At 32.4% G+C, this 144,179-nt stretch overlaps 1 protein-coding gene across 1 annotated transcript; it reads left to right on the forward strand.

Annotated features, from left to right (window-relative positions):
- Nucleotides 1-13,012: 13,012 nt before the first annotated feature.
- On the forward strand, nt 13,013-87,308 carry Bche (butyrylcholinesterase). The gene is made up of 4 exons (XM_071615838.1): nt 13,013-13,107; nt 18,646-20,170; nt 76,737-76,903; nt 85,779-87,308. The coding sequence occupies exons 1-4, from the start codon at nt 13,056-13,058 to the stop codon at nt 85,901-85,903; spliced, it is 1,869 nt and encodes a 622-aa protein (XP_071471939.1). The 5' UTR covers nt 13,013-13,055; the 3' UTR covers nt 85,904-87,308.
- The last annotated feature ends 56,871 nt before the right edge of the window (nt 87,309-144,179 follow it).

Genomic DNA, 144,179 nt, shown 5'->3' on the forward strand with positions numbered 1-144,179 from the left:
AGTTCTGGAGGGTGAGAAGTCCAATATCAAGGGAGTGCCATCTGATAAGTGGTGCTCTGTGCTTCCATGATACTATCTTAAATATTGTGTGCTCCAGGTGTGAGGAATCCTGCGTCTTCACAGGTCAGTGACAATGAACCAGAAGGGAAAATCTTCCACTGGTAAGTTCTTTTATAAAGGCATTGATCCATCATTCACGAGAGCAAAACCATCATGATCAGAACACCTCCCACTGCTTTGGCATTAGTGATTTTGAGGACACTTTCAGATCATAGCATATGAGCTCTATAAAACTGTCAAACTCATACAAACACAGAATTGAAGGTGGTTGGCTGGGGCTGGAGTAGGGGTACATGGCAATTATTTCTCAATTATTTCTTAAGTCTCTGTTATGCAAGAGGAAAAGTTTTCATAGATCTACTGTGCAACATATTGTCTATACTTAATACAGCCTTGTAAACTTTACCATGTGTTTCAAGACTGAATCTCCTGTCAGATATTTGTGAACAAAGGAACAACACCCAAAAGAACACCAGGAAAGTTTGGAGAGGTGATGGATATATTCAGTACTTTGCTTATGGTGATAGTTTCACAGGTGAATGCATTACATCTGAACACATTAAAATGAAATGTGTTGGGATGCGGTTGTGGCTCAACAGTAGAGTGCTCGCCTAGCACGTGTGAGGCATTGGGTTCAATCCTCAGCAAAACATAAAAATGAAATAAAGATATTATGTGTTAACCTACAACTAAAAAATATGTATTAAAAATATTAAATGTGTTATTTTTTATTTTTAATATATTTTTAGCTTATGAAGCAGGGTTTATTTAAAATGGGGTAACATAGACTTCTCCCTGGAGGAAAAAGTGGGACATAGCTAGTATCCTGGTACCACCATGTCAAATTTTCTTGAATGCCAGTTTTAACTATATATACTAAAAATTGTAAGTAAAAAGAAATGTGGACTTTTTTTAAATTTTATTTTATTTTATTTATTTATTATTATTATTTTTATTGGTTGTTCAAAACATTACAAAGCTCATGATATATCATCTTTCATACATTTGACTCAATTGGGTTATGAACTCCCATTTTTACCCCAAATATAAATTGCAGAATCACATCAGTTACACACTCACATTTTTACATAATGGCATATTAGTGCTGTTGTATTCTGCTACCTTTCCTATCCCCTACTTTTAATCCAGATCATTGGGTTTATCTTTTCTCTCTCATATTGACTATATATATCACTTTGGACCAACTTAAATGTATAGTCCAACATATAAAATTAAGATAACAATTAAATAATTGATGTACCTAGAAACTTCATGCATTTTAACTTTTTAAATCCTACAGTTATCCTTTAAATTGCGTGCTATATTTTTCTATAATGTTTGAATTTGGAGGCTATATTCTTCTGTTTTTGTGTATTCCTGTCTAGGTTTTGGTATCAAATTGTTCTGTACAGAAGTCTGTCTGGTAGTCAAATGTGTTTTAGCAAGTTGTGAAAATTGTAAAATATATGTAGGACAAGAGAGAGGAATAAGTAATAGATACTACTTAAAATTTCAAATATAATTAAAACTAAACATACAATAAACTAAAAACAAATCAGTAAGAAATGATTGATGTTTTAATTATTTTATGAGTAGCAGATCTAATCACATTGTTCTCTAACAATATAAATATTTCACAGAAACTCAGTGTTTACAATGGCTAATTTTCATTTTCAGTCTCTTTGAGCAATTGCTTATAACCTTGAAAAAAATAAAGTTATTTGGACTGAAGATACAATGGGGAATTTTTACCTAACATTAGTCCAAGATCACTTTCTTAAATACAACTTTAAATGGGCATACAAATCTATACTGTCATTCTCAATGATAGGTATATAGGATTGTTTTGTCTTTTTTTTTCTGTGAAGTACACTGTCTAATTATTTTGTGATTGTTAATAATTGCATTTGTATTTTCATTCTGGACTTACAATCATTTTTCCTCCAAATCAGAGTCATTTCATTTTATTCATCAATTGTGGAAAATTCACTTGGAATTATTATTTTTCTCTTCAGTTGTTTCTTTCTGATATTCATCTGGAATTTATGTCATAAATTTGATCTACTATTCAATATGTTCAATCATGTTCAATACCAAAACTTCCCCTTGCTTAATGTGTTTATGTCTATCTTTTGTTTTTATTTTTATTGCTTACTCCCATCTTTCTTTTAACCAAGTCTCTCTTGATATCTGATTTGCTGTTTTCCTTTCCATTTAGTGTCTTTATTTTACTAATATAAATTTTCTTTTTTTATGGATACCTTCTCTTTTTTTTCTTTGTTCTAATTAGTTTTACAGGACAATAGAATGCATTTTGACACAGCAAACATAAATGGAGTATAACTTCTCATTCTTCTGGTGTACATGACGTAGAATTACACTGGTCATGTAATCATATATGCACATAATGAAATAATGTTCAATTTATTCTAATATCCTTCCTACCCCCACACCACCTTCCCTCCCATTACTCCCCTTTGTCTAATCCAAAGTACCTCTATTTTTTCCATAGCACAACCCCTTTATTATGAATTAGCATCCTCATATCAAGGAAAATGTTCAGCTTTGATCCCTTGGAGTTGGCTTATTTCATTAAGCATGATTCTCCATCTCCATCCATTTACCTGTGAATGCCATAATTTCATTCTTCATGGCTGAGTAGTATTCTATTGTGTGTATATACCACATTTTCTTTATCCATTTATCTGTTAATGGGCACCTAGGGTGGTTCCATAGTTTAGTTATTGTGTGTTGAGCTGCTATAAACATTGTTATTGCTGCATCACTGTATGACACTGATTTTAAGTCCTTTGGGTATAACTGAGGAGTGGTATAACTTGGTCAAATGGTGGTTCCATTCCAAGTTTTTTGAGTAATATCCATACTGCTTTCCAAGTTTCACCAACTTGCAGTCCCACCAGCAATGTATGAGTGTACCTTTTTCCCCACATCCTCACCATCATTTATGGTTGCTTGTATTCTTCATAATTGCCATTCTGACTTTCTTGAATCTTAACTATCCACAGCTTTATTTTCTGTTTCTGTAATGATGTATCGCCTTACAAATTTCTCTCATTCATTTAGGATTATTTATTTTGTATTCCCTTTTATTATCTCTATCGGTTCCTTAGAATTTTAGTCCTGATCGCCTGGGTTTGCTGAGTCTCCATTATAGTGTTTTTGTAACAAATGTGCTTCTGCATTTTTAACAACTCTTGTTTCTGTTGTTGGTATTTTCCTTCATGTATAATTCCTTTGTGCTCTGGATGAGGTGATTGTCTCTTCAGAGACATGTTGAGCTTTTCATTTATTTCTTTTGGGACTCTCCAGAATTTCATTGGTTAGGAACTAATTCTTATGTTTCTTAGCTTTTAGATTCCACCATCAAATAATATATATATATATATATATATATATATATATATATATATATATATATATTTATATATATATATATATATATAAATTAAAATTTCTTATGCACTTGTAGCACAAACTTGCCTTGTGTTTTATGATAAATATATTACTCTATTTGTTATTGTTCAAATACGCCTACTCACTGCTTTTTCAGTGTAACTATTTTATGCTGGTGGCAATTCTCTACTGAAGGCAAATTCATTTCACTTTCCAGCTTCACTTTAGACTCTCACTTTTAGCTTCTGAAGGCATGTGAACCAAATATTATAAATATAAATATTCTTCTAGAGCATAGTGTTTAAAGTATCAGGACTCCACTGTAATGATCTCGAATTAACATTATTCAATCTTCCAATTCATATAAAGCATTGCAGGAAAAAACCTTAAGAAGCCCAGTGTATTAATGCATGAATACCAGGGTGGATATGCCTCAAAAGACTAGATTTTTAAGTCCTAATTTTACCATTCATAAGCGAGTTATAACAGTTTCCTGACAATATAAGAGTATTTACAAGAAACAAAGCTAGTATATATATGAATAGTGATACATATTTAACTGAGAAAATATGACAATATCATAATTGATAACAGCTTTTCCTTGCATTACTTCATATGACTTTTCCCAGTATGAAATAAAATTGGCAAGACAGAAATTCATATTATCTCTTTGGGTTTTGTATTAGGGTTCTCCAGAGAAACAGAGTAGAGTATATATAGATATGTAAGAATAAATTAATTATGGAAATAGGCTCATATGGGTATGAAAGCAAAGAACTCCTGCTGTATGCCATCTGCAAGCTGAAGAGCAAGGAGAGATGGGGCAGTAATTCACACTGAGTCTGAATGCTCAGATCCAGGTGACCTAACAATGGTGTAATTTCCAGTCCAAGGTCAAAGGCCTAAGAATCAGATGGAGGATGATGTAAGTCTTAGGATCAAGAATCAGGAGCTTTCGTGCCCCAGGGCAGAGGATGATAAAGTCCTACCTCAAAAAGAAAGTGAATGTGTTCTTCCCCTGGCCTTTTTGTTCTATTTGAACATGTTTTCAAAGTATAGAAAACACTTGCCCACATTAGTATAGCCAGATCTTCCTTAATCAACCTACTGCTTCATATCCTAATTTTTTTCTGGAAACTTCCTCACAGACATAGCTAGAATAATATATTATCAGCATTTAGGGCATACTATAGCATAGTCAGGATGATTCAAAAAATTAACTGGTCATGTTTTTTTTTCTATGTCCACTAATGTAGATTTAAAAATGCTGATACAACCATAATTTTAACAACTTATACATGAAAATCAGTGTGTGTGTGTGTGTGTGTGTGTGTGTGTTTGTGTATCAGTGTGCATGTGTGTATATATACATTTCTCTACAAAAGTTACTATATAGATATATAGTAATTTGTAGAGAAATGTTTTATATATATATATATATACATATATATACATATGCATATATATATATATATATATATATATATATATATATATATATTGTAATTTGTAGAGAAATGCTTTGTAAGGTCTACAAATAGGTTCACTCTTCAAGTTGTGTTTCTTGAGACTTGTAAATCTAATCTATATTTTATGTCATGTTGATCATTTAAGCATCTCCAAAAATAAGACTTTAGAAGAATAACCATGCAGATTAAGTGCTGAAGTGCCATGTGATGTGTTTAAGGAAGAGCTCAGAGTTAAAACCTTTATTATGAGGAAGCAAAATGTCATGTCATTTTCTCATGTTTGGGGAAATAAGCTTCTATGAATTTAGGAATATGCTCTAGTTAAATCTGCTTTGAATGATAAAATTGTCCTGTGAATCTAATTACACAATGTGAACAGACTGAAAAACAATGTTAAGTCACAGATTGTGCTAAGATAGAGCAAGATTAATTATTATTTGCCTGATTATATTTAGTAACTGCAGTAATACACTAGCAATCCAGAGCTCAGCTAAATGTCAGACTACTTGGCATTAATTTAGTAATCCAGTTCCAAAACAGAGGTAGATCTCAGCAATTCACTTTTTTTTTTCATTGTGACTTTTGACTCTTTTACTCCCTATTCCTACAGAAAATAAGATTTGAATTTTGGCATTTACAATGCCATTCTGAGGTGTTAAAATAAATTTTAGAGAAGCAAAAGAATGGCATAGATTGGGAAATATTGCAAGAGGATAAAAAAGAAATAAGATACAGAAGAGAGAAAGATTGTTAGAGGAAAAGAACAAATCCAAGAAGACAGGGTCACGTTACTGTGGTTTTGAAGGTTTAGATCCTGCTGTGGAAGGCAACATTGGTTGCCCTACTTAAAAACTTATCTCAAAAGTTACTGCAAATTTGCTCTTATGGTGATCAAGTGTACTTAGTGAGAAGCTGATGTTTGATTTGAGAATATTTTATGAAAATTGGGAATATTTTCAAATGAAAAGTGGAAAAATATCATAAAATATTTACAATTTCTCACCTCACAAATATAGTAGCATAACATTCCTTTTAATACTAAGCAAAATTCTGCCATCTCCCCTGTGTTAGGGTCAGTTCTTTGTAGTTTTCCAGCCAGTGTTTTTCCAGAATTTGGACACACAGACTCAGAGATATAAACAGGCACTCACATGTGCACCCATGAGCATTTGTCATGACCTAATGAAAAGCAATCTTAGTCCCTACTGACAAATTTGCATAATCTGAGGAGGAATTTACACCTCAACACAAATTCATTCTTAGAAATCTTTATTATGCATCTGTCTCCCTATCATATATTCTCTTTAGATCACTCCTTCCAAACCATCTTCTCTTCAACTTTCATCTGCCTCTCACTTTATTTATCTCTCATACCTTAAAAAATTTTTGCACCACTTTCTTCAACTGAAAATGTTTCTTTCTTTCTGTCTTTCTTTCTAAACTGTCCTTAACCTTAACGTGTTTTCCCATGGAGTTTATATCATTCCAATGACATGAATTGGACAACTTTGCCTTCTCTCAAGTCTCTGAACTGTTAAAAGTTAATTTATTTTTCATAATTTTAGGTGAAAATCTTAAGCTGGATCATCTGAACATAAAGTTCAGGACAGGAATTTTACTCTTATTTTTTTAAAATGTGATTTGCTATTTACACGTATATTTATATAAACAATAGTTATATAAACACTTCATTCGAATTATAGACCATTGTTAAATAGAAACAAATACTTAGAAATGGTTGTTGTATATACTCACTATACAGCAATAACCACTATTGACATCTGAATGTATATATTTCCAAATATTTCTGTGTGCATATTTACATATATAAATACGGGGTCATATTTTTCATAATGTTCTGTAATATATATGTAGTAATCAAGAATTTTCAACTCAGTTATTCTTTTCAGAGCTAATATTCAGAAATTATTCAAATTTCCAAAATTGGCCCAAAATACTCTTTCTGATAACCAAATGCATTTTCTTTATGAGCCAATGTGCTACTTCTGACATTTTGTTCAACCTACACACGTTTCTTTTTTTTTAATTTCATTTCTCTGTATTTTTTTCTCTTTCTACATTTTTATTCGTGCATTGCACTTGTACATAATGGTGAGATTTTTGTTAGATATTTGTACATGCACACAATATAACAATATAATTTTTCTTATATCACTCCCCAGCACTTTGTACACAAATTTGTCATTGTTTTGTTGACAAATTTCAGGAAGCCCCACATCCAGAATTTCTCTATTTGCTTCATTGTGCTTTAGTTTGGTTCTTTCATTATTTTCTTTGTTTCATGTAAAATGCAAGTCATACCTTTAAAAAATAATAAAAATTCAAATAAAAATAATAAACTAGATGATGTATATGCTTAATATCCTATAGATTCTACCATTCATCATACTAAAATTGACCTTTACTTATGTTATGAAATTCCAAATGTAATCTGTGTGGTTTCATATGAATTTCACAAATCTTGTTCATCATCAGTCATACACATAGTGACTTTAACAACAATGGTTAGCTCTTCTCTGAGATAATATTTTCATCAAGATTTGTGAAATCTTGTTCCTAACATATTGTCCCATCTACAAACATTAGTTTTTGTCTGTTTAACGTTAGAATTGTCTCTCAAAGAGAACTATTATTTTTATTTATTATTTATAAACAGATGGAATTCCATAGATCTTTTGAAGCATCTAGAGTTAAAGGAGCACAGTATTACAAATAACTGAAATATTTCAGAAAAAAATAATATGCACATGCATACAGATACACACACACTACACAGATATATAGAGAGATTCCATTTGCAGGTTCTTCATCTGCTGATTCAGCCAACAGCAGATAAAACACTCTTTTTTAAAAAACTGCATTTTTCCTGAATATTTACAGTTTTTCATTGTTATGATCCCTTTAACAATAGTTTAACAATTATTTTCTATAACATACATAACTTAAGACTGATTAAAGTCTATAGGAGGTTATACCTAAGATATATGTAAATACTTTGCCATTTTACATATAAGACTAGAACATCTGCAGATTTTGGTGTCCTCAGGGAACCTACCTGGAACCAATCACCTGTTAATACTAAATGACAACAATGTGTGGGTATGTATACGTAGATATATAATATGTGTGTATATATATATATATATATATATATATATATATATATATATATATATATATACACACACACACACATATATGTGTGTGTGTGTATATTCTTTGTAGATGTATTCTTCACATATATGGTTGAAGAGAATAATATTGAAAATAGATCAAAATATTAATGGGTAGTAATACGGGTAAAAATTGTATGTGAGTTCTTTATACTGATCTGAAATTATATCTGAATAAAGCTTAAATTTCAGAAACCCCAAACACATGAAAATATATTTAACAATAAAATAATTCATCATAAATTGTCATATATTTACAAATTTAAATGTAAAAATAATGAAAAAATGTGTAATGCATTGTCTTTTGAGCAAAAGACATATTTTCCTAGACAGCTGATATGCATATAAGTTGCTAATATTTCACGGATGTAGTTGGTCACATAGGTCTTATTTATAATAGTAAAAAAAAAAAAAAAAACTTTTGAACATTCTGGTTTAAATGATTATTCCATGAAAAAGAAGAAGTGTTCAAAATATTTAATCATATTCATTTTCATATTATTTTTTCCAGGAAAATTCAATTTACCTTTCCAATGAAAATAGAATAGATAATTTGTTATGCTACATCCATTAAAGGTGTTAATATAGACAATAAAACAAAGTTTAAAAAATTGATAGCATTATTTTGAAGTAACTTAAAATAGGTTATATGAATATAGCACAAAAATATATGTGACATATCTCCAAATTATGGAAAATTGCTTAATTATGCATGAGCAAAATAAAGAAAAAAGATAAAGAATAAATTTTGTAGGACAATTTCCTCAAGATATAGGGTCAAGGATTTGCCTCTTTCTGGTATAGAACTTCTCCAAACAATTTCAATTAGGAGAAGAGTTTAAAAGATCCCTCTCCAGATACACTAAAGCCAAATTCCTGGAATGTGGCTTGAGAATCTAAATTTCTAAAAAGCGCTCTGATTTGCTGACTTGTTAATGTACACTTTTTTTCTGAGAGTAGAACTCCAAGACTAATCAAGTGTTTGGCCAAAGTATATTCAAGCCAAGTAAATAAATCATAAATAAATAAACTTGCTGTTTCTCTCTCTCTCCACTTTTTTTTTTCATGTGTGTTTAAAAAAAGTTTCTCTTTCTTTTCTCAAGCCCTGTGCTAATTTTCATTTTTCCTGCCTTTGTACTTCCATGAAAAACTTTTTGGTATCCTATTTCCTTAGAAGATGTGGGGTTTTCTTGATTTTTGATTATGCTTTTAGAGTTTAGTCCTCCAGATTCTCTCTAATTTTTTTGTGACTCTAAACCTCTTTCAAAAACTTCCTGTAAATTACAAGCATCCTTGTATAAAAAGCATCATAACTTCCTGTTACTCACTCTCCCTTAATTCCAAAAGGACAACTTGCTTTACTGATGCCCTGCCCACAGGCATTTCCATATTAGTTGCTATCTTATTCTCAAAGTGTTTTATTATTTGCATAATTGGGTCCACTTTGTCTGCTGAGAAAGCCATCTTCAAACACCTGTCACATCTGGGAATGAATGTCTAATTCTTTGGCTCTAAAGACTTGTTGAGATTTATTCTGATTAAGAACATCTCCCTTGCCAAGACTGTTGGATACATTCTGTGGAGAATCTCAGAAGATGAAAATCTACTTTGTTGTAGTGATAGTCATTTATTACATTTCTGGATAAATAAAGAAAATAGGAAAAAGATACTCAAATATCCATATATGAAATGCCTGTTATAGTCACTGATCTCATGAATATTAGAAAAAAAGTTCAATGCCTTCATGATATGAGGAATAATTAGTTAAAACCCTTTGTGGATGAATTTATTCAATCAAAAATAAGAATAAAAGACTACTTACTTTTAAAGGTGATTATAATTTTTAAAAGAATTAATATATTCAAACAGTATATAACAGTGTTTGTAAATAATATTTATTATTTAAGATTATTATCATAAGATTATTATTATCTAAGATTATTATCATAATATAACAAAAGGTAAAATAATTATACTTGTATGATAATATACCATCATACAATGATTTAATAGGTAATTAGTACCATGAAATAAAGGAAAAATTATATCAAATCATGCAACCAATGCTATATATAGCCACGTAACAATAACCACTACAAGATTTTTCAAAATTAAACAAAATACCCCAAAGTGATTTTCCTGCTTTGTGACATATAAAATGTAGAAATATATATATTTTTATAACTGTTAAATTATTTTTTGTAGTTGTAGATGTATAGCATGCCTTTATTTTATTTGTCTCATTTTTATGTGGTGCTAAGGATCGAACACAAGTTCTCACTCATGCCAGGCAAGCGCTTTGATACTGAACTACAGCCCCAGCCCAGAAATGTACTTTAATTTGCAAACCACACTTTTTTCAGAAAATGCATTTATCTTGTTAAAGAAAGTATTAATAAAGAAAATATTAGAACACTTTTATGGCATCATCAGACCTAAGAATAGGCACTTTTGCTGAGGCTGGCTTTGAACTCATGATTCTCCTGTCTCAGCCTCCCAAGCTACTGGGATCACAGGCGTGTACCACAGCACCCGGCCTCTCCTAGGAGTAATGTTAGACTCACAGTTTAAAATCTTTCTTGAATCAAGAAAACATCTAGCCCCTGATAACTGAATCACAATTAAACCTTAAAAACTCAAGGCATCGCGGCTGGGTAACTGGAAGCCACTGTAAAGACAAGACCATAATGGTTGCCAAGACCAAGTTTTAGCTTATGTAGCTACAAAACCTGAGCCGTATTAATGCTATGTCAAGAGTCTGTGGCATTTCATCAGTGTCATTTTTCAGCATACTTAACATTTAACAGCAGGATCGCTAACCATCAAGGATGTGAATAACCCTTGCCTACTAACCCTGAAACACACTCACTGTGTGTGACCTACATCCTCCTGCTAGTAGTGTCAGAAAAGAATGACGCCACCAAAGCAGATCAGCTGTTCTATGTTGAGCCACAGAGGAAACCACTCAAGTATGACAGGAAGAAGAGATGCTTTAAGGACGAAGTAAAGTAATGCATCTGACAGCAGGGCATAGCTTAGAAACCATGAGAGTGGTGAACTAAATGGGCAAGAGCTAAAGATGATTCACTTGAGTAAAAACAGTAAGCAGGAAAAAAAAATGTCAGGTTTTGTAATCAGTTTAAACATCTGCTTGTAACTGATTTTGTTTTTAGCATCTTTTTTTCATAACAAAAATTAAATTATGTGTAAAAATGTGATAAGTTTTGTATAGCATTGAGTGGGTATTAGGAGCATGCAAAATACTCTGCTGAATTCACTAAAATTAAAAATCCTCAATAATTGCAGGGTTTGAAAATAAGATTAACTATATACTAGCTTAGAAAACAATGCAATGGAGTTGTGTGGGAAGAAGAATTTTGACATTTGAATAAGTAAATCACTACATTGAACTAATGGCCTCCTTGTAAGCCATCAGAATTAATGCATTTTAAAGCAAAATGCCATTACTTTGAAACCCATAGCAAAACTGTCAGCATACTTCCTCTTAAAAAGACTTTTTCTACATTTAGATGCACCATGTATTCTGTAACTTTTCTTAAACTAGGTTATTAGAAAAACTATATTCTAAATACATTATAAATCATTATTGTGAAGTTTATTAGCTAGTCCATACTGCCTAAGTAGTAATTTTCATACAAAAAAAGACAAGCTGAAAACAAAATGACTATCACCTGGGAATCAGTTGACTTGAAATGATATCAGACAAATCCATGTTAAAATTCTGATTCCCACAGCTACTTATGGTAGGACATATAGCAAATTTCTGATTTTTTCCAAGCCTTAGCTTCATCATCTGAAAGTTTATTTAAGAATGTTAACTAAATTTTTAAAAATATATTTTATGTAAATTGTTAGTTTTAATGCTTGGTACACGATAGAATAACAACAGAAATTGCCAGGTTTTATATTTTCTTTTTAATATTTAAAATATTGAATACCAAAAATCAGCCTTTCTACAAATACATGCCTTCTGATTAGTCCTCAGTGAGACCAAAGATAAGATATTTAAAAGTGAAAGAACTCATTTACAAAAGATGAAAAATGAAACAGCACTGAGAATTCAGGTATTAAAGAGTTCATTAGAAGTATTTCTTTTAAAATTTTTACCTAATATGTCTTTCAGGGAAGATGAGCATGAAAGATAAAAATACATCCTCCCCTGCATATGCACTGCCAGCTACCAGCTACAAAAAGCCTTTTTTACAGAGTTTGTTGAAGATCTTTCATGGTATTTCCTTGACTTGGCCAGAAAATTGCAGCTTTTCATTGCATACACCTGCATGCAGGGCTCCCTGAAAAGTAAATTACTATGAACAGTGAAATTTGTATGACTTAAATAAGTGTTGAGACGTGGGGAATGAAAAGGGACACATATCAGAGATGTTCATTTAGTTAATAAAACTAGGCATTTGATTTGAATAGCTTTATATCTACAGAGTGATTGTCTCTCACTTTCTTTTTTATGATACTTTAAAACTACATAATTTTAGCAGATTGAATAGCAAATTTCAATAACATCATTTCTTTACAACAAAGTGTGCATCTTTAAATCTTAAGCATAGGAAAAAGCTATAAAAGAAAAAAAAGTTCTGATAGTGTTAAGAAATCATGCATTTTGTGTTTTAAAAAGCTTCCATATCTTTTTTTTTTTTCAGTCTTAGAAGACTGCCTGTGATTATAAAGCATGATCCAGTAATACTTTTGTAAATGAATCACTACTGCATTCATACCATTAGCCTCTGAACAGATGTCAGAAAGTAAAGATTGGCTGCCTCTAGATCAAGTTGCTGCTGCCAATTCTCGCGAGCTTTGTCAGTAACAGTTGATTGTAATGTCAGTGCAGTCCAATTTACAGGCTGGAGCAGCAGCTGCATCCTTCATTTCCCTGAAGAATTGCATGATTTCTACTCCTTGCAAACTTTATCATCTTTATTTTTGCAGAAAGTCGGGTAAGTTAATCTGAATTTACACTTTTTTTTTTTCAGAGATGTAAGTTACTGTGAGGCTCATTCTGTGGGAGGAGTGTGGTTTCTTCACATGTTTGTTTGCCCTTTGGTGCTCTGTGGGGAATAGTCACTGAAGCTTGCAAATGGGACAGATGAAGCAAGTGAGCCAGCACATGCATCAGATCTTTCTATTTTCCTGGGAATGCAGATCTAGTCCCCATAACTGTTGAGGGAATAGGAGTTTATTCTCCACATAAAGGGCCATATCACTTGTGGAATCAAATATCACTGTGATATTCGTTCTTTCTGAGCTCCTTAAGGAAATATATTTTACACTACTTTATTCTTAAATGCACTGATTAATGGCTCTTGCCTTGAAAGAGTAATAAAAGTGATCTTTGGCCAGATTTGATCTATTTTCTCCCCTTTTTGAAGTGGCATAACATTAATAGTTCTCTTACTGTTTACTTAGCAAAGTAATTTCTCAATCAATATCTTGTCGTCTGAAACTTTCACATTATCAACAGACAGAAGCTCAACTTTTCTTTTATGTAAAACAAAAATCTGTTTCCTAAGTTGATTTACAAATGTTTTCCCTTTGCCTGGTTAGACTTTTTTTTTTTTTAAACAGGCATTTTTAAATAGTAGCAAAATATCTTATATTTACTGTTATTTTATTATTTAGAAATATTAAGCAAATATAGACTTCCTGCTGATGTTTTAATCTTCTAAACTTAATGTTATTTTTTGACATCAGTAACCATCAATAATCACCAGGGCATTAAGCTTTAAAAGTATAAAATGTGTTAAATTGAAAAAAGACTGAAATGTGAACACAATTGTTTCATTTTTTAAATTTCTGTTTTTTATATACATTTTTATTTTTGGAGTAGGTCTTCTACTTTTTTATTAATATATGTCAGTTAAGAATGTTATGTGAAATGTATCCCTAATATAAACTATTACTAGTGATAAATGAAACTTTCTCATTTATAAATTCTTTACTTGAGGATAAGATTGAGCATTTGAAGTGTGGCATATTGCTTGGAAGGGTATTCCTTAGAGTTCTCTGTAGGTGTAAAATAACGTGGTCTTTGGATCCAAAAAATAATTTCTAACTGGATTTTCAAAGTTATATTTTATTTTCCTAGCTGTGTTATTTTTGTTTATTTGCAATGTCCCACTTTTTTAGTTGTAAAAAGCATCCAAGACCTATTCCATATTATATTTTTATAAAGTATAAGCAAGTATTAGTTTAACAAGTCATATCTTCTGTACAAATGTAGTACCTTCTTTGATTTATTTATAGACAATAATAATACTTATTTAAATTATACAGCATGTTTGTTTTGATGCTTTTGTTAAAATTTGCTCACTCTTACGAAAACTGGACTGTCAAAGAGAAATAGAATAGATGACAACCTCAGAGAAAATTCAACTTCTGGAGAAGACCTAGAGATCTAAATATAAAGGGTTCAAATTATTTCTACAGTGAAAGTGTGTGAGCACTTTTCTTGATTGAGGACAGACACAGATCTTGTGCTTCTCATACCTAAAATATTGTCTTCTATCTGTATACTGCCTCTCAGTGCCTACCGGATAACTGAAAGATCCCTGAGAGACAGTGGCATAGTGCAAAATAGTCTTTCTCAATTTCCCACTTTTCTTAACATGATATGAAACAAGGTTTGGGGATTTGATATACGAACTTATTTGTTTTAAAATGACCAAATCATTTTAGTGGTTCGTGTTCTAGATCATATCAATATTATCTAGATTGCTCTTCCTTCAACATTTTAATAGGATTTGTTTTCAAATAAAAAGATACATTTTATTGTGACTTTTTAAACATTGGAAAACTAATATGCAGAGAAGACTATTAGAAATATTTTTGACATTTCTTTATGTAGGCACTGGCTGGCCTATTATTTTAAATACTTAGTTGATATCCAATTATGACAAATAAGTGGTAAATATATAATTCTTTATTTAAGTCAGTTAATCACATCCAGTATACTATAACACAGCATATTTACTCATATAACTGACTGGAGAATTTTGATAATTTTTAAAATAAAATGCAAAAAGAAGAAAGTTATTGAGTTTTATTTTTTAAATTATATTTTTGAAAGTTCAGAATTTCAAACAAAATCACCACTTTAATTTGTATGTCCTGGAGCATTTGATAAAATTGGAGTTTATTAATTTACTTTTGCCTCATCTTTCTTTCAAATATTATCTACTACTTCAATAGGTTAATTGATCTAAATTCCTTTTATTGTTGAACTTGTTGTGCAAATTTGCCCCATTTTTTATGATAAACTTGGTATGAATATGTGTATTCAGTGGCAGTTGCCACAGAATCTATGAAAAGAGAAACAATGAATTTTTCTTGAATATTTTAATCATTTTTAACAATTTAGACATGTAGACTGGTAACATTTTGTTAGTCTTCTTTTATTTATTTCTATTTTAAAAACATAAATTGGAAGACTGTAAAACCAATGTGTTAAAATACAGAATATCAGATTATAACAACAAACTGATGTTTATTTAAACAAAACAATGAAGGTGAATATAAAAATCTCAAACTACAGGAAGTATGTGAACATTTGCAAATTTTCTTATGAAGATATAGGTTTACTTTTATGGTATATAACAATCTTCAACAAGTAGCATTTGTGTCAAAACTACATAGTTATCTTTGCAATAATTGTATGCTTAAAACACTTGTTTTTAATGATAAAAATTACATTATTTATGAGGTAAAACTCATAATTATTGAAAAAATTCTCTAATTTATATAAATAGTATTGCATAAAATTGAGATATACTTGAAATGTAAATAAAAATATTTATGTAAATTAATGTAAGTGACATGAAAATGATATTGCAACTTTTTAGATGAAATAACACCTATTGTAAATGTAATAAAGTTACCATATTTATTAATTATATATGAAATAATGCACTTGTTAGTAATTGTATCTGCATTGCAATAAAATTAGTAAAATATTTGTAGAAAAAAGTTTTTAAACAATCAGAGGCCAAAAAAGAGTTAACATTTTGTTTGATTCTTAAAGATAAACCAATATTTAAGTAAGATCAAGGAAACAATAGAGAATCTTTTCATTGGTCAGGGGGACACTGACTGAGCAAGCTAAGAAGGACAAGTGATAATCAAGAACCTGTAATTAATTTGTTGAAAGGGTATATAGACTAAACCTGCTTTGTATTTTATTTCTTTTGCCTTGACAATGAAGGTTTTTAAAGAGGGAACCATCCTGCACAGTACTTAATCTCATCCATTTATTTATGTAAAAGGACTTACTAATTATTAGGAAAAAAGAATAAAAAGGACTATAATAGCAGTGCCTCTAAAACTCCTGTTAAAAGTCTGTAACTCCCATAGTAAATGTTAGGCTACCAGAAACTGTACATTATTATTACATATTACTTGCCTATTGTTATTATAATGCAACAAGTTACATTTACTATAATAACAATAAGTTTTAAATATCATGAGCACAGAAAATGTTAAAATGTTTCTGCTTCATTAATATATTTTATTGATGTTAGTACACATTCAATAGTATTAAAGCAAAGGACATAAAAATAATCTGTGATGATTTAAAGACAGAACTTTTATAACTTTTTTTTCTTTTTTTTAAATTTTTTATTGTTGGTTGTTCAAAACATTACATAGTTCTTGACATATCATATTTCACACTTTGATTCAAGTGGGTTATGAACTCCCATTTTTACCCCGTATACAGATTGCAGAATCATATCAGTTACACATCCATTGATTTACATGTTGCCATACTAGTATAACTTATTTTATACAGAGATATTTTTGTACTTACATATGAATATTGATAGTATTTTATTTTGATGTGGATAAGGTCATAACTAGTAAGCTCTAAACTAAGTGATATAAACCATGGTTTAATTTATTCAGATATATGTTTGAATCAAAAGTTGGTTTTTTTTGTTTGTTTGTTTTTCTTAGCTATCCTATGAACAGTGGTGAAATAAGCTGATTTTAAACATGAGTATTCAAGGTCTGGAAGAATTGAGAGTTATTCTACATACCAGGAGAGCTCCTTATTCTTTGCCTTCTGAAACAATCTAAATTAACAAACAAAGTAAAAACTAATACAGATGTTCAAGTCTGACAGGGTTAGTTTCTTGGTCATGCAAGTTGGATTTATAATTACAGCATCAGAAAAAAAAATAAAGATTTTATATATATTTTATATATTTATATAGATGAAAACCACTACTTATAAATGAATATTCTAATTGTATTTCTTGAAGTTATATAAAGATGTTAGTTCTTTTAAAAAATATTTGTGTTACGTTTTTCAATCCCTCTTTAGAACATAGTTTTTGATGTGTTTTTTAATATTTTTATGTAAAAGAAACTTAGATATCCATTAAAAATTTTTGATAAAACGTATATCTATCCAAATGACATCTTTATATCATCAAAAATAGAATTTAACAAAATGTTAAATATTTATTATTTTGTACTTCGCAAAAATTATTTTGCTTGTTTCAGTTATCCCCTTAACTTCTCAGCTATGGTCCTCTGATTTCAGTCATTTTGTCCACCATCAAAACAGAAATAACTCTGACTGTGCTAACACATTTAACCAGTTACATATTCTTCAAGAAATTAACAATTTAGCAGATGTGCATTGTGTACAATCACTTCTAAGCCAGTATCTTCTTCCATACAATTATAATATCAGTCATTGTTCTCACCACCAGATTTGTAATTCAGACAGAAGCTCCTCATCCTTATTAAATTTCAGAAAAATTTCCCTGGGATGCATCCCTGGCCCTCCTCATTTTTTTTTTTTTTGCTTTAATAATGGAGCAGATTTGTTATTTTTTATGATTTATAAAATAATCTTCAACTGTTATATTTTTGTTACTTAACATTCTATGAATACGTTGTCTAAGTCATTTCTTGACAATAGACTAAGATTGTATAGAAAGAGAAGTTAGTAAGTGAAAGGACCATAAAAGGGACCATGTTGCAAAAAAGGGCAATAGTAGAAGTCTATGGATCCTAAAAAGTTCTTTATGTACTTCACAGTTTTGTCATAAGCCAACAAGCCAATATTTCAAAAAATACATGAGCTTGTATTTTGTCCTCTAAGGCAGAAATTATACCTGACATACCCCTTAATGCCATATTTAATGTGGCTGTACATAGTGCATAATTGATATTATATAAGCTTGGGACAAACTTCCTCTTTAAAATATAAAATCTTTACAGATCATGAATATTTCAAAAACAAAGTTACTTCTACTTTCCATTCTACTTATTTTTCTTGTAAATTGAAAACTAAAATAGCCTAATTTTCTTGTTCCCGCCCCCCAAATTTATGCCTTTGTAGTGATAGCAGACTTTGTAGTGTTCATATTTTTTAGGATAAAAAGAAGCAATATGTTTTAGTAAATTATCATCAATAAAGTATAACACTTTATACATAGAGTAATCAAAATCTCTGCTTACCTCTCTTTCAGAAATCAACATGCAGAACAAGCACTCATTTATAGGTGTTCAGTTTCTCTTGTGGTTTCTTCTGCTCTGCATGCTTATTAGGAAGTCACACACTGAAGAAGATATGATAATTACAACCAAGATCGGGAAAGTGAGAGGGATGAGCTTATCAGTACTTGGTGGCACTGTCACTGCCTTTCTTGGAATTCCTTATGCACAGCCACCCCTTGGTATGCTTCGATTCAAAAAGCCACAACCCCTGAATAAGTGGTCTGACATTTGGAATGCCACAAAATATGCAAATTCTTGCTATCAGAACATTGATGAAAGCTTCCCAGGCTTTCCGGGATCAGAGATGTGGAATCCAAACACCGACCTCAGTGAGGACTGCTTATATCTGAATGTGTGGGTTCCGGCACCTAAACCAAAGAATGCTACTGTAATGATATGGATCTATGGTGGTGGCTTTCAGACTGGGACATCCTCTTTACATGTCTATGATGGCAAGTTCCTGGCTCGGGTTGAAAGAGTTATTGTAGTTTCAATGAACTATAGGGTGGGTGCCCTAGGATTCTTAGCCTTACCAGGAAACCAAGAGGCTCCAGGGAACATGGGCTTATTTGATCAACAACTGGCTCTTCAGTGGGTCCATAAAAATATAGCAGCCTTTGGCGGAAATCCTAAAAGCGTTACTCTCTTTGGAGAAAGTGCAGGAGCAGCTTCAGTGAGCTTTCATTTGCTTTCTCCTAGAAGCCACCCTTTGTTCACCAGAGCCATCCTTCAAAGTGGATCCTCTAATGCCCCTTGGGCAGTAATTTCTCCTTATGAAGCCAGGAATAGAACCTTGACCTTAGCAAAATTTATTGGTTGCTCCAGTGAGAATGAGACAGAGATAATAAGATGCCTTCAAAATAAAGATCCCCAGGAAATTCTTCTGAATGAAGTGTTTGTTCTCCCTTATGACACTCTCTTGTCAGTAAAATTTGGTCCCACTGTGGATGGTGATTTCCTCGCTGACATGCCAGACACACTACTCCAACTTGGACAATTCAAAAAGACTCAGATATTGGTGGGTGTTAATAAAGATGAAGGGACAGCTTTTCTAGTATATGGTGTTCCTGGTTTCAGCAAAGATAACAATAGTATCATAACAAGGAGGGAGTTTCAAGAAGGTCTAAAAATGTTTTTCGAAGGAGTGAGTGAATTTGGGAAGGAATCAATTCTTTTCCATTATGCTGATTGGTTAGATGATCAGAGACCTGAAAACTACCGTGAGGCCTTGGATGATGTTGTTGGCGATTATAATATCATATGTCCTGCTTTGGAGTTTACCAAGAAGTTCTCAGATTTGGGAAACAATGCCTTTTTCTACTATTTTGAACACCGATCTTCCAAACTTCCTTGGCCAGAATGGATGGGAGTGATGCATGGCTATGAAATTGAATTTGTCTTTGGTTTACCTCTGGAAAGAAGAGTTAACTACACAAGAGCTGAGGAAATTTTGAGTAGATTCATTATGAAATCTTGGGCAAATTTTGCAAAGTATGGGTAAGTGATGATTTTTGTTGCTCTCTGCTTTAGTTGGTTTTGTTTTGCTTGATCTCTTGATCTTTTGTGTAGACTTTCTTAAAGGCATAGAAAAGTTTTGATGATTTATTCTCTTTGTATCAAAGATAATAAATTTTTTTATCATGTAGTAAATTGCAATTCTTTGTATCAGAGTGCTTTGCAGAAATCATCATAGAATTTTCATGAAAGTATTTCTTGATTTCATTTCCAAACTATTGCAGAGTACTTTAACAATGCTAGTCAAAATTTGTATGGAAATAGCTGCTTGCCTGAACAATTGAAATTTTTGTTACAGTGCTTTCTAAGCCTCAAGTTTATGATGTTCACAGATTTAGGCAAGAGTAGAAAAATATATCTTTTTTATGTTTCTAAGCCTTGTAGAGTGGTTTCTGCTACATGAAGTGATAATCTTTGCTCAGGAAAATGAAGGGACAAGGTGGTGATGGAATTTGCACTCAGATTATCTGAAATACACAGTATTGTTCATTCTATAAATTCATTTTCCCTAACAGATTTGTTAGAGCTCTCAGATAGTCTGTGTTTGACAGGACCTATGAGAATCTTCATGTTTAGCTAAGCTGTTCTCCAAAGAGGTCTTATGGTTGATGTTAGATAATCAGAGGCTTTGCCCTAGAAGATATTTTTCTTATGTATTATAAATATTGCAATATTATGTCTTCAAGAGTCAGAAGAAAATACACGTACTTAGTGAATTATAGATGGTTCCAATTATACTTTGTCTATTTTTTTTAACATTACAGTAATGCAAATATGATACCATTCAATAGAAACGGTACTTTGAATTTTGAATTTTGATGTCTTCTTGGGCCAGCAGTATTAGGCAGGATACTCTTCAGGATGCTGGACAGCGGCAGCAAGTGTCAGCTCCCAGGCAGAAAAAAAAAAAAAGAAAGCAAGAGTAAACAGGGGATAAACTGTAGGCTACTGTGTTGCTAACCCATAGCTTGCTCAGTAGCTTAGGTGTATTCAATGTGTTCTTTTATTTATGATATTTTCAATTTACAATGGCTTTATCAGGATATAACCCCATCATAAATCAAGGTGCTAAGAGGATATAACCCATTCATAAATCAAGGAGAAACTGTAATTGGTAGGAATATATTTTTGAATGGGGGTGCATTAATGTAAAAATAGAATCTTTTCTTTTTCACTACATGTATATTCTCAAAAGAATTTTAGACATTAAAGTAGTTTATATCATTGTGAATAATAAAAAATAGAAATTTACAGAACCTGCTTTAAAGGGAGTGTATGTCCATGTATCAATCATAAGTTGATTGCTTCTTTAATTAATCTGTGACAGTTTCTTTAATAATTAAACATAATGTTGATAATTATATAATTGCTTTCTGGTGTTCTTAGTTTACCTTCCATTTGGAATTCTTCATTTCAATGTTACTATATGGATCATTCTGCACTATTAGTTACATCATATTATTCTCAAAACTTCATGTTATGTATTCACTGTGTGTAAAGTTATAAATTTTCCATGTAGTTTTTAAGGGCTTCTATAATCTCTCTGCAACACACATTATCTAACAACATCTGGATATGTGGTAGACCAGTTTTCTCAGGAATGCAGACTCCAAGCAGAACTGTACCCTGCAGCTGTGCTCTTGCTGTGTGTCTCCATTAAAACACCTACACTTTTCACTTTCAATGACTGAGTCCTCCTCTTTGTAAGATGCTGATCAGCTACACATGTCATCCAGTGTTTCTTTACTACCTAGAACAATTTCTTTTAAAATCTTTTTTTTTTTCATGGAGATTAATTATAAATTGTCTATATCCTTGCCTTCAATATAAGCCAATTCTTCTAAACTATATTAAATTACAACTTCTTGAAATAGAAAGTATGATTTTGATGAAGACTCATTAAAGAACTGAGATGGGTATATCATATTTAAAGATTTGGTTAATGATTGAACGATAGTGAAAACTAGTTTAAATTTTTTTAAAAATTCTTTCAGGATATGTGGGTTATTATATTTTCTGTAACTGTGAAATATTTTATGTCTTCTCAACATTTGTCTGAATGCCTACTCAAGACAAGAAGCATCATATTATTTTTGAGCTACATTAGAATTACTTATGTCTCATTCTGTTCTCTGCCTAAAGCTTACATCCACATGGGATCATTTCAGTGTTTTGAATTTTTATTACAATAGAATTTGCAAATTATTTAAATAAAAATATTTTTTGAACATGCATGTTCATAATTTGTAAAGGATTTAATATTTTACTTGTTGAAATTATGAAGGAATCTATATTTTGTCATAGTGAAGAACAGTAAGAATGAGATATGTTAAACACATTTTTATATAAACATAACAGCAAATGAATAAGAGAATCTTTGGCATAATAGAAACAAAATTTAACCCTCCTGAAAGGCAGGTATGATTAATATTTTAATTGGAAATAAAAGGTTTACTTTTTAATTACAATGATAAATTCATAAAACAGGTATTATAAAATACTGAAGTTTAAAGTCAACATAGTATATTATTATAACCATAACAAGATGTTACTTTAGAAAAGGAAGTTCCTTTCTGGTTTATATTTGCATGATTGAACAGAGAAAATGATTTGTCATATATGTTGAGAGTTGACTTTATGGCAAGCAAAATGATAATAATAAATGGACTTCAGTGGAAGTTTGGAAATCTGATCACAGTCATGATGTTCCAACTCTTTAGCTCTCAAGAGGGGAAATTATCACCTATCCATCCCATGTCTGGATCTCATTTTGAATATTTCACTTGGGGGTGAGGTAATACTAGCAAGGTGTAATCTTCTACCTGACATCTTTTGTTAGCATGATATATTTGCAACTCATCTCTGTCCTATAAATCAGAAGTTTATTTCTTACTCTCATAGTGATTGCTATTCCCCATGGAAGATTATGCCATAGTATGATCATTCATCTGCAATTTGTTTTCTGCTTGGGAATATTATGAATAAAGTATCCATAAATATTTTGCATAAGATGTTTGTAGATACATATTCTTTTCTCTTTTTGAGTGGTGAAGAACTAGGAAAGGTATTTCTGGGAAGTCAATAAGTACATACTTATCTATTCTAGAAATTGTCTTTATTTAGTTTTCTTTAGTCGAGAATATCATATTTCCAGAAAAAAATGTGCCAGAGCTCCAATAGGTTCACAACCTTAGCAACATTTGCAATTATCAGTCTTTCATGTTAGCTCTTCTGCTGGCTTTGTACTGTGATACCACAGTGGTTTTACTATTTACTGATAACTAATGAAATAGAACCCTTTTTCACATGTTTACTGGTCACTTGTATTTTATACAAAATATAAATATTTTGAACTCAATGTATTTCCTATTTTTAATTAGGTTTTACTTATCAGTGAATTTTAAGGGTCTTATATATTTAGTATAAAAATTCTATTGATTTTGAACACTTTCTCCTAGTCGGCATCATGACTATGAATTTTTAAATGACTTTCTTAATAATATAAAGAGCAGAATTTTTAATTTAATTATTTTTCATAGAAATACTTACATATTTCATTATTATTTATTGGAAAAGATACTTCTTTAGCTATTTAATTATGTTGGAAATTTTTTTCAAAATCAGTTGACCATATGTGTGTGGATATAACTGAGGACAATTTGTTCTGTTCTACTAGATAACCAATATCTATTTTTATGCCAGTATGTCTTCAGTAATATGTCTATATAGTATGGTTTTAAATTGAATCATTTAAAAACATACAATTTAATTTAAAAATAAAATTTTAATTTGAAAAGCATGTCAGAACTAGGTTTGAATTTCTTAATTAGCTTCACATTCTTAATAAAAATTTAGATAGAATGTTAGTTATTGATGAAATTGAAGAGAATGGTGATCTTAACATTATGGCTTTCCAAATCCATGTTTGTAATGTTTGTAATGTTATTTTGTTCTTTAGCTTCAAAATAGAATTTAAAAGATTTCTGTATAAAAGTCTTGTATATTTTTCAATTTATCAACAAAGATTACACATATTTTTTAATTTTATTTTTCAATTTAGGTTTTGCTGATACCTTGAAATTATAATTAATTTTTATATTGACATTACAGAATGAACCTCACAATGCCAATACTAATTTTAGTTGTTTTTGCTGCTGCTGCTGCTGTTGTGGTTATTATTGTTATTGTTTTGGAAATGGGATTGAACTGTGGATCTACACTTAACATTGTTAAGTGAGGACTGAGCTCTGCTTCCAGTCCTTTTCAATTTATTTTGAGACAGGATCTCACTGAGGGATATCAGCTATCCTAGAACTTGTGATTCTGCTTCTTTAGCCCTCTGGTTTATATTTGCATAATTGAATAGAGAAAATGATAATTTGTAATATGTGTTGAGAGTTGGCTTTATGGAAAGCAAAATGATAATAATAAGTGAACTCTAGTGGAAATAAAGTTAACTTAGATTATAGGCATATGCCTCCAAGTCTAGCAATTTCAGTCATTTTATAGAGTTATTAAGGATCACTTCATTGGTGATAAAAAACATTTTTTTTTTAAATTTTGGTAGACGGTTTGCCTTTTTTTTATCAATATTTATGTTTTTATTTTCCTTGTTGCTGATTTGTTATTTCATTATGATTTTAAAGCAATATTAATAATAGAGGTGCAGTATATAATATTTCTTTAAATCTTAGAAGATGTGTGTTTATTGTTTCCCTACAGTGGTACAACTTTATACAGTTTTACTTTCAAAGGTTTCATTTATCTGCAATAACCCATATAATTAAAATATTATTAGAAAGTTCAGAAATAACAACTCCTAAGCTTTAAATTATCCTTCTGACTAACATGATGAAATCTCACTCTGTTCTTACATGCCCAACCTGGAACATGAATCATTCCTTTGTAACCACATGGTATGTTTTCCATCCTGTGGCAGTTGAGAAAGTGGGAGACCACATCCTCATAACATTTATATAGTACATTGTTATAATTGTTCTATTTTATTATTAGTTATTATTAATCTCCATATATAATTAATAAATTATAGTTTATCATAGAAATGTGTACATAGGAAAAATATTATATATTATATATAAACATAATATATTATAACATATTAATATAAATATATTATATTATAATATATTATATTATGTCCCAGGTAGGACAGAGGAGAAAAAAGTGAGATTTCATCATAATGCTCAGAATGAAAATTTAAAATTTAGGAGTTGCCATTCAGACATCCATTGGCATTCTTGGAATGTATCCTCAGTGGATAACATGGTCTGACTCCATTTTCAGTAATAACAAGTTTTTCTTTTCATCAAATTGAAGATATTCCCCTATAGTTACAGTTTCTTAAAAGACTTTAAGGATGTTAAATGATAATGAATGCTCTGTCTGATTCTATTTAGAAGGCTACACATTTTTGTTTGTTATTTTGTTTTTCTTACTAATTCTGTTAAGGTGGTGAGTTACATTGATCCAACTTTTGAATACTGAAACAGTCTTGCATTCCAAGGATACAAACAACTTTCTCACAATATTCTGTCTTCTTAATGTATTTCTGGATTGTTTTGACAATAATAAATATAATTTGTTGAGAAGTTTTCCTCTTATTCATGAGGATGATCAATATACATTTTAATTTCTTTAATTATTAAGAGTGAAGTATCAGAATACTCTTCCTTCTGCTTCAAAGTTTGGACATTGCACACCATAGGCATTATTCCTTTGATATTTAATATGCTTTAATAGTGAAGCCATTTGAATCTGGTGCCTTTTTTGTAATTAAATTTTTGTACTATAAATAGCACTTTGATTGAGACAGTGCTATCTAGATATTCCAGCTCTTCTCGATTCATTTTTGGTAGTTTACATTTTTACGATATTTTTGCAATTAATCAAAGTTATCAAATCTCTTGGCATTAAATTGTGCATAATATTCCCTTATGGTAGTATTTTATTGAATATTGTGTTTTCCTTGAAATGGTTAATTTTTTCTTTTCAATCCCTTGATTATTCTTGCTTAAATATTTTTAGTCTTTTCAAAGAATTATTTTAGTCTAATTTTATCCTTTTCAATTTCATTGCCTTTTGTTGAATAATTTCCTTCTTTATGTCTACTAGGGTTAATTTTAATCCTCTTTTTTAGCTTCTTCATAAGTAGGTAAATTTTTAGGCACTTTTTTCTTTTGTAATACAGACGTTTAAATTATGCTTCCTTCTAAGCATTACTTCAGTTTCTTCCAGCAATTATGATACATTATATTTTTCATTATGATTAACTTTAATATAATTTTGAATGTTCCTTTAGTATTTGTTTTACCTATGGGTTCATCAGTAGTCTGATAATTAATTTCCAATTATACAAATTTGGGGAATTTGTAGGACCCTTATTGTTATGGTCTTCTAATTTAAATCAATTCTTACAAGATAATATATTCTATAAAATTTCTCCCTTTTGAAAATTATTTATACTTTCATTGTTTCTTATGATTAATCCTGAAATTTAAATATATCATGATTGTTCAGATCTTCTAATATGTGTACTAATATGTGTTTTCTGTGTGTTTCAAATACTCTGAGAAAAGTGATAAGATCCCCAGTTATAATTGTGGTTTTATTTATTTGCCTAAAATTTTTCTTTTAGTGTTTTAAATCTAGGTTATTTTGTGTGTGAACATTTTATTATTATGGATTCATGATTAATTGACTGCTTCATCAATGTATAATATCCCCCTTTGTCTAGCTAATTCTAATATAAAGAGATATGCCACATTTTCCATGTTTATGTTTGCATAACACATGTTGTTACATCCTTTTATGTTAAACTTATCTATATATTCTAAAAAATATATATATATTATTTTTTTAATGTTTTTGATATCTAATGTAATTATCGATATAGTTGGTTAAAGTCTATCATTGTGCTCTTATTAAATTCATCTTTTCTATTCTTTCTTTGCAGGTTTTTAAAAATTTAGTGAGCATTTTTAATATTGAATTTATTTTATATAGACTTTTTAATTTTACTTTTAACATTTCTTCATGATGAGTTTAGAGCCAACAACTGTTAAGAGTTAACTTTGGACGCCTTAAAACTTGACCCCAACACATCCCACTTTTTCACTACCTGTTTTCTATTTTTTAAATCATTCTTCCTTTTTTCTTTTTCTGTCTCACCACTGTACATATGTAAGAAATTTGCAATATCATTTAATGTATTCTCTTCCATGTTTTCCTTATTCTTTCTCTGTTTTTATAACAATATATAAAGTAAGCCTATATTTATAATATAAATTCATTAATCAGTTATATCTAAGTAAATTGGTAAACACAAAAAAAATCTTTTATATTTCTACATATATTTGCTATTTCCAAAGTTCTTTACTTTTTCCTACAGTTTCTAGTGTTGTGGGTTTTAGGAATTATACTACGGTGAATTTCACTGTGACTTATTAATACATACATATACTATAATTTGATCAATTTTATTCCCAGTATCTCCACTTGGCCTCTCCTTCTTCCTCCTCCAACCCCCTTTTTCTACCCTTGGGTCTCTCTTCTACTTCCTTTCTTTCTTTTCTTTTATTTCCCTAAACATTTATGCATATGAGAGAACATATATGACACTTTTCTTTCTGTGTCTGGCTTATTCACTTAGCAGGATGCTCTCCAGTTCCATCCATTTTTCTGCAAATGACATAATTTTCATTGTTATTTATTAGTGAATAAAATGCCAATGTGTAAATACACCACATTGTCTTTATAATTCACTTGTTCACAGACACCTAGGCTGGTTCTATAACTTGACTGTGAACTGTGTCATAATGAACATAGTTATACATCTATTTCTAAAGTATGAAGACTTTAACTCTTTTGGCTAAATACCCAGGAGTGGGTTAGCTGCAAAATATAGTAGTTCTACTTTTAGTTTTGAGGAAGCTCCAAAGTAATTTCCTTAGTGTCTTCACTAATTTACATTCCAATTAGCAGTATATAAGGGTTTCTTTTTCTCCACATCCTCACCAGCATTTATTATAATTTGATAATAGCCATTTTGAATGGAATGAAATGTAATCTCATTGTAGTATTGATTTGTATTTCCATGATAGCTAAAGATGTTGAAAAATTTTTCATGTAATTGTTGCCCTTTTGTATGTCTTCCTTTGAGAAGTGTATGGTCAACTCAGTTGAATGTATTATTTGGGGTATTTTTTGATATCAAATATTTGAATTTTTTTATATTGGGGAAACTAATCCTCAGAAGAGTGACTGGCAAAGAATTTTGTAGGCAGTCTCTTCATGCTATTGCTTCCTTTGATGACAAAAAGTTTTTAGTTTGTCCTTATCCCATTTATTGATCCTTGCTAATTATTTCCTGAGCTGTAGAATTTGTATTCAGGAAATTCCTGCTTGTGCCTCTGTGTTAAAAGAGTTGCCTCTGTATTTTCTTCTAAGCAGTTGAAAAGTTTCTGGATTTTGAGTTTACTTTTGTACAGATTGAAAAATATGGACATACTTTTATTCTCCTATACCTGGATATCCAGTTTTCCCAAAAAACAGATTGTCTTTTCTCTAGCATATCTTTTTGGCAATTTTGTCAAAAACAAGATAACTATACCGTGTGGGTTTGCCTCTGTGTCTTCAATTCTGTTCTATTTGTCTAATGTGTCTGTACTTATGAAAGGATCATTCTGGTTTTGTTACTAAGGCTTTGCAGTATAGTTTAAAATTAGATGTGAAGATGCTTCCACCATGAATGCCTCTTTTGTGGGGGTTGGGGATTGAACTCAGGGGCATTCTACCATTAAGCCACATCCCCAGCCCTATTTTGTATTTTATTTAGAGACAGGGTCTCATTGAGTTGATTATTGCCTTGCCTTTGCTGAGGCTGGATTTGAATTCACAATCCTCCTACCTCAGCCTCCCAAGCCACTGGGATTACAGGCATGCACCACTGCACCCAGCAGCAATGCTCTTTTACCTCAAGATTAAACTTTTTCAATTCTGCATCTTTTGCCTTTCCATATGGATCTTTTAACTGTTTGTTCTTGTTCTGTGAATAATGTCATGGCTATTTTGATGAGGATTATATTGATCTATATAGATCCCTTTGAGTAATATGGCCATTTGATAATATTTTTTAGAATCTTTTTTATTAATTTTTTATTTTATGTATGACAGCAGGATGCATTACAATTCATATTACACATAAAGAGCACAATTTTTCATATCTCTGGTTGTATACAAAGTATATTCACACCAATTTGTGTCTTTATAGATGTACTTTGGATAATAATGTCCATGACATTCCACCATCATTTCTAACCTCATGCCTCCTCCTTTCTCCTCCCACCCCTCTTCCCTATCTAGAGTGCCTATTTCTCCCATGTTCACCCTCCCTACCCCACTATGAATCAGCCTCCTTATATCAGAGAAAACATTTGGCATTTGTTTTTTGGGGATTGGCTAATTTCACTTAGAATTATCTTCTCAAGGCCATTTGGTAATATTAATTTTGCCATTCCATGAGTTTTTAAGGTGTTTCCTCTAATAGTGTTTTCTACAATTTCTCTCTTCAGCATTTTATAATTTTACTTTTAGAGATTTTTTCACCTCCTTGAATAGATTTATGCCTATGTAGTTAATTTTTTAAACCTATTATGATTGGATTTATTTTGCTGATTTCTTTCTCAGTGGATTAATTGTTGGTATTTTTATAAAGTAATTGATTTTTGTGTGTGGATTTCTCATCATGCCATTTTGCTGAATTTATTTATCCTTAGATCTAGAAGTTTTCTGGTGGAACATTTATGGTCCATCAATATAGGATCATATCATCTATGTATATTTTATTTCTTATTTTCTTATTTGTAAACCTCTTATGTATCTTTCTTGCCCAATTTCTCTGGCTAAAATTTCAAGTACTGCATTTAATAAGAGTGCTGAGAGTGAACATCCTTAATGTTTTCCTGATTTTAGAGGAAATGCTTTTGTTTTTTTTTCTCCATTCAATATGGTATTGACTTTGGGTTTGTCCTCAATAGCTTTATGATGTCCTAAATAGCTTCTCTTCCTATGTCCTTCCAGGTTTCTAACATGAAGCAGTCTTGAATTTTCTTGAATGACATTTCTGCATCTGTTGAGATGATCACTTTTGCTGTTGGTTCTGCTCTATGGCACATTGTGTCTACTGATGTGAACATGTTGAGTCATTTTTGCATCTTTGGAATGAAACCAATTTGATCATGCTATACTGTCTTTTTCAAGTGTTGTTGAATCTTATTTCCTTATTTTTGAAGAATTTTTACATCTATATTCATCAATGGTACTAGTCTATACTTTTGTTTTCTTGAAATGTCCTTATCCAGTTGATATCAGGGTGGTACTGGCTACATAAAATGGATTTCAACATATTCCTTCCATGTCCATGTCAGGCAATAATTTGAGGAACTTTGGTATTGGTTCTTCATTAAAGATCTGATAAAATTCACCTGTGAATCCACATGATCCTGAGATTTTTCTTTGTTGACAGGCTATTTGTTCCTTATTCCTTTACAATGCACATCATTGATCTGTTTAGGCTTTCTATATCCCGTGGGTTCAGTTTTGGTAAGTCATATGTGTCTAGAAATTCATCCACTTCTTCTAGATTTTCTAATTTACTGGAATATGAGTTTTCAAAATAGTTCATAAAGATCCTCCTGATTTCATTGTGTCCATTGTAATATTCCTGTTTGCCTTCAATTTTATTAATTTGGATTTTTTTTTCTTAGTTTGATTGTGAGCTTATCAAACTTGTTTTTTTTTTTTTTTGAACCAACTCTATGTTTCATTTACTTCTCATACTGCTTTTTTTTTAGTTTATACTTCATTAATTTCAGCTCTGATATTTATTATTTCTCTAAGACCTTGAGATACACCATTAGGTTTTTTGAGATATCCTCTCTCTCTCTCTCTCTCTCTCTCTCTCTCTCTCTCTCTCTCTTTCTCTCTCTCTCACTGTTAATGGGGGTGTTCACAGTAGTAAACTTCTCTCTGTATCCTGTAGCTTGTGCTTGTATTTTGTTTGATTCTAAGAATTTTAAAATTTCCCCTTAACTTCTTTAATGATCCACTCATAATTCAAATGTACATTGTTCCATTTCCATATATTTGTATAATTTCTGTAGATTTTCTTGCTGTAGATTTATAAATTTATTTCATTGTCTGAAAAAATGCAAGGAATTATTTAAGAATTTTTTTGTTTGCTAAGGCTCGCTTTATGGCCTAATATGTGATCAATTTTGGAGAAAGTTTCATGAGTCTCTGAAAAGAAAGTATATTCAGCTATTGTAGATAAAGTAGTGTGTAGGTGTCTGTTGAGAGCATTTGTCTATAATATAGTTCAAATCAGGTGTTTCTTTGCTGATTTTCTGTTTGGATATCCTGTCATTGGGAGAAGTCCCCTGCTTCAATACATACTGGGTCTTTCAATCCTTGTATATTGAGTAACATTTGTTTGGTGAAGTTCCATGAGTTAATAATGTTCTTGGCATAAACATTTACAATAATAAAAGTCAAATGCTACTGCAGTTTTAAACATTCCATATTAATGAAAGCCCAACATTCTATGTCTCCATTTGTAATTTCAGATAATTTTAACCCTTATATATTTCAGTTAGTTTTTGAAAACTCATTTTCTATTACATTAAAAGATTTCATGAGGGCTGGAAGTGAAGCTAAGTGGTAGAGTATATGCTTAGTACACATGAGGACCTTAGTTCAACTTCTAGCATCAAAAACACCAAAAAAATATGAAAATGTTTAAATTTGATTTATTGGCAGAAATTATTAAATTATTCTGTGATAATATTAAATAGTATTCAAAGTTTGCATCTTTAGTTACAATGTTTTAGATTTCTTACAAATAGAAGATAGAACATAATTTAGAAGATAGAACATAATTTCGGCCTTTCCTAAATGTGATTGCTACCTATTTGTATTTTGCTTGCTCCTGTTCTTCTTCTAATCCCATCTGTAAAAATGAACTTAAAACCTTACCCAAATAGCACATGTTCCATATGTGTATTACAGAGAATAGCTTATAATAATATATGTTATAATAGCAAGACAACATATTTTTTCCACCAACAAATTATCAAAGCAATGACTTGGTGGCCACAAAAATAAAATAAAATTTGTTAGCTGCACTTTGTGATATACTATGAACACTATCCAAGTGATAAAAGAAATTGGTAAAATCAAATTTGGTTTGTTACAGAGAACAGAAGGCTAAATAAGAAAAATAAGCCAAAATATAATTAGTACCATAAAATAGAGAAAATTCTTATTCCAGTAGGCCTCTAGTTCCTTCCTACTCTTGCAGAGAATTTTTTTTTGTTTCCTATGTCCTCACTGAGTTATATCCAGAGCTTCTTCAGTGTATAACCTTTGAGGAAGCCATTTACAATGCCTTTACAGAGTCTTCCAGATTGATGTGTTGACTACCTTGCTGTGCCCAATGTTAATCTTTCTATAGATCCTTTGCATATACAACCTTTGGCGAGTTACTTAAAATTCCCTGATATTTTTCTTATCTGTTAACTGTGAATATAAATATGCCTGTACCATTGACATATTGAAATATACTTTATCATTGGCAGGGAATTGCATTCATCCTCTCTAGAAAACAATTTCCCCCTTACCAGGCATAAAATGCTTAGTCGTATTTAAGATTGAAAACGGTTTTCCTCTCAAAATGTACAAATGTTTACTTTCCTAGTTTAGAACTATTTAACTAAACAATTACATTTTCAAACAAATAACAGTGAACATCAAAATTAAGGCCATCATCTCCTTCTATATTTTAGTAGTAAATCATTTATTCAGAGCCCCTCTATAATTGTTAGTGTTTTCTAATGCTTTTTGTCTGATAAATGTTATGACACATAATCTTTGTTTTTTTCTTATTTTCATAACTTGAAACCAAAATTTATTTAGCAGAGGGATTTGGAAGTAACATTCAAGCATCCTACTGCTGTTCCCACAGAAGAGCATTTTCTTATTTATTGTGTATCACCTTGCATTTTAAGGAATTTATCACAGAGGAACAATTTAGTAAATATAAATAAAATGAATTATTAAACTTTTTGATGCCATGATTAACTGACCTAGTAAAGAATATAAGAAGTAATGTTAACTTTTGCAATGTGGAGTTGGTGAGATTAAATTAAATTCTAAACCATAATTTGTTAAAGCACTTTAAAAAAATAATTAGGACAATTGAAAAATAGGCATAATTCTATGTACTAAACTGAAAAATTCATAATAAATTACATACTTAACAGATTTCTAAAGCAATAAGCATTGTCTCTGGTTTATAATGCAGACACACACACACACACACACACACACACACACAAATAAGAAGAATGCTTCACATTGATGATCACAAATTCATTGTATTTTTAGGAATACACTCAATAACAATGAATTTCCTAATACTTATAATGTAAAATTAGTTTAATAATATTTGCCATTAAATTGAAATATTTCTATTTTATTTACTTGTATGTCACAGGAAGTAAAATAATTAAAATATCTGAATTCCACTTATTTTCTAAATGAATAATTTTCTTGGCATGCCCTTTAGTTTTTCTCTTGGAATCATTTTGTATTTTCAACAAGCAACAGAAAAAAATGGGACAGTCAATAAAATTATGAATGGAGAGCCAGTGCTTCTTCATTATAAATCACCATGTAGTAATTTAGCATGTATCTATGTTAATAACATAGCATTTATATAAATTACTTTATCAATAAGTACATTTTAAAATTACACATGAATGTACTTTTTATTATATTTTTCAATTAAAAATAAATATTCTGTTACTTCACTACAGCACACCTTTTAATAGGAGGTATTTTAAATATACTAGAGGAATATCATTTAAAGTTACTTTTAACATGAATAATACCATCACACTAAAAAGGTATTAAACATATGGATTCTATTATTAAAATAAAAAATGATGAAACTATCTCACAGCTTTTCAGATTAGAAAATTATGAGCCATAGAAGAAAAGTGAATTGCAGCCAATCAGTGACAGAACAAAGATCAACTATGACTTATAACAATTAACTTCTATTTTCTTATGTTATACATTCACAAGCCTATCTTCATTATGAATTATTATAACCTGTTATTAAGTGTGCTTTGAAAATTTATTTATTTGAAAACTTGTAATATTAATATGTTAGCATGCTGATATCTGTCTGGTTAATGCTTCATAGATAAGGGATGAGAGCAGACTAAAAATCAGACAACATGAACTACAGAGACAAGTTTAAGTATGCGAAAAACTGTCATCTGACCATCTACTCAATTATTAGCAGACTTATAATTAGATTTTTTGACAGATAATGGTTCATGTGATTTCCAGAGTGATGAAGAAAAAATTCTTATCTTCTTATTCTATAATTATTTGTGGTACATTACCGTAATTAAACCAACTGGAACATTTTGATGATTTTGCAGAATGATCCAGACTTAAATCTTCATGGATTTATTTTATTGCTATCATGACAGCATCAAAGTTCTATCACTTCAAATGCCTTTCCTCCCCTTAGGGATTAGATGAGTAATTACCCCAAAATGAATAAAACAATAAATGCTAACTGCAGCATTCCTGTAACTTGCTTCAACAGATAGAATATAAATGTAGGTGAAAAAACCTGATGCATTAGTACAACTTATTTGAAAAGGAAGAATTACATTATAAGACAATTTAAAGCACACTTAATAAGATCACTTGAAAAACTACTTTAGAACACAGCAGTATTTTACCATCAATGACAGGGGAATGAGATGGAAAAATCAGATGCCCCCAAAGGGACAATTTATAAAATAAAGTATGTTCGACCAAATAATTCAGAATACTCTTTCATGGCATAGTAGGGGAAAACTAATGCTTTCTTAGCATAAGAGGGTGTATTAAAGCATTATATATATATATATATATATATATATATATATATATATATATATATATATATATATATATATATTGCATCCATTTACTTGGAAATCATTTAATGCGATTTGTTTCTTATGTTTCCCCAAATGTTTTCTGTATTTGGAAAAATTATAACATTCAAACCACTTGGACATCTTTTCAGTCTAATATTAGAATCAATCTTTTTATATAAATCAAAGTAATAATCTTAGAAATATGTTTCCAAATACCTGTCAGGTACAAAGTAATATTTTCAAATATTACAAAGTAACAAAATACAGTAATCAAATATGACTTTAAATATTTTACTGCATAAGTTTTTCTGAATTTTACAGTCAGATATCACTAAAATGTGGTCAAATTGATGAGTTCCAAGAAATTATTCTTTCTCCAATGCTTCCCTAGTTGATAGCATTCAGGATCATAGACAAAAAGCATAGCATCCCTTTTATGTTAATATTTTGCTTCTACTCCTTTACAACAACAGTAAAGTTACTATTAACCAGTAGGGTTATCAATTGGTTTATTACAAATAAATTATTAATATTAACTATTATCTGCAGACCTTGATTAGGTGAAAACAACAGTCTTCATACAAATTAAGCTCAATTATTTCTATCAGTCTCTAAGAACTGATAAAAGATTTCTATGTTTTATGAATAGAGTTAAAATATTCATTTGGAAACTATTTTTTAATTAACCTTTCAAAAATCATGGTAATAATTAATCGTTGCCACAAATATTAGAATTTCAGGGTTTACTTAAAAGCTATAACATCAGTCACAATTTTTGATTTGATAATTTTTTTGAAAGCACAAAAGCTGCGAATTTTATAAAACTCTTTTAAATAAAAGCATGCCTTATTCTAGAGTGCTACTTAATCACAAGTTAAAGTTGTTTACATGATTAGGTCCCATATTATCATAATTTGTATTTTTAATTTTTCATTTATTACTCCAACAACTATTTTTGTAAGCCTATATGTATCAAATATTACTAAGGTGATAGTGTTATATAAATAAACAAAACATAAACAGGGAAAGAGGAAAAAGTTTTTCACAGTAGATGAGAGGGAATAGGAAATATTCACCTTGAAGGAAATTAGAATCTAGTAGAAGAAGAAAAAAAATTCATACAATGTAGTTCCCCCTCATCTGTGGTTACACTTTCTGTAATTCAATTACCAAATCACCTGCCTTGCAAAAATATTAGGTGAAAAATTTCATTAAAAAAATGTCTTAGTTTCAAATTGTGTACCATTCTGAGTAGCATGATGAAATCCCCGGTGCTATCCAACTCTGTCCCTCCATGATGTCTATCATATCATTGTCCACTGTTTCCATACTCTATATACTACCCCCTTACTAGTCATATTGCAGCCCTATTGGTTGTCAGATCCACTATAACAATAGCACACTCCTTGTGTTCAAGTCTCCCTTAATTAGTAGCCTAACTCAATATCAAAATGCTGATGCTGATTTTGTCCCTTCTTCCTATCTTGTAAGCACTATATCATCTCATTTATCATGAGAGGAAGAGTGAGTAGAGCATAAAAACATTCTTTCAGGGAGAGAGAGAGAGAGAGAGAGAGAGAGAGAGAGAGAAAGAGAGAGAGAGAGATCGAGATCATATACACATTATTTTTTATATCATTTTACCAATGCTATTTATTATTAGTTGTTATTACTCTGTAACAGTGATTTATTTGTTTATTTTTTATTTATTGTGGTGTTGGGGAGTGAAGTAAGGGCCTCACAAATTCTAGGTAAGCACTCTAATAAGAAGTTATATGCCCAGGCCTGTTGTGCCTAATTTATAAATTAAACTTTATTATAGGGATTCAATTGTAAGAAAGGAGACAACAAATAGGGTTCAGTGTTATCTTTAATTCCAGACCTCAACTGAGGGTGTTAGAATATATTCCCCAGAAAAAAAAAGAGGAAAATACTGAAATATGTACTAACATGATGAAATCTGTGAAAAAATATATTAAACATAAGCAGGGTCATAGACTATGATGGGAATTAAATATCTAATATTTTGAAAAGAGTCACAAGGAGCCTATGACAAAGTTATATAGAGTGAAGAGAGATTAAATTATGTGGACATCTGGGGGGAAAGTTTACTTACTAAGGAGCAGACCTCTGAGGTATTTAAATGTTTGAGGAACAATGTTATGATGTGATTGGAATAAATATGTGAAAGAAAAGTGATACATAGTAAAGTCAGAGATGTATAGAGGGCCAAGTTATATAGGATTTCAAACTTAGGCAAATCATTGTAACCCAGTCTGAGTGAAATGTTAATCCTGGTCCATAGAGTGGCATAATTTTACTTAAACTTTAAAAGTAGTCCTCTGACTGGTAAGTGTACAGTAATGAAATGGACAGAAGAGCTAGAAGGCTGTTCAACATTTTAGCTGATAAATGATGATGTATGGGATAACTGGAATGAGATGGTCGCATTCAGGATATATTTCTAAGGAAGATCTAACATGATTTTCTGGTAGACTGGATATAGAATACAAGAAAACAAATGAAGATCAGAAAGGTTTTTGACCTGAACCACTGTAGGAGCAGAGGTGTCCCTTTATTAGATAAAGACCATTATGGGAGGATATGGTTGAGACACTGTAATTAGAAGAGCTATTTTAGACATTTTAAGATGCCTCGTTTGCAGACACATCAAACATTAAAAATCACTATTATGACAAAGAAGTCTGGAATTCCAAAGTAAAGTATGGGCTAGAGATAAAAACTTGTCCATGAAGATGACCTTTAAAGCCATGACACAGGATTGTATCACTTGGGAAAGTGGTAGAAAGAACAATTGTGTGAGCACTCCAAAGGTAGAGGGCATGAGCACAGGAAGAAACCCAGCATGGAAAATCAATTGACTAAGTAAGTTAGAAGGCAAACTAGGAGAACAAGGTGTATTCTTGACATGGTTTCATATGGTTGCCATGTGATTGCTTGAGCCTCACTAAGGCAATGTAAGGGAAATGGAATCTTTAATAGGTAGAGCCTAGTAGGAAGTCGTTGTGTCACTTTCCTGCCTTCAGAAGAAATTAAAACATTTCTCTTGAAATCAAATTGTTAAATGAGCAAGACTGACTACTGAATCATTCTCTGGCTACCTGGTATATCCTCTTGGTCATACTTCAGCCATCTATGATATTCTCATCAAACCCAAATTGATGCAAGCTCCATCCCTTTGAACCTCCAGAACTATGAGCGAAATAAACTTCTTATATTGCTCAACTGGTTTCCAGTATTTTGTTATAGTATTAAAAATGGACTTAAAAATCCCTCAAGAACAAATGAAGAAAGTTTTTCAAGAAAGAAGTAATTTCTGCATCAAAAACAGAAGGATCATAATGAAAACTATATGAAAATATGTGCTTGTGGATTTAGAAATGTGATTATTGGTAGCAAAGGCCTGTGAAGTTTGGATGGCATGATAGAACCTAAAACCTTAAGGGAGATTCAAAAAAGAATAAGAGGAGAAGAATCATAAATCACAATTTTTTGTAACTCTTTCAAAGACTTTTATTCTGACATAAGAAGGGAATTCATTCAGAAGATGTGGACACCAGCAAGTGGGAGGCTTTTGATTGTTTTTGAGAGATATTGTTTATGAGGGATATTGAAACAATTTTATGTGCTGATGGAAATTGCACAGTGATGATTGTGAGTAATTTGGTTTAGAGCCAGCACCATAACTATCCTCCTTATCCATTTATTTATTTATTTATTTTAGAAATTAATGCTTGTGGGGAGTTTAAAGATGGCGGCGAGGGGAGTGCATTGCCCCCGTGTGCTGCTTCACTGTGTGGGAGTATGACAAGTCAGGACGGCTAAAGGATATCTTGTTAGGAATTTCCAGCAATAGTGGGGTGCTCCGGAACCTGGAGGAAGGATTTCCATCGCACGAGGATCAGCGACGGGGACTCAAACGCGAGAGGTTTGTCGCACTGCTTATTCAGCAAATCGGCCCGAGGCTAGAATCTGCAGCGTGCGCTGGGATAGAGACGCAGGGTTACAGCGCTGCAGTTTCTGCCAGCCGCGCAAGCACCGTACTCAGGGCTGAATTCTGGGTTCGAGACGGGGGAAGGAAGCGGTCCATCTCGGTTCTCCACACCGGTCAGACCACAGAGGAGGCCAGCAGCCACCATGTTGGTAAACTGACGTCACCACCGCTGTTTTCGACTGACCGCAGCTCATTCAGCCATAGAACAGGTAATTTCAGGCTGCAATTCGCCTGCGGCTTGCAGACAGATTGCTAGGGCTCAGCGCCTGGGTGCTTCTTAGAACCTGATTTTATCGGAGTGAATACCCAGCGCGGAGCGGCTGCTGAGCCCGCGGAGGCTGCTTCTTGGACCCTGCGCCTACCAGAGCATACAACAAGCACTAAGCAGCCGAATTACGGCTCCCAGAACTGAGCCCGCGGGGACTGCTTCTTGGAGCTTACATTTATAGGAGCTTACACCGAGCACGGAGTGGCCGAGTTCCGGCTCCCGGAACTTCCCTGGCCCGGGGCTAGGAGCCCGCGGAAACTGCTTCTCGGTCAGGGTCCTGCTGAGGGCCGGTCAGGACTCACCCGGTGCCTTGGTTGCCCGGCAAGGGGAACGAAATGCTGCCATTCGCATAGGATACCAACATGGCAGAGATCTGATGTCTGCAGAAAGCGGCGGAGGAGGGAACTACATCAATACCAGTGGTGACATAAGCAGTTGGTCTCCTGGTAGGGGGGGTGAGGCACAGTCACCCGAGTCTCCTCAATTTGTCGTCGAGCCAGAGGGAAGGAGCCGGGCCGCCGCCAGCGCCCGGAGCAGGCCCAGCAGCTTGCCAGCGTGGTGACCGCGTGACCCCAATTGGAGAGGGGGCGGAGCGGAGCCGCCACCCGCAACCGCAAGGTGGGCAGACCCGCGACCTGGTGGTACATGGGCGTGGTAGGAGGGGCAGGGCAGAGCCGCGGTTCGCGCTGTGACGAATGAGCGTGCAAGGTAAACAGACCTGTGACAGCCTGGTGGGTCAGGCCCAGTGGCCTGCCAGTGTGGTACACACGTCACCCCAACTGGAGTAGGGGCAGAGCAGATCCTTCTCCCACGCCCGGATCAGGCCCTGCCGGTGTGGTGGTCACGTGACCCCAATCGGGGGCGGAGCAGAACCGCCACCCGTGCCCGCAGGGTGAGCAGACCAGTGATCAACCTGTAGATCAGGCCCAGGGGTCCGCAGGCGTGGTAGGAGGGGCAGGGCAGATCCGCCGCCCGCGCCTCCAAGGTAGGCAGACCTACAACAGACCTGCGGATCAGGCCCAGGAGCCTGCCGGCGTGGTACAAACACCACCCTAATTGGAGTAGTGGCAGAGCAGAGTCGCCGCCCGTGCCAGGAACAGGCCCAGTGTCCTGCAGGCGGGGTAGTCACGACACCCCAATTGGAGTAGGGGCAGAGCAGAGCCTCCACCCGTGCCCGAAAGGTGGGCAGATCTGCGACCGACCAGCGGGACAGGCCCAGTGGCCTGCCGGTACGACAGACACGTCACCCCATTTGCAGTAGGGGCAGAGTAGAGCCGCCGCCCGCGCCTGCAGGGTAGGCAAACCTGCAACCGACCGGCGGATCAGGCCCAGTGGCCTGCCGGCGTGGTACACTCGTCACCCCAATTGGAGTAGGGGCAGAACAGAGCCGCCGCCAGCTCCCAGAACAGGCCCAGTGACCTGCCGGCGTGGTAGCCACGACACCCCAATTGGAATAAGAAGAGAGCAGAGCCGCCGCCCGCACCTGCAGGAAAGATACGCAAGCAGTATGAAAAGACAAGGAAAGAAAGGACCACAAGCAATGCAGGTCAACGCAACTTTAGAAGAGGTAACAGCTGCAGCAGATGGAATGTCAGATAAAGAATTCAGGATATACATGCTTCAGATGATCTGGAGTATCAAGGAAGACATTAAACAGCAAAATCAGACAATGAAAGATCACTTCGACAACGAATTACGCAAACAAATCCAGGAAGCAAAGGATCAACTATACAGGGAGATAGAGGTTATAAAAAACAAACAAACAGAAATCCTAGAAATGCAGGAAGCAATAAACCAACTTAAAAACTCAATGGAGAATACTACCAGCAGAGTAGAACACTTAGAAGATAGAACATCAGACAATGAAGACAAAGTATTTCAACTTGAAAAGAACATAGACAGCTCAGCAAGACTGTTAAGAAACCATGAGCAGAACATCCAAGAAATATGGGATAACATTAAGAGACCAAATTTAAGAGTCATTGGGATACAGGAAGGTACAGAGCTCCAAACCAAAGGAATGAGAAGTCTATTCAATGAAATAATACAAGAAAACTTCCCAGACTTGAAGAATGAGACAGAATCCCAAATCCTAGAAGCCTACAGGACGCCGAATGTGCAAAATCATAAGAGATCCACACCTAGACACATTATAATGAAGATGCCCAACATACAGAATAAGGAGAGAATTTTAAAAGCTACAAGAGAAAGGAAGCAAATTACATTTAGGGGTAAGCCAATCAGGATAACAGCTGATCTGTCAACACAGACTCTGAAAGCTAGAAGATCCTGGAATAACATATTTCAAACACTGAAAGAAAATGGGTTCCAACCAAGAATTGTGTATCCAGCGAAATTAAGCTTCAGGATGGAGGATGAAATTAAAACCTTCCACGATAAACAAAAGTTTAAAGAATTCGCAGCTAGAAAACCATCTCTTCAAAACATCCTCGCCAAAGCATTACAGGAAGAGGAAATGGAAAATAACAATGAAAACCAACAGTGGGAGGTAGGACAGTAAAGGGGGGGGGGGATAATCAAAGAGGAAAACAAACCATGTTTAGTAACAGAAATAAACAAATATGGCTGGAAGAACAACCCATATCTCAATAATAACCCTAAATGTTAATGGCTTAAACTCACCAATTAAGAGACACAGGCTAGTAGAATGGATCACAAAACAAGACCCAACAATATGCTGCCTACAGGAGACGCATTTGATAGGAAAGGACATACATAGGCTGAAGGTGAAAGGTTGGGAAAAATCATATCACTCATATGGACTTCGGAAACAAGCAGGAGTGTCCATACTCATATCAAATAAAATAGATTTCAAGCCAAAGTTAATCAAAAGAGATAAAGAGGGACACTACATACTGCTTAAGGGAACCATACACCAACAAGACATAACAATCATAAATATTTATGCCCCAAATAATGGTGCAGCTATATTCGTCAAACAAACTCTTCTCAAGTTCAAGAGTCTAATAGACCACCATACCATAATCATGGGAGACTTCAACACACCTCTCTCGCCACTGGACAGATCTTCCAAACAAAAGTTGAATAAGGAAACTATAGAACTCAATAACACTATTAATAACCTAGACCTAATTGACATATATAGAATATACCACCCAACATCAAGCAGTTACACTTTTTTCTCAGCAGCACATGGATCCTTCTCAAAAATAGATCATATATTATGTCACAGGGCAACTCTTAGACAATATAAAGGAGTAGAGATAATACCATGCATCTTATCTGATCATAATGGAATGAAACTGAAAATCAACGATAAAAGAAGGAAGGAAAAAGCATACATCACTTGGAGAATGAACAATAGGTTACTGAACGATCAATGGGTTATAGAAGACATCAAGAAGGAAATCAAAAAATTCTTAGAGATAAATGAAAACACAGACACAACATATCGGAATCTATGGGACACATTGAAAGCAGTTCTAAGAGGAAAATTCATTGCTTGGAGTTCATTCCTTAAAAAAAGAAAAAACCAACAAATAAACGATCTCATACTTCATCTCAAAATCCTGGAAAATGAAGAGCAAAACAACAGCAAAAGAAGTAGAAGGCAAGAAATAATTAAAATCAGAGCTGAAATTAATGAAATCGAAACAAAAGAAACAATTGAAAAAATTGACAAAACTAAAAGTTGGTTCTTTGAAAAAATAAACAAAATCGACAGACCCTTAGCGATGCTAGCGAAGAGAAGAAGAGAGAGAACTCAAATTACTAGCATACGGGATGAAAAAGGCAATATCACAACAGACACTTCAGAAATACAGAAGATAATCAAAAACTATTTTGAATCCTTATACTCCAATAAATTAGAAGATAGTGAAGGCATAGATAAATTTCTTAAGTCATATGATCTGCCCAGATTGAGTCAGGAGGATATAGACAACCTAAACAGACCAATATCAATTGAGGAAATAGAAGAAACCATAAAAAGACTACCAACTAAGAAAAGCCCAGGTCCAGATGGGTATACAGCAGAATTTTACAAAACCTTTAAAGAAGAACTAATACCAATACTTTTCAAGCTACTTCAGGAAATAGAAAAGGAGGGAGAACTTCCAAATTCATTCTATGAGGCCAACATCACCCTGATACCTAAACCAGACAAAGACACTTCAAAGAAAGAAAACTACAGACCAATATCTCTAATGAACCTAGATGCAAAAATCCTCAATAAAATTCTGGCGAATCGGATACAAAAACATATCAAAAAAATTGTACACCATGATCAAGTAGGATTCATCCCTGGGATGCAAGGCTGGTTCAATATACGGAAATCAATAAATGTTATTCACCACATCAATAGACTTAAAAATAAGAACCATATGATCATCTCGATAGATGCGGAAAAAGCATTTGACAAAGTACAGCATCCCTTTATGTTCAAAACTCTAGAAAAACTAGGGATAACAGGAACATACCTCAATATTGTAAAAGCAATCTATGCTAAGCCTCAGGCTAGCATCATTCTGAATGGAGAAAAACTGAAGGCATTCCCTCTAAAATCTGGAACTAGACAGGGATGCCCTCTCTCTCCACTTCTGTTCAACATAGTTCTCGAAACACTGGCCAGAGCAATTAGACAGACGAAAGAAATTAAAGGCATAAAAATAGGAAAAGAAGAACTTAAATTATCACTATTTGCAGATGATATGATTCTATACCTAGCAGACCCAAAAGGCTCTACAAAGAAACTATTAGAGCTAATAAATGAATTCAGCAAAGTGGCAGGATATAAAATCAACACACATAAATCAAAGGCATTCCTGTATATCAGCGACAAATCCTCTGAATTGGAAATGAGGACAACCACTCCATTCAAAATATCTTCAAAAAAAATAAAATACTTGGGAATCAACCTAACAAAAGAGGTGAAAGACTTATACAATGAAAACTACAGAACCCTAAAGAGAGAAATAGAAGAAGATCTTAGAAGATGGAAAAATATACCCTGTTCATGGATAGGCAGAACTAACATCATCAAAATGGCGATATTACCAAAAGTTCTCTATAGGTTTAATGCAATGCCAATCAAAATCCCATCGGCATTTCTTGTAGAAATAGAGAAAGCAATCATGAAATTCATATGGAAAAATAAAAGACCCAGAATAGCAAAAACAATGCTAAGCAGGAAGTGTGAATCAGGCGGTATAGCGATACCAGACTTCAAACTATACTACAGAGCAATAGTAACAAAAACAGCATGGTACTGGTACCAAAACAGGCGGGTGGACCAATGGTACAGAATAGAGGACACAGAAACCAATCCACAAAACTACAACTATCTTATATTTGATAAAGGGGCTAAAAGCATGCAATGGAGGAAGGATAGCATCTTCAACAAATGGTGCTGGGAAAACTGGAAATCCATATGCAACAAAATGAAACTGAATCCCTTTCTCTCGCCATGCACAAAAGTGAATTCAAAATGGATCAAGGAGCTTGATATCAAATCAGAGACGCGCCGTCTGATAGAAGAAAAAGTTGGCTACGATCTACAGTCGGTGGGGTCGGGCTCCAAATTCCTCAATAGGACACCCATAGCACAAAAGTTAATAACTAGAATCAACAAATGGGACTTACTCAAACTAAAAAGTTTTTTCTCAGCAAAAGAAACAATAAGAGAGGTAAATAGGGAGCCTACACCCTGGGAACAAATCTTTACTCCTCACACTTCAGATAGAGCCCTAATATCCAGAGTATACAAAGAACTCAAAAAATTAGACAATAAGAAAACAAACAACCCAATCAACAAATGGGCCAAGGACCTGAACAGACACTTCTCAGAGGAGGACATACAGTCAATCAACAAGTACATGAAAAAATGCTCAACATCTCTAGCTGTCAGATAAATGCAAATCAAAACCACCCTAAGATACCATCTCACTCCAGTAAGATTGTCAGCCATTAGGAAGTCAAACAACAACAAGTGCTGGCGAGGATGTGGGGAAAAGGGTACACTTGTACATTGCTGGTGGGACTGCAGATTGGTGCAGCCAATTTGGAAAGCAGTATGGAGATTTCTTGGAAAGCTGGGAATGGAGCCACCATTTGACCCAGCTATTCCCCTTCTTGGTCTATTCCCTAAAGACCTAAAAAGAGCATGCTACAGGGACACTGCTACATCGATGTTCATAGCAGCACAGTTCACAATAGCAAGACTGTGGAACCAACCTAGATGCCCTTCAATAGACGAATGGATTAAAAAAATGTGGCATTTATACACAATGGAGTATTACTCTGCATTAAATAATGACAAAATCATAGAATTTACAGGGAAATGGATGGCATTAGAGCAGATTATGCTAAGTGAAGCTAGCCAATCCCTAAAAAACAAATGCCAAATGTCTTCTTTGATATAAGGAGAGTAACTAAGAACAGTGTAGGGACGAAGAACAGGAGAAGAAGATTAACATTTAACAGGGATGAGAGGTGGGAGGGAAAGGGAGAGAGAAGGGAAATTGCATGGTAATGGAAGGAGACCCTCAGGGTTATACAGTGGAGGAGGTAGAGAGAGAGGAGGGGAGGGGAGGGGAGAGGTGGGGAGGGGGGAGGGTGGAGGATGGGAAAGGCAGTGGAGCACAACAGACACTAGTATGGCAATTTGTAAATCAATGGATGTGTAACTGATGTGATTCTGCAATCTGTGTATGGGGTGAAGGTGGGAGTTCATAACCCACTTGAAACAAAGTGTGGAATATGATATGTCAAGAAATTTGTAATGTTTTGAACAACCCACAATAAAAAATTAAAAAAAAAAAAAAAAAAAAAAAAAGAAATTAATGCTTGTAAAAAAATGCAAAGTATTAGGTTGTCAGTAACTTAGGCAGTCAGGACTGTGTGAAACACAAATAAGAGAAATCAGGAGATAAGAAATATAGAGCTCTGTAGAGGAACAGAACCAAAAGAGGAAATATATACATATATAAATTTGAGTGTTTGAATATTTATTGATCTAGTATTTATAGATCAAATAATGGATAGTCCCACATGGTTGTTTGCAGGCTGGAGAACTGTAAGAATCATAGCTGCTCTCGTGAAGAAGACTCAACCTCAGAAGAAACAGGACCAATGAAGTTCTAAAGGGCCAATGAAGAAGCCCCTGTCTGAGACTGAAGTCCAGGAAGCTCTCAACAGAATCAGTGGTCAGAGTTGGATGCAATTTGGATTAGTGAAGAAGCTGGTGTGTGATGTCTTCTGGCAATCACAGAAGCAAAGGAAGCTCTCATTCAAGAAAAGTGGACTTTGCATTGTGTTGTTTTCCTCTTTATTTCCCACCTTTATTGCAAAAGAATCCACAGCCTATTGGACTGTGTCATCCACATTCAGGACAGTCAGCTCCTCAATTTGCTATCCCACCTGCCTATCATCTCTGGAAACACCCTAAATGACACAGAAGTCTCTTAATCTTAGGCATCTCTTCAGGTTGACAATCAGATTAACTATCACAAGAAGCAAAAAACAAATAAACAGCTACCTACACATTCTGAACATCAGAAAGAGTTATCCCAGAAAGAGCTCATTGATATTTATTCCACAAAGAAAGTTGTATTGGAAACTATTGGCTTAAAATATGTGCCCTATATTCCAGAATAATTACTCTTTTATTTATGAACTTTCTTTTGAGATGGGATTTCTTATGTTGCTCAGGCTTATATCTAGCTAATGATCTCAAGTGATCCTCCTGCCTCAGCCACCCAAATTGTTGAGACTCCAGGCACATACCACTATAACCCGATATTCCTTTACTTTTTAAGATGCACGAAAAATAAATAATAGCTTTGTAAGAAGGTTTATACAGGAGACAAGAAACTTTAGAACAGAACTGTAAGGACTCAAACTAACTGGAAGATAAGAAACTGGGGAAAGGTTTAGAAATGAACTCTCTTCCCTCTCCTTGGACTATACCCAAAGGACTTAAAAACAGCATACTACAGGGACACAGCCACATCAATGTTTATAGCAGCACAATTCACAATAGCTAAACTATGGAGCCAACCTAGATGCCCTTTAGTGGATGAATGGATAAAAATCATGTGGCATATATACACAATGGAATTTTACTCAACAATAAAAGAAAATAAAATCATGGCAGTTGCAGGTATATGGATTGCGTTGGAGAAGATAAAGCTAAGTGAAGTTAGTCAATCCAAAAAAAACCAAATGCTGAATATTTTCTCTGATATAAGGAAGCTGACTCATATTGGGATAGGGAGGGGGAGCATGGGAGGAAAAGATGAATTCTATATAGGGAAGAGGGGTGGGAGGGAAAATGAGGAGACAGGGGATTAGCAAGGATGGTGGAATGTGATGGACATCATTATCCAAAGTACATGTATGAAGACATGAATTGGGTTTCAACCTACTTTATATGCAGAGATATGAAAAATTGTGGTATATATATAATAAGAATTATAATGCAAAAAAGAAAATACATGTATAAAGACATGAATTGGCGTGAAGATACTTTATATACAAAGATGAAAAACTGTGCTCTATATGTGAATAAGAATTGTAATGCATTCTGCTGTCATGTATTTAAAAAAATAAAATCAATTAAAAAAAAAGAAATGACCTCTCTTAGGTATGCTGGTATAAGCAGTGACAGAATATTGACCTGAGAACACAAAATATGTAATATTTTCTTTGTTTTCTTGAATATTCATCGAAGCATTATATGATATATGAAAAAATCCAATTTTTAAAATGAATGTGGTTATAATAAAAATAACACAGCTCTGAAAGAATATACTTTTCATGTAAAATACAAAAAAATAATTTAGCTTATTGCATGGTAAAATGTACTCAGATACTAAGTAGCCTTTAGTAATTTTAAACCTATGGTCTTGTTGGTATTAATAACAATAATTAGAATTTTTGAACAGTTAACATGCTAGCTCCCTGCTCAGGAGTTCATTTTCATTATCACAGCAGCACTTTAAGAAAGTATAATCAACATCCACAGGTGGAAGGAGATAGTGAGTGTTACATTGGCTCAAAATTCCACAGCTAATTTTATAAAGCAGAGTTCCAAACTGCACTGGAGGAGCTCAGGTACATGGTTATTAAATTTTACTCTTTCTGTGTTGATTGACTTTGCATCTCTGTGACCAAAATACCTGACAAGAACAATTTAGAGGAGAAAAATAACAGAGGAAAGCTTTGCAATTTATGGCTGGGAAGCAGAGAGCGGGGAAGGGAAGAAATGGGAGGGGAGGAGAGGGGAGGAGAGAGGAGGAGAGGGGAGGGGGTTCTGAGAAGAATATAGACCCTTTTAGGACATGGATTTACTTTCTCCAAATTTGTGCCACCTCCCAGTAGTATATTTAGCTATTAATCCACTGATGTAATCAGATTCCTCATAATCACAGACCTCATAATACAATGATTACCCACCTCTGAACCTTGCTGCCCTGGGGACTGTGCTTAAAGCACATGAGATTTTGGGGGACATTCCATGGACAAATCATAATGCTCTCCTTTAGAATTTTTGTGTACTAGTAGCAAAAGGAAAGAATAAATTATTGCATACCTCTTTCCCTTAGTTTCCTTTTCTCTGAAATGGGTGATTTAATTACCTATATCTTGAGAGATGTAAATTTGAGAAACGATATATAGTTGTGTGTGTGTGTGTGTGTGTGTGTGTGTGTGTGAGAAAGAGAGAGAGAGAGAGAGAGAGAGAGAGAGAGAAGCAAAGACAGAACTGTAAGTGAAATTGCCAGATAAAATTAGAATATCAGGTTCAATGTGAAGGTCAGCCTGAAAAGGAATAATTGTTTAGTACAATGTTTCCAATAAATCTTCACAGTGCATCTTTATAATTAAATATATTTATTGAGCTGACCTAAGTTTTTTTCTTTCTTTTTCTTTTCTTTCTTTTTTTTCTATTTTTTTTCATAGTGCTAGGATTGTATCCAGTGCCTTGTACACACTTACGAAGCACACAACCACTGAGCTACATTCCCAAATTTGACCTTCAAATTTATCTGAGCTGTTTTGTTTTGTTTTTGCTGGGTGTAATAATTCTAACTGCAAGTTAATGGCCTTGGGAGAAAAAAAAAATCTAGCCCTAGCATGAGGGGTTTGATGAAAGCCAAGAAAGATGTCTGTGGGAAGATCAACAACGGGTATGCAGGTTGGTAGGAAGAAAAGAAATAAGGATCAGAACATCAAAATTAGTTGTTTTGACAACCCGCTCAGGTAAGCAAGGATGGAAGTTCTCAAGGGACACACTGAATTTTAGAGTTACTGACTTTATTCCAGAACACTGCCTCAGGGCTAGGCTATGTTCAGCTTGTAGGTTCCTGGTTTCCCTTAATGGTCAATGAGTTGAGGAACATAAGAATAAACATCACAGAGGTGAAGGTTAGTAAAAGCTGTTAACATTTTATGAGAGCAGTAGAGTTTTCTTCCCCTTAGCCTGAGTCTATAAAACTCTAAATATATGTTTACATAGATCTCATTATTTGTTTGGGTTTTTTTTTTTTTATTCAGAAATGATAACCTCTGGATATGAGTGTTTTTTAACCTGTACTAAATATGCATTGAATTATTTTAGTGAAATCCAAAAATAATAAAAATGAAAAATAAATCAGAAAGCGTGTTATTTGTAGACTCTTGAAACTAACTCTGCATTACTCTTTGCATCCTTGGATTTAATTTAAATGATCTATTACTAAATTATTTCCTTATAATTACTCTGTACTTATCAAATATGAATTCTTAGAAAACAAATTATTCAGACCTGGTACTATAAGGAAACCACCTACATTTATTACAAACAAACCATTGTGAAAGTAAAAGAAACTTAACATTCTTAAAAATGTCTAAAATTCCAGTATATTCATGTTTTAATTCATCTATCTGATCTGCCAAATTTGGATTCAGATATTAGTTACATAGGCCTATAATAGACTATGTGTAAACTAAAACAGTTTTTTTTCCTCAGCCTTAAATTTTAGCAAAGAGCCCCATCAATTGTTTTTCTTCTCTATTTAATCACAGTCATTTTTTACTTTTCACATAGTGAAAATCATTTATGTAAAATGAATATGTAGTATTAAAGTAAGACAATTATTAACCTTTAAATATGAAATTAAATTTCATCTTTTATATCCCCTTTTCTTATGCTGTCAACATTTGTAGATATTTGATTTAAACTCATAAATTTCTTTTAATTATATTTATTTCTTTCACTTTGAACTAGGAAGGATTTTGGTATAAATAAGAGAGTTCAGATGTAGAAGGAATTACAGTACAAACAATATGCTCCCAATCAACTTTTCAATGTGACTAAATAAGAGTCTCAATGATTACTATTTGTTAAAGTAGTACTTTATAAAACATTGGTATGCCACATAAAAGCTTTCCTATATAAAATGTGCTCTATATGTGTAATATGAATTATAATGCATTCTGCTGTCATATATAACAAATTAGAATTAAAAAGTTTTCATATAATACGTACCATATATATATACAAATATATGCTATAGATATAATATGTAATCAGATAATATGTATATATGTAAAAATGAAAGATAAAAAAATGAGGAAAAATCACAATTTGTCTTCATTCTTTATTTAAAATTAGAAGTTATTTATTTATTAATGGAAAAAGATATGATTGTAAATATTCATAGAATATCTGAGAATGAAAGATCAAGCAGTTAGAGAATTATGGAACTCCTATTATCTTATAAAGGGTGTCATCAACATTTCTAGTAGCTTGAAATAATAGACAACAGAGAAAAGAGTCTCAAAAAGATCTGGAAGAACTAAAGCCAATGAAAAGGGTACTGGAGCACAGTCCCTGAATGACTAGTTTGGATTTATGTACCAAGAAGTAGTATTTCAGAAAGTACCTAACACTCACATACTATTAGAGTTTGTGACCACTCACAACATTATGCTTTCTTCTGCATTTATGGTTGAACATTTTTTCACTAAACGGTAAATAACACTTTAGAAAATATAACAAATACATAAGAAGTATAAATGTTAGAAACTGGCAAAAAAAATGTGGAAAGTTTTTAGGCAAAATATTTAATTTATCTTAATTTTCTGATATTCTGAATGAGTTGAGTTCTAAATCCAAACAAGAGATGATTTTAAAATAAAATATTTTAGTCCATGCAGTCAAAAATATCAATCTAAAACCCCCTGTAAGACTTGGATTGTACATTTACTTGAAAGTACAATATAATTTTTGTATGGTTTCCTTATGCGTAACACATGAAATAAATAGATTGTTATACAAAATGAGATAATTTCTTAAACTTTAACACAGAATTTTAATAGTATTAAATATTTTATCTTTTCTGTCTTATAAGAGTGGAACATGAAACTTCAGAAAAAAATTATTTGAATCCCAATTTGTATCCAATTATGGATTCATTTCTAAGAAATCATTGTGTAAGAATATTATAGTATTTATTTGTTTTTCAACACTTTTCAACTATTGATAAAATTGTATATCTCATACTTGATACCAAAATGTTGAGACTGGAAAAAAGACACCAAACAAATTCTCTTAACAAATTTATATTTGTTCTTAATAGAATTGAGGTAGTTCTTTATTCTTTAAAGTCAGTATTCACAGTATTTAGGGTCCAACTTGCAAATATTTTGAAAATTTGGAATGATCTACACTAAAATAAATCTCTAGAAGTTTAATGATGAGAAAAACAGAAAGGAAAGAAAGGGGAAAATGAGGCAATATAAATTTACTGACGTTTTAACATTGGATAATATATTTTAACATTGGATAATATATTTTAACATTGGATAATATAACTCATTCAAATTTGAGAAGGAATTCCTCAGAAAATATCTGTTAGGTGAAGAGAATCAGTTAAATTGAGCAAGTTCAAATTGCTAGACACAGCTTGAAAGAGGCTTCTGATCTAACTATTTCCCTAAGAGCACTGAGGCACGTTGATATACTCAATTCTAATACTTTTACAATTTTTAACCACTATTGTGTTTAGCATTTATTCAATTTTTCTTGGCGAGGTTGGAACTCCACTCAATAGAATGTTAAAACAATGGTTATTCATGTAACTTACCACCTTGCAGTGTAAATATCAAGTCAAATTATCATATTGACTTCACTTTATCTCAAATACATTTAATATTTTAAAGCTGAAAACCAACATCCCAAAGTAGAATTTTCAAATGCAAACGAAGCTAATATTCTTTTTGTCAAATGAGCTTTGTGTTCCTTTGCAGATGTGGGTAGTTCCCTTACTCCTATGACATTGCTAGCATCTATTGACACACACCCTCCCATGTGTTTAAATTTTTAATTATTTTATTATTTTTCTCCTGTCCCATTTTCTGGTAGTTTATATACACACTTATACTCCTCTATTAGATATAAATATTAATATATATAAATTAATGAATATATATGTATGCATGTTTTTACTTTTACCTCCGATTTGCATACTTTAGAATTAAATGGAAGTTTAATTTGAAGAAGCCTTTCAACTTTCACCTGTATGTGCAGAATCACTTCCAGTTTTGTCCCTTCTGTTGGGTTATGGTTGCTTATTAATTATAAGGTCTAAATACCATAATTTCAGACTTACTTGCAATTTAAATTTTCACTTTTGAGAAACACTGTTCAATTCTTGGGCTGTTATAGTCTAAAATTTAAATTGATTCTATTTTCATAGCTAAATTTAAAAATAAAAGATTTATTGTATTTCAAATCCCAAATAGTACTTGCAGTTTCATTTTTGTCATCATTTTTTTTAATTGGTACTGGTGGTTGAACCCAGATGCACTTAACTAGTAAGCCATATCCTCAGCCCTTTTTATTTTTTATTTTGAGACAAGGTCTTGCTAAGTTGCTTAGGGTCTCACTAAATTGCTGAGGCTGGCTTTGAACTTGCAATCCTCCTGCTTCAGCTTCCCTAGTCCCTGGGATTATAGGCATGCACCACCATACCTGGCTCGTACCACATTTTCTTGATCCATTCATATATTGATGAGCATCTGGGATAAATCTATAATTTGACTATTGTGAATTGTGCTGATTTAAACACTTAGGTGGCTGTGTCACTATAGTATACTGATTTTACTTTTTTTGGATTAATACCATGATTCTATACCTAGAAGACCCTAAAAGTTCCACCAGAAAACTTCTATAACAGGTAAATGAATTCAGCAATGTAGCAGGATATAAAATCAACACCCATAAATCAGATGCATTTCTGTATATCAGTGACAAATCCTCAGGAAGGGAAACAAGGAAAACTACCCCATTTACAATAGCCTCAAAAAAAAAAAAAAAAAAAAAAAAAGCTTGGGAAACAACTTAATGAAAGAAGTGAAAGCTCTATATAATGAAAATTACAGAACCCTAAAGAAAATCAAAGAAGACCTTAGAAGATGGAAAGAACTACCTTGCTCTTGGATAGACAGAATTAATATTATCAAAATGACCATACTACCAAAAGCACTATACAGATTTAATGAAATTCTGATCAAAATCCCAATGGCATTCCTCATAGAAATAGAAAAAGCAATCCTGAAATTCATCTGGATAAATAAGAGACCCAGAATAGCTGAAGCAATCCTTAGCAGGAAGAGTGAAGCAGGTAACATCACTATACCAGACCTTAAACTATATTACAGAGCAATTGTAACAAAAGCAGCATGGTATTGGCACCAAAACAGTTCGGTTTAGACTAATGGTACAGAATAGAGGACACAAAGAATAACCCACTAAATTACAATTATCCTTTATTAGACAAAGGCACCAAAAACATGCATTGGAGAAAAGATAGCCTCTTCAACTAATGGTGCTGGGAAAACTGAAAATCTATATGCAACAAAATAAAATTAAACTACTATCTCATCATCACTTTTAATAAATTTTATTCATTTTCATATAAATAAAATTCCAATGAGAACATGTCATTCAACATGTTTTAGTCAAAGTTTTAATGTATTAATCTTCAGCTAAAATCTTCTGTTCTTTCAAGTTTCTCTTCCATCTAATCTGCTGTTCTTACTCAGTGTACCCTTGGAGGTGAAAGCATCATACAAGTTCTTCATTTACAGGTAGACTAAAAAAAAGTTACACTTATTTATTCATTTCAAATACTGGTAAAAAAAAAATTGAGTCTAACAACATAGCATTTATTCAGGTGGGGAACTTGATTCTATAGATGGCCACCAAAGCAAAGCTAATGAGCAAGTTACTCCCTTACTCCTGGTGATAATCTAACTAGTACTATTTGCTTTTCTAATTTCCCTGTTCCCTGCGTTGTCCACCATGCTTTTAGTAGATGATCTGAATGACTCAATATCTTAGCCTAATCTCAGATGGAAGGCTGGCAACAATATAACACTCCAATAACAAGGGGCAAAATTATAAAGTAATAAAGCTATACAAAGTATTCACTGAATATAAAAGATAGCCATCAGTTCATAAATGAATGAAATGCTCATTCTGAGAATTCTCTTTCTTGTTGAATACACACAGACACACACACACATATAATCTGTTGAAATATTTTGAGTGAGTACAGTCTTTGCAGTAGAGACAATATAGATAACTTTCATAGATGTTTTCTCTGCCTTGGAGTCTGCTGCTGGAGAATCACATTATGAACATAAATATAATTTAGCACACACTAATTACAACTATACATAACACAACTAACTCAGTGGTCAGTTATATATTTTTAAGCATTCATGAGCAAAAATGCATCCTACTTGAAACTTGCTTTTTTTGTCTTTAAAATAAACTTCAACTTCTTAGACCAATTTAGAAATAGAGAAAGTGTTTAATTGCAATTTAAATACCATGGATGGTATCGCAATGAGCATGGTAAGTATGAATGATATTTTTTAAATGATAACCTATTGTTATAGTCATAAAAATAAAAACTCTTAAGATTATGTAAATTCTTGTGATTGCTGTAAAATACCAAAAAATTGGGGCATTTTCAATTAAATCATAACAAAATAATTTAGTTTGATAATACCTTATTTTAAAGTTTGACAGTTAAAAACTAAAAACAATAGTGTTCTGGAAATACTTCTCCTCAGCTTCTTAAATGGCTACAAGTTCTATTATCATAAAAACCATGACATTTCTCTTAAGTAACGTGGCTACATTATCATATCATGCACTTTTCTTTAGAAAGTACTATAATGAAAAAGCATGTTACTTTTGTATTACAAAAGTACATAGTCATATGGGTGAGGGGAATATATCTAACAAACATCCGCCTTAGCTTGTTTTGATAGACTTTTGCTAAGTGGAACAGTTTTGCACATGATATTATTCAGACACACAAAATGGAAAATAATTTATTTTAGAGTATCTTAGGTGTAAAAACATCAATAAAATCTATTTATTTATCCAAAAATGAGACAATAAAATTTATCTTGTATTTAAGTTTTATTTGGGATGCCATGAAATAAACCCAGGAACACTCAAATTTGGAATAGTGTGATGTCATGACATAAAATCAAGAAACTTATGAGTTTTTAGGATTAAAATTGGGTTTGTCTATCATTTTTGTGTAAATTACAATATTTTTGTTATATTGGCTTAATATTATCCTTCCAATCCTCCAAAAAGTGCAACAAAATCAAGGCTAAACATTTTTAAAATATAGAATTATGAAAGTTCATAAAAATTCTTTCATGAAATGAATGCCAAAAATATTTAGAGCACTCATTAAAATAAATCATAACCATTTCTAATAAATATTAAAATTATATGGATTATTTGCTTTTTAAATATATAAAATAGTCTTTGTGTTTTTAAATATTTACACAATATAACATATAAAATCAAAAGGAACAAATAACTGTAAATATATCACCATATATTAGTGATAACTTTTTATTATCTCACACATAATTTTTTTAGAACTTTTTAATTATATTTTCCTTTTGAAATTAATTCAGAAATAAGATTTTATTCTGTTCTTTAGGTATCTATTTTGGTGATATGAAAGGCATTTTAGTAGTATGTATGTTGCAGTCTAAATGCTATTCAAATATTAATCTTTTGAGTTATAAAAGAAAGTTACTACAGTATATTCATAGTTATTAAGATCAAATATTTAATATTTCATGAAAGAAGACTAGATTTATATTAATTTAAATCGAAGATATTTTCTGAGCTCAATATTATTACATATTGAATTAGATAGCATTGTTCCTAAACATTTAAAAGTAATATACAACTTTTCTTGTTGTATATGTAATTCTTACCCAAAGTTGAGGTATGTATTTCTTTTTTACTTGTAGATGGACACAATACATTTATTTTATTTATTTACTTTTATGTGATGCTGAGGATCAAACCCAGTGCCTCACACATGCCAGGCCAGTGCTTTACTACTGAGCCACAGCCCCAACCCCTTGAGGTATGTATTTGATGAGTTAAAAGAAATTTTGAAATCTGTTTCTCATAGTCATATATGAATTCATAAATGGCATCTGTCATATATACCACTCCTTTTTCAATAGTTTCAGCTGAAATATTTACCATTTTTTAAAGTGGGCAAGATTATATTAGGTTATTAGTTTTACTTAAAGAAATTCAACTCAACAAAATATGAAGCATTTAACATTCACTATGAGTTATATTAAAAAATTAATAATTTTATTATTTGATCTCAATTATTTTTAAATGAATATTTCATTATACTTACTGAACTGATGATAACTGTTTTTAAAACAGCTATAAGTGTTTTAAATGTATTAAAATATTATTGTGTTCCAGAGAGAGAAAACTTTAGCTATATTTCTTATGGAAATTTATTGGACACTAGAATTTGGGAAAATATTACTTTTATTTTAAAAAGAATATGTCTTCTAGTGAAAGATTTCATAAAAATTGCATCTTGTACAATACACAAAAGTTAGACAAACATTATAGTTCAAATATAATTTACTCAATATTCAGGGTGTTTCTTTTTAACTTATGAAAAATGGCAAATGTTGGAAATTTCTAATTAATGTGAGGAACACATTTAAACATTTTCATTTGGTTCTGTAAACTTTTAGCTTAATTAAGGAAGAAATGAAAATTATTAAGTATGTAAATGTTATTCTTCACCAAAGAAATAAAACAAAGGAATAATCTCTGAAACAAAATCTGTATATTTATTATTTATTTATTTATTTATTTTTAATAATTGGTGTAGGAGGAAATTCATTCAACAATTTTTTTAATATTTACTTTTTAGTTGTAATTGGACACAATATCTTTATTTCACATTTTTATTTTTATGTGGTGCTGAGGATCGAACCTAGGGTCCCGCACTTGCAAGGAAAATGCTCTACTGCTGAGCGACAACCCCAGCCCCATGTATAGCTATTTAAAGGAGAGGTTTTAAGGTTAAGAAATTAACTCAGCAATGGCATGCTTGCCTACCATGTGTGATTCCCTGGGTTCCATCCCTAGACTGCAACAAAAGACATTTTGGTTCTATTTATTTAACATAAACTCACAAAGAGAGACCAACATTATTTATAATTGTATAAAATCAAAGTGTTCTGCCATGTTATTTTTTTCCTCTCTAAACTAACACTGAGTTGTACACAATCAATACTGCCACAAAAATACCCAATCTGATAATTAAAATAATAAGAACAGTATTTCATCTATTTTGTCCATTATTCAAGCAGATTAAAATAAACTACATAATTATGATCATAAAGATATAATTATACCATTATGTCTACATCTGGTTCTAGTCCCTTTTTGTTTTATTCAACATTATGAACTTAAATGATGATTTAAAAAATTGAGTTTTATATTAAATTTACCTCATATCTGTATAGTATATTAAAAACTTCATTAATTTAACCAATGTTCATAGATTACCACCCATAATAAGCCAGGTACTGGGCTAAATGTTGTTGCAATCAGCATAAATATATTCAGAATGAAGGAAAGCCCTATATCACAGAGCCTACCATTTACTGCTGAAGGTAGCAGCAAATAAATAACTTGCCACTACAATGAGGATCATATCATGGTTAATTACAGACTGGGGAACACAAGCTTGCACAACCTCAATTCAGTCCCAGAATCATAAAAAAAAAAAAAAAACCTTTTCTCAGGCAGATAAAAATTTCTTTGGGAAGATTAAAAGTATATTCAAAGACCTAGAGGTGTTAAAACAAGCAAGAAAAATAATAAGGCTTGTGTGGGGAGACATGAATCTAGAGAGCTGTGAAAACATCAAGTTACAAATTTATAAACCATGCTAGTTTGGGATTACATGCCAATGATGCCTGGTGAAACCCTTTTTATTATTAATTTCAAGGGAGCATGCTATCATATTTTGCTTTTACAAAGATAATTCTGTATAAAGAGAAAATGCCCTATAAGGGAGCAAGAAAGGTGAGAGGAAGAACCATATGGAAACAGGTCACATGGCCCAGGAAAGCAATAATAATGGTCTATATTAGGGGATAATGTTCAGAACTTAATAAAGAAAAATAGACAAAGGATGTATTTGAGCAGATTAGCAGATAACCCATGGGCTTTGGTGATTGCTTGGATGGATATGGACAGTGTAAAAAAGAAGGACAATGAATGTTAACAGTTTTTTTTTGTTGTTGTTGTTTGTTTGTTTGTTTTTGCCTCAGTAAGAATTAGGGCCTTTACTGAGTTTAGAGTATGTGGAGAACTGAAAGTCACCATAAGTAAAATTAGAATATGTGTGATTTCTGAAGACAATGAAAGTAAGTTTCTCAAAAAGAAATAAAATAACTTGGCAAAGCAAGGACTGAAAGTATGACCTTTATAAGTAATGATTGAGGTCATTGCTGTCATTCACCCTGCTATATCTCAAATCTTACAGCACTATGACAGAAGAAATCTCTCTCCATCTGTCTACACACACATGAGTGCACAAACATCATGTGCCATATGCAAACTATGTAATAAAACAGATTATGCCATTAAGATATATTAAAAGATTATTTTGGAAATGCATTTGTGTTCCTTTAATAACCTAATCTGAAATCTGCATTAATCAAATTTCCACATTTTCCAAACTTCCAAAACATGGGTGCTTCTGATACTCCCAGCCTGGGGGGGTGGAAAAAAAATCTTGGCAGTTTGAACTACTAAACATTTCCTAACTGCTTGGCTTTAAGTAATGTCTGGCTGATCCTAAAGGTTCCATTTAACTATCAACCTTCACAAGTGCTAGCTGTTTTTATTCTACTTCTCATATACCACTGAGTCATATATGTCGCCTGAGTGCTGTTTAGCATTTCCAAAGCATTACTCCTTCCTTCTCAAAAGAAACTCTGTTAGAGCAGATTCTATCAGATGATACCCATCATACCCCTTTCTTCCTGCTGTCCTTTGCTTAAATCCTGCGGAATCCTTTTCATTCATTGATGATTTTTAGTATCCTGCTTACTTACCTTCTCTCTGCTATAAATCCTGTAACATTTAATATCATTTCAGTGTTCATGCCAAAATTTTGTTCAATGCTTTAGCCTCTTTCAATATTTCTCACCAGTGAAAATCACAACCTTACTTAAATCTAAATATGTGTTTACCACCAGACAGCTTAATTTACATGGAAACATACACAACACACACAATGTGCTAATAAATTCAAGACCTTAAATTTAAGAGTGTTTAATGTGCCAAGTATTATAGGTTCTTAGCTAGTACATTCTTCACATCTTTTCTAAAGAATATCTTTTCTGTTCTTACAGCTCAGAAATTTCTTCTTCCATCACATTTTCATTTATAAACTTGCTTCCTACACTGAAACAACGATACAAACAACAACAAAATTTAGGATCAATGAGTCTACCACATCAACAAAGTTATCAAATCCATATACAAGCCCCTCTCTACCCCCCTCTTGTAATGTCTGTGCTATCCTTGTTACCCATTTTCATCCTGGAGAGTCTATGAATTCACAACAGTAAGCTCTTTGCTGAAATTATTTTTCTTTTCTTCTTCATTTTGAAATCACTTTTTAAATGTTTTTAAATCTCTACTGATTCATTCTTGTATGTTTGCTAATGAAAATTATATTTCTTATTCATTCTGAAAAAGAATAGTTTCACATTGTTCTATAGCTGTTTTCCTAGTTTTTTTTTTTATTTTACTTGAGAGGAAAAATTGCTAAATAAAATACCTCTTTCAGTTATCTACTTTTCTCCTCTAATTCTATGTTTTAACTATTTTATTATCCCAGTCACCTCCTATAAACTACTTCCATGATGCCAATCAAAAGATCATGTCTCAAGCATCTTTGTTAACCTATATTGGTGTTTGATATCTCTACTTTTCTCCTCCTTGAAACCTCTTTTTCAAATGAGTCATGGAAAACCTGAACTCACCAGCTTTACTCTAACTTTTCTAGCCTTGCTCTTTAGTTTTTTTTTTTTTTTTTTTTTTTTTTACTGTGTTTTTTTTTCTTTTCACATCACTGAATATTGCAATGCCCATGTTCATTGCTCAGACATCACTTTTATGTATTTCTTTCATAGGAAATATAATGCAGTAACACTGCTTTAACTACCATCTAACTACTGATGCCTTCCAAAGTTATATACAGATACAATTTCTCCATGAAGCCCTGGGCCTTACGTACATATTCGCTTACATATTTAATGAATATCTCAATTTTTATATATCTGTGATTTAAGTTTAATATTCTCCTTACAGGCTTTCCTATCTCAGATAAAAACAATCCCATACTCAGGGCTGGGGTTGTGGCTTAACAGTAGAGCACTCGCCTTGTACGTGCAGGACCCTGGGTTTGATCCTCAGCACCACATAAAAATAAATAAGTAAAATGAGGGTATTGTGTCCAACTAAAAAAATAAATATTAAAAAAAAATTCACTCTTCCACTTGTTATGCGGAAAGATTCAGGATTAATATTGCTGCTGCTATTTTTATCATTCTCCACAGCCAGTTTATCAATAAATTCTGTCACTTTGACCTTTCAAAAATAACCAAGCCATAATTCTCTTCAAGAAAATATATCTTGCTTATAATCATTATGTGCATTACATATTTTTAATGATAACCTGGGCATTAGGTAACATAAAAATATTAATATTAAATATATTAGATGTGACAATGTTGTAGTTGTAGCTAAGTAGAAGCATATTCTCTGTTCTTGGAAGTGCATGCTGATTGCTTACTATTACAATGTTTTGATTTTGTACTGCAGAATAAAACAAATAAATGCAAAGAGTTAAAAGCTTCCTACAGATTCTCACACATGTAACATTTCCCTCTTCTACTGCTTTTGGTCCCCTTAGCTTTTATTATTTGTCTGATTGATCTTCTTCATCATCAAGTCTGTTTTTCTCCAAAATATCAGCTCCAGAAAGATATATTTTGTTTGTTGCTTTTATCCAAACTTTATTCTCAGTACCTAAACATTATGTGGTATATAATCAGTATTCAAAAATAATTGTTGAATAAATGTGTAAAAAAAAACATTGAAAATATCCTTCTCCTCTTTCCTACCTCTAAATCTCCCCCAGAGCTTCATTCTTACATCTCTTTTTCTATATTTGTTCCTAAGTCAGCTCATCTATTGCCATGGCATTAAATATCATATGTACACTTGTGAGTTCTGTTTGTAGCTCCATTTACGACTCTTTGATTTAGTTATCAAAAAGCCAAATTCTTTGCAATTTTTTTAATCCTTTCTCCACCTCATACCAGCAAGTTCAATCAGTGCAGCCTCAAAACACATATGAAAAAAATTTAGATCGCACCATCTTCATGTGCAAGGGTAATCTAAGCCACCAAGGAGTCTTTTCTGTTTTGCTGCAATAACCATTCTCCCTGGTCCCTCTCTTCCTCTCTCTAGTTCATTCCCCTCATTGTCGTTAGAGTGATGTTTTCAAAATATAAACCTTATCTTACCTCTGCCTACATAACATCTATTTTGATATACAATAAAATTCAATTTTTTAAATTATTTTCTATAGGGCCTATAAGACATATTCTTTGTCAACCTCTGTTTAGATTCTCTCCATGTTTGAGTACATTTCTGCCCACTTGGCTTTTTGATATCACTTGTTAAAAATTAAGGAGTAAAATGGCTCTAAAAGGTGAATAACTTCATGTAGGAGCAACTACTTTAAAGTAGCAGTCTCTAGATGCAAAGCCTGTGATTTTAAACCATGTATCATGTAGTTCCCCACTTTATGGTTTAATACGGTAACAAGAACAAGTCAGGAACCTTAGCTAAACTGAAAGAGATAGGTAGTGTGCTTTTGAGAGGACTGTGTGGTGTTGAGGATTAAAACAGCTTCTTCCTTCTACTACTCCTTTGTTCTCATTCTTATTTACCTTCCCATTGAGAATCACTGAGAGAACAAAGAGAATTTAAGAGTTTATTTGAAGAGAGAACAGTTCATGAATTGGGCAACAATCAGAACTAGAAGGAGGTCCCGTAAGATCAAAATGCATTGCAAACACCAAGCTTTTATAAGCTAAACATGGAAACAAATCAGAGAAAACACTTGATTCTCTATAGCTAGATATCTGTCTTATTAAAACATGATATGATGAAGCATTTGTCTTATTTGGGCATAGTCTGATCAGTTGGTTACCTGTGCTTCTCTGAAGCATAGCTGTGTGTGTGTGTGTGTGTGTGTTGTGTGTGTGTGTGTGTGTGTGTGTGTATATATATATATATATATATATATATATATATATATATATATTTCATGTTTGATGTTTTTACATGCTAAATAAAGTAGATCATGTTTTGTTCCCTAGCAATACAAAGTACAGACATAACCTCAGGCTAATGTCCCTCTGTTCATTTAATTTAACAATAGTATAAGAAGCTGACACTTACCTAAAATATATTTTCAACTATACACTTAAAAGAGAAAGTTACAGTATAAGGTAAAATAATTGTAGTAGTAAAAAATGATCCAGTATAAAAATAAATAAATATTTTAATTAAAATCTACCTTGAGGAGAACACTTTCATCACTGTACAAGCCATTTGAATAATAATATGAGTTACTGGTAGATACATGTGTGAAGGAAGGTACTTCCTAAAATATTATTGGGATGATGATGTTTTTAAATTATAAACATTCTTAGCAGATGCAATAATTGCATTTTTATTACTTTTGAACACTAAAAATATTTCAATAATTCATGTTAGAAGCTGAAAATCTAAACATACACTGGAGTAGGATTTTTTATTTTTATTTCTCAAATCCACAGGAAAAATTTTTTTTTTTTCAAATTGAACTTCCAGAATATTATAATGCAATATTAGAGGGAGACACACTTGATTTTGGAGTTCATGTTTACCACAGAGTTGTCAAGCTAATTAATTCCTCTGTGTGTCTATTTTCCTAATAAAAAGCCATCTGACAAGTTTATTGCAAAAATTTGTCCAGTGGGTAATATATATACCCACTATGGATACATAACATTATGTATATAGTGCGGGGAAGTCTGCAAGCAACCTCTGGATTGGCTCTGGTGGTCAAAGGAACGTTTTTACTGTCATCATTATTGCCATTGTCTCTCCTTCTATCCATTCATCCACTTATTGAATTTATTATTAAGATCCAGAACAAGTTTTAAACATTTTACATAAAAATTATACATATTCTTTATAATCCGTCTGTACGATCATTAATATCTCTATTTTGTAAATAAAATCACTGATTAGAGAATTAAGTAAATTTCCCAAAGCTGACATAACTAAAAAAGTTCTACCTTTTTATTAGTTTTATAATTGCTTTTAAACTATGGAGTCCATAATAACAGTTCAGAACTCTTTATATTACTAATAAACTTAAAAACTTAAGGTAAATATTTTCTGATAGGAATATTTATTATTTTCTTTACAAGGCTTCCAACCTCAATGCTGTACATGAACTCTTATTCCATCCCTTAGATTGAAGATATTTTATGATTTTCAATTTCAAAAAGTCTTTATATTTACTAATTTTTATGTATTATGTTTCATTATTTATGCCATGTTAATGTACAATTTATTTGATTCTTACCTGTTCATATAAAATGTTAATACCTGATCATAACAATATTTCTATAGAGCTAAACATAAAACATGCTTTTGCTTCTTAATCATTTCCTCATATAAGATTTTACATAATATTCATGAGACAATTTCCAAGGTACATTTCCTTTAGATTTGTAATTGTTTTAATTATAAAAATAAATAAATAATTGCCTTTGCAGTTCTTAGTATGACTCATCTGCTTTAGACATAAGAAATAAAATTCCCTGAGGGCTTTAGCTGTAATTAGCAAGTCATTCAGAAATCACATTCATCACTGTCAGTAAAAAAGAGTCTGGGAGGAATTGCCTGAGCTGTATTTAGCATCAGTGAATACTGCAAAGTCCAGGCTGTTCATCCTTCTCATGTTTCAGTTTTCAAGTAAAAGCCACATGACTGTAGCCAAGAAGGGAAGGAAGGAAGCTTTGCTTCCAATACCCTTCCTTAGTTGAGCTCATAGCTCCTATGACTCAGAAACCAGTTCCAAATTACTATATGATCTTTCAAGTTAGTTACTTGGTTATCCTGCTTTCTTTGCTGTCCATATTTATAATATATATTAACTTGTGTGTTTATTCTCTATCTCCACTGATTCAATAGGTAAATCTCTAGTGTCAGATACTCTGTTTTGTCCACTATTATATTCATTACCTACAGACAAGTTCCTGGTACAGTGTAGACAATAGTATCCAATAAATAAAAAGAGCTTTCTTAAAAAAAAAAAAAAAAAAAAACTCAGCATTTTATTTTGGATTATTAAAAAAAAAGCAACAATTTCTGACAAGCATATGATACAATGCCAGGTAAGAGTAACCTCATTTTCTCACACATCAAAAGAAACAGCAGAAGGAAATTAATCTACTACATATATACCCAGTGAATTCCACCTTTATGTATATCTGTAAACCACCAATTTTTAAAAATCTAGTAATTATTTTAAGTCTTTAATATAGATCTATTTTTCCAACTACATTTAGTAATGAATTCATTTTTCAGGGATTGGAATCTCCTTGTCTAACAAGTGGCACACATCCCATTGTAGAAAGTAAACTGAAGTTAGACTAGTTTTCTACCACTATTGTAGAGAAAACAAAAGATAAGTGGGAGATTAGGCTGTATTACTTCAAGGAAGCCACTACTTTTTAATTCAAAAGGCATAATATTTATTTTTGACCAAAAAGTAAAGTTATTTAAGTAGTAGACATACTATGAAACAGTTAACTGAAATGACTTGAAAATAAAAAATCTTTTATCTTAACATAGTTTTATATTACCTGGTGACAAGATAGGATTTTTTTTTTTTTTTTTGTACTGTGGATTGAACTCAGGGATACTCAACCACTGAGGCACATTTCCAGCCCTATTTTGTATTTTTATTAGAGACAGGGTCTCACTGAGTTTCTTAGCACCTCGCTTTTTGCTGAGGCTGGCTTTGAACTTGCAATCCTCATGCCTCAGCCTCCCCAGCCACTGGGTTTACAGGCGTATGCCAAGGCACCCAGCTAAGATTAGGATTCTTTAGTCATAAAAAAACTGAATGCTAAAATGGGACATCATAAAAGTTTAAATTATGGAAAATGTAGATAATTTTTAGTTGGCTAATTATTTGTCAATTAATTAATATGAGAATTATTGGAAAAACAAATGAGATTTTATATTTTATATTATTAATATTGATTTAATGTTATTTTCATCAAAGGTTTTCACCAGTTAGTAAAGTATCTTAAATTAATCATTAAAAGAAAATAAGGCTATTTCATAAGCAGCACCATCTTAAGGATTAGAAATTCTATTTGCTTAGATGCTCATCTTTAAACTTCACTATGAAGGACTTGGCTTCCATTCTGTTCACAGATGTATGGCATTGAAACTTCAAGCATTTTCTATGCTGAAAGTTTCCTCCCCCAAAATAGTGCCATTGCTATCTGTGCACCTTAACATAGCACATTTGATTGTGTCACATTTCTTTTCCTAGAAACAATGTCTTATATGGAGATATACGGACAAAATCAAATATGCATAATGTATTTAAAATTTTAGTTTGCACTATATTCATTATGTTACCTAAAAGTTTTCTTTGCACATTAGATATTGTGCATATTTACACATAAAGTAACACTGGGTTTAACATTTTAATGTTTTCCCTAAATTCCTTCACAATGTACCACTTGTATCAGAAGATTAGGTTTAAGAAAGTTCAGATTGAAAATTTGACTGAAATAGTAATATCTTTTCCAAAAGCATGAAGAAATGTAGGGTAATACTATTCTCATGAGTCCAAGGTGAGATTTGTGCCACTTGGAAGATACAACACTAAATAGAGAACAAATTTTGAAAAGTGGGTTGAATTTTTATAAAGAACAACAAAAAAAAAAGCAAAAAAGAAATATTTCAACTTGAAAGCTTAAAATGTTTCATTTATCAAATTGTACCCAACATTCTCTGAGATATTATGGGTATGCCTTCTGAATATGTAATAAAGAAATAAGAAGATGAAATAGTCACCTACAGCCATGACTATTATAGTAAACATTTTAATATTTCAGGTTCTGTCATTGAAAATTGAATGCTTTCATATCTTGCTTTTGAAAACTGCATAAAACTACATTTCATTAGAAAACAGCAATATAAAAATTCTAATGTTCATTTGAGGCATTTAGGTGAACCATGAAACATCAGATTTATCCTTTTGTAACTGTGGACTTTGGGATCATGGAATATAACCTTCTGAGTTTGAAGTCTTAGCCATTACAGTTGTGTGAACTGGGAAAAGTTTCTTTATGTACCTCAGCTTCCTTTTCTATGAAATCTGAATAATAATGTTACCTCCTTCAAAGAACAGTTGTGAGGATTGAGTTATTGTATAAAAAGTGCATACAGCAATGTCTAAAAGATAATAAAAAAGAGTTTCAAAATAGGTTTGTTGAAGTATATCATTCTTATTTATTTACACACCTCTGAAATAGGTCTCACATAATGTCAAAATATCTTACCATGCACACTAGTATTTTTTATGAGAAGAAAAAAAAAAACAACTTGGTTGTTTCATTTAGACAGGCAGAATATAATTTGTTATTTCATGCAGTATCATTCTGAACACTTTAAAGTTTCATTCAAAAACAATCAGTCAATGGCTTTCACAATGAAACAAGTGCTAAGGTAGGTAAAATCTTTATGAAACTGATTTTTCTTGGAGCATTGACCATCCTAAGCTGTGGGAGTGAACAAAACAGACATTATCTGTTCCCATGGACCTTTACAATCTAATGGAGATGATTACTGAAATATGAGTACCACCCATGAATCATGATATAATGAATATAACTGTGAATTCAAGAATTATTTGATATGCTTAAAATACACATTTAAAACATAATAATCAAGGCTTTGCCCTAATAATAATTTTCAGGAGCATCTTTAATCCCAAGTCCTTCTAATGTTCAAGTATTTCTTTAAAATCAATCTATTTTAAGATTTGTAAATGCTACTCCAGAACTAAGGACTTTTTCTTGGCATTTTCTCAGCCCATTCCTGAAACTGTGGGCTTGCTGCCATCAACTTTATGGCACAGACTAGAGCAAACAGACATGAACTGAGCAAAACTGATAGAACTTGGAAGGCCAAAAAAAATTAAGTCAATTTGTTTCAAGTTTGGAATTATTTTCTTATCTACATTTAATCATATTTAATGCAAAGCTTATTCCCTTATTAAAATAAATGCTCTAATGCCATTGTACGAAAGTACATTTCAAGTTTCTGCAGATCATTGGGCTATAGCTCCTCTGGGATTTATGACTGCTTCCAAATGGAAATATTTGTTTTGCTCTCACTAGAACACAAAAATAGGTACAAATAGTGTGTATTTTCACATTTAAAAATTAGGCAAGACAACTGGATATACTTGCCAAACTGATGCAAAGAAAGGAAAGAAGAACTGAAGAAGGAAAGAAGGAAGGGAGAGAGGGAGGGAGGGAGGAAGATAACACAGGAGTCAGGAAAGAAAGAAAAAAGGGAGGGAGGGAGGAAGGTTTTCTGCTTCTCTTTAAATTGATCTAGTATTCAGCCTAGTTCATTTTCTGGAGAGCTGGAGGAGAATAAACATCGCCTGGTATTTCTCTTTAACTCTCCAACAAATTACACAAACAATGCATAGGAAAGAAGAAAGAATGATCTTCCAGACTATGAAAGCTTTGTTCATCCATCACACCAACAGTATACTACAACCCTTTGCCCTTTCAGCTGATGAACAAGTGAAGATGTGCAATGCAACCTAATTATTGAGAACTGAGCAGCATCAGGAATGAATTTGTTTTCATGATGCTCTCCAGCTACTTTAGTGAGGTATTTAGGACAGTGTGTTAAGTACACCACCCTCTGCAAATATGAATTAAGATTTAAATGTTTTCATAAGATATAGACACATGCTTTAAAATGAGAAATTGATTTTTAGGTATAAACTTAGAATTAAATTTATTTATATAGTTTAAAATTAAAATTATTTTTTTTCAAAAGGGTAAAAAGTGTTGAAACATTTTTAGATTTAAAGAGAAGTATGGTTGTGTCTACTGAAGTCATTTTTTTCTTAAATCTAATTAAGTTACACAACGCTGATTAATAATCTGTGCAAGCTACTTGGTAAGATTTTCTGGTTTAAAAAAAAAAGAAAAAAGATTATGTTAAGATAAGATGCCTCACACCAGAGATCACTCAAGAACTCTCACCTTATATATAGGGTTCAACATTATGGATATCTTTTCATCCTTCAGACTCAACATTTTCATAGCACACATCTAGCTATATTATATCATAATTGGGCTTTTCTTATTGGTAGTGCTAAAACTTCACCTCATGTTCTGCATGCTTCTTGTTCCTGTGGCTATTATTATTCTTAAGTTAGAAGATGATATGCAGCTAAATATATCTCATCTTTCTAATGTTCATTTAACTGAAATGTAATTTGTTCTTTTTTAATAGAGCTTAAAAAATAGAATTTTTGTTCTTGGAAAGTTTAGTACATTGCCATGTGTTGCCTTTTGATTACATTTGTTAATAGGATCAATAATACAAATTATTTTTCTCTTCCTCATTCTTTCCCTTCTCTTCTCATTTCTCTCTCACAAAAGGCTATATTCCTATTGCTCAATAAAGGTCAGATATTTAGCACTTCCATGTTTATTGTATCCCTATTAACAATAGGTAAGAAACAAAAACAACCTAACTGTCCATGCACTGATGAATTGATAAAGAAAATGTGACATGCATGCATAAGGTAATTCTATTCAACTGTAAAAAGGAATGAAATATTTTTATTTGTGGCAACATAGATGGAAATGAAGACCATTCTGTTAAGTAAAATAAGCTAGGCATAGTGCTAAACAATTTTACTCATGTATGGAAAGCGAGAAATCTGATCTTATAGCAGTTAAGGATAGGTTGGTGGTTCACAGAGACCAGGAAATGTGGGGAGCATAGTGGAATGGGGAAAGGTTGATTAACAAGTACTAAATTATAGATAGGAGCTAGAATTCCTGTTGAGCTATTTCATAGTAGGGTGATTATAGGTAATAATGTACTGTACAGTTAAAAAATGATAGAAGGTATTTTTAATGTTTCATCATAAAAAAATAATAAATGTTAAAGAAAATATATATTTTTCAACCTGATTTAAAATTACACAATGTTCTCATATATCAGAATATCCCATTACGTGGTTAATAATACAATGTTTACATTTTGGTCTCAGTTAAAAATAACTTTAAAAATGAAACATAAAATAGATCCACCACATGTGAGCTATTGGTATTGTCCTCCAGACATGTTCTTCTTGTAGTCTTACCTCTTATAGTATAGTAGCTCCACTCATTCTTCCAGTTTCTCAGGCAAGGATGCTTGGAATCATTAAAATTGACACCTCTCTTTACCACAATGTCTACCTATTGGTCTATCATAAGTACTCTACCTTTAAAATATATTCAAGGCCTCGTTATTTCTCTTGATTTATACTACTACCTCCCTCTTCCAAACAATCATCATCTCTCACCTAAATTATTTCAGTAATCTCTTAATGGTGTTTTTGTTTCTAGCCTTGAGCCATCTATAATTTTTTTTACGAACACTGCAGCCAAATGATCTTATAAATAATGCAAGTGTGATCTTATACTTTCTTTGTTCAAACCCTCTCATTCTTTCTCCTCTAAGACTAGGCACAAAGAACTATAGGGTATGAAAAAAATGTAATAGCTTTCCTTTCACTTATCTCCCAGTATTTCCTCCTGAAATACTTTCCCTCAGAATAACTGTATTTCCTACTCCTTCTTCCAGTTCCTATTTAAAAGTTCTTTTGCTATTAAATGTTGCAAATCTTCTCAAACTAAAGTTAGTCAAAGCTTAATTATCCATACTGTCAGGAGCATAGTTAGCCATACTGCCAAGTCAATCCAACCCAAGATTTTTGACATCATTCACAAGCTCAGGATCCCTACAGCTTCTCTCACTTCAGACTAGCCTGCTACAAATCTGGAATCACATGGACTCCCTCAGGTTTGATAATCCCCTAAACTACTCACAGAACTCTGAAAAGCTCATTAATTATAATTGCAGTTACATTATAGCTTGAGAATACAAATCAGAATAGGCAAGGAAAGAAACAAATAAAGCACAATCTTGCATAGAAGGCTTGAAATGCACAGTTTCTCTGTTCTTGGAGATTCATTACCCACCTGTCACACCATTCCAGGAAGCTGATCAGAGATTTGTGTGTATAATATTTATTGGCATATTATTATAAAGTCATGATTGATTGTATTATTGGTCACATTGTTGATCTTCATCTTCACCCCCCTTCCTTCCTTCTACATCATAGTAAGATTACATGGCTAGAAGTCTCAACTCTCTAGTCACATATTGAACTTTCTGACAGGGTCAGTTCCTGCCCTAAGATTATCAGTGTAACCAGCTCCATCCTCAGTTATCTTATTAGCCAAACTATTAGGTACTCACCAGGAGGCTCTTTGTTAGTATAACCTATCAGATTGATGTGAGACTTCAAAGATTTAGAGGTTATATCAAAGAAACCTGGAAAAAAACAAACATGCAAAATATAACAAAGGTGATCTCATAGTATATGGTATGGTGATTAACAAAAAATGGGGGTGAGAAGGGGAAAGCCAGGGATGGAGAAGAGTTGATCAATGTGTACTAAGTTACTAAAGAAGTAAGAAGTTCTGATGTGATATTTTGCAATAAGGTGAAAATAGATAATAATAATATGCTGTGTACATAAAAAAGCTAGAAAAAAAAAGATTTTTCACCATTGTTAGTCAGTTTTTCACTTCTATGACGAAATACCTGAGAAAAACAACTTAAAAGTGGAAATATTTATTTTGGTTCATGGTTTCAGAGATATCAGTAGATGGCCACTTGGCTCTGTTTTTTCTGGTCTTGTGGTGAAGCAGAATAAATATCATTTCAGGGAGTGGATGGCAGAACAAACTGCTCACCTCCTGGCATCCAGGAAGCAGAGAGAGGGGACAGGGTAGCAAGATATAATCCTCAAGAGCATGCTTTAAGGACCCACTTCTTTCAAGTAAGTCTCACATTCTACAGTTCCCTCACCTCCCTGTAGAACAGACAGCTATGAATTCATCATTGGATTAATTCAATCATGATATTAGAGCTCTCATGATCCAATCACCTCCCAAAAGTTCCACTATTGGGTATTGCTGCATTGGGGGCCAACCCTTCAACACATGAGCCTTTGGGGGATGTTAGAGATCTATATCATAAAAACCATGAAGCAAGCCAGAATCCTTGGCACACACCTATAATCTCAGCACCTCTGGAGGTTGAGGAAGAAGGACCATGAGTTCAAAATCAGTCTCAGCAAGAGCGAGGTGCTAAGCAACTCAGTGAGACCCTGTCTGTAAATAAAATACAAAATAGGGCTGGGTATATGACTCAGTGGTTGAGTGCCCCTGAGTTCAATCCCCAGTACAAAAACAGAAACAAACAAAAAACATGAAGCAATAATAGATGTTTCAGAAGATGTTTAATTTAAACATTATATAATGTACACATGTATCAAAATATCAAATGATAACTCATTGATATGTATAACAATTATTTAAGTATCAGCTTCAAAAAACTAAAAAGGCCAGTATTTAAAATTTATTTTGTTGTACTTAAGATTGAACCCCAGCCCTAAAGTATGTTAGGCAAATGTTCCATCAACATTCGAAATGCATATATTTCAATATGAACTTACATCCCAGACTTTTTTTTTTTTCCAAGACAAGTTTTTGCTAAGTTACCAGTTGCAAGGTTGTCCTTGAACCTGTGACCTTTGTACCTCATGAGCAGCTGGGATTAAAGTTGTGTACCATTGCAACTGGCTCCAATGTCTATATTATATACTCCACCACAAACTTCTTCCAACTGAACTTATTTGCCATTTCCTATTATACCCATTCCCCATTTTTATCATCTCTACATCCTATTACTATCTTATTTTATATATATATATATATATATATATATATATATATATATATATATACACACACACACACACACACACACACACATTCTTGCTTGTTTTCTTTCTCACAGAATCAAAACTGAAATATGTAGTCGTTTTATTTTATCTGTTAAATCTCCTGTTATTCAAATTATTTTATGTCATATATACTCCATAAATATTGGTTGAATTAATTAATGAATTTATTTTCTAAATTCCAATTCTCTTACAGCCATTCTATTCCTTAAGGTATATTTTTATTTAAACATGTTGTCATATTTCATATGAATACAAGAATATTTGCATTTTCAAGCTATTATTCATTGTAAACTGTCTCCAGTCAACCCTCTTATGAAAGAAAAATATTTCAAGTGTTTTTTTTTCAATTTTAAACTACAAAACCTGGATTCATTGTACTGGATTTTAAATCATATTGAAATATATGCATTTCAAAATTGCTGTGTGTAATTAGAATTAAGTATGTTAAGCAAGTTATAAATGATAAGCCTTTAAATTCTTCATCAAGGAAAATCTTAATTCCTGTGTTAGAATTGGGTAGAAAGATTCAGATAACTATCATCCCAAGAAAATTTATACATAAAACTAAGTTCATACATCTTCATAGGGTCATCCTATATCAATTCATTTTTTTAAATTCATTTCTATGTCTTTTTTAAATGTGTGCTCAAATATCAAAGACATGCATGTAATTTTCTAGAGCACAGATATTGGATGATAATGTCTGACTATTTTCCAGTCTTAGGTTGTGTCTTACAAACTTTTAAACCTGCATAAGAGGCAAATTGTAATAGAGCATCTTTCCATCATTTTGGTATAACAAAAAGTAGAAAAAGAACTTGAGAGTAAAAATATAGTATGATCTTCAGTATTCTTCAAAATTTTCAGGTATAATCACTTTGACATCTTATTTTGTGGCAAAAGCAGAAAATACATTTGAGAAATAGCCGATCCAAGATGTTTTAAAATTTTCATATAGTTTTGAAATCAAAATTATATATTGTTTCAGAATTGTTTACCTGGGAAAAATGCTACATTTTACAACATTTTAATTGATGCAGACAGGAAGAGAGATGTATCTCTTGTTCAGTTTTCAATTCTTAGGAGATTTTCTTCAAATTATAGAGTAAAATGCTCTATTGATTCAATAGCTACTTCAATCATTTTTTTGAAAACTATATCTGCATCCATAGAAAAAGGGATTTTATTATCTTTGAATTACAATTTGGAATGTCATGAGTTATATCATAGGACAAAGTTTGTTAAATGAACACTGGCAGTGCCATTAGTGCTTTGCTCTTGAACTCAAGTACAAGTCAGCTCCGTTTAAGTCACATTTGTAGAAGCCAGAAATGAATGTGCAGTTAAAACGGTGCCATAAGTTAATTAGAGTGGAATTAGAAGGAAAGTGGGCAATTTAGGAACATTAGAATTGCTGTACCGAATCAGACCAATGGTTCTCCTGGTTTAATATCCTGCCTCAAGCAGCTGTACTTGTTAGTTTCTACAGCTTTAAAAGAAAAGAAAAAGACTACATAATTCTCCTAGACAAGTGTGCCATCTGTGATCTGGAGAAATTTTCTTCTTGACCTCTCTCAAATAACACCCTAAAGCAGGAGGTTTCAATCCTACTATGATTTTGATTTAGCTTGAATAGCTATGGTTATTAATAATCCTTATTAAATCATCCAATTGCTACATAAAATCAACTAGTCCATCAGGAAGCTATTTATCTCTAAAGCTCCTGAATTCACGGTTGAGTATGCCTGCTTCTATGATAAAATATGAATTTATGGTGCTTATTCAATACAAGTTCTTGATGGCAAAACCTGCCACTTGAGAACTATGCTGGATGAATGCTTCTCTTTCCATAACTCTGCTGAGTTCAGAGGCTTTTGCTTAACACCTTTCCTCAAGTCCCCCCAAATCATGGATCTATTAACACTGCCAAATTTCTATTAATGATCTACAGATCTATTTGAATGATGAAGAATTTGAGGTACTAAACTTAGAAAATTTCAAATGGAGTTTGTATATATTTTTGCTTAAGGTAAAAATAAACCTAAGAGAAAGGATTGCATTCATTGATTATCTTTATTAATTTAGTGTTCTGTGTCTGGTAGAAGGAACTATAACTACTCCATAGGCTTTTTAAAAATTACTGTGAAGATCACCTTCAGATTAATATTTATAAAATAGTGCATTCGTGACAGACTTTTCATCAAAAATCCCTCAAGAATAGTAAATCCCTATAAGCTAAAGTCTAAACTATTTACCTAGGCTACCAGATATTAATTTGATAACAAAAGTATCCTAAATTTTTAGTTCTAAGGGTAGCTTCTTCTACCTTAGAATTTGAAATAATATTTTTATCATTATTTGAACCAAGAAGCAAATTTTTTACTTATGTCTCTCTCTATTCTTTTCCTTTTCCCTAGTCTTCCCCACTTACCTTTCTGATTCAGTTTCTTATTTTCTCTTCTTACTTCAACCAGAATCCCTTTCTTCCAGGTAATTTCCTTTCAAGCATGTAGTGAATGCTCCTTCTTCTGACAAATAGTGTCCTTTGTTTAGACATGGTTCAGGATACTTTGTACTGTTGGTTCTTTGCATCCATTAATGTCTTTGCTTATGAATTCCCTGAGGAAAACTATATGTCCCATATTTATTTGTATCTTTATAACCTAGATTAGTATCTAATATTAAAAACATAAAGATGCATTAATGAGAAACCTATACACTAGCCACTAACCACTTAGAGCCATTTTTATGATATCTTGGTAATCATGTTTATGGAGTGCTAGAAAGGTATAAATGAACCTAAAAATAAAAATGGAGTCAACTTTTTATTGAAATCACAATTAAAGATTTGGAAATATAAACAAAAATATATTATGTAGTTTTTGAACAAATGTATACCCATGAGATTGGTAAATAAAGAAATTCCAAATAGAATTAGAAGCTGGAATAAAGGCAAAGAAGTAAAATAGAGCTGAGAGTTACAGAGAATTGTCCCCAGTTCCTATTGGCTACTTTATGAAAATATATATATATATATATATATATATATATATATGTGAAAATAAGTTCAGCAATGTGGCTTACACCATATTTTTAGCCTTTATCTGAACCCAAGAGGGAATAATTGAAGTTTTTTTAATCAATTAGATCTATGAGAACATCAGAAGATCTTAAAAGTAAGATGAAGCAGTTTCGTAGATTAATGAGGTCACTACATAATGAGGAGATGTGTCTCAAACATTGAGTAGATGGTATTCATATTCATGGTGAAAATTTTGGGCCTGGGAAGAGAATGGAACAAAAATAACATGTTCTTTTGAGCATGTTTAAGTATAAATCAATAAATACTTTATTGAAATTGAAAACATTTTTCCCTGGTATATTACATATAAATGCATGCAGTAAACTCATCTTTACATTTTAATTTATGTAATTTTTACTAATACACTGCTTCAAGATACTAAAAATGATCAACCCGGTTCATTTATGTTTGAGATCACCAAAATATATCACCATTTTTGACTGATTCAAAATGCTTGTTGACTGTTTTACAGAAGAATATTTTTATTTTATTTAAAAATTATTTTAAAAGAAATAAAATGTCTATATTTAGGCATCCAAATGGGACCCAGAACAATAGCACAAGATGGCCAGTCTTCAAAAGCACTGAACAAAAGTACCTAAGCTTGAACACAGGATCTCCAAGTGTGCACACTAAACTACGTGCTCAACAATGCCGATTCTGGACACTGTTTTTTCCCAAAGTCTTGGAAATGACAGGTATTTGTGTGTTTGTTATCATTTGGTTAAATAATAGATTGCAACTGTATAAATGAGAAGAGGTCTACTATTTGAGGCATTGTTCATTTAATAATGTTAATATTCAATATTATGACTTTATAGCTACTTGATTCCAATGAGTCCATAATTTTAATAACATTTTTTCCAGCAACTTTAGACATATGTTTTGAGCACTAACTATACGAGTAGTACTTTAGTAGTATTTTAGTTGTTAAATAAATAAATCAAAAATAACTTTCCTCCTGGAGAAGTATAAAATTTAAATTGGGCCCTACTTACTCAGCCATCTTCATGGAATGAATTAATGAATATATGAATAAATACATAAAATAAACAATGTATAGAATTAAAAAGTATGTACTAAAAATAGGTAAAATTAATTTGTTAAATAGAATCTGTGGGATGAAAGAGCTCCAAAATTTACATATTTAAAAACATAATCAAAATGTTTTAAGGAATCTAAGATTGAAAGTATTTAAGAACATACACACATGTGTAAATTACATAATATTATAAACAAATGTGGTTAACTAATCTTCAGGGTGTAATTGATCAAAACTATATAAGGAAATACTATAAAAATCAGTTCTGATTATCATTAATTCAATATTCATTACTGAGAAAATAATTTAATTAGCTTGAGTGATCAGACCTATATCATCCTACTTTGATGTCTCTGAGAAGAATGAAATTCATATTCAATTCATTGCCAAGTTTTAAAATACCCAGTCATTAATAATTCATGTTGTTCCTCAAGTCCATTTTTAAATTTTACTTTTCAAATAAAGGCAATTGACTTTCAATCAGCTGACCTATTGCTGCTGAGTTCCATCATTCTGATTGTCATGGTTGTCTGTAATTTTCAGATTATACAAATAGGATGTCGCAACACAGTATGTTTTTATTTTCTTGTTTAGAGATTTTAGGGGTTAGTTTCAGACAAATATGAACATCTTAGAGATGCACTGGATTGTTTAATATGCCTTTTTGATTATCAGACATTACTCATCAACATTATGATCGTGTACTCCATCTGTTTAGGATATGTTTCTTACATACCAGTGCTCTGTGTATCGCCCAATGTTGTGTGACATAATATATACCCAGAGATGGGTCTCTGCCTCCCTTGGCAAAGCAACAGTGCAGTCCTTGTGTCCTCCACATGTGAATAACAATGAGGTAACCCATGTAATCTGCCAAGAGCCCAAACAGATACTATTTAACATATCACAGACTACATATTCATCTTTATTTAAAATATTTTGATTGAGTGCATCCTAATTTGAAGGAAAATAAGTGAGGGGAGAGGGCAATGGTGATTTTAAATGACTCATTTATTATATGAAAAACTGAATCCTTTTCATCACAAGTTGTCTATGGTAATTTATTTGTTGATGAAATAAAACTTAAATACTAGAAAACATTGAAAACAATCTTCAAAAATCTCTCTGTCAACATACTAATCTGCTACAAAACAGGTTGAATAAACACATTCCAATATTTTGGACCAGCTGCTGCTGCTTGCAATAATGCTGGACAATGTCAGAGCTTGAGCCCCACTGAGCTCTATAGAAATACCTGACTTGCTCTGGGCTAGTACCACACTAAGGTTAGATCCAAGGTGGCTTAAAAAATAATTTTGTATTTAAGCACCATTTTTCTTCTAAAAATTCCACCCCCAAAACACTTTTCATATTAAATATATGAATTTGTAAGTTGTAAACTAAATATATGTCATGATTATAGTAACATCAACAATAGATTCATTAATTAAAAATCATTACATTTAAACAAACAAAACCAATTTGAAGTTACATGCTTTAGGTTTCATAAATAAACAATGTATGGAGATTAAAAAGTTTAAGAACACATGTTCTTGCCATCTCTTATTTTTTCCAGCCACAAAACTTCAAATATTTTCATATTTAATTTTTTGAAAATTAGTGTCAATAAGATAGCTGAAGGACTTAGCTATTTTTTAAGGTAGCCCTACAAATAAATGAAAATTTCAGAAGATAACTACTGACTGGTTTTCTTAAAAGCAGAAATGTTTACTTCACGTAATACCAGAAGCTCACTAAACTTTATAAGTACTACTTCGGTGATAGTTTACATTTGAGCAATAAATGTTCTCAAAAAGACTGATTCTTAGAACTTGTTTAAACACATGAATTCTAGCAATTCACTTCCAGGCTATACTTCAGTCCATGCCTTGGAGCTATTGCATGCACCTGTAAAAAATAAAGTTACAGTATTTGTTTCCAATTCTATCAAATTCTGCTTTTCACTATATCTCATGCTTATCTGAATAAAGAAAGTTAAGTGGAGAAATTACCCATTATTTGTTCTCAATGATATTGTCTTTTCCATTAAAAATGAAAGAGTAAATTTATTTAAAGTAAGAAGTTATTTGACCTTTATATCATCCCAATAAAGAAAAATATTAGATATAATGGTTTTTCCATTGGCCTTTGAATAAATCATGGGATATTGTTGCTTGCTAAAATTAAAGAACACCAAATAAAAAATTGAAGAGGTCATATATCTTTTGGATTGGTTACTTTGTAGTTATTTACTTCTATTTGCAAATCAATAAGCAAGACTGACAACCAAAAATGAGAGCAGACAGGTGATTTGGAGATAAAAAATCAAACTGATTTTATTGTATTAATATGTCTGAATTCTCCACTCATCATTAACAGTAAATCAAAACAAAGACAAAGGTGTTGAGTAACTTATAATGAAATCAACTTAATTGTACAAGAAGTTTTCACAATGCCGAACCTGAATTTAAAGTAGTTCATTCTATCATCTCATCCCACATTAAAACTAAAAAAGGAAATCTAATACATTTGTGAGCTACTACATAAAAATATGAATTCCCTGATAATTTTTATAACTAGTCCATGATAGGGAAATAAATATAAGATGGGGGATGAAATAAATTTTAATGAACTCTTGAATACATAAATTATGGTGTTTTAATTATCATACTTGGCACAATTCAATGTCAATTTCGTGTCTTCTTCTAACTTACCTCCAGTAAAAATTTAGATCAATTGATCAAACTGTATTTTAATTCTCTCCTTCTGTGATCTGAATGTCTGTGTCCTTCTAAAAATCATATGCTGAAATCTTACCCCACCATGTGGTGGTATTACAAGGTTCAACCTTTGGTAGGTGATGAGGTTATGAGAGTACAGATTTCATCATGGGATTAATGCCCTTATAAGAAAGGTCTGAGAGAACTTCTCTGTTGCTACACAGGAGGGACACATGATAAGACAGCCATCTATGAAAGACGAAACACGACTACACCAGACTTCAAATCTGTGGGTGCCTTAATCATGTTCTTAGAACTGTGAAAAGTATCTTTCTGTTGTGCACAGGCCACCCAATGTGTGTCATTTCATAATAGAAGAACAAATGAGCTAAAACAACTTCTAATGTCTCTGATTTAAATAAATTGACTAAGTTCTGCTGACAAGTTGCTTAATCACTTTTATTAACAAAACAAAACAAAACAAAAACCCTTATCATTATTATTATTCTCATAAGGGAAAAATAACATTTTTCTCAAATAATACAAAATATGGGCAAAACAAAGGTTACAAAAATGTGAATTAAACAAATTATGTTCATATGTATATGAAATTACTTTTTCTTATTATTATTCTCCCATTGCTATTCCTTTCTCTTTATCTTCTATCTTGTCAAACAAAAAAAATTGATCCTCTTATACTCCCCAAAACCCACACACATAGAGCAGGTTGTCTCTGTTTTATATTTTAGAAAATATTTTGTGCCATTTTAAATAATTTTAGTTAAATTACTCATCTAAATGAAATTGTAAAAAATGAAACAATCTCATTTAATTCTAGGCATAATAAGAAAGTTAAAAATAATAACAAATTAATAGAACGTATTTATCAAGACATATATACATGAATATATAAAAAAACTTTAAAATACATTTATATTTATGTATATGAACTCATTACACTTGTAATGTACTATTATGCCTTAGATATTCATACTAAAATTGCTATCATAAATATAAAGGATCACTCTTTTTCTAAGAAATCTTCAGGTAAAATCATAAATTTATTTATGCACTTATTGTCATAAATATTCAGATTCTCTGTGTTTATTTTTCACTTTATCATTAAACAGTTATATTTCAGGAAACAAAAACTGCATTATCTATTATTTTTATAGTACATAAAAACAATCCATAATCTCGCAGAATTTAGTTTTATTAATGTAAGCCTAGTCATTGACTCTTTTTTTTTTTTTTGGTACTAGGGATTGAACTCAGGAGCACTTGACCACTGAGCCATATCCCCAGCCCTATTTTTTTTATTTTTATTTACAGACAGGGTCTCACTGAGTTGCTTAGTGCCTCAGCATCACTGAGGCTGGCTTTGAACTTGGGATCCTCCTGTCTCAGCCTCTTGAGCTGCTGGGAATACAGGCGTGTGCCACCGCGCCCAGCCCATTCACTCTTCTCTGGATTTTTGAAGAGGAGCTTTGCCTTCAGAGTATAAAATGTACTTCTATCTATATTAGGAGATCAATGTGTTGTCAAATTACACATTGGTATGAGTAATGCTTATATAGTCCCCTCCTCAAAATATTACTAAATTAGCATTTTTGTTAAGATAGATGTTTTTTTTGGGGGGTGGTAGGTGCACTGGTGAGTGGACAATATTACTTTTGAAATTGACATTAAAAAATAGAAAATAATTTCTAAACAATTAAACAGGTGTACGGAGTTTGATTGGACTATCTTTCCTAGGTAGTTAACACTTCACTAATTACTGAGCATTTTCTAGAGCATGTTATGACACGTATAACAAAATATCTGGTAGAAATATGATTTCTCTTTTTTTCTATTTTTTCATCAGTTAATTTGATAAATTTTTACAGAGCTTATTGTCTGCTGCTGTGTCCTAGGAATTGCACTATCAGTTAGAGCTACACAAATAAAAATGATAGAGTTTGCTCACTCACAGTGAAGTGGTAGAGTCAGGGTGCATGATCATGGAAAGCTTTTAAGAGAAGATACCTGCACTGAATCTTAATCCCAAGGATAAGTGGAGAGAAGCCAGATAAGCAGGGACCAGAGATGAAGTGTCTCGTGTGTCATGCAAAGGAATTTAAATTCTATCTTAAGTAAAGCCTTTAGTAATTTTAAATGGAATTCTGACATGTTCTGTTTATTAATTCCTGAAAGTGTTAGATTTCATGGCATGCAAGTTTTTCTACCTAGTCTACTTAGAGTTTCTGGAAGTATTATATGGCATCGACATAATAATTTCACTTCTGAGGCAATACTGTATATCCAAATAGCTGCTTTTATTTGCTTGATTGCATCAAGAATATATTAGCTTCTCTTATATTCATTTATACTTTATATTTTATTTATATTTGTTTTATTCTTTAAAACTTACCATGAAAGTGCTTTTTCCTGTTTTAGTATGACAAATTAAATTTACCTCTAAATGGAAATTTGTATTCAAGGAACAATGGAGATGAGTTAAATTCTACAATTTAATTCTACAATTTATTGTTCTTAACATGTATTTAATATTTCCATAGTGCTTTTATTTCCTATGTTTCACTGTGATACTCCTTTGTTTAACAATCATTGGAATTTTTACTTTCATTAGTAGTGAAGATTTTTAATCTTATTTCTGAATAATCATTTACTTATTTAAGATTTTGACCTTGATTAATTTCTTGTGTTATTCATATTGCCCTTATTTTTTCTTTTATTTATATTTCTGCCATATATTTGTTCTTGATCTTTTACTTTTTACTTTTCTATATTACTTTATTTTGCATGTCATTTAAATGACATAAGTTGAAGATAATTAGTAAATAGTATTGCTCTATTTTTTATATTACAAATGAGAAGATATTTGTCCATACTTACATTATATCAAAATTGTATGGAATGAATAAAGAGGACATCACATTCTGCATAAAAACTGGGGAAGGCCTATCAACTGATCTGTACTTCTTCATAAAAGTTAATTAAGTTTAATATATTTTGGTGATCATTCCATTGTTTCTAGTGCCCAAAAATATAAAGTATTACCACTAGAGAGACAAAATAATAATAATAATAATAATAATAATAATAATAATAATAATAATACTCTTCAAGTTAGAATTCTTTCTTTCTAAAGAAGTTGAAAGAGGATTCCAAGAATTAACTTATTTGAAGACAATTTCACTTCAATATTAAATGATATGAGTAATGCTTATATAGCCCCCTCAAAATATTACTAAATTAGCATTTTGTTAAGACAACATAAGTTTTTTGGGGGGTTGGGGGTTTCATGGTGACTGGTGAGTAGACAATATTACTTTTGTAATTGACATTAAAAAATAGAAAATAATTTCTAAACAATTAAACAGGTGTAGGGATGTTAATCAATATTAATATGGTGTTAATCAATATTTTACTTTTAATTTGATTGCTAACCATTCACTTGTTTTCGATGTTCTATATTTCCTTTCATTTCTTAGTCATTCTAAATTTTATTAACTTTTTTCTTTCTAACAAAGAATATTTGTACACATACAACATATTACTATAATTAGCATACTTATGGACTTTCAGTTATGACTGGTTATGATGAGAAATATTATAAAACAAGATTAATTTTCTACGATTACTATATTCAGACAAAATTTATTTTGATGGCTTTCAGTTATACTTCTAGTTTAAACCCTGTATTTTGATCAATATAGGAAACCCATTTTTTTAAGCAGTGTCACTCTGTTCTAAGATATAATTGTATTGAGATTAACTTTAGATCAAATATGATTTACTGTAATGGTCTTTCCTCTCTCAAATTTTAAATAAATGAATAATTTCGAAAAAATTGTAATCCTTAACTGTGACATTTCTCCATACTCAAGTTAAGTGGTTTTGTCACTGGTTATCACTGATATTGAAAATAATGGAGACATTGTCCCATGACTAGATTTTTATGTTCTTAGGAATAAACAAGCTAGTATAAATTGAGAAGAAATAAGATAAAAGAACAAAAGGAAGGGAAGATGGGAAAGGAGAAAAAACTTTAATTTTGGTTTGGGATACAGTCCTCAAAACCTTCATTTTCTTATCATTAACTTCTTTTGGATTTTGCTGGAAAATAATTAAATGTTTCATATTTTATTGTTTCAGTCAACAGTATTTTTAAAGTCAAAACAAAAATTCCTCAGGTTTACACAGCATTTGTGCACTAAAAAGTTTTTCAAAACAGTAAAATGTATAGATATTTAATTATGAAACATAATGATTATGAAACAACTTTACATTTACATTTACATGAATCACTAGATTTGGGACCATTCCACAAATAAGAAAAGGAAGTCAGATCCAGGATCTTTTCTGTAATTATTAAAATTCATGTCCTAATGCTAAATTACCAATAACTTTTTTTATATAAAATTTTTATTATTTTTTAACTTTATAGAGTCCTCATTTTGTCAGTAACATTTAAAATAGCATGTAATTATCATTAAAGGAGAATAAAAGGGGATTATTTGGTATGATATTTAAAATCCTTTTTTTCACATTTAATGTGTTTTTGACCCTTTAGGAAAGTTCTATTATTAACAAAATATATATATATATATATATATATATATATATATATATATGTTTGATCTTTGAAAGGCTATTTTTATATAACAGTGGGACATTTTATATAAATTCTCAAATATTTGTCCAATGTCCAAGCATTATAAATACTCCAAACCTAAATATATCTTAAAATACAAAGGAAATTTAATGGATATTCAAATGTTTTATACATTTTGATTTTCATGCAGACTGAAAATGGATCATTGAATTGTTTTCTCCAAATTAATTTCTTACAAAATTACCATTAATTTCAAAGTTTTTAAACTGAAAAGAATATATTAAATTGTCAGTTCCTATTATCAGCATTCTTGAAATTACTTAAAATTTTCTTTTCAGTTTAATGACTATGACTCAGCATCTTAAACATTTAAGAATGAAGATAATCACAAATGTATAAAATGCTTATATAACTTAAACCACATTACAGTTCTGTCTACTTATATCAGAAACATTTTGAGTTTTTAATTTTCACATATATTAATATACTTTCAAATAAATCAGGATTTTGAGGTTCTTGATATTCATAAAACTTTTTTTGGTTTATTGCCTAATTTTATTTCTGGCCAAACACTCCTTTCTCCAGACACATATGAATACTTTGTGAACTGCTTGAAAAGAGATTTGTGTTACCTTTCTATTTTACAAAGAAATTAATAAACTGCTTTCACACAGTAGGCAGCTAGAACAACAGCTAAACATTGTTTGGAATTTAAATAAAATGTAATATGTGTAATGATAACCTCAGAGTTCTCTTTATGCATTGATAAACACTCATGTGTAAGCATTTTACCAACAATAATGTTCTGCTGTATAATTACATATTTTAAAAATGCTTTACATGATATTTTTGTTATTTTGGAAAGGACTAATGAAAGCGAATCTACATATCTTCTCGGAGGCTAAAGAAACATGTTAGGTAATTTGACATAGTATTATATATGAACCCATTTCTTCATTTTATTTATTTTTACATTTTATAGAAATTTTACACATGTGTTATTTATATTTTCACATATGCATTAAAATTGTATTAAAATTTATCAGGTAGAGATAGAAGCTGATATTAAATAATGAATAAAGAATTGCTATGTGGTGTACTTGGAGAAAATGGCATCTATAATCAAAATTATTTTTCAATTAATGTAAGCAGATTAAAATTTAGATTAATGCAACTTATTCCATGTTCTACAGGAAATATTGATGAAGCAGAACAAGAGTGGAAAGCAGGATTCCATCGCTGGAACAATTACATGATGGACTGGAAAAATCAATTTAACGATTACACCAGCAAGAAAGAGAGCTGTATGGGTCTCTAATTAATAGATTTACCCTTTAGAGAATGTGCATTTTCCTCTAGATGAAGGTAAAATATCAGTAGTTCTCTACACATCTTCGAAGAAAGCTATTATATAGCTGAAACAAAACTGCCAGAAGGGTAATATTGATCCCTCACATCTTTCACTTAGTATTTTACCTAGCATTTCAAAACCCAAATGGTTAGACCACGTTTAATTAAATTTCACAATATGAAGTTTGACAATTAATTATATGCATATTAAAATGATGTGCTGCTTTAATCTTTATTTTCTGAATAACTAAGTGTTTTTCCCCAAAATGTATTTTGTTTTTAGTGGCATATATATTTTCATTATTATTCTTAAAAAAAACAATCTTTTTAAAATGAATAAAATCTTGAAACACTGGATGCTATAATTTACAGTGTTATTTCTTCTAATCAGTTGGCAAGATTAATGCCAATGTGAGATATTAAAACAAGCACAGACAATAATTCCCCTCTTTTTTGTTTTACAAAGGCAAGAGAGAATCCTAAAACGAGAGGCTGAGCATATTGGAAGTAACGATCATAAAATCAAAATGTTGCCATCAAGAGACAAAATCAAGAAGTCTCTTTATAAAGCAAGAACAAACTAACTTATGTCCAAGATGGGAGGAGGAGTGGTTCATGGGATCATTCCATGTGTTTAGGACTTGTCCTGCACATATTAATGATGGGTCCCTAATTACCCATCTCACAGATGTGCTCTTAAAGTGCCTTTAATGGTGATGATCAAACATAATCCTGTTTCATCAATCAGAGGATTTTACATCAAAAGACTTAAGTGATTAAAAAAAATACTAGAATCCTGGAAAAATGGCCTCCAAAACCATGATTTTGGTGTATAAGAGAAAGCCTGATAATTCAACTACCTTTTGTGTGATTGTTCCTTATGAGAATCAGGAAGGAAATATAAAACAAAAATGTCCACTTACTGTATGACATATATGATATCAAATCCAACCTGGGTTTTGTCACAACTATCTTTAATGTAACATGAACTCTGAGTGACTCTTTGGGTGATGGCCATTAAAAGGGCAATTTAGATGCAGATTCTAAATCAGGAACTCCAAAGATAAAGTGGTGCATGAAGATACAGAAATTCTTGTCTCTGATTTCTCCTTGGAGGTTTATATTTCAACTGGCTCATGATGAAAAATTTTGGTAAGTTGAAATATCAACATTTTGTAAAGTCCTTTTTCTAGCATATACACAGACTCATGGGAACTATCACTTAATCTTGGTACATGTCTTAAAAACTGATAATTATACTTAAATCTGTAACAGAGCAAATATAGTAAATCCAATTAGTGTCAGGACATTAGCTTGATCAATTATTTACATAATGGAAAACATATTTTATGGTTTAGTATTCAAAATACTTATAAGGACTAAGGTAACAAGTCTTATACCTTAAAAGAAACAAAATTATAACTAGTTTTCATTTTCTAAAAATTGGTTATGGAATATTTTCTGAAAAAAGAGTATAATTGTAAAAGTAAACTAATTTCTGGCCAATTTGAAAATAAATTTCATGAATAAATCTTAACATAATTTCAGCTGTGACATGTTTTGCCAAGTATTCTAATAAATGTAACCTTCTGCATATTGCTGAATAGGGTAATAAACTCAACAGTGAGTGAAATTTCTCTTTCATAGGGAGTTTGGTTTAAAATGAAGGTGTGCAGGAAAAAAAAAGAAACAGCTTTTGTTGGATCTTCCTAATGTAAAACAAACTGGAAGCACTATCAACCCTCTGACTATGGAAAAGTAAAGCAAAAACGTCAGATTTAAACACACACACACACACACACACACACACACATTTCTACAAACAGGAGTTTATTGGTATTCAGCACATGATGATATTAAAGAAATTCACTAAGTGATCTCATGCAGGACACAATCAGAGTATGAGACAGAGTGTATGATGGTCATATGATAGTTATCTAATTAAGCATCAAAATAAAATGTAAAATAATGTAAAATATATTTTACAAATATAATATGTATCATTTATGCATATGTAATAATAAAAATAGTTAACATATATAACATATTAGAGGTGGTTGTGATAAAACACAAGAATTTTTTTTTCTATTTTCAAGTAATGCTATAATTGGAAATTTCTTTTTTTACAAATTGAAAGATGGAGACATTAAATCAATCATATTGTTAGTAATTGAGTGAAAAATACTGTTAAGCAAATATGGAGAAGCATTAGAAGTTTTTAGGGCAAAGAATGATAAAAGCTCTATACTGCCATGCCTCAAATCTACCACTAACATCTAAATGTGATCATCTACAAATCATATTTTTTGGAAATAAAGAGAGAAATCTCCTTTTACAATAAGCCGCAGCTTCTCTAAATTAGCTTACCTTGTTCTTTCTTATCTTTAGTTGAAATTTCACCATGAATGAAAGGTGAGATGTAAAGGCAAGAGAACTGGTATAATAGTTTTACCAGCTGACCCTAATAAAAATAGCTATGCATAGACAACACAGAAACTCATACGTAATCAAAAGAAGGCTGATTTTTCCTCTAAACATTGCCCCTTTTCTTAGGTTAATTTAATTTCTTATGATTACCCTACTGGTGAACAAAACTGAATTTTCAAGGCAATTAGCTGTCAATGCTCTGCTATCATGAGAGTCATTTCTGGATGCTCACTTAATGATTGCTTGTACAATGCTTCCACAGTGTGCTCCATGCTTATTGATTGAGTAAATGATTCAGGATAAGAGGCAACAGAGTTGAATTCTACTATATGAGAAGACAATAGCACTGTGAATCTTTGGGGAACCAGAAGGAAACATGAAAAACAAAGGACTAGGAGGGGACAGGGGAAGACACAACATTGTAGCCACCTCAAACCGAATTTATCAAAATGTGCCATTCAGACTTGAGGATCTCAATGTAAAAGAATAGATTAGTTAGGGAATTGCAGATATATTCAATGAATCAGAATTTCACATAGACACGTGGAGAATTTAGCTCAATGATTCCCAAACTTCAACCTTAACCATGCATTAGAATCCTTTGTATAACTTTGGTCTAAAACACACTAGGCCAATTGAATTAGAATCTCTGAGAATGAAGCCTAGAAATTAGTACTTTCAAAAGTTTCCCTGGTGGTTCTGACTTATTTCTCTATGATAGCACTATTTATCTTGACATATTTGAGGTCAGTGCTTTTTCTAAGAAAGAAGTCCTAGATGAATAGTTTCAAAACTTTGTTATATATTTGAATTAGCTGAGAGGAAATTAAAAATTCCAAGAGACATGCCACTCCCCATACTAATTAAATTACAATGGGAAAGGGGGTGACAAGTATCTGAATTTTTTAGAGATCCCTGAATAGTTTAAATGTGTGACAAAGTTTGGAAACCCATGCCCTTCCTAGATGGTTAATTTAAAGTTCTGGAGGAATTTTCATATTATAGTACTCACAAGATTGTAAAATCTGCAATTTTAGGTGAGAAAGAAATGCACTTATTACAAGTAATTAATTATAACAGCAATTGCTGAAAGTGCACACTCTTGTCCTAAGACCTAGACACTAGTAAGTTATCTTTTCAGGATATCATTTTTTTCCCAATAATTATATGCTTTGGAGAAAGGTGTATTTAAAAATTAAGAAATATTAAATTTTATGTGCATATACAATATTTTATGGTGGTTTATATAATAACAATCATTGTAAAAGATCATGGTTTACTTTGAGCTAATCTGGAATTTGCTCACTTGATTATAATCAATGACATTAATTCAGATTTAAGATAAATAATTATAATTTTTATACTATGTTCCAGTGTATTTCTAATGTAAAAAGTGTTAACTATCCTATGAACGCTCACAATTATAGGTAAACCTTCTTTCCAGTATCATAAAAAGATGTTCTTTATATTAATTACCTAATGATTGTTGAACTAAGTAGGTGAATGCTAAGAATTGTTTTTCATTATGAAGTACTGGACCAAGTTTTTTTTTTTTTTTTTTTTTTTCCTGAGGCAATTATTGTGTTATCTTGTTTTCTTGAAAAGAGACCTTCCATTCTCCTTCAGTTGTTTTGGTATCTTTCAACACATCAAGAATACCAGGGGGTAAAAAAGGTATCAAAGAAATATAGTAAGGCTAAAGATGCATTTAAGAATGTCAAGCATTCTAAAACAATTTTTAAAGTACATGCAAAGAAACTCTACCCATATATCATCTATCCATCTCTCTATCCATTGACCAATTAATCAACTATTCAGGATAGCCTCTCCCAATTTATGCCAAAGGTGTGAAAAATAGAGGAATATACTGATTGACCTAACCCAATCTGGAACAGAAATTTAAAGGAGAAAATAAGGAATTGAACTTAACAAAATCATCCTATGTGAACATATAAATATACCTCAGGAAATTTCACCTTTATGTACAAGGAGAAAGCCCTAATTAAAATAAATAAATAAATGATAGAAAGGAAGATCAGTAAAGGAAGAAGAATAAAGGGAGGGAGGAGGGAAGGGAAAGGGACCAATAGGGTCTGAAATGGTATAAATCAAATTCCATGTCTGTATGATATTATCAAAATGAACTCAACTATTCTGCATAAAAGAAGAAATAGAAATTCTCTTGAAAATCTGAAGATGTAGCAGAACTTGAATTGTAAGAAGTGTTGAATATTTAATATTTTAATGATCTTTAGACTTCAGATAGATAATTTGCATACCTCTATTAATCTCATGTTGTTGCCATTTTTCAATTAAGTATTTCTTTATATTTTCAGAATTTTTTTCCTTCTTCTTTTCTACACAAAATGAAATTTTCATGAATAAGCATTTTTTTTTTCTATTAGAATGTCTCCAAACAATTTGATTGTTTTATTTTGTACATACAGTTGTGTTTTTGTTTTGTTTTGTTTTCTCTCCTGTCATGTCTTTTGTCTCTTCTTTTTCCCCCTTAATGACAGAATTGCTATAGATCTTTGGGTGGTAGTCTAGAAACCACTGTTGATTTAAATTTACATATGAAGGCAAATTTTTAATATACTGTTAGGCATTTGGGAACAGATCCTAGGAAATATGATCATCCCAAAGAAAGATATAACAGGAAGCTAGGATAACTTAACCTGAAGCATACTCATTTACAAGGACCATTTTAAAGACACTGCATATAATTTTGTTTTTATAATTTTATATTATTTACCTTAAAGAGATTTCTCAAAGGATATGTTTCAAGATGTACAATTCATAGTTTATTTAGCTGTTTTTCACCACATGTGTGTGAATCTGCCATTAGTCTTTAGCCCCAGGCACAAAATAATATTTTTTTTTTGTTTAAAAGGATAATTCCTCTCCCTCTTTTCTTAAAGACAATTTCCTAATTTTCTTTATTTGAAATATGTTTTTTGGTTTACATCATTGTAGTATAATTTGGAAGTTACTATCTTTGCATAAGGAAACAAGTGAATGAAAACTCACATGCTAATATCCACAATGGCATTTTGATTTTAAATCAGATTTATGCATAACATTCTCTTTGGTTAAGAGAATTATCATTTTTCACATAATCATGAAAGATAAAATTTAAATAGTCTCCCTTGGAGTTGTCTCTTTGAAGTCATATGCAAAATATTAAGTGAGAATTCCAACAGAACACTATTCCTTCTCTCCTTCCTTTTAAAGGTTTTAAGAACTTTCAGAGATAGTAAGTGAATACAATGCCCTCCCTCTCAGTTTATCTGGTATAACAACCAGTTAGGGAGGGTCCATTTACTTACCTTACTGTGGACTGAATGGAAGCTAAGAAGGAAAGTCTCAAGTTCCAAAGTACCTAAGGTTCTTGATCACTGATGACACAGGTGTATGGAATTCACATGAAGTTTTCAATGTCTGGAAAACTTTGTCTATAACCTCTTTTAGCTATTTTTTCCCAATCCATTTTTAACTGTCACTATCCCTTAGGAGAAGCAGCTAAGGTCCTAAGGAGCAGCATTTGATTTATCACATTACTATTATCATTCCAATGCAGAGGGTTCTAATTCTAGTGAAGTGAACGTGGTACACCTGCCCTCTAAATAACTTCAGTGGTAGAGTCTTTTGGTATATTTTTCCCACTTTAGGTACTCTTACTAAACAGATTTTAAAAGCTGCCTCAGAGGACAAGTCTTACACTATATAAGAAAACAAGGATATGAGACCATCTATCTTCAAAACAATTTGATAGCTGTTTAACTATAGCCCAAATAATTAATATCTTTTTCTGCTTATCTGGGGGGAAAAAAGTGTTAATAGTGGTACTGGTCTTGGAGATTAGTAACAGGTCCTTGTTCCCTGGTGGAATTTCTCAGGTATTTAATCTTCAACACCTGGGAACAAGGTCCTATTCCTTTTCTCCAAGACTGGTATCAATAATATAGGTCTTCATTAATTATTAAAAACACTAAATATTAAACATAAAAATAGTACAAATATGAAAAAAAAACTGTAATTATACTGACCCCTATTTTGGGGTCATATTTTATATTTTATATATGGAATATGTATGTATGTATATAAAATTATGATTTGTATATAAGGCATTCTCCAAAAGCTCCCATATTAATACAGGAATATTCAGAAGTAAAATGACTTCATTTTGAGAGCTGTAACCTAACTATTCCATCCTACTTTGAATGGACTGGATAGTAACTGTAGGAAGATGGGGCACGACTGGAGGTGGGCCATTGGGGCATTCAATAGAAGGGTGCATCTTCTCTGTTGCCCTTTCGCTCCTCCCTCTTTCAGCTTCCTGACCCCACCATGAGCTGAGCAGTTCACACACACATATATAAAAAACATATAATCATATAAAATTGAACTTTATAAAATATATAGTTCAAATTATTAAATTGTAACACAGGACATACGAAGACACATTTTTTTGCCATTTAGCAGCTATTATTAATTTTCATGTATACTTTTAGATTCTGGGCATATAGCAGTGTTCAAAACAGAAAATTTACTGCTTTTATTGATATCATATTCCAGTGGTATGGTATGCACAAAGAAACAATAAACAGCTATAAAATTGCATAATGTCAAAGTCATGAATAAAACATTGCAAAGCAAACAAGTGGAGATTTACAATGGGGTAGGGCAAATCTGAGGAGATGACAGATGACATGTCATACCTGAGGAAAGTGAGGCAGCATGTCATGCAAGTTTTCAGAGGAAGGTCAGGCCAGCAGAAGGAAGGAAAGAGCAGGCTGTGGGGAATTCTGCTGAATGAAGAAAGGGAGACCGGTAGGAGTTGAGGTGCTCAGGAAGTCAGGGGAAGAGTAGACTGGAAGCCCTGGTAATGGTTTGAGCATGCAAGTAATATCACCATGCCCATAATTTATTTTGGAAGAATCATGTTGGCTTTTTGAAGCTAGTTATAGATATTGAAGAAGCACTTTAACTCTTTCAGACAAGAAAGGATGATGGCTTGAGCTAAGTGGTGACTGTGGAAGGTATATTTCTAAGCAACAGCTGACAGGATTTTGCCAAGATAGGAGTAAAAAAAAAATCATGCAAGACTTTCTGCCTAAATCCTAGTTGAACTGAGTTATTTTCTGAAACAGAAATGTTTTGGTTCAGCAGGTGTAAATAGAGAAACAAGCATTTTGTTTAGAGAATATTAACTAAGGAAGAGAGAAAAACATTATGTTAGATGAGAGTGGAGTTAAGGAATGACTTCTAAATCAGAGATAGGAGTGTCCAGCATAAGATGATATATACAGCTGTAGAAATGAAGGAGATTAGCTAGAGATTGAGTGTAAATCTGAATCATGCAAAGCCAGCACTCCAGCACTGAGACTCAATTTGCTGTTTAAGTCTCTGTTAAGCCTTTTGTGTTTATTGTCAGACCTTTATAAAGCAAGTTTTTAACCTTGACACATCTCCAATTCATTATCAATTTAAGAACTGTTTTTTAAACTAATGGTAAACAAAGTCTTTTTATAGTTGAAAAAATATTTTGATTGCTATCACAAATACATGAATATACTTGGTTGAATTTATAATCACTATTAAAATACACTTTCATAAATCCTATAGAATTCTCTACAGAATTTTAGAAATGCAAGAGCAACTAGATTTTTTTTTCTTTTTCATATACTCTTTAACTTCTGCTCAGATACTTGCATTATTCATGCATACATATATAGATATGTGCAGGTTGAATAGGTTGCAAAAAGGGATCCACTTCTTAAACAGTGGAACTTTTGAATTGTCTATTGTAAAAAGAATATTACAAGTTAAAAATAATGGTGGGAGTCCTATTCTGAGTTACTCACTTGGATACCAAATGTCATCACATGAAAAGGGAGGCTTGACCAAAAGAGGAGGAGAAGGCAATGTGCTATAGGCAGAGATTAAAGGGATACTGTCACAAACTAAGGAATTCTAGTAGCCACCAGAGGATGCACAAGACTAGGAACTGATTTTTCTTTTGAGATTCTATGGAGAGAGAATAGCCTTGCTAGTACCTTTGTTTCAATTGTGTGTGTGTGTATATGTGTGTGTGTGTGTGTGTGTGTGTATAATTTCATCAAGATATATCTAAATAAAGATTTCTAAATATTATTTGTCATTTATCTAGCATAATTTTGCCTATATTTTCAAAGGGTTTTCAAACTGTATGTTTGAATATATCTCCCTCTGGTGAAAATTTTCAGATGTATGTCTTTGTTACTTTTGCTCTGTCTTCTCGTCTCCATCCTATTTTAAATGATAATATTCCCCAAATCTGATCCAACTTAGCCATACTTTATTTTTCATTTATTCCTTTCCTTATAAATATACTTTGGGAACATTTCTCTCTATAGTTTGCTCTTTCTCTCAGATTTGTCTTTTATATCAGAACTATCATTATCATCATGATTATTACAATTATTATGTTTTTTAATTTTATAATTTTTATTTCATAATCCTAACTTATGTGATATGAATAAGTAAATTATAGTAAAACTTGGTGAAAATTTATGGCTGAATCCCTCAGACATTGACCTATGTATATATGTATATATTCGTATATAAAGATATATATAAAGATATATATGTAGATATACATGTATATGTATATCTATCTATTTATTTATTTAAATATAAATTTTATTATCAGTGTGGAAATCTAACATTTTGTAGGGATTGAGAGGAACTTATAGTGGATGGCTTTGCCACAGAAGGGGTGTTTATCTGAGGTGCAGAAATTTCTTTTCCAAGATAGATGTAATAGAAATCTATCACAGAAATTTGCCTAAATAACAGCCCATTTCAATATGGTTTTCATTGGGCTGTTTATTCCATTCCATTTTATATCAGCCTGCAGGATCCTGGTCATTGGATGCACCTTCAGAGGTCTGTTTGCTTTTTCCTGTATCAATTTTCAGTATTAGAGATATGGTTAGTCCAAATGGTAGAGTCATGCAATCATGCACTATCTTACAGTGGTACAGAATTTTAAAACTTAAAATCATGAAAAGTTGTAGATTTGGATTATGTGTAATTGCAGTGCAAATCTTTAAAAAATTCAAATAATTTAATGTATTTCAAGAATAAGGGTAGAATGTTTTAATTTAACAATGTTCTTAGAAAAATCCCTCAAGCACAGTATTTCTGACAGCTATTCATTCTAGACTCAATTCAAGTCAGGAAACCAGCACTGGTTTACAGGAAAATGTGAGTGTATAAAGGAAGAAAACTGGATAATAAAGGAGGAAGACAAAATACTTACTAGAAACAAAAAATGATTCCATCGAACAGATAAAAATTGTGAACAATTATATTGCCATTAAATATGGAATTCTTGGGCTGGGGTTGTGGCTCAGTGGTAGAACACTTGCCTAGCATGCGTGAGGCACTGGGTTTGATCCTCAGCACTACATAAAAACAAAATAAAGGTATTGTGTCCACCTCAATTAAAAAATATTTTTTAAATATTGAATTCTTAATAATAAAGCAAGAAATTACATGTCAGAGGCTTATAGCAGAAATATGAAAATTTAGAAAAGATGCTATAGAGAAAAGAGTTAGTAGAGCCCAAAAAAGTAGAAGGCAAAAAAATTAAATCAGGTATGAATTCCACATTTGGATCAACATGAATGAGAACAATCAAGAATTAAAACAATGAAAATATGACAAGATTAAAAATAAATGAATAAAGTGAAATCAAAGAAATATTTTAAAATGATATAATAAGTAGAGAAATATTTAAAAGGAAATCAAACCCAATCATTTTATTAAAACCTGAAAATTACAAAAAGGAGGACAAAAGAAAGAATTAAAGATGTAATTCAAGAAAAAAATATTGTTCTCTTGTCTGAAAATTTAAAAGAACCATATTTCTCAGAGGAAAAAAAATACTATTAAAGTATATTCTAGGATGTTACCAAACCTTACAATTTTTTTCTTTATTAGAAAGAGTAGATAATAACCTAAATATCTACAATAGGAAAAAAATTTGAGATTAACCTGGGTAATTTAAAATAGAATATCATGCAGTAGTTAGATGAAGTAATTCTATGTGCTGATAAGTTTTATATGATTGAATATGCATTTATTATCTATGTAGAGACATATTTAAAATCATAACAGTGAACACCTCTGGGGAGAAAACTGGATAACTGTGATACAGATATAGAACTGAAAATCAAAGCTTTTATTCTAGTTTTCAGTTCCTTTTATACTTTGTAGCATATGCATGTATTAACTATTCAAATAAATAATAAAATTAAATTATATAATAGCAGCCAAACTTGTTATTTCATTCTTCTCAGGATAAGAAAAAAATGTATCAACAATTTAATACCAATGTTGTTTGGGGCAGAGATTTTTCAACATTATAATAGATAATGCTAAATAATACCATCCAGTATGTTACCATCTCCAAGAACTCAGAGAAGCCTTTTGCTGCTAACTAAACCTGGAGGCAGGTCTCTGAGATTTCAACCAAAAAAAAATAGCCTGTTATTGGAAAGAAAAAAATAGACAATAGGACTCCTTTAATGATAATTCAATTAATTTTATCTTACTTTTATAAATATTTATTAAAATATCCACTTATAGTTTGCTTCAGTCAGTAACTGAATGTTTTTATACCCTAATGGATGTGAGGACCTTCCTAAAACTCATGATATTTTTTTCTTCTCATAAGATAAAGAGAAGAACCAGAATTTTAGAATCATTGACATGTTCAGACAGAATGCCTTTAAACTTCATTTAACCTGTTCATACTCCCCCTTTTCCCTGCTAAAAGATGGAAGAAAAAGAAACAAAATAGGGGGAAAATTTAAATAGCATGCCAAAATAGATTATTCATCAAGTTATCGGATCTGCTTTCCAAATGATAGACTTTTCTCTCTGGAGAATTTTCACCATAACTGGCTTCTGTAGTTTCTGAATAAACCAATAAACTCTAAGATATAAGATATTACAACTGATATTTTTTGTTACACAGCAAGATGTTCTTGTAAAAGAGAGCAGTACCTTATTTTACGTTCTGGCTAACATTCCTTATTTCCATTTCCAAATACTCAGAGAGAACTTAGAAAACACTTATGAGAGTATATTTCTAGCAAGTGATGGTAGGGGTTTAGGGTGATTTTAGTTGCCTCTCAAGTTAGTGATAATTAAATCTGAGATGAAAATGCAATAATAAGATGGCCATGCAAAAATCTAAAGAATATTCTAGGCTAGTGTAAAAACTCTAAGGCAAATATAAACATATAATATTTGAGAAAATAAATATAGTTTAGAAAAGATGGAAAGAGTCACGATGGATAAAGTTGAATGATATAGGGTTTCATAAGAACATAAGTTCTTTGTATTTTGCTCTAAGCTCAATGGAGAACTGTTGAGAGAATAACACAAATGGGAAATGGTATAATTAGATTGTAAAAGAGCACAGTGACTGCTATGTGGCAAATAGATTCCTGGGAAAGTTAGTCCTAGCAGAAGCAGAGATACCAATAAGGAGGTCATTGAAATAGTCAAGACTGAACATAATGTTGGCTATAATGATTGTGAATTCAAAGAAAATAGTAATATTAAAAGTACAGATAGGAATGTGGAATATGCTTTGGAGTTAAAATCAGCAGATACTTTTAATATGTTGACTATGATTTATGAATAAAATATGTATCTGAAAATGACTAAAATTTTTTGCTTGATAAACTCAACATATTGTGGTACACTGAGATGAGCTAGGTGAGATGCAGTAGCTCAGGATATAAACTAAATTTGATACCTGAGGTCATAATTCAAGTATTCTATTCTCAACACGCTTATAGTTTACATTAGTTATATTAATTCAGACTCTATACTTTTTTTATTATTGATTTTTAAAAAAATAAATGACAAAAGAATGCACTACAATCCTTATTATACATATAGAGCACAGTTTTTCATATCTTTGGTTATATATAAAATATGTTCACACCAATTCACGTCTGCATACATGTACTTTGGATAATGATGTCTATCACATGCCACCATCCTTGCTGAATCCCTGTCACCTCCCACCCCTCTGCCCTATCTAGAATTCTTCTATTCCTCCCATACTCCCCCTCTCTACCTCACTATGAGTCAGTTACTTTATATCAGAGAAAACATTTGGCATTTGTTTTATGGGGATTGGATAACTTCTCTTAGCATTATCTTCTCCAACGCCATCCATTTACCTGCAAATGCCATGATTTTGTTATCTTTTATTGCTGAGTAAAATTACATTGTGTAAATATGTTACATTTTTTATTCATTCATCTACTGAAGGGCATCTAGGTTATTTCTACAATTTAACTATTGTGAATTGTGCTGCTATAAACATTGATGTGGCTGTGTCCGGGTAATATGATGTTTTAAGTCCTTTGGGTATAGTCCGAGGAGAGGGATAGCTCAGTAAAATGTGGTTCCATTCCCAGGTTTCCAAGGAATCTCCATACTGATTTCCAAATTGGCTGGACCAATTTGAAGTCCCTCCAGCAATGTATGAGTGAATCTTTTTCCCTGTGGCCTCACCAACACTTATTGTTGTTTGTTTGGATAATAGCTGCCATTCTGACTAGAGTGAGATGAAATCTTAGAGTAGTTTTGATTTCCATTTCTCTAATTGCTAGCGATGATGAACACTTTTTCATATATTTATTCGCTGATTGTATATCCTCTTCTGAGAAGTGTCTGTTCAAGTCCTTGGCTCATTTATTGATTGGGTTATTTGTTTTTTTGGTGCTTAGCTTTTTGAGTTTTTTATATACTCTAGAGATTAGTGCTCTATTTGATGTGTGAGGGGTAAAGATTTGCTCCCAAGATGTAGGCTCTCTATTCACTTCACAGATGGTTTATTTTGCTGAGAAGAAAGGTTTTAGTTTGATTTCATTCCGTTTATTGATTCTTGGTTTTAATTCTTGCACTATAGGAGTTTTATTAAGGAAGTCAAGGCCTAATCCCACAAGATGAAGATTAGGACCTTCTTTTTCAACTATTAGACGCAGAATCTCTAGTTTAATTCCTAGGTCCTTGATCCACTTTGAGTTGAGTTGTGTGCATGGTGAGAGATAGGGGTTTAATTTCCTTTTGTTGCATATGGATTTCCAGTTTTCCCAGCACCATTTGTTGAAGAGGCTATTCTTTTCTCCAATTCATTTTTGGCAACTTTGTCTAATATAAGATAATTGTAATTTTGTGGGTTAGTCTCTGTGTCCTCTATTCTGTACGATTGGTATACCAGTCTATTTTGGTGCCAATACCATGCTGTTTTTGTTACTATTGCTCTGTAGTATAGTTTAAGGTCTGGTATAGTGATGCTACCTGCTTCACTCTTCCTGATAAGGATTGCTTTAGCTATTCTGGGTCTTTCATTTTTTCAGATGAATTTCATGATCACTTTTTCTATTTCTATGAGGAATGGCACTGGGATTTTGATTGGAATTTCATTAAATCTGTATAGTGCTTTGGGTACTATGGTCATTTTGATAATATTAATTCTGCCTATCCAAGAGCAAGGTAGATCTTTCCATATTTTAAGATCTTCTTTGATTTCTTTCTTTAGGGTTGTAGTTTTTATTGTATAGATTTTTTTACCGCTTTCATTAAGTTGATTTCCAAGTATTTTATTTCTTTTTGAGGCTATTGTAAATGGGGTAGTTTTTCTTATTTCCCTCTCAGGGGATTTGTCACTGATATACAGAAATGCCTTTTATTTATGTTGATTTTATATCCTGTTGTTGTGTTGATTTTATATCCTGCTACTTTGCTGAATTCATTTACTAGTTCTATAAGTTTTCTGGTGGAGTTTTGGGGTCTTCTAGGTATAGAATCATATTGTCAGCAAAGATTGCTAATTTAAATTCTTCTTTTCCTATATTTCTCTTTAATTCCTTTGTCTGTCTAATTGCTCTGGCCAGTGTTTCAAGAACTATGTTAAATAGAGTGGTGAAAGAGGGCATCCCTGTCTTCTTCCTGTTTTTAGAGGGAATGCCTTCAATTTTTCTCCATTTAGAATGATGTTGGCCTGGGGCTTAGCAAAATAGCCTTTATTATGTTGATATATGTTCCTGTTATCTCTAGTTCTTCTAGTGTTTTGAACATAAAGTGGTGCTATATTATGTCAAATGCTTTTTATGTGTCTACTGAGATGAACACATGATTCTTATCTTTAAGTCTATTGATGTGATGAATTACATTTTTTGATTTCCATATGTTAAACCAACCTTGCATCCCTGGGATGAATCCTACTTGATCAGGGTGCACAATCTTTTTGATATGTTTTTGTATTTTATTTGCCAGAATTTTATTGAGAATTTTTGCATCTATGTTAATTGGAGATATTAGTCTGAAGTTTTCTTTTTTTGGTGTGTCTTTGCCTGCTTTTGGAATCAGGGTGATATTGGCCTCTATTTCCTGAAATAAATTGAATAGTATTAGTTTTAGTTCTTTTTTAAACGGCTTGTAGAACTCAACTGTGTATCCATCCAGTCCTGGGCTTTTCTTGGTTTGTAGGCTTCTGATGGTGTCTTCTATTTCATCACTTGATATTGGTCTGTTTAAATTGTGTTTATCACCTTGATTCAATCTGGGCAAATTGTATGACTTAAAAAATTTGTCAATGCCTTTAATATCTTCTATTTTATTGGATTATAAGTTTTCAAAATAATTTCTAATTATCCTATGTATTTCTGTTGTGTCTGTTATGATATTACTATTTTCATCACATATGCTAGTAATTTGAGTTTTCTTTGTTAGTGTAGGTAAGGGTCTGTCAATTTTATTTACTTTTTTCAAAGAGTCAACTTTTTTGTCAATTTTTTCAATTGTTTCTTTTGTTTCAATTTCATTGATTTTAGTTCTAATTTTAATTATTTCTTGCCTTCTCCTGACTTTGCTGTTGATTTGTTCTTCTTTTTCTAGAGCTTTGAGATTGTAATGTTAGGTCATTTTGTTGACTTTTTCTTCTTTTAAGGAATGAACTCCAGGTAATGAACTTTCTTCTTAGTATTGCTTTCATAGTTTCCCAGAGATTTTGATATATTGTGTATATGTTCTCATTTAACTCTAAGAATTTTTTACTCTTTTCCTTGATGTTTTCTGCAACCTATTGTTTATTCAGTAGCATATTGTTTAGTCTCCAGGTCTTGGAGTAATTTTTGTTTTTTATTTTGGCATTGATTTCCAATTTCATTCCATTATGATCTGATAAAATACATGGTAGTATCTCCACTTTTTTGTATTTGCTAAGAGTTGCTTTGTGGCATACTATATGGTCTATTTTAGACAAGGATCTAGGTGCTGCTGAGAAGAAAATGATCTGCTTGATGCAAGGTGAAATATTCTACATATGTCAGTTGTCAAAGTTATTAATTGTATTATTGAGATTTATAGTCTCTTTATTCAACTTTTGTTTGGAAGATCTATCCAGTAGTGAGAGAGGTGTATTAAGTTGACCCAAGATTATTGTATTGTGGTCAATTTGACTCTTGAACTTGAGAAGAATTTTCTTGATGAACATATGCACATATATGTTTGAGGCATAAATATTTTTTATTGTTATGTCTTCTTGTTTTATTCATCCCTTGAGCAGTATGTAATATCCATCTTTATCACTTTTGGTTAATTTTGGCTTGAAGTCTATTTCATTTAATATGATGATGAAAACCCCTGCTTGCTTCCACAGTCCATGTGAATTGCATGATTTTTACCAACCTTTCACCTTCAGTCTGTGGATGTCTTTTCTTATCAGATAAGTCTCCTGGAAGCAGCATATTGTTGGGTCTTTTTTTTAATCCAATCTGCTAACCTATGTCTTTGATTGGTGAGTTTAAGCCACTGACATTCAGGGATATTATTGAGATGTGATTTGTATCCCAGCCATATTTGTTTATTTTTGTTATTTAACTTGGCTTATTTTCTTCTTTGATTCTTTTTTCCTTTAGTGTACTACGTCTCTCTGCTGATTTTCATTGTTGTTTTTCTTTTGTCTCTACTTCATGGAATATTTTTCCAAGGATATTTTGTAGTGCTGGTTTTCTAGCTATAAATTCTTTTAACTTTTGTTTTTCATGGAAATTTTTTAGTTCATCTTCAAACCTAAAGCTTAATTTTGCTGGATACAATATTCCATTTTCTTTCAGAGCTTGATATATGTTGTTCCAGGGTTTTCTATCTTTTAGGGCCCGTGTTGAAAAATCTGCTTTTATTCTAAAAATCTGCTTTTATTACATATAGGTTTTCCCCTATATGTAATCTGATTCCTTCCTTTCATGGCTTTTGAAATTCTCTCCTTATTCTATATGTTGGGCATTTTTATTATAATGTTCCTAGGTGTGGATCTGTTGTGATTTTTGTATATTCAGCATCCTGTAGGCTTCTTGAATTTGGATTTCCAATTCATTCTTCATGTTTCAAAAGTTTTCTGATATTATTTCATTGAATACATTGTTCATTTCTTTGGTTTGAACCTCTATGCCTTCCTCCATCCCAATAACTCTTAAATTTGGTCTTTTTATATTTCTTGAATGTTCTGCTTGTGGTTTCTTACCATTATCACTGTGTGGTCTACATTCTTTTCAAGATTATATATTCTGTGTTCATTGTCTTCTGTCCTATCTTCCAAGTGGTCTACTCTGTTGGTGATGTCTTCATTTGAGCTTTTAATTTAGTTTATTGTTTTTTTCATTTCAAGGATTTCTGTTTTGTTTTTGTTGTTGTTGTTGTTTTGTTGGTTGGTTTTTTTTTAGAACTTCTATCTCCTTGTTGAGGTGATCTTTTCTTCCTGTATTTGTTTATGTAACTCCTTGTTGAAGTGATATTTCACTGCCTGAATTTGCTCTCTTTTATCTTCCTTGAGTTCACAGAACTTTTTAACCATGCACATCCTAAACTTCTTCTGTGTCATTTCTTCTGCTGTGGCTACCAATGATTCTAATAATGTGGTGTCTTGATTTGTTTGGGGAATTTTCTTCCCTGGTCCTTTCATGTTGCTTGTATGTCTTCCTTTCCAGCTCTGTGGTCTGGGGTGTTATTGTTTTTACTGTATAGGTTTGCAGTGCTCTTGTAGGATTCCAAGACCTCTCTTTTGTTGGGAAGGGCAATGTTAACAGATACCAATATCAACAATATAACACCTATGAACAATTGTTGTTATTAAGATGTTTACAGTTTAATCTCAATGTACAGAAATGTTGGATTTAATTATTATCTATAATATAATCAGTATTTTTGTGAAAGGGTTTACAGTTTCTGATGGTAAACATTGAACTGGAGGTGGAGTGTAGAATGATATGTTGAGGAGGTAGGATGTGAGGATATAGAGTTTATATATCTTAGGAAAGAGAAATCTAATGAAGAGTGTTAGTAGCAAGAGAATAGACAGGAAGTCATTTAGGGTAGACAGTACATGGGAAGATAGTAGAGTACATTAAACAAATGCACATGTGTGTTTAGAAAAATACTAGATGTTAAAATAGCTTGGAATGGAAAAGAAAAGTGAAAAAAGAAAAGAAAAAAGGGCATATACAACACCTCTATATTATACTATTCAGATGACTCAGTCCTCAATACCTATTTCGTGCAAAGTACTTGGTTTCACATATGTTGGGGATATGAGGGCTGGAGGATAGAGGGGTAAAAGGAAAAGAAAACAAATATACTAGAAGGAAGAAATCATGATTCTTGCTAGTTCATTCCTGCTTCTCTTCTCATCCAGTAGGTGGGGTTGTCTGTTGCAAGCTGGTGTCTCTGCCCTCAGGATGGTGGAACTAACCAGGGTGGGAAGGCTGGTCCTGGTGCAGGTTGCCTGAAAGTGGGGAGTGTCACCTGCCAGTCCCTGCAGGGAGATTGTACCTCGTGGATCTCTTTTTGGGATCCCTCGTATGACTTGAGCACCTTGTACTATCTCCCTGTCTTGCCTGGAGATTTCCCTGTTCTTGGTCTCACTGTTAGGCTCCAAACCTTAGCCCCATCTCCCTCTCCCTTAGCAGTTCCAATTGGGGGACCTCTCACACCAGGACTCCCATGGGTGGCACCCTGGTTGCACTGCACACCTGCCCAGCTGAATGTTGTTTTGTGTTGGGCAGTTACTGTGTTGGGTTACCACCACTGGGGAGAGGGAGGAGTTGGAAATCTGGTACCTTGTCAGCTGGAGATCCAATCTGATAACTGCCCCTACCAAATATGGTGAGGAATTTGAGCCAAGATGGAGGCAGTCTGCTTCCAGAGTTGGGGTGTCTGGTGAGGTAGGGGAAGCCGGGCGTTGGTGTTTTGCCAAGGGTAGGTAGCAGCTGAGTGACATGGGTGGGAGCAGAGTCTGGGATTTCTGCAGAGGTGCTGATAGGTGATTCTGCTAAGGCAAGAATCTGTGTTTGATTCTGCTAAGGCAAGCCTTATGTTTGTTACAACTTCGGGCTTTGGGTGTTGGGAGTCAGGAGTCCAGAGTCCTGCTCAAATGCTGAGGTTCAGAGCCCTGTGTGGGGTCACATTGCTGGTGATTTCTACGGAAAGCAGCGGTATAGGGGTCCTCTAACACTCTCAGAGATGCAGTATTCTGACTAGGTGAGATCTGGATCATGGATCGACACACAATGCTGCCTCCCTCTGATCCACCATCTTCATTCTCTCTAGACTCCATACTACTTAAAAAAAATTTTTACATGTTTAATTCTGGCCTAAGACTGTGACTTCAAGAACCTCTCATTGGTTAATCCACATAATCAACCAAATGAAAATATGTGAATTAAAATCCAAACATCTGAATCCCATCCTAGGGGGAAAAAAGCTGCTATTCTATTTTTATCTGTCCAAATACTTAATCTCTATGCTTTTCTTTCTTCCTTGTTTTCTTTTCTTCCTTCCCCCTTTCCTTCTTTCTTTATTTTTCTTTCCTTCCCTTTCTTCCTTTCTTTCTTCCTTTCTCTTTTTTTCTCTAACACAACTCCATGCTAGTGATTGAATGCAGAGACTTTCACATGAGACAAGCTCTCTATTACTAAACTACATCCCCAACTTCTATCTGCATACTTTAATGAAATATCACTCACCCTATGAAGTTATAGACTATGTCAGTTTCTTTTTATAACTATCCTAACCCCCATCAAGCAATTATTTTCCCTCTGCAGTATTATTTTACTAATTCTTATTTTTAAATAGAAGTCATCATATTGACATTCTTGCTGTCTCTATCATCAGTTCTTCAAGGAAGAGTGTACATTAATTCACATTAGAGTTTCTGGAAACTAGCTCTATGAAAGTCTTCTCACTAAAGAGAAGCTCATATACACTAATACTGAAACCCAGCCCACAGTAGTATTTGCAGAAATGTTTTAGTCAGCTTTTGTGTTTCTGTGACCAAAACACCCAAAAGAACAACTTAGAGGAGGAAGTTTATTTAGGAACTCACAGGTTTTACAGAATTCAGTCCGTGAAGACTCCACTGTTTTGGACTCAAGATGAGACTGTACATCAAGGGGAAAGGACCCAATGGAGGAAATTTGCTCAGCTCAATGGCAGGGTCAAAAAAAAGGAGCAAAGAAAGGAGGAGAGAAGGGCCACAATCCCAGTGAATTACCTACTCCAGCCACACTCCACCTAGGTATAGTCACCACTGAGTCATTCAAAGTTGGATCTACTGGTTAGGTTACACTTCTCACAATCCAAATTTATCTATGAACATTTCTGCATTGATATAGGAACTTTGGAGGGACACTTCATATTTCAATCATAACAAGATTCACTCCCGTTTAAAAGTAGTATTCATTCTCTCTAGATGTATCTTCAAGGAAGGAAAAAATGTGTAGTTGAAAGACCAAAGGTACAATTTAACTAATAACAAGATGTGGCTATTTATCTTTTTAAATGTGGCTGATTTTTTTATGAAAAAAGTACTGTCTCCAAGTTTTCTCAGTTTCCCTTCTTTTGTTGGTAGAAGACACTATAGAAAGGGATGCATTATTTTCATGTTAAATTTACACATTTGTAATTAAACTAAATGGCTTCCTCTCAAATTGCAGGCATGGGTCAAGTGTCTGATAGTTATTCAGGGACTAAAAAGTAATAATGGTAGTGGGTGTGGCTCAACTCTATAGGCCATCAAAACAAAGATAAGTATCTGCAATGTACTCCTGAAAGAGTACATGCTCTCTCTGCTTCTTTTCACAACCATGGGGTCTGCCAAAATTCTGCTTATGGTTGGCAGGAAGCACAGCCAGTCCAAGCACCTATGTTGCAAAACAGCAACTGTGTGATTGCCATTATTGATCCATCTGTGAGGCTGATACTTTCCCACATCAATGGACTCTAAAGTAAATTGAAAGGAAAATTCCATTAGAAAAAGAGGACAGAAAATTAATGTATAATTTTTTTAATGGCATAATAGTGTAGCAAGCATTGGTGGAAAGCAAGATGTTCACAAATGAATAAAAACAGATTAATAACTGCTATATGATAAAAAGAAACCTTTAATTCAAAAAGAAAAAAAAACTAAATGATATTGTCTAATTGAAGAACAAAGTCCTTACTTTCTTTAATGACCTTTTATACTCAGGTAGAGTACGAGAGTCTCTAGTACAGTACATTAGCTTTCAGTTGCTGTGGCAAAATACCTGAGATCAACAGCTTAAAAGAAGGGAAGGTTTATTTTGGCTAACAATTTCATATATTTCAGTCCATGGTTGACTCTATTACTTTAGGGTTTATGATGAGGCAGAGCATCATTGTGGTGGAGTGTAGTAGAAGAGGCAGTTCACCTCATGACAGGCAGAAAAGTAACTACTGAAGAGAAAGAGAGAGCTTCTACAACAAAGCCTCTTCCTCCTGGCACATTAAGCTATGAAACCACAAATGGACTACTCCATTCATTAAATCAAAGCCTGCATGATCCACTCCCCTCCCCAAGGCTGCTGAAGGCTGAATGATGCTGCACTGAGGACTAAGCATGTGAACTTCCGGGGAACAATTAAGACCTAAACCATAATATCTAGTAAAGAGGTAGGAGAGTATTGTTTTACCAAAAAATACAAAACATTAGGTGAGGTTTGTTGTCTTAGATCCTTAAGTAACAAAATATCATTAAGTGAAACTCAGAAAAATTCCTCCATGATGAGAAGTTAGCTGAAGATATAACTACATTATCAACAAGACAGACCTTAAAAAAATATCTGTAATATAAAAAATATTTATGGAAAAATGTTGAACATTTTTGACTAAAAATATTTTCTGCACATAATGGTCCTTTTGCTCTTCTGAAAATGTGCAAGTCAAAAATAATATATCGTAAAAATTATCAGTTAGATTTATTGAGTGTGTGCCACGTGTTGATGAGGTGTTAGAAGCATTTTATTTTAATCCTTTTAAAGTTGTTAAGGTAAGAAAGCTGAGGCTCAGGTAAGTGACCTATGATTTTGACTTGAATGACTGTGGCCTGAAAAATAATCATTAAATATTAAAGTTAAATATTGAAAGTTAAAATATTAAAAGATAACATTAAAAATTCAGATAAAAGCCAGATGTGGTGGTGAAGGCCTATAATTCCAGCAACTTGAGAGGTTGAGGTGGAAGGATTACAAGTTCAAGGCCAGTCTGATCAACTTAGTGAAACCATGTCTCAAAATAAAATAAAAAAGATCTGGGGACATCGCTTAGTGCTAGAGCAGTGCAGGCCTTAGGTTCAATGCCTACTACTGCAAAAACAAACAGATGGAAAAAATAAAAATTCAGGTTAGAAAATGGAATATGCTTTGGAGATGAAATCATCAGAGCTTTTAAAAGTACAGAATATGAGGTAGAAAGGGGAGAAAGCCTATTTAAAATTTCTTAAGAGAAGTTTTATTTTCCTCGTATTATTTTTTGTGGCACTATTCATGGTGATTCCTATTAAGCAGTACCTGATAAACATCTCAGTCCCCAAGCTATTGAGATAGTACAATCCAATAATATTGTATTATGAAGCACATGTACAATATTGAACTAGCTGAGAAAATCAATAGAACATAAAGTACCCATGGAATAGGTCAATGAAAAATCTAAAGAATTTAAAAACAAATATTTATCATGATAAAGCTCAGGTGGGAAATGACAAATTTGGATTTCAAGAGGCAGAGTTTCTGGCCAGATCAATTAAATGATGAAGATAATAGATGTTTTATTTATTTGCTTTTGTCTCTTAAACCTTTAAAAGAACATTAATTAAATCAGAAAGATGTGTAGAAGAAAGTACATCAAATATCTTGTTCTACTGAGTGTACAGATAATTTATAGTTCAGAATTTTGTTTTTCTGTATTTTTAAAATGTATATCCATTCTGAACTGAAAGCAGGAAGGGATGATGACTGTATAAACAGTGAGCAAAGTACATATTGAACTAGACACTCCAAAGTACATGAGTTCAAAGCAATGTGAAATACTATCATGAAAGTAATCAGAACACTACCTCTGCTTTATTATTTTGATAAGATGGCTCAAAGAAGTCAGGAAATGTTTATGCTAATAGTCGACTAATAAAGAATGCAGATGAACTGCCAAGCAGAAATACACAGGACAAAGGTCCCAAATGCAGGAGCTTCTGTCCCCATAGAGTTGAAATGCACCACCCTCCTGCAATGTGAATGTATTTGCCTCCCAGAAGCGTTCCAAAACCTACAATTCAGGTATTTTTATGGAGGCTTCCACATGTATGCACAATCAATTATTAATTCCATTCACAGCCCCTCTTCTCTCTCTGGAGAATAGGGGAAATCCAACCTTTAAATCATGTCAAACTTTCTGGTAAACAGCCTCCATTCCAGAGCCCAACAAGAGTCGCCACTTTACAACAAAAGAGACTCTTAACATCCAGAAAATTCCAAGCAATGTTGTAGCTCTGTGGTCAAAGACCAAATATTAGAAAACAAGTTTCTCTCAGCATGCCTATCTACAAGGGTATTATGAGACATACCTCAGGAGCAGGAAAGATCAAATATTAGCATCCCATCACTCAGGAAATTACTAGGTTTTTGTTTTGTTTCATTTTGTATTTTAAGCTCTGTGCCAAGTCCTGGGGTAGAGTATACTCTGAGTTGAAGTGGTGTATACCCAGTAAATTTCATGTTGAAGTTTGATACCCATATGGTTGTGTTGGGAAGTAGTGCCTTTAATATGAGGTGAGAGGCTAAAAATGTTGATCTCATAAAAGTACAGTTACCAAAAGCAGATTGACCAGAGGCTGAAGAGAGTAGATTTATCAGCAGGTACCAAGGTATAGCTAGGAAATGGTATGTTTCTATTTTGTAGGCTAAATACAGATAATAAACTACTGCATACTTCAGAAAGCTAGAAGAAAGATTTTGAAAATTTTTAACATAAATAAGCAAAAATACTTGAGCAGATATTTATTTTTAATCCAATTTAAATAACATGCAATATACACATGTGTCAAAAGTATCACATAGTACCCCACTAATATGTAAAATTTTTATGTTTTTCTGTTATCAGTTAAAACTAAACTAAATGAAAAGATGATTGGGTCACTAGAAGGAATTAATGTTTTTTTTTATTGAATGCATGGACTATTATAAAACAAGTGATGTGTTCTGGGTCTATCTCGCTTTCTCCACCTCTGTCTCTCTGCTTCTTTTCTCAACATTCAGCTTCTCTTATATATGTTCCTACCATGAGATGCTATCTACCATGAGGCCTGCACCAGAAGCTGATATTAGAACTGTGCTCTTAGACCTTTAAAACTGTGAACAAAAAAAAAAAAAACCTCTTTTTTTATAAAAGAACCCAGACTCAAATATTTTGTTATAGCTACACACAAAAAACTGAGATAAAGCAGATTTTTTTCCTATTACTTCACTCAGGGTTGATAAAGCATTCTTGTTTAATAGATGACAACTTTTTTTTTTAGACATCTAATACTTGTCAGCTTGTCCTTCATCATACTTTATGGTTTGAAAAGTAAGATCCTATCAGAGTAGAATAATGATACTTTCCCCCTGGATACATTAGGTAGGTTACTACTTGGACCCTTTTAGTTAGACTAGGAAAGGTACCCAACTGACACAAATGACCCCAACATATTTCTTTAGAAAGATTCTGGAGGTTTAGTCCATATTATAGTGCCCTCTAAAGCAGAGTAGCCTAATCCTGAATGCCAAAGGTAGCCTTTTTCAGCTGTGAAAGCAAATAAGTCAGAATTACAAGTGAACAAGGAAGCAGGCTAAGGTGATGACTGAAGAGCAAGCCCTGGAAGGACACAAGTTATTGGTCCTTATTATTTCAGAGAAAAGGCCACAAGAAGCCCTTGGGAATGGTGAATTACCTCATATACTATTCCAGTAATAAATTTTCCTTTTTGATTAAATAATTCCCAATGGGTACATCTACCAGTAAAAGTTAAAATCATTATATCAATTAGATTTTGATCTTAAGTGTATTTTCACCCTACTTTGAAGCAATATATTAAAACTTATTGTGAATCTCAACATTTTATAATGATAATCTTCCTCCTTAATAAATAGCACCATAGAATAAAGGTTTCTCTTAAAGCAAAGAATGAATGTCAGTTTGCACTCTTAAAAGTACAGTTGAGACCAAAAAGGGATCAAGAGCTATTGAAGACCATCTAGCCTTCATTTAAATTATTATCCATTTTATCTTCTCCACCCTGTTTCTATAAAACATTAATAAGGCTGTAAGTCTAAGCTCTTATGTCACCATAACTGCTCATAGCTTTTGGACTGTACAAGAAATTGACTCCAAATATGGCATTTTCTTGCTACAAGTAATGTGCACATGAGAGGCAATAATTCATCTCTGCAAACTCTAATTCCGTAATAATTTATTCCAGGGCCTTGGCAGCTAATGCTTCAAGTACTATTAATAGAAAACTGTGCAAGAAGTGTAGGTGGTACTTTCAGTTTAGTGATGCTCTGGTTAATTTCTTTAATCTATAAAGTATTTATAAATCTCATCTTTGCAAAGCTGCTGAAACTGTGTAGGCAGAAACCAGTTATCTCCTTATCTCACAGACTTCCAAATTACATCCATTTTAGTTACCTAGACAATCACTTATACTGTAGTGTGACTCCCATCTACTAATTTGCATAATATAAATTAGTTGATAATTTGCATGGCTTATGATTACAAATATTTTTTGCTATTTTAATTAATTTATAACACATTTTGTTACAAAGGGCTTGAACACATTTTACCATCCATTCTCCTGGGCTCTATCTTTCCACTGACAGAAGCACTTTCAACTTTAACCTTTATCAGTTCTCCTTATTTATCTTATATGTACTTAACCATCTTTGCTTTATCATGTTCACTGCTGGCATTGTATATTTATTCACTTTTTTTATTTAAACTATCTTGAATTTTAATAAAACATTTTTTATGAAATCTTAAGTTGAAATTTTATGTATCTTTATGCCATACATTATTTTCATTTTTGGATTTTTCCATAATTATTTAAAATGAAAGAAAATCAAAACATTCTTAGCTTGTGAGCCATATGAAAACATATTTCAGCCAAATTTAGCCCATGGGCTATAGTCTGGCAACCCTTGCTCTAGAACATAAAATAAAATTAATCAGATTTCAGATGTTGGATTCAATATTTACATTATAATTTAGTTGCTCAAGTGATATTTATTGCTTGTTAAATTTGGGTAAGTTACTGCATAATTGCAAAGGCAAATAAGTTTAGCAGAACACTAAAATTCCAGCAGGGAAAATAATACATACAAATATATAGATAATCCAATATTAATATGATGAGTAATGAAAAGGCACTCTTAAAGTGTTGTCAAGATAGAATTTACATGTGGGCCGGGGCTGTAGCTCATTGGCCAGTCTCTTACGCATGAGGCACTGGGTTAGATCCTTAGCAACACACAAAATTAAATAGAGATATTGTGTCCAACTGCAACTTAAATATATATATATATGTATATATATATATATATACATATATGCATATATATATATATATATATATATATATACATATATATATATATTAAAAAGATAGAATTTACATGCAATAAAATGTACAGATTTTAGTATATAGCACAAGGAGTTTAGGAGTTTGTCAAATCAATACACTTGTGAAATCCCTGTCCTAATCAAGATAAAAGTAATATTTTCATCACCCTGAGAATATGTTGGTTTTTTTGTTTGCAGTCACATCTCTACAAAGTGCAAGTACCAAGACTTTCCTCATGTTGATCATGTTGATCATAAAGGAGTAAGATGTTCTAGGGTACTATTGCAAAGCAGTGTGGTTACAGATAATTATACAGAATATTTCAAAAAGATAAAACAAAAGATTTTGAATGTTTTTATCACAAAAAATCAGAAATATTTGAGGAGGTAATTAATTTACCCTGATATGAACCTAATGTACCCTTACATCCTAACATCACATGGTACTTCACAAGCATATACAATTTCTATATTTTTATACGTCAAAGATGCATTTAAATTAAAAATAGATTTCCCTCTGATGGAATTGGCACTTGATTTTCTAAAAATTAATGCAAATAAAATTGTATAGTAGGCACCTTCAACGATAATTGTGGATTTCTATACTTCTTTCTTCAGTTCTGCTAGTTATTAGTTCATATTTCAGTGAATATACAAGCTTTTAGGTATATGCAAGTTCATCTTTTAGATCCCATTGTTTGATTGGTTCATATCATTAAGAAGCTGTCAATACTATTTTTTTGTTTCAATCTTCCTCCTCCCCTCTCTTTTAAAGAAATAATAGACTATTTTTTTTGCATTTCACTTTATCTGCCATATGAAATTTTATTAACTTTAAACAAATTTTGTTGTACTTATTTCAGGGATTACAAAATGCTTTCTTAACTTTTCTTCTATTTTAAATTAATATCACACTATTTCATATAAAATGCAAATTTTTTATCAATCATAATTTCTTTCAGTCTTATTTTCTTCAATATGATTCACTTTGTATAGGAGCTGTTACATCATTGGTCAGCCAGTGACTCATTTTTTTGGTTTTTGTTTAACTGAAAGTTTATTTTTCTTCACATATAAAGAATATTTTCACTCTCTATAAAATTCTAGAAAAATAAGGGTTTTATGATAAGTTTTTGCAGATGCCATTCCATTGCATTCTGCTTTCCATCTATTGTGCTGAAAAATTATGTGGCTTTTTGTTGTTGCTGTTTTATTTGTTTCTTCACTCCTTTTTATTTTTTATTGACTTCTTTCAGGATGTTCTCTTTATATCAGATTTTTAATAGTTTGACAATGCTATCATCTGGTTGATTTCATATATATATATATATATATATATATATATATATATATATATACACATATATATATTTTTTAAATTTGGGACTTTCTTCTTGAATGTGAAGGTTAAGGATTTTTTTAAATTTTGAAATTTTTAGCTTGTATTACTATTTGTCTCCATTTTCTATCCTCTTCCTGTGATTGTGACACCATGAATTTTAGGTTTGTTATTATCTCTTTAAGTCATAGTGGTTTTATTCATTTCTTTCAATATTTTTCTATTTGTATATAATAATCAGGTTCTCTAGTGACAGATCCACTAAGATGGATGGATGACTAGATAGATAGATAAATAGATAAGAATAATTGACTTTTGTGATGAAGAAGGCTGAGTATTCCCATACCAGGTCGTTTGCAGGCTAGAGAACCTTGGAGACTGATAGTGGCTCATTCTATATTTAGGGGCTTCAGAGCAAAAAAAAAAAAAAAAAAAATGCTGATAGGATAATTCTTAATCCAAAACCCAAAGCCTGAGAACCCAAATTGCCATTGGTATAACTCTAAGTGTCCTAAGGCCAAAGAATCTGAAGTTCTGGTATCCACGGATAGGGGAAAGAAGACTGTCCCGGGAGAGAATGAGTTAATTTTCATTTCTTCTAACTTTTTGTAGGTCCAGATTCTCAGCAGATAGGATGGTGTCCTCTCACATGGTAGGTAGATCTTCCCCATTTGGTTAACTAAGGTGTGTGTCAGTCTCTCCTGGATACATCCTCAGAAAACCTAGAAATAATGTCTGACTGCTGTTTAGGTATCCCTAATCCTGTCAATCTATTCCTAAAATTGACCATCATGTTAGGCTTCAAATTAGATAGTTTCAAATTAGATAGTTTCTATTAGTTGATATTTAGTATACTGATTCTTTTCTCTATTGATCTATCCATTCTCAATCTCATCCAATAATTTCATTTCAAATACTACACACATTCTCTTCTAAAAATTTCTGTTATTTTTTAAAGAGATTTCATGTCTCCTGAACTGTCCTCTCTCTTCACCATTGTATTCAGTATTTCTGGTAAATCATTTAGCATTTTTATTATGGTTATTTTGAAGTCCTTGTCTGCTAATTTAACAAATGTGCCACTCAAATACTTTTTCTGTTCATTGTTTTCTCCTGTGATATACATTATTTTTCCTGCTTTCTCAGGAGTAGTGCAATTTAATTACATGCAAAATTGATAGCAGATGGGTTACAAGAAATCTTTATTTTTTTCTATCTTAAATGTGTGGAATTTTTCTACCTGAAAATTAAGTTATTAACAGATTTTCTTTATGTGGTGAAGGCTTCTGTTTTAGGCTTTTTTTAGTGTAAATCAATAGTGGTTTTATTAATTCTACATTGCAATTCTATATCATGATATAAGCAATTGCTTCTGACCTGTTTCCTTTTCATTGGAAATCCTGAAGTGCTTGCCAAAATGTGCTGTATGCAAAGAACTTAAATTTAAATTTAAGTTAAAATGAGGAAGTTATTCTACATCCTGATGCTGCTTTTCAACTGATCCCATGAAGTTTTGGAGGTATAAGTTTGACTACAATACATTGTTCATCACAACTTACCCCCAAAATATTTTATTTTCCTTTCTAATTAATTAATTATCTGTGTATTCAGTTCTTCTGCCCCAGATTTGCAATCAATGATTTTTAGTATCCACTGATAATTTTACCTAGAGAGTTACAATTAGTATAAAAGCTATTGCAAATTAGCAAGATTCTAATAATTTGAATCTGTGTATAATTTATCTAGACTTTTTCCTATAGAAAAGAGCCTTGCCATTTACCCACAACTTTATAAATTTTTTGGTATCAAAGATTATTTTAAACACAATATTTAACTGTAATTTTTATACATATTCAAATTGTTTAAATATTGTTTGTATGAGAGCTGTGTAGGCACCTGTAGCACTTTGATGTACTTTCATCAATATTTTAGCATGTTTTTACTTTCTGCTGTAACAAGAATTTCAAGGACCATCTTTTACTTTCTGTGTACTATTTCAGAAAGCAGTCTTTACTCTAAAGAAGTTTGGGGTATTTTAATGTTTAATAGTATTTATTTATATGCCAAGATCTGGTATGAGATATCATTATGTCTATGACGTATTACTATTGTGTACCCGTTCAGTGGTAAGTGAAAATAATTTGTTACTTTTAAAATAATTATCAGAGTATTTCATATATATGCAAATAGCACATGAAAATGATCCTGCTGCTAGAAACAACTAGAAAACAAATTTAAAATGGAAAAATAGGTTTTAAATATTGGGCAATATCCAATGCAGGACTAGGATCCCCGAGAGAATGAAAGCACATAAGGTGCTCACCAAGGCCTGCATAGAAGGGAAACAAAGTATTTGCTGTGGTCTGAATCTGGTGTCATCCAAGGGTCCTGAACTGCTTCAGGACACTGCCACAAGAAGAGAGATTTGGACACTCAACTGTGGACCTTCAGAAATGTGAACCAAAATAAAACTTTTTCTTTCTTTCTTTTTTTAGTACCAAGGATTGAACTCAGGAGCACTTAACACTGAGCCACATCCCCAACCCTTTTTTTTTTTTTAATTTAGAGAAAGAGTCTCATTGAGTTGCTTAGGGCCTTGCTAATTTGCTGAGGCTGGCTTTGAACTCACTATCTTCCTGTCTCAGCCTCCTTGGATGCTGGGATAAACCTTTTTCTTTAAAAAAAATACCCAGTTTAGGGTACTATACATTAGCAAAAGAAGAGGGACTGACAGTGAGTTTTGATTGACATAGGTTATTTTCAGAAGGCTGTTTCCAGTTGTAGTAACAGCAAAAGTAATCAAACAAAGCCAAGAAGTTTCAATGAGTTGAACCACCAGAGTTCAGAGGTGAAGATGGTAAAGAAGGCTCAAATTTTTTTAGGAGGAGTACTGAAGTGAAATCAACAATACAGAGAGATGGAGAGAGCTCCAGAAAAAAAATGCAGTTTTCTTTGTATTTTTGACCTTATTACAGTAAATTAAAACAGGTGAAATCTATGAGGTGTCAAGAATCATATCAATATGAACAAATCCTAAAGCTCAAAAAATGATAGGGCAACAAAAAGAGTCCTCTTATGATTATATTTTAGAAGTTGGTCAAATTAGCTATAGGCTAAAGCCTTCTTTGAACCAACCCTCACAAAGCTTAATAATAATACTAAAAGGATAAAATTTAATGCAAGTGATTCACTTACATGCCAGATTAAAGTTGAAAACTCTTCAATCAAATAAAAAGCTCTAACACCAAAAAGTATAAAATTTAAAATATCTAGAATTCAATGAATTTCTAGTAGGCACACAAATCAGTAAGAAAAACATTAAAGTCAAAAGCTAATACAGTGGTTGCACCAATTTGCAGTCCCACCAGCAACGTATGAGTGTACCTTTGCCCTCACTCTGGAAAGCAGTATGGAGATTCCTCAGAAGACTTGGAATGGAACCACCATTCAATCCAGTTATCCCACTCTGGCATATACCCAAGGGGACTTAAAATCAGCACACTACAGTGATGTGGCCACATCAATGTTTGTAATAGGTTAATTTACAATTGTTAAGCTATGAAACCAATCTGGTACCCTTCAACAGATAAATGGATAAAGAAAATGTGGTATATATGCACAATGGAATATTACTTAGCCATAAGCAAGAACGAAATTATGACATTTGCCAGTAAATGGATGGAACTAGACACTGTCATGCTAAGAGAAATAAGCCAGTCCCAAAAAACCAAAAGCATAATGTTTCTCTGATATGCAGATCCTAACATAATATGGGAACAGAATAAAAGTTCATTGGATTAGACAAAGGGAAATAAAGGGAAGGGTGGGAGAACAGGAATAGGAAAGACAGTAGAATGAATTGGACATAACTTTCCTATGCTCATATGTAAATAAATGACTAGTATAACTCCACATCATGTTTGACCACAAGAATGGGATCCTAATGAGAATAAATTTTACTCCATGTATGAATAATATGTCAAAATACACACTACTGTCATGTATATATAAACAGAACAAAAAAAATACATTCTGTAGCATTCTAACTGTATAGTTGATGTCTTATAATTTAAGATATTGTAGGAAACCACTAGAATACATGAAAGAATGTATAGTTAGAATATTAATAATGAAGTTTGCCGCAGTCTGGGTGCAGCAAACTAGCCGGGGGGTGACGAGGAACTTGTGTAGATTGATACAGCAGGAGTGGAAGCCGTTTATTGTAGGACAGGAGCAGTATTTATACATTCCACACAGCTTATCTAATTAACATAAACTAGATACAGCAGTCAACCAATAAGGAATCTCCACACTTAATGGCTCGCTGGTTACTTCACAAACCACTCCCTCTGGCATTTTGCCAGGCGCCATCCAGACTTGTTTACAGACTTTAACATTAACCACTCCCTCTGGCAAAATGCCAGGCGCCATCCAGACTTGTTTACAGACCTTAACAGAAGTTGATTTGAATTATTAAAAATTGATTACTTAAAAAAATAGGCAGGCACAGAGGGAAAAGGAACAAAGAAATTGTCATAAAAACATAAAACAAAATAAAACATTTGAATCTAAACATTTCAATAATTATTGTAATATATGAACTTTAAGTAAAAGTTATATATCATCAAATAGAAGATAAATAAATAAACACATAACCCATAAAATCACTCTTTTAATGTAAAAATACATATACTGTTTAAAAAAGAAGGCTGGAAAAAGATCTATCACATGAGGTTCGGGTGAAAGATCAAGATGATAAAAGTTGAAGTAGGCTACACATTCCAGCTCCTATACAATTTAGACTAAATACAGCTGGAGAAATTTAATATTAATTTGACTTTCTACATTGCCTAACTTTTTAGCTTCTTTTATATTATTATACCCCTTTTCTTCTCTTAGATGAGTACAGTTGTAGACAATATTTTCAGTAAGTTTTTATTGCATTTTAATGTATGGTTTACTTTCAAGCTTTTCTGTAACTGGGGTTCTTTTCTCGTTTCAATTGGTAATAGGGATTAAACATAATACTATTTGGTACTGCGGATTGAATTTAGGGGCATTTCACCACTGAGCTACCTCCACAGCCCTTTTTTGCATTTTATTTAGAAAAAAAGTTCTCTCTGAGTTGCTTAGGGACTTACTAAGTTGCTGAGGCTGGCTTTGAACTCATGATCCTCCTGCCTCAGCCTCCCAAGAATCTGTGATTACAGTTGTGCACCACTGTGCCCAGCTGAATATAGCACTTTGAACATGTCATGTGGGTTGTTTGATGCTGGGATATGCTCACCAGCCTTGAGTTCATAATAAAGTACAATCAGCTAAGTTAAAAGGCTCAATTTAATAGTAAAAAGATTCATCCATTAAAAAGTTTGATTTTTGGAATATCAATGAATTAAAAGAGCTAAGGAATGAATTAAGGAAACCATTAGGATAAGAAAGGACTTTTCAATAAAGAGATAGCGATACAGAAATAAATCTTGAAAATAAAAAACTCAGTAAGTCAAACTATTCAGTGGAACTTCTCAATATAACAAGCAGAAAAAAGCATGTCAGGTCTCAAAGACAAGTTGAATGAACAAGAAGTTTCAGTCAACGACAAAGGAAACATGAGGAATTATGAAGAAAATATACAAGAACTCTGGGATAATATCCAAAGAACATTTAAGACTTATAGGTTTTGAGGAATGATAAGAGATACAAGGTAATAGCACAGAAAATTTGTTTAGTGAAATAATAGCAAAAAAGTTTCCTAATCATGAGAATGAGAAGGAAATGCAGATAGATACTGGAGTATTCAAAACGCCAAATATAGATGACTATAAAGGAACTTCTCCGTGACATTCATAATTAAATGCTCAAATTTCAGAAAAAAAAGAAAAGATTTACAAGTGGTAAGAAATAAGTGCCTAGTCACTTATAGAGGCAAACCCATCAGAATGATAGATTTCTTAACAGCAACTCTAAAGGGTAACAAGGCATACAATGTTGTATTTCAAATGCTGAGAAAAATAACTGCCAGCCTAGATTACTATCTATCAAAGTCATCCTTCAGAATTGAAAGATAATTAAAAATCTTTCAAAATAATTAGAAATGAAAGATATTTGCAACCATTAAACTAGCACTGAAGAAGATACTTAAAGAAATTCAACACAGAGGAAGAAAATAAAAATGACCATGAGAGCATTGGAAGGACCAAATCTCATTAGAAAAGTAGATACACAAATGAGAATCAGAAATAAAACAGAATAACAGAGGTAATATATACCTCTTTATAGTTTATGGCTGTAATTATCTAATTAAAAGACATAGACTGGCAGAAAGGAACCAACTGTATTGTTCTCAAGAAACATACCTCACCAGCAAAGATACTCAAGGACTGAAAATTATAAGAATGAAAGATGTCATTCCATCAAATGCAACTCAAAAGCAAACTGGAGTAGCTTTTCTTATATCTGACAAAGCAGTCTTCAAGCCAAAATTAGGTAGGAGAAAAATATAAGGTCATTATTATATCGGTAAGAGAAAAATCCAAAAAGAAGATATAAAACAAAGATTTGGTTCTTTGAAAATATAAACAAGGTTCATAAACCCTTAAACAAATTAACCAAAAGAAATAAAAGACCCCAAATTAATAAAATTAAAAATGAAAATGAGGATATTATAACAGACATCACTGAATTTCAGAGGAATTTTATCCAACACACCAAAATAACAGCAGATTTCCCAACTAAAAAATCTCACTAGTCACTGAAATCATTAGTGACTAGTTTGAAACACATTCTAGACAGTTACTACTTACCAAAACTGAACCAAGGGTGTAAATAAAATCTAAACACACCAATAACAAGCAACAAGACTGAAGCATTAGTGTAGTATTCCAACAAAGAAACACCCTAGACTGCACAGAATCATGGCTGAAATTTACCAGTCTTTTAAAGAACTAACACCAATGCTTCTCAAATTATCCCATGAAATATAAAGAAAAAAATTTCTTCCAAATTCTACACAGTCAATATCACCCTCATAAGGGACTATCAAAGAAAGAAAATGCAAACCATCGTTTCCCTCTCTGGTGAACATAGATGTAAAAATTCTTAATAAAATACTTGAAAATTAAATTCAACAACACATTAACAATACTATACACTATTATGATATTGTTTTCATTTCATAGTTTCAAGGATGGTTCAGTATAAATCAATATATGGATAATACCTCATAAATAAAATCAAGAACAAAACCGAACATGATCATCTCAGTAGATACAGAAAAATTATTCAATAAAATTCAGCACTGCTTCATGCTAAAAAAATCTGAAGAATGTAGGGAGGGAAAGAATTTGTTTCAACATAAAGAATACTGCATATGACTAATCCAAAGCCAGTATCATACTGAATGGAGAAAATCTAAAACATTTTCACTAAAATCAGACACAAGACAAGAGTGTCCACACTCTCCATTCCTATTCAAAATAGTAGTTAAAATTTTAGTTATAGCATAAAGATGCTGAAGAAGGCATTAGAGGATGCATAGATATCCCAAGCTCATGTTTAGGCAAAATTAATACAATTGCCTTATTATCAAAAGCAATCTTTAAGTTCAATGTAGTTCCCATTAAAACACCAATTACATTCTTCAAAGTCCTAAAGTTCAAATGAAAGAGAAAAAATGACTCATAGTAGTCAAAGTAATTCACTGCAAAAGTGAGCCATACTGGAAGGATCACAATACCAGGTTTCTAAGTAACCTTCAACACCATAGAAACTAAAAAAACATGGTAATGAGGAAAAAAAAGCAGACATGTAGATGAATAAAATATAAGACACAGAAATATTTCCATACAGTCACATTCATCTGATTTTTGACAAAGGCACAAAAAAGATATGTTGGAGAAAAGACAAGTCTTTAACAAAGGGTGCTTGGAAAACTGGATATCCATATGCAGATGAATGAAATTAGATACCTCTTATCCTGTATGAAGGGCAATTCAACATAAATTAAAATATAAGGCCAGAAACTTTGCAACTGCCAGAAGAAAACTAAGAGAATTAATTCAAAATATAGGTACAGGGAACTATTTCCTGAATAAGATTTCTATAGCTAAGAAAACAGTAGCAATAAGGAAAATAAGCCAATCCCAAAGAACCAAAGGCCAAATGTTTTCTCTGATGTGTGGATAATAACTCACAATGGGGGTGGGCAGGGCCGGGGAAGAATAGAAGTACTTCGGATTAAACAAAGGAGAGTGAAGGAAGGTGAGGGGGTATGAGGGAAGGAATCATAATAGAATGCATCAGAAATTATTACCTCATGTGTATATGTGATTACATTACCTGTTTAACTCTACATCATATAAAATCAGAAGAATGAGAAGTTATACTCCATTTATGTATGATGTGTCAAAATGCATTCTACTGCCACGTATAACTAATTAGAACAAATTTTAAAAAAAAGGATACGAAAAACAAAAACAGTAGCAATAATCAACAAATGGTATAGTATCAAATTAAATAACTTCTACACACAAGGAAAACAACAGTGTTAAAAGACTGCCTGTAGGATGGATTTTTTTTCACAAATAAATTGAATAGAAATTTATCAAAAGAAGAACTAAAAATGACCACCATTTTTTTTAAATTATCATATTCAGCCATCAGGAAAATGAAAATCAAAATTATATGATATTACATATCACTCCAGTCAGAATAGAAATCTTTAATACAAACAACAGTAAATGCCAGTGAGGATATGGTGAAAAATAGAATACTTATACACTGTTGATGGGAACCTCAATTAGTACAGGGATTATAGCTTTCAGTATGGACGTTTCTCTCAAAACTAAAAAGAGAAATAAGGTATGATTCAGCTTACTTCTCCTGGGTATTTATCCAAAACAAATAAGTTAGCATACTTTAGAGATGCAAGAATACAAGATGGAGATGCATACCACAGCACAATTCACAATAGACAACCTATGGAATCAGCTTAGGTGTCTGTCAAATGATAAATGAATGAAGAATTTTATATATGTGTGTATATGTGTATATATATGTGTATATATATATATATATATATATATATATATATATATATATATATAGGAATATTATTCAGCCAAAAAGAAGAATGAAATTATATAATTTGTAGGAAAATGGATGGAAATTGAGATCATCATGTTAAGTGAAATAAGCTGGATTCAAAGACAAGTATCATGTTTTATGTATTATGTGGAAGCCAGACAGAAAAATATTTAAAAGGACATCATGAACGCATAAAGGAGTCCATTAGTATGAGGAAGGCAATCAGAGAGAAGTTGGTAGAGAAGTATAAGTGAAAGTATAATGTTTTATATATGAGATTTCCCCCAAAACTCATGTGTGAGATAGCACAAGAATGCTCAGAGGTGAGATGATTAGTTTACAGATATGTAACCAAAATGGTGGATTAATTCACTGATAAATATTAACTGTGACTCTAAAAAGGTATGGTTGGAGGAAATAGGTTACCAGGAGCAGGCCTTTGACATTTATGTTTTGTCCCTGGTGAGCAGAGCTCTCTCTGCTTCCTGGTTGCCATGTCCTGATCTGCTGTCCTCAGTCACGGCCCTCTGTCACTCTGGTCCTCTGCCCTAATTCTCCAACACTATGGAGTCAGCCAATCAGAGACTGAACCTATGAAATTGTGAGCCAAATCAAACTTTTCTTCCTCTATATTGCTTTTGTCTTTGAGTCACAGTGACATAAAAAATTATTGAAAACAGAAAGTATTGGGGAGTAAACTTGATAAAATGTGTTAGATGCTTATATGAATGTGCCACAAGGAAACCAACTATTCTCTATCATACAGGCACCAATTAAAAAAAGGAATACCACATGAGCATTAATAAAAGAAAGTTGGATTGTAGGTATTATAATCAGAAAAGGGGGATTTTAGAATAAAGAAAGAATTCTGCAAAGGCAGAGTGATATTTTATGATGATAAAAAACTGACTCCAACAGGATATGACAATTTTAAGTATATAGAGAAAGCAAGCTTCAACATTAAGAAAATTAGATTAAAGAATGCATGATTATAATTGAAGATTTTAAAACTCTTAGTAATTGATAGAATTTACTGAATAGAAAATAATGATGTAGAAGACTTGAATAGCACTTTAAATTAACATGGCCCACTTGACATCCCATGGAAAAAAACAATATTCCTTATTTCAAGAACATGAAAAACATTTTATAACATATAATTTATTAATTCAGGATAGTGAATTAATTTATTAATTTCAGGATAGTGATTTTGAAATATGATTAAGTAATACCATCTCTTTCAAATATTCTTTCCCTTCCTTAGGCTATTTTCTGCTCTTTCTATTGCAATGTTTTGTTTCAGAGTTGAGCCATCAAGGACATGATTGTGATTCTTTCCATACTTACCATCAGCATAGCGTATTGCATGCAACATATGTTCAACATTTTCTGAATAAAACATTGTCACACACACACACACACACACACACACACACACACACACACAAGTACAGAATGTGTGAGAATTGTTAGAAGCATTTTGAGTCTAATTGACCAATTGGGTTCAACTGACCTTCCAATCATACTACCTCTTTAATTCTACTGCGTATCATCTAACTCTCTGCACCTATATTTTATCTTAATTTGAGGCTGATAACTTGCATGAACCTTTTGACATCATTATAAAATGACTAAATCTATTAACATATTTCAAAGTTTATAATATGTACCTCAAGGACTAAACATTTCATGAGTGTTAGTCATCATTGTTGTTGCTATTAATATTAAAATAAGGGATGTTGCTATTAATACAAAATACCTAGGGAATATCCTTAAATATAGATTGAATGGGTTGAATCATTACTGAATTGCAGTTTTATTGCCAAATATAACAAAAGATTTCAGAATGTAAAATTTTTTAAATATTACCTAAAGTTATGGTAATATATAGCTAATAAGGATTTACTGACCAATAATTGTATTGCCTAAGGCAATATCTGTTTTTCTCAGTCCATTCTTTTTATTAATAAGCTTTTTAATGCCTCCATCTTTTCCTTATGAGATTAGATTTGTGAGTACTTATACCTCAGCAAACTGTGTATGACTATGACTTAATGACATACTATTTTTAACAAATCCTAGAGATGCTAAAAAATTAATAATGTCACATATATGATATAAAGAGGCTTGTCAGTTTGAATTTGCTGCTTGAGCAACTTTGCTTTAAAAAGTATATAAATTACCCAGTGGTTTTTAATGAGTTGAGACATTTTCGCTGATATTAACTCTATAATAACATTTATGCAGAAAGAGGAATTCTAGATATATTTTAAAACTTCCTTACGATTATTTTTATAAAACTATAAATCCATATATCTTTAACTATCTATTTATTTTCCTATCCATTAAAACATTTGTTTTTTTACAGAAAGCTCTATATGATTATAAAACCTAGTTACTAAGGATTTATGGAAACTATTCTAGTTAACTAAAAAAATATAACCACTAATATTTATCTTAGCAGCAGTCTAATAATTATATTAAATCCCATTAACATTATTTTTTCATGGTTTACAAAGTGTATTTATATTTTATCACATTAGAATTTCACAATCCTATGAGAGTGAAAGAAAGCTAATGTTGTGGTTTGGATACAAATTATCCCCCCAAGACTTGTTTCTCAATGCACGGGTGGGGCCTTCGAGGTGATGATTGGATCATATAGATCAGTCCAATTGTGATGGAGTCACAATTATGAAGTGGTAAAAACTGGAGGAGGTGGGACCTTGGAAGAAGAAGGGGGTCCTTGAGAATGTGCCCTTTGGAGACTCTATCTTGTACTTAGGGCCTGCTACCGCCCCCAACCCTGGATTCCTGGCTTGCACAGGTGAGGCAAGCAGTTTTCTTCCACCACGCTCTACCTCCATGATATTTCTGCCTTAGTGCCAGTTGACTGTGGACTGAAACCATAAGCCAAATTAAAATTTTCCTCCTTCAAGTTGATTTTCTCAAGTATTTGTCACAGCAATGAAAAGTTGATAAATAGGTAGAATGACTCCCATTTTAAATAGAGAGACAAGAAGATATAAAGAAAGTGAGATTTGTTCAGTATCATTTAGCTAGCACTTCAGTTGAAGTCAGTTTTATTTTTTATTGTTATTTCGTTTTGTCTTTTCAGCACTGGGAATTGAACCCAGAAGGGCTATACCTCTGATCGACATCCCCAGCCTCTTTTCAATTTTATTTTGAGATAGAATCTCTGTAAGTTGGTCAGGATCACTTCAAACTTATGATCCTCCTGCCTCAGCCTCCCCAGTCTCTGAGATTACAGGTGTGGGGCCATCACCTGTTTAATTGGCATTTAAATTCAGCTAAAGAGAAAAAGCTGTCTTGATTGCTTTCCCGGTGCTGTTTCTATTATAGCACAAAATCTCTTTGGAAATTGAGGCAAATTTGCTTTGTTCCTGTATTGATTATACTTTTACTTAACAATAAATGCATTGTCATTATTTTAACTCCTTAATTAAGTATGTAATTTAATTAATTAATATTTTCTATGTGATTAAGTGTTCTTAACATTTAGGCGTTTTCTCAGAACTAAAATCATAATAATAGTGAGCAGTGATTTGGACAGTTTGTTAGTTTTCTATTTCTGTGAACAAATTAACACTAACTTAGTAGATTAAAATACTGGCAATTACTTATCCCACAGATTTGGCAGGTCAGAAGTCTGGTGTGGCATGAGCAGATTGTTCATTATTTCACAAAGCCAAAATCAGAGTGCCAAGGGAGCTGCAACTCAATCTAGGGTTGAAAATCTTTTTCTAAGACCATTAGTTATTAGAATAATTCATTTCCTTCTTCTTTCCACACACTTTCCTAAGCCAGCAATATTAGGTGTAGTCCTTCTGAGGCTTCAAATCTCTGATTTGCATTTTTTTTTGACACAACTCTCTGACTTCTTCTTCTTCAGCTTTCAAAACCTCATGTGATTGCACTGGGCCTACAGATGATCTCTAAATTATGATGGTTTGACTTACTTTAAAATGTATGACAGTGCAAAACTGATATGCATTCAGTAATAGCCATACTTTGATATCTTCCTGGGCTTGCAATATACTAATATCCTGATGCTGAGCAGTACCACTAAGCAGTATATTCCAGTCATCCATGTAATCACAAAGGAGAAACAGCTAATACTCTTCTATATGACATTTGTTAACTTCTATTGTGTAGTAGGGTTAGGTACCATCTTTGACTTAATATAATTTTATCTGGACAGGGCCCTATTATAAGTCTAGAAACATCTATAATCAAAGACAAATTTTTAATTTTAAAGTCAACTGATTTTGTAATTTTCATCATACCTGCAAATTTTCTTTATTGTATAACACAGCATTCACTGTTGTGACACTAGGGACAAAGGCCATGTGAAAAAATTATTCCTACCATAGAGAAATAATAAAATATTTTGAGTTAACAAAGTCATTTCAAATTTGTTTGAAAATAAACTTCGACCTGCTCAAAATTAATTTTTAAAAATCCACTAGCAGACTCATTATGTAAAAAGTGAATTGTGATTAAAATTCATTCAAAATGTATTTATTTGGTGCCCAATAGTAGCCAGTCATATTTTCATATTTATCAATTGCTAAAGATCAATACTATTAGAATCAAAACAAGTCAAGACAAGAATACATATTAATAACTTTTAGTCCTTGGTATATAGCTTAGTATCTGAAAAAAATATGTTAGACCCACATTTCATAATTACAGGATAAAAATCATTGTAATTTTTAACCCCAATCCACTAATGATATATGAAAATTAATTGGCATTTAAATTCAGCTAAAGAGAAAAAGCAGGTTTTGTTTTGTTTTCCTGTAGATTTAGTCCACGGCACCTAATTGGCAAAGGGAAAGTAAGAAAGAACTATATTATTAAAAGAGAGTTTGGAAAACTCACTGGAAAAAATTACTTTGATATGAATAATTTAAAGGATTTTTACAGTTTTTTGCACTTTAATACAAACTTTTAATAAATACATTGCTTCTTCTAAGCCATATTAGGGGTGGGGAGGACAGACTGGAAGAATCAGAGATATTACTAATATGTCTGCCCTATAAAATGTTTTATGCATAAACAAATAAATGAAGTAATGCACTTTCTATAATTATTTTTGAAATTATATACTGTAGACTCTCTCACCTGTTCTATGTGTAAATTAAATTTCATGATCCATTAGCAGATTCATCATCATGAACAAGTACACATTTTCTCTGTGACCCATGATTAGACACCAAGAGCACTCTTTAAGATTGCAAAATTGGTGAAATTATCATAATCAAACATATTTTACAAGTGAACACACCTGCTCACCTCTCTCCACTATTCAAAGCTCTCCACAATGCCATCCTACTGCATTTAAGTTAATGACGGCCTCCGCAGAAGCTCAGACGAAATGCTTTGCATTTTCTATTCCCTTTTCCCTTCTCCCACCTATTCCATATCAGCTACCCACCTTTGCTGTAAATGTTATATTAAAAATGTCACTTTTGAAAAATATATGCTACAAGATATATCTCCTTTCATTTCGGGGTCTTTTAACATTCTATTCCTTCACATAAACTTTAGCTCAATTAATTCACATTAATTATGTCATTTGAAAATAACGTTTCCTTTTTAAAAAATATCATGATTTGATATATATCTGCTTTTTATTAAATTTTTTCAGATTTTTGTTCTCCTTTATTTTCCTACATTGCAAGACAGTTTAAATAGCATTATAATGTTCTTATCTCATTCTTGAGCTCTGGGTATTTGGGGAGGGAGGCAATATTACCACTGTGTTATTATGTAACAATGACTTCCTTCCTGCTTTCTATGTCACACCCTTTTGGACATCTTAATAGTTGAATATTGTATTTCCTGGGTCAAGGCATTAAATCTCCTAACTTCCTGTTTTCTAACCACTCTTTGCCTGTTTTTTCAGAAACTTTGCTAAAATTGTCTTCCAAGTTCCATATCAAATTTTTTTTTGCCCATAATATCTTAAACATTTAAGATTTTTTTTCTAAATTTTCGTGCTATTCCGATTTTTTTTTGTCATTCTGTTTCGGAATACATTTTCTCTTTTTAAAAAGATAAACTGTAACTTTTGAAAACTTTTATTATTTCTTTCTCATTTTCTCTTTTGAGTATTACCTTTATGTGTATTTTGAGGTTTTAGGAGTAAGTAAGGGTCCACACAAAATTTCATTTTCAAGTTTAACTGGAATCTAAAAATATATTACTATAGCCATGGTCAAATAAAATATCATTCATATTTACTAAATAATGAAATAATATTACTTATAATTAAATAGTTTAAGCAACTAATATCTCTTCATTTTAGCTGTTTATACTTTCAATTTTCAGAGCAACATCTAAATCCTGGAATGACAGGATTTACAATGTGATTTTCTAAATTGTGTGTCTTTTGTAAAGAAAGCATGTTCCATTAGAAAAATTAAATTTATCATTTTGATAGCAAAGAAACTAAGAAAGCAACATTAAGCCAAAACTCTTATGGATCTTCATAATAAAATTTTGGTTCTATTGTAATCTAATGATATAATTGTGATTCTTGAGGCTGGCTTCAAGAATTTATCCTGGCCTTTTCACAAAAATGTGCATTTTGTCCTCCAGGTACTTGACTTTGAGCTTCAACAAGTAGTCATTCTGGCTAATAGAATATAGATCAAAGTGTCAGTGCACTTAGGGCTTAAGACAACTCATGATTTTCTTTTTTTATGTATTTTTTCTTGTCTTCTTGTTATCACCAATGGAAGAGATTTGCCTGTTTTCGCCAGGAAATAGAAACAAAAAAGTGTGTTTGTGTATACACGTATTTATACATTCAAATATATTGAATATATGTATATGTGTGTCTGCCTCCATAGTCATGTCTCTTTATATATTCATGAAAACACACATACATATATGTATGTATACATATGGTGGGAGAGAGAGAGACACACACACACACACACACACACAGAGAAAGAAACAGAGAGAGTCGGGAGGGGGGCTGGGGGAATGTGGTAATTTTAAGAAATTGACGCCAATGATTTTCAAGACTAACATGTTCCAAGATTTGCATGAGGCAAGCTGGAGATCCAAGAGATCTAATGGTGTAAATTCCAGGCCAAAAGCCAGAACTGAAGAGTCAGTGTTTCAGTTTGAGTTCAAAATCAGGAAATTAGCATTTCCTACATCAAGGCATTCAGTCTAGAAAAGTTGCCTCTTAACTTGAGATGGGGTTAGACTTTTTGATTTAATTGGAAGTTCAAATGATTGGATGAGACCCACTCACATTAGGAAGGAAATATTTAATTTGTCTACCCACTTGAATGTTTATCACATACAAAATCACCCTGAACAGACCAACAAAAAATAATATTTAACCAAATATCTGGGATCCTAAGGCCAATTCAATTTGACAACTAAAATTAACCATCATACCTGTCTCACAGCCTGCTCCACAGCCTAGTCCCTGAATGAACTAAATTAAAACCATACCAATTCAGCTCAGCCAGTTCCATAGTTTGACCTAGAGCTATGCAGGCAAGATAAGTCTATATTACCAAACACAGAATGTACAAGTACAGGAAAATAAACAATTTTTGCATTAAGTTTTTGAATTGGGGGTGTTTGTTCCTGCAAACATAGTCTCTCTAGCATTTACATTTTGTCTTAACTGAATGGCCAAATATATTATGAGATAACTGAACAAAGTCACATTAATGAGTCTAATTTAAAGATCAATGCTGACATCTAAATATGCTCTTTAATTTGAGTCATTACTACATGTGCTGTATAGGAAACTAAAAAGGCACTTTTTAGTTGGGAAACTAGTATGAATATAAATGCCAGTGTATATCCCACAGGTGACTGAAAGTAGTATCCAAAATAAGTTGTTGAAGCAATCTGATTTTTTCATTTTGGTTGTGGCATGTCTATATAAGCATTTGTGCTCTATACTTGGGTTTCTAATAGATTTTCCTCCATAATTTATGTTAACATCACCAATTTTCTGTTCCTATTCTTGTTATCACTTAATATCTTTCCAATAAGTGTATTATGACAACCTCTTTCTAGTCTTCAGGAATCTGATCTGTCACACGTGCACTTCTCAAATACCATTTACAACTTCCCTAATTTTTATTGCACTCACTATGAGGTCTAAGAATGCATGTGCCATGTGTTTCCAACAGTGAGCATTTATATCCCCAGAGAAACAAGATAATACCTGAATGTTTTTTGAAAATCTTGTGTAAGATAAATATCCTCTTGTCTAAATTACACTTAACCTTAACTAAAGATAGCTTAAATTATTCTTGAAATGAAAATTAATCTATTGACAATTTGAATTCTGAAAGCAGATTAGATAGCTGGATTTGAATATTTTGCCCTCTACTCATTAGCCAGGTGATTTTTTTCTGTAGCCATTTATTTCCTCAACTTAATGCCAAACTTGCAGGTTCCTTATAATGACTAAATGAGAAAATGCATGTGGCAGATAGTTTAGATTTGATGAGTTCCTCAACTAGGTATATCTTCTTTGTATTCTATTTACAAAGAGCCCTGTTTATTTCTTGAGAGGCTACTTAATGTTAGCTTACTTAAGCTCTTACAAAATACACTTTTAGCACTGAAAATGTCAAGTGACCTCTAACGTGTAATGATAATTATAATAAAAACAAGGAGAAGATATTAGAGTTATGAGACTATAATGTGTACATATGGAAATACACTAAGTAAATGATTCTAACAGGTAGAAGATAATTTTTTCTGTTTATATCCATTAGAACTCATATCCAATTGAGAAACTACTATTGTTAGTAATATTGCATTACTATTTTCTTATGCCTCAAAGAAAGATTTACAAAGGAAATATCTATTAAAACAGTTTTAGTATTTTATTCTGCTAAGCGCTAGTGGTAAAGTGTTTTATATATAATAAAAAGTGTATTAGACCTAATAAAAATAGCATTTATGAACAATGCACAGTGTTCTAGCAGTTCAATATACACATTGAACCTTAATTTAAAACATACTCCAAGCCTGTGAGAAAGTGACTGTGGTTATCCCCATTTTACAGGTAGAAAACATAAGTGCCAAGAATTTATGTCACTGAACTGAAGCCATGCAGCTGGAACAAAACAGAGTAAATGTCAAAATATAGTAGCAGTCTCTTTATATCCATAGTTAAATCCTAGACCTTCACGTTGCTCTAGCAATATCCCCCACTGTTCAGACTTAAATATGGTATCCCACTTTTAGATTAAACTTTCCCAATTTTTTAGCTGCCTCAACTATTTCCGTTCCTTTTACATTCCCAAATCAGTGCTGTTGGACCAGAATACAAAAAACCTCCAATATTTTTATTCCTTGATATATAAATCCAGGATTCGATGCTACCATTGTGATTCCAGTGATTCCCATTAATTCTCGGCTCATCCCTAGTAAGGCTCCATTTAGTAGTGAAGAACGGGCAGTTCACACACTACTTCAAGCATCACCAATCTTCCGTTGCTTTCTACTTGAGTGTCACCACCCTGTTCACCACAGTAGAAAGAAATGTTTCATAATTCAGAAAAAAAGATGTATCTATATTTTTAACTTACACATCCATAATGAGACGCACATTCTTGCCTAGCAAACCTGATTTTAACTCTGAGTAGTTATATATTCACTCTCTTCAGAGAGAATAAAAAAAAAATCACTGTTGATACTTTTTATCTCTCATCTTTCAGACCTATCATCAAATCTTGTTATCTTACCTCTCATGAATCTTTGGAATATTTCTGCTTTTATTTAAAAAAAATATATTTTCCTTTTACATTCTGTTTTACTAGAACTAGCTACCATAATATCCTTTCTGGGCACTTGAAATGCAAGTCTGTGAACTTGTCCCTCTGCATTCAATGCAGTTTATCTCTACCAAAGCAATGAATTAGATCACAAAGCCAGTTGAATTAGATCAACATGCTTAAAAATGCTGATATTGTCTTACATCATATAACTTTACATGTTCTACCCCACTGGCCTCCTTTCAAAAGCACACATAAACCTCAGCCTTTACTGCTGGTCTGTTTACACATTTCTTCCTCTTAAATCCTTAGATTTTTTTGTTCCTTCATATCACAATTTACTTTTCTCAGAGGAAACTTTCCTTATCACCAATAACAGGTCTTTTTCTACTCTTACGACATGGTGTTCTCTATCCTCACAGAGATTACTTTTAGTTGTACTATTACATGTATGTGACCAAAATGGTCACATCTGCCTCATCTATCAAAGAACCATAAGTTCCAGAAAAACAGAGATGCTGTCAAATATTGAGTCTTGAGAATAAAAACCCCTTAATAAATACTAGTTGAATAATGGATTGGTTGATACCACTATCAAGAGAAGTCCTTTATCCCACACAAAGTTAAATGTCTTCTCTCTAGAATCTGTAGCATTATTTCTTTACCAATTTTGTTTTGGTTTCATTTTTTTTCTTTCAAATTCTCTATGTAAATCAGTTTAACAAATTAATTTACTGGGAAGAGCCTATGTTGAATTTTAACCAAAAACACAAGTAATTGTGTAGGTGAATAGTGATGGTACATAAATATTTTTCCCCTCAACAGTATGAGCTCTATATTTCTTTCAAGCTACAAATGAAAATCTTGCAATAGTGTTTTAGTAGGAAGAATTACAATTTTATGCAGTGGGATGGATTTTTAAAAAATGTTTTAAACCAAAACAAGAGTCAATGTAAAGACTTCACTTATACCACCCTGTCATTTGTACCACATTGTCAGGCGTGAGTTGAAACAGTTCAAGAAAAGCCATCCTGAAAGCTGTCCAGAGTCATGGGAGGTAAGAGTAAAAATCAGTGAAGTGATGGAACCAGACAGGCCATATTTTCCCTGCATTTAGCAAGTATTGATTAAGAGCCAACTTTTACAAGTCTTACATAAAGCCTTGTTTTATTTAAAAATAAGGAGAGCCCTAATTAAGGAACTAAAGGAACTGAAATTTTTGCTTGAGATTTTAATGACAAAGTCTGATAAAATGTACAAGAAAAAGTTCAAACATGTAAGAGAAAAACAAAACACTCAAATTAACTTCCTTCAATTAAACATAAATTAATAGGAACTATTAGCAATGATATTTAAAATATTTTAAAAGTCAAGCAAAATGAACAGTGAACAAAAAGATGAGACACAGGCCCATCTATCCATTTGAAGCATATGCACTCTTTATCTGACCTGTGTGTGACCACAATCTTTCCAATAGATGCCAAGTTATGTTCACTTCTACATAAATATTTGGAATAAATTCAGTCTGTCCTTTGAAGAATTAAATTCTCAGCACTCAGTATCTCCTTTATTTAGCCCATTATTGTATTCTTCCCCTAAGCCAGCTGTTTAGTCACTTACTCAGATTTTGAATTTTCAGCATTTTTTAATAATGCTGACTTTTCAGAGTTTTAACTGTAATTTAAATTACAATTTTCACCAATATATCTTTTCAGCATTGTAATGTGCTTAGTGATATTAAGAAGTATAATTGCTCTGTGGCTGAAAGTGCATGGTCCAATAAATATGAAGATGGTTTTCTTTTGCCCTCTTGAAAAAAGCTTTTGAACTGAAGTTCACAAATATAGTATAGATTTTTTAAAAATATTTTATATGTAATGAAATTATGTGTGTGGGTGGCTCTGTATTTGTACCTATCTTTTGACATCTTCCCAGGATGACATGCACTCTGTCCTAGTTTTGTATTTGCAGACATGGATTATATAATTTTTTTTTCCATTTTTTCTTCTGTGCTTCTGTTCTTAAGAGAACAAAGGCTTCTGAACTCAGTGACCTATGCCATAGATACAAATATTCACCAAAAAGTAAGCTTTTGAATTAAATAATAAGTAGTTGAATAAAATGATAAAATGAGAACTCAACTACATAAAAATTTACAAATTTCCCCTACTAATCAACTCTCAAAAATATTCTGTGTAAGTGGAACTTACCCTTCATTTATTTCCATAATCCAAAAGATGCTTATTGAGTATCTACTGAAAGGCAAGTATTTTTTTTAGGTATTAATGACAAAAGAGACAAAGCCCCTACCTGCATGTCACTAAGGAAGGGAGAACAATAAAGAAACAAACCAGTGTATATTCAGATTGTGAGAAGATAGTAATTTATTAGAAAAGGGAGAGTTGGACTTGGGGATGTGTTAGTCAGTAGGACCACATCCAATGATGGTGGTCTCTTGTTATACACACCCTTGTATAGTGTTCTCCCTAATTAAACTACATCCTATCACTTTTTGCATTAATTAAACACCATACATAGTAAATCATTACCAATATGAAGCAACATAAATGATAGTATATCACTTCTATGTTTAAGTTATTAAAAGACTCCAGCTTCTGCTTGGGTTTTTCCTCTTTAGGATGTCCTTCTCTGGAGAAATCCATCTACCCTCATATGTGCACATTATAGAAACCTGCAGAGAGGCTCACATGGCATGAACCTGAAGGCTTTAGCCCATCTAGTGAAGGCAGGTAATGTGGGAGACAAGAAAGAGGCTGGGTAAGACAGTTGAAAATTATTATTTAGAAAATCACTTTGTTTTAAGGGGAAAATATTTCTACAGCATTGTTCTTATGTAAATAAAGGGTAATTTGTTTAATATTAATTTTCTTTGAATTTTATGTCACAACTTCTAAAAAATTAAGTAAATCTATTAGCTCTTAACCATCCAAGCATGATTGTCTGCTGCGGCAGGCCACTTGCAGGGGAGGGGGATGCCCTCTGCTCCCCTTTCAGAGCCCTTGACCCTCTCCTCACTTTCACTTCACCTTTGTAATTACTTCCTAAATCTTGTCTTCTTGAGGAAGCAGCTATTAATACTAAATAAAAATTATTTTCATATCCCTTCTGAAACTCCTTCCATCTCTCAGTCTCATAAATTCCAATAAACTTCATTAAATGATTTTTGTGCCAAGAACTATTTCTCCAGGATGTAAAAATGAGTATCGGTCTACCTGTTCTCATTTTCCTTCTAGAACAGGAAAGAAAAGTCATGAAAGAAAAAAAATTTACAGTTAATTATTAAGATAGAGACATGCAGAGTCTAACAGAAACATCAAAAACCTGTCTCTATCCCAGATGGAAACTCTGGGGTTTCCTGGTGAACATGATGCCCAAGAGAATCTGAAGGAGGTTAGGGATTCCTCAGGGAGAGTGTGGTGTGAAAATAGATCACCTCTGTTCCTTTGTGGAATTTATATGCCTCATGAAGCTCATCATTAGTACCCATATGCTCCATATCTCCCATTCTAGAGAGGGAATTCTCTAAGTGAAAGCCCATGTTTGACACACATTTCTCTCTTGCTCAGGATCTGGAAACTCTCAGTCAAGCAGTCGTATTTTGTGGTACACAGGTGATTTAAGATTAAGAGATGTCTAAGGGACCAAAATGAAACAGAAACAAAAACATATTTTTACCTTATATTGGAAATACAATTTGGAAAATCCAAAGTATTCTCATATTGAAGTAGATATAGACACTTGAAATCATTTAAGGAATAGTTTAATAACTCTGTTTTCATTTACTTATAAAATCAAGGCTACGTAACAGCATTAGGAGAATTATTTCCTTTTTGTTCAGTACATGCATTAGTCAAACCTCACATGGACCTGGACTGAATGGTATTCACAAGGAATGGAAAACTTTTCACATCATATATCAAAATGAGAACATTGAAAAATTGAAATAAGACAAAGTAATTTCAACCTAAAGAGGCTGATTAAATCATGGCTCCCCGGGCTGGGGCTGGGGCTGGGGCTGGGGCTGGGGTTGGGGCTGGAGCTGGGGCTGGGACTGAGTGATAGAGTGTTTGTCTTACCTGTTTCAGGCACTGGGTTCTATCATCAGCACCTAATAAAATAAATAAATAAAATAAAGGTATTGTGTCGATCTACAACTAAAAAAATATTTTAATAAAGAAATAAATATAAAAATTGTAGCTTTCTTTATTTCTCTCTCCCTACCTCCATACTCAGTCCCAAGAGCATTCAAGGCAGGAATTTTAAAACATAGATAATATCCTGTACTGGTAAATGTGAAAAAAATACAGCTTTTAGTGGTGTAAATTGTTGCATATTTGAGGACATTATAAATATTCTGTGTAACCCTAAAAATATATGCTTTTAACCCAGCAATACTACTATTAAAAACTTATATAAATATTAAAATTTAACATGAATATTTCAAGTACTGTTGTGACAATAAGTTCAGAATAAATGCTAATTTTTTAAAGCTATATTACACAGAGGATATATAATATGATTCTGTGTTTTGGTAATTAATAAAATGTAACAACACACATTTATATTTGAGTATAAATGCAATGCATAAAGTACAGTCCTAAATGCTTATAAGAATCATCTCTGATCAGTCATATAACAATAAATACTTTCTTTTTCAGTTTTCTGAATTTTTTGAAGTAAATATACATGACATACATAATCAGAAGACCCAGCAATCCCAGGTTTTCTCATTTTCTGTGTGCATGATGTGTGTCCTGGTATGCCCTGCACATTTCTCTCCATCCCCATAACCCACAATTTGGATCCTGGCCTCTAAATTGTGTTTGTTATGGGCATGAGATTCTGATGACAAATTTAAAACTAGAAGAAAAGGAGGATATTTGAATTTGGAAACCTGGAAAAGGCATTTTGTAGTTTATCTTCATGCAAGTACAGGCTGACACCTAATTGTTATTTTATCATGCTCTCATTTCCTGTAATACCTGACTTTCTTTGCAGGGAATGTCCTAATCACACCTTTATCATGGTAGTTTCTCAAATACCCACAGCAAGCTAAGATTTTCTTCTTCTTGGACCTTCAAGTTCAGCAGTACAACCAAATATAATATTCAATATTTTTTCTGCCTTGAGAATGTTGATCTAGACTGTAAACTCTAAGTTTTTCATTTTTGTGTCCCCGCTGGGATTAAACTACATCCAGTTAAACAAATCACTGTACTCACTCTCTTAGTTGCATTGTGAGACAGAAAAATGGGTATGCTGAGGAATTTGAAAATAATATATTAAAAAAATACTTTTTTAAAGCATGTGTATATAATAAGTATTTGAAAAGTCTTTATAATAGTGAATAAAATATTCATCAACCTATATTTCACCATAAACAAAATGATGATTAAAATGTTTGTAATTATGGTAAAATCATGCCATACAAATGTAGTGGATTGTGTCTACATTAAACATAGGGACATATGAAAATAAAAGCAAAAATGCCCCTTCCTGAGCAGTTAATTTCAGCATTTTTGGTAAATCTTGGCTCACTTACAAGGGATCATTCCCTTTAGAAGGAGGTAGGTAAATCCACAGTATATATCAGGATAGAGCATTGTCTAGAAGGAACTAGAACTACTGAGTGTAGAGTGGTGCTTTCTAATAAATTTAAAATAAGGGACCCACTCAGCTCACCCCACTTCCCACCTGGCCCTGGCCAACCTGGGGACCACCTCACCCCAGCTCCCTGCACCCATTGCTTTGCCACCTGGCCTGTTGCTTGATGTTCTGCCAGTGAGCTCAGGGATTCAGCCTGGGAGGCCAAAAAAGGCAGATCTGAGAACAACAGAAGCAGTGGAGGATGAGCTCCCCTGTCCCCTGAGTGGAACCCTGGGTAGAACCCTGGGGTACAGTCTCCCAATGTAGGTCAGCATCTATGGGGCTCTAGAGGTACATTGATTCAATACTGCCCGACAACTCAATACACAATAAGGCACCTGAAACCTCACTAAACCTAAGCCCCAGACCCCAAAGCTCCACCTATGGGAAATCCTCTCCCAGAATCCAGTGGCAAACACACCCTGGGAGTGGGAGCAACAGCTCTTCCCATCCCCACCCACTCTCCCAGATGGGAAGTTGAAAGTTTTAAACCCCAACTAGCAACCTTGTGAGCAACACAATAAAAAAGAACTCAACAGCCCATGACCCATACTCCCATGCTCAGTGCATACCTCAAGAAGAAATGAAAAGAAAATCAAGTGGGCACAAAGGGTGAACATGTATTCTCAGTGATTATTTGGTCCATGGTAATAAAAACTACTCCTTAACATTTCGCCAAGATCTTCCTTTTGTTTTTATTTTAATGTTTACTAATTGACTCAAGGACATTTATACAAATACATATTTGTTTCTGTCATCTCATTTTTATCCTCACTCTCTCTCTTTTTAAGATAGTTTTCCTCGCTCTGGTTTTTGAGGGTTAAGGTTTTGATTAGTATATTTCAATTTTGTTTTTATTGTCTTTTCCACTAGTCTATTTTCCTTGTTTTCCTCTCTCGTTTTTCTTCCAATAACAGCCAAATTCTTCTTTCAATCTTACACTTTTCCATTAAATTTTTACTTCTATTATTTTCTCCTCTCTTCTCATAACCAACACATCCCATGTCACCACTCCATTTTCCCTATTCACCTTTTGAAATTGCAAACATTTTTATACTCTTCTGTTAAGGTTTAAATGTTAGGAGTCCCCCAAAAGCTCATGTGTGAAATAATGTAAAAAGGTTCAGAGGATTAATACTTGGATTGTAAGAGTCTTAACCCAGTCAGTTATTTAATCCCCTGATAGGGTTTAATTGAGTGGTAACTGAAGTGGTAGAGTCTGGATGAAAGAGGTGGGAACTGGGGTCTGACTTTGGGTATGTATTTGTATCTGGTGAGTGGAGTTTGCTTCTTGATCACCCTGATATGAGCTGCTTCCTCTGCCACACATTCTACCATGATGCTCAGCCTCATCTCAAGCCCTGAGGAATAGAGCTGACCTTCTATGGACTAAGACCTCAGAAACAATAATCCCTCAAATAAATTTCCTCTACTCTAGTTATGCTCATTGGGTCCTTTAGACTTTGCAGCAAAAAAAGCGAAATAAAACTCCTTCTATCTCTCCTTCTTTCCTCTTAACCAACTCTACCCTTACCACCTCTTTACACTAATTGGTTTATATAATGCCAGGCTCCACCACCAATTCTATAGCAATTAATATGATGGAAGTCATAGTCAACACCTATTGTTTGATTTTATACCAGACATAATTTATCATTATTTATTTACTATTTTTATTGATAGAAATTGCTGATTCTACTATTTCTGCTCTTTGTGTCAATTAACATTCTAGACATCATATTAGGAATGAAGTACCTTGTCTATTGATATATATTGTTTGCATAGGTTATTGCTATTATCCCCCCAATCTGTGATGTACCAGAATCATACAGCGACATTATAAGCTCACAGGGTAGATATGCTGTAGCTTCAGATCTATCCAGATAGATAAACAGGTAAACAAACAGTATAAAAAAAAAAAAAACAAGGGAACCAACAATCCCAAACAATGCAGAACACCCCAACAACAGATTCCATGGACACCACAATGGAGGAAATGTCCGAGATGGAATTTAGAAAGTTCATGATTAATCTGATCTATGAGGTAAAACATGATATACAGAGTAAAACCAGAGAGAAAATACCAGAAGTAAAAAATCACTTAAATAAGGAGATAAATATTTTGCACAAGAATCAACTGGAAATCTTCAAAATAAAGAAATCAATAAAACAAATTAAAAATTCAATGGAAAGCATTAAGAGACCATGAACAGAATGTTTAATAAATATGCAATTGCCGCAGTCTGGCTGGGCACAAATCAGGAGCCACTGAAGCAGGAACAAACTTTATTTTTGAACTCCCTCGAACACCAAGCACGTGGCCTTCTCCTGGGGGACACACCACACACCAACTGGAAATCCCTCCTCCGGAAATCCCTCCTCCAGCACTTCCCCAACCAATGTGAACTCCCCAGGAATACCCGCAAGAACTCCAAAGTAGTGCAAGAACTCCGAAGTAGCAGGCTGAGGCGGACAGCAGGGGTCTAATATACAATTGAATACACAGCTTAACATAACCATCATCATCTCAATGGCTTGCTGGCATCATCTCTCAACTACTCCATTCTGGCAAAAATGCCATGCGTCATCCCAACTCGGCTGTGGCCCTCAACATGCAATAACATGAAAAGTTTAATTTAATACTCATTGGTGTAGATGAAGGCTCTGAATTACAAACTAAAGGAATGCCGTCTTCAATGAAATAAAATCAGAAATTTTCTAAACATTAAGAATGAAGTGGAAAATCAAATACAGAGGCATACAGGACTCCAAATATACAAAATTACAACAGACCTACTCCAAGATACATTATTATGAAAATGTCTAACATACAAAGAAGGATAGAATTATAAAAATAGCTAGAGAAAAGTGAATGATTACATTTAGAGGTAAACCAATCCAGATCTCAGATGATTTTTCATCCCAGACCCTAAAAGCTAGGAAGTTGTGGAATAATATATATCAAGCTCTGAAAGAAAATGAGTGTCAACCAAGAATACTATATCCAGCAAAATTAAGTTTCAGATTTTAAGATGAAATAAAAAAGATTTCATGATAAACAGAAGTTAAAAGAATTCACAATTAGAAAGCAAGCACTAAAAACACACATTCAAAATGTCAGGAAATAAAAAAAAATCTCTCAATAATAACATTGATTTTAAATGGTCTAAACTCATCAATCAAAAGATATAGGCTTTCAGATTGGATTAAAAATAAAACCTGCCTCATCAAAAGTGAGGTGCTAAGCAACTCAGTGAGATCCTTTCTCTAAATAAAATACAAAATAGGGCTGGGGATGTGGCTCAATGGCTGAGTGCCCCTGATTTCAATCCCCAGTACAAAAAAAAAAAAAAAAAAAAACTAACAATATGCTGTCTCCAGAGACTTGCTTCATCAGTAAAGAATTCCAGACACTGAAGGTGAAATGTATGGAAAAAACAGGTCATTCACATGACTTTTACAAGAAAACAGGGCTTTCTATCCTCAAATCAGATGAAATGAACTACAAGCCAAAGTTAATAAAAATAGACAAAGAATTCCACTTCATAATGCTTAAGGGAATCATATAACAACAAGAAATAACAGTCATAAATATTTATGCCCCAAATAATGGAGCATCTGCATACATCAAACCCTTCTTAATATCAAGATATCAAATAAACCACAATGTAAAAATACTGAATGACTTTAACATGACTCTCTCAACACTACATAGATAATTTATACAAAAATTAAATTTAAAAAGCTACAGAAGTAAAAAATGCAATTAATATTCTAGACTTATTAGACATATAGAATTCTTCTCAGCAGCACATGAAGCATTTTATAAAATAGACCATATCTTAGACCACAAAGCAGCTCTTAGCAAAGACAAAACAATAGAGATAATTTCCTGAATTCTATCAGACTATAATGGATTGAAATTAGAAATAAATGATAATACAAAAAGTACATATTACACATAGAGACTAAATAATTCACTATTGAATGATAAGTGGATAGCAGAAGAAATCAGGTAAGAAATAAACACAATAATTAGAAGTAAATGAGAATAGCAATACAACATATCAAAATCTCTGGGACATTATGAAGGCAGTTCTAAGAGAAAGTTCATAGCATTGAGCTCTTTCATTAAAAGAATAGAAAGATACATAAAAAAATCTAACATTACATCTCAAAGCCGTAGGGGAAAAAAGAGCAAATTAATACCACAATTAATAGAAGTCATAAAATAATTAAAATCAAAGCCAAACTCAATGAAGTTGAGATTAAAATAAAATTGATGAAACAAAAAGTTGATCTGTCAAAGAATAAACAAAATTGATCAACCCTTAGCTTAGCTAACTAAAAGAAAGAGAGAAAAAATTCAAATGTAAAAATCTGTGGTGAAAAAGGAAATATTATGATGGATACTACTGAAAATACAGATAATAATCAGAAACTATTTTGAAAATTTAGACTAATAAAATAAAAAATCCCACTAACATTAACAGATTTCTACAGGCATATTACCAAGCCAAACTGAATGAGAAGACAGAAAATTTAAACAGACCAATTTCAAGCAATGAAATTGGAGATGCCATCAAAAGCCAAGAAAGAAAGAAAGAAAGAAAGAAAGAAAGAAAGAAAGAAGAAAGAAAGAAAGAAAGAAAGAAAGAAAGAAAGAAAGAAAGAAAGAAAGAAAGAAAGAAAGAAAGAAAGAGAAGTAAGTCCAGGACCAGACAGATTCTCAGCTGTGTTCTACCAGACAATCAAAGAAGAACTAACACCAATCCTCCTCAAATTATCCCATAAAATAGAAAAAAGTAGGGAACCCTTCTAAGGTCATTATATTAAGCTAATATCACCCTGATACAAAAACCAGGCAAAGACACATCAAGGAAAGAAAAGTTCAGACAAAGATCCTTGATAAACATAGATGCAATCCTTAATAAAATGCTGTCCAATCACATACAGAAACATATTAAAAAGACAGTGAAGCATAAGCAAGTGGATTTCATTGCAGGAATTCAGGATTGATTCAACACATGGAAATCAATAAACATAATTCATCACATCAATAGACTTAAAGACAAGAAATAAATAGTTATCCCAATAGACACAGAAAAGGCATTTGAAAAAAATTTAGCACCCATTCATTTTCAAAACACTGGAAAGACTAGGGATAGAAGAAACCTACCTCAACATTGTTAAAGCCATATATATGCTAAAGCCAAGGCCAACAGGATTTTAAATGGAGAAAAATTAACAGCATTTCCTCTAAAAGCTTAAATAAGGATGCTCTCTTTCACCACTTCTGTTCAACATAGTTCTCGAAACTCTAGCCAGAGCAATTAGACAGAAAAAAGAAATTAAAGGGATAAGATAAAAATAGGAAAAAAAAAAAAAACACAAACTATTTCTATTTGCTGATAACTTGATCCTACATTTAGAAGATTAAAAAATTGCCACTGGAAATCTTCTAGAATTCATAAATGAATTCAGCAAAGCAGCAAGTTATACAATTAACACTCATAAATAAATTATGTTTCTATACATCAATGAAGAATTAACTGAAAGAGAAATTAGAAAAACTATCCCAAAACTAGCCTCAAAAAAAAAAAAATGAGGATCAATCCAACAAAAGAAGGGAAAGACCTCTACATTGAAATCTATGGGACACTAAAGAAATTGAAGAAGACTTAGAAATGGAAAATCTGTCTTGTTATTGGATGGGCCCAATAAATATTATCAAGATGAGAATACCACCAAAAGCACTATTCAGACTTAATACAAATTCTATTAAAATTCCAATGGTGCTCTTTACAAAAACAGAAAAAGCAATCATGAAATTTATTTAGAAAAACAAGAGTCCCAGAATAGCCAAAGAAATCCTCCATGAGAATAGTGAAGCAAAAGGCATCACAATACCAGAC

Source organism: Marmota flaviventris, chromosome 8, assembly GCF_047511675.1.
Source record: "Marmota flaviventris isolate mMarFla1 chromosome 8, mMarFla1.hap1, whole genome shotgun sequence".
Classification (NCBI taxonomy): Eukaryota; Metazoa; Chordata; class Mammalia; order Rodentia; family Sciuridae; genus Marmota; species Marmota flaviventris.

Excerpts from the sequence above, each read along its gene's own strand:
- Bche (XM_071615838.1), top strand. The coding sequence starts at position 13,056 with ATGATTTCTACTCCTTGCAAACTTTATCATCTTTATTTTTGCAGAAAG. Across the intron at positions 13,108-18,645 it reads TTATTTTTGCAGAAAGTCGG|AAATCAACATGCAGAACAAG; the intron begins GTAAGTTAATCT and ends CCTCTCTTTCAG. Across the intron at positions 76,904-85,778 it reads CAAAGTCTTGGAAATGACAG|GAAATATTGATGAAGCAGAA; the intron begins GTATTTGTGTGT and ends CATGTTCTACAG.